A 110,655-nucleotide genomic window follows, 5' to 3' on the forward strand; every position below is an offset into this window, starting at 1 on the left:
TCTTCTTCCTTCTAGTAATAGTTGTCTGTTTTGTACCCCACCATGCATTCCGGGTACACTTTATTCAAAATTATTCAGAGAGAAAAGCTTCTGACTTAGTTCTTTATAATGAAATTTGTGTTGCTTTAGCAACTGTCTGTTGCCTGGGTATGCTGTGTTTCATGAATGGAGTTATCCATTAAGCATTCCCATGTCTCTTGCTTCACAGTGTTTTCCCATCATTGTGACAAAATGCTTTAATTGAATGAGTGTTACTGTGATTTGAAAATTTTTCATCTTAATCATCATCAGAATTTTTTTTCCCAAGAAGGTGATGAGGATTGATTGTTCCCCTCTCTTTAGAGAACCATTACTTGTTCTATATTTACCACAGAATATGTCCAGTCTCTTAGCCCTATACAAGCTGACTCCATCATTTTTTCCAGACCTAACTACCTTCATGCAATACTTAACTTCAGCTAAGCACAACAATTGGTTTCCCTGTACTCTCCAGGGAAATTTGCTCACAAATTTCACAGAACAAGATAAATGGCAGTGTACTAAAATTACATTGTGAGCAAAATTTGTGACATTTGCTTTCACTGAATTCTGACCCTAGAATGTTATTTCCCTCCATCTCCACCTATCATTTTTTAAGATCCAGAGAACCTGGAAATAGGAACGGTATAAACTGGGCTCTAGAAAATACTTAAGTTGACATAGCTGCCTCTTGAAAACTACTGATTGTCAGTAAAGCTACAGTTACTGGCTTTGGTATTTGGAGGAAAGCATTAGCTCAGATAGGAAGTCAACAGAGAGAAAGCTCTTTCAGGAATGACTAGGCATAATAACTTGCCATTATTATTGTTACTATAATTATTAACTATATTTCAAAATGCTATAGTAGACCCACTTTATAATTTCACTACCACAGAGCAAGATAAATGGCAGTGTACTCAAATTACACTTAATCAATTTTCTTAGGGTACATGGTATGTTTTAAGTCACAGACTTCTCAAGATAGACAGTATTCATTATTGTCAGTACTCAACTAATTCATTAGGTTTCACAAGTTTGTTTTTAACATGGTAGGCAGCCTCTAAGAGGAGCTCCAGTGATTCCTGCCTCCTAATATTTCCTGTATAATGACCATGTGGAATCTCCTCCCCTTTTACTGACTTCTTATAAATAGAACAGGGCAGAGTGATGGAATATCATTTCCAAGGTTAGGTTACAAAAAAGCTGTGGCTTCCATCTCGAGCACTCTTTCTCTCTTTCTTGGATTGCTTTACTCTGGAGGAAACCAGGTCATAAGGCAGCCCTGTGGAGAAGCCCATGTGGCAAATAATTGAGGCCTTCTACTAGCCATGTGAGTGAGCTTAGAAGTGAATCTTCTGAGACCTACCAGTAGCTGTGGAGTAAGCTCAGAAGCAGATCCTCTCCCACCTCTCCCATTTGAACTTTGAGATGTTTGCAGCCTGGCTGGGAATTGACTGCTGCTTCATGATAGACCTTAAGGCAGAACTACTCTGCTAAGCTGCTGCTAGATTCCTGACTTGAAACTTGTTGTGTTAAGTCTTCATGTCTTAGGGTAATGTATTATGCAGCAATAGATAAATAATATAGTAAGTAATTTACACCTACAGAATGCTGCCACATAAGACACTAGTATCTGACATTTACAACCTGCTTCTTAGTCTCTGCTTATTCCAGGTGCTGATGATAAAAATATATCCTTGCCTGTTGTTTGAGTCAATAAGAACTATGCCCGGTATTGTATTATATGTAATAGTAAAATAGTATACATGAGCATATCATAGTAAATGGAGATACACTGGGCTGGTTTAGAGTAAAGATTGCAATGGGGTCAGTTGAAGAGTGAGTAAGAATTGTTCTGTTAGTCATGTTGAAATCTGGACCTTTGGTTCTCCATGTGTGGTCCTGGACCATCACCACCACCACCAGCAGCACCTCTGACCTTGTTAGAAATGAAAATTCTGACAAAGAAATATCAGTGGAGCTCCACCTGAGACCCACTGATTCAGAAATTCTGGGTGTGGGTCACAATGACAGGAGGTTCGACAAGCCCTCCGGGTGATTTTGATGCAGGCTAAAATCTGAGAACCACTGCACTGGATTAAGTTAATAAACTGAAAATGGGCACATATCGAAACTGCTCCAATTGAGAGATGGAATTTATATCTCCTATAACTTGCTATGGGTGGAATTTGTTATTGCTTCAACCAATTGAACACAAGGAAAGTGGTGCTGTGCCAATTCTCAGGTGCAGGTTTTAAGAAACTAGCAACCTCCACTTTCTGTCTCTTGAAGCATGGGTTCTTGGAGCCTGAACTCCATGAAAGAAGTCTGACTTGCATGCTGGAGAACATCTAGAGATGCCTGAGACTACACGGAAATACATAGAGATGTGCCCAGATATAGCAAACTTCCAGCGAAGGCACCAGGCATATAAACAACAAAGCTGTCTTGGGCCCTTCAGAACAACCTATCTGCCACATGAATACCACTAACTGCCCTCAGTCCACACAACATGGTGCAGAAGAATTGCCCACTCAATACTGCCTAGATTCCCAATCCACACAATTATGAGAGAAATCATTGATTTAAACCACTAGATTCTGGGATTATTTGTTACATAAAAATAGATAATTGCAACATGTATAATTGAAAATTTTCTACTTGCCATATTAAAAATTTTAAAAGGAAGAGGCAAAATCCATAGTAGTAATATAATTTGTTTAATCCATTCTATCTAGCTAGCTTTCAGTCATCTATTTTTCTTTCTGTTTATCTATTCTAGCTTTCTTTCTTTTATGGATTCTGACTTTGGTGTTGTCTTTAAAAAGTAATCACCAAACCCAGGGTCATCTAGATCTTTTCCTGTGTTATCTTCTGGTAGTTTTAGACTTTTGCACTTTACAAAAATATGTGATCTATTTTGAATTAGCTTTTGTGAAGGGTGCAAAATCTGAATCTAGATTCATATTTTTTGCATGTGGAATGTCCAACTGCTCCAGCAACATTTGTTGAAAAGGCTATCATTTCCTCATTGCATTGCATTTTCTTCTTTGTCAAAAGATCAATTGACTCTATTTATATAGGTCTATTTCTGGCCTCTCTTTTCCATTGATCTGTTTGCCTATACTTTTGCCAGTACCACACCAACTTAGTTACCATAGCTTTGTAGTATGTCTTAAAGTCAGGCACTCTTCATCCTCCAATTTTGTGTTTCTCCTTCATTGTGCTGGCTATTCTGGGTCTTTTGCCTTTCCACAAAAATTTTACAATCACTTTATTGATATCCACAAAATAACTTGCTGGAATTTTAATTGTGATTGTGTTGATCCTATAGATCAAGTTAGGAAGAACTGATGTCCTGACAATAATGAGTCTGCCTCTCCATAAACATGGAATATCTCTTCTATTACTGGGCTCCTCTTTGATTTCTTTCATCAGCTTTCCTCATGTAGATCTTGCACATATTTTGTTAGATTTACACAAAAGTGTATCATTTTGGGGGGCACAAATGTAAATGTTATTGTGTTTTTAACTTAAAATTCCACTTTTCATTACTGGTATATGGAAAACAGATTGACTTTGTATAATATCCATGCATCCTGCAGCCTTGGTGTACTTATCAGTTTTAGGAGGTTTTATTTTCCGGTTTATTCTTTCTGACTTTCTACATAGATGACTATGTCGTTTGTGAACAAAGATGGTTTTCATTTCTCCTTCCCCGTCAGTATGCTTTAAAAAAAAATTTGGTTTAATTGGTTAGCTAGGACTTCCAGTATGATGCTGAAAAGAAGTGGTAAGAATACCATCCTTGCCTTGTTTGCAATCTTAGTGGGAAAGTTTCTCATTTCTTATCGTTAAGTGTAATGTTAGCTGTCGGTTTTTTGATAAATATTGTAGGGGAAGCAAAATTTTACATCTACCCTTGTAAAGTCCCAGCTAAGCCTGAGAATTAAATTGACATAAGAGAGTAATGGGAGAAAAGCATGCAAATTGAATTTACATTTTACATGATATGGAGTCCTCATAAGGAAATGATGACCCAAAAAAGTGACAAACTTGTATGCTTTTATATTAGGTTGAACAAAGAGAGGTAGTCATGGAAAAGCAACTAAATTATGTGGGGAGGCTGATGGAAGGTAGAATTATTTTAACAGGATCTGTTTGCCCAGAATTCTCTGGGTATGACTCTCTATTGAAGAATGTTTCTTTTCTCCTGCTATAGAGGGGGCGTCTTTCCTATGAGTTTTTCTCTTCTATTTTCAGGAAGAAAAGGGGAATATTAGGATGCCTTCCTGCAACTGATGTTTTTTAAGTGCCTTTAGTCCAAAGTAATACTATGCCAAAGTGGCATATTTTGAGGAGGGCATATTGTGTCACCCTTCAATATTCCTTATCTAGTGTCTCTATTCCTAGTTTACTGAAAGCTTGATTGTGAAAGCATCTTGAATTTTATAATATGATTTTTATGTATCCATTGATATGATCATGTGACTTTTCTTCTTTAGATTGTTGATGTGATGAATTACATTAATTTTTGAATGTTGAACCAGTTGCCCACCAGGCATAAATCTCACTATGGGTGTGATATATAATTCTTGTTATTCATTGCTGAATTTGATTTGTTAATATTTTGTTGAGGACTTTTGCATCTATGATCATGAGAGATATTGGACTGTAGTTTTGTTCACTTGCAGTGCCTTTGTCTGGTTTGAATATTATGGTGAAGTTGACCTCATACAATGAGTTAGGAAGTATTCCCTCTGTTTCTATATTCTGGAAGAGATTGTAGAGAATTGGTATAATTTCTTCCTTAAATGTATGGTAAAATTTAACAGTGAACCCATCTGGGCCTGGTGCTCTCTGTTTTGAAAGGTTATTAATTATTGATTCAATTTCTGCAATAGATATAGGTCTATTTAGATTGTCTCTTTCTTCTTGCTTTGGCAGATAGTGTCTTTCAAGGATTTGGTCCCTTTCATCTACCTTATCAAATTTGTGTTCATGCAGTTGATTATAATATTTCTTGATTATCCTTTTATTGTCCGTGGGATCTCTAGTCATGTCTCCGGTTTCACTTCTGATATGAAGAATTTTTTTTTTGATTGGCCTAGCTAGAAACTTACCTATTTTCTAGGTCTTTTCAGAGAATGAGCACTGGGTTTCATTGATTTTTTCCTATTGATTTCCTATCTTCAACTGCGTTGATTTATGTTCTGATTTTTATTATTTCTTTTCTTCTGATTACCTTGAATTTAATTTGCTCTTCCTTTTCTAGTTTCCTAAGGTAGAAGCTTAGGTGATTGATATTAGATCTCCCTTCCTTTCTAATATATACATATTCAATGCTATAAATTGCCCTTTAAGCACTGCTTCTCCTGCACCCCTCAAACATGTATAAGTTGTGTTTTCATTTTAATTTAGTTCAAATTTTTTAAAATTTCTTTTGAAATTTCTCTTTTGACTCATGTGTTATTTTTGTTTGATTTCCATGTAGTTGAGGATTTTCCAATTATCTTTCTGTTATTGATTTCTAGTTTAATTTCATTATGATATACAGCAGATATTATATGAATTTCTATTCTCTTAGATCTCTTAAAGTGTGCTTTATGGCCAAGAATGTGGTCTATTTTGGTTAATATTTCACATGAGCTTGAGAAGAAAGTGTATTCGGCTATTGTTGTAGAGAGTTACAGATGTCCAGATGATTGATGATGCTGTTGAGTAAAACTATGTCCTTACTGATTTTCTGCCTGCTGGATCTGTTCATTTCTGATAGGAGGCACTGAAATCTTCCTCTGTAATGGTGGATTAACCGATTTCTCCTTCCAGCATAATTAGTTTTTGCCTCATGTATTTTTACTCTGTTAGGCACACACATGTTAAGGATTGTTCTGTATTTTTGGGTAACTGATTTCTTTATTATTAAGTAATGTCCTTCTTTACCCTTGCTAACTTTCCTTGTTTTGAAGTCCACTGTGCTCGAAATTAATACAGTGATTCCTGCTTTCTTTTCATTACTGTTAGTATGGAATATTTCTCCTTTTCCCTTCCCTTCCCTTCCCCTCCCTTCCCTCCCTTCCCCTCCCCTCCCGTCCGTCCGTTCTTTCTTTCTTTCTTTCTTTCTTTCTTTCTTTCTTTCTTTCTTTCTTTCTTTCTTTCTTTCTTTCTTCCTTCCTTCCTTCCTTCCTTCCTTCCTTTCTTTTTTTTCTTTCTTTCCTGCAAGTTTTTGCTCTGTCACCCAGGCTGGAGTGATCATGGCGCACTGCAGCCTCGACCTCCTGGGTTCGAGCAATTCTCCTGCTTCAGCCTCTTAAGTAGCTGGGAGCTGGGACTACAGGCACATCCCACCACACACAGTTTTTTTTTTTTTTTTTTTTTTTTTTTAATGGAGACAAGGTCTCACTATGTTGCCCAAGCTGATTTCAAACTCCTGAACTCAAGCAGTCCTCCTGTCTTGGCCTCCAAAAGTAATGGGATTACAGATGTGAGCCACCACACCCAGCCCATCCATTTACTTTTAATCTATATGTGTCATTATATTTAAAGTAGATTTCTTGTAGACAACATGTAGTTGTGTCATTTTTTTTCATCCACTCTGCCAATCTCTGTCTTTCAACTGGTTATTTTATACCATTGACATTGAAAGTGATTATCGATATAGTTGAATTAATATTTACCATATTTGTTAGTGTTTTCTATTTGTTGTTCTTGTTCTTTGTTCTTACTTTCTTTCACTCTTTCTCTACCTTTTGTGGTTTTAATTGAACACTTTAATATGTTTCCATATTCTCTCCTCTCTTAACATATATCAGTTTTGCCTTTTTCACTTATTTTAGTGGTTGCCTTAGAGTTTGCAATATGCTTGTATAACTATTTCAAGGCAACTTCCAAAAACACTATACCATTTCACAGCTAGTGCAGGTATCTTATAATAACAAAATAATTCAAACTCCTCCCTTATATCCCTTGTATCACTGCTGTCATTCATTTTACTTATATGTAAGCATATATAAGCACAGATAGACATATATACCTAAGATATACACATAAGTGTACATAATTGAATGCATAGTTGCTATTATTATTCTAAACCAACTGTGCTGTGAAGTGAATGAAGACACTGATTGTTTTGCTTGTACCTCCAGCACACTGAAGCCATCATATCCAAAAGAGTCCAGTTTGCTTCCTGGTGAGCCCCTGATCTCTCTGCTCTTCATCTCCTGGCTTGGACATGCAGCACAGCCATCCCACTCCCACCTGAATGTTCTTGTTGGCAGCAAATCCATGTCTTTCTGGAATAGAGTTTCCTGAGGTGACTGACAGCCCCTCTATAACTGCCACTGCAGTGGATACACACCCTGGCTGCCACCAGACTGGGCCAGGAACAAAGAGCCCAAGTGCTTTGTTCACACCTCCATGCCACAGCTGCTCTGTGGAGAAAAGGCCAGTCTGATTTTACAGCATGACTCCAATCCTCCAGCTCTTCATCAGGAAGGGCCCCATGGCTTGAGGCCCACAGTGCAGTTGCCCCACCCCCAGCTGATCATTCTGATTGGTAGCAGCTCTGTGCTTCTCTCGAGTGAATCCCTCAAAGACAAGTGAAAGGACCTCTGCGATTGCCACTGTCAAGGTCCCCACCCCTGCCACCCTCAAGCTGAGGAGAGAACAAAAAGCCTGAGCTCCCAAAAGGACTATAGTGCACAGCCTGGGAGTGCCAAGCTGAGATATATGGCCAGCACTTGAGTGGGAGAGGGACCCACACTCTCAGAGCACTGAGAGACAGCATGGCTGTAATTGAGGAAATACAGAGGAACCATGTGGCTGGGTAAGAGCCTATCTACCAGCCATTATGGTTAAGTGCCATCTACTGGATGGAAGCCCAAGCTTTAACACCAAAAATACATTGCTAACATACCTCCCCATGAAATCAAGGACAATAATTCATCCACAAATAAAGACCCTGCACAAAGCATCAGCCCTCTGAAAAATCCAGAAACAAATTCAACTGACTATACTCAAATTACACCACAGTTAAAGGCACATCAGCCCACACTGATGAGAAAAAAACCCATGTAAAAACTCTGGCAACTCTAAAACAAGAGTGTTTTCTTACTCCCAAATGACCACACTAGCTCCTCAATGATATAGGAGTTAAAAATAAATTACTTAGACAGACAGTGAGGTAAGAAAGTCTTTAGTAAGTTTTTCCTTTTATTGAAAAGCAGCCCCCAAATCATTTTCTTTTCTAACAAAGAGCAGCCTGTAAAATCGAGCTGCAGACATAGAAAGGCAAGCAAGAAGCTTGCATGGGGAAGTGATGGCAGCTATGCCAGTAGGAAAGGGGCTACCTGGGGACTAGGCATGTTCAAAATGTCAGCTACATCTTTCCTTTTCTTTGCCAAATCATATGTACAGTAAATCGAAGACAACATGGTGCTGATGGGGCAAATATCCTATTTGCATAATAATATTAGGGTGGGACAGCCAGCTTCCTCACATGCTATGTAAATGTCAGCCTAGTCTAATCAATCTTTGGGTCCTATATAAATCAGACACTGCCTCCTCAAGCTTGTTTATAAAATCCTGAGCACTCCACTGTCTGCCAGAAGTCCCATTTGGGCACCCTTCTCTGAAACAGGAGAGAGAGCTGTTTTCCTTTTTCTTTCTTTTGCCTGTTAAACCTCCACTCCTAAACTTACTTCTTGCATGTGCATACTTGATTTCCTTGGCATGAGATGATGAACCTTGGGTATTTACCCCGGACAATGATGCCACTTCACCAATGATGGTTCTAAACCAGAATGAAATGGCTAAAATGACAGACATAGAATTAAGAATCTGGATAGCAATGAAGATCTTTGAGATTCAGGAGAAAATTGAAACTCAATCCAAGGAATCTAAGAAATCCAGTAAAGTGATTCAAGAGGCGAAAGGCAAAATGCATTTTAAGAAAGAACAAAACTGATCTGATAGAGCTGAAAAACTCACTAAAAAAATTTCGTGACACAATCAGAAGTATTAACAGTGGAATAGACCAAGCTGAGAAACGAATCTCAGAGTTCAAAGAACAGTTCTTCAAATTATTTTAGTCAGACAAAAATTAGAAAAACAAAGAATTTCTAAAATGAACAAAACCTTTGAGGAATGTGGAATTGTGTATAGAGACCAGGCCTACAACACACTGGCACCCTTGAAAGAGAGAGAGAGAGAGACCAAGCAACTTGGAAAACAAATTTGAGGATATTATCCACAAAAATGTCTCCAACCTCACTAGAGAAGTCAACAGTCAAATTCAGGAAATTCAGAGAACCCCTGTGAGATACTTTACAAGCCAAACATCCCCAAGAAACATAGTCATCAGATTCTTCAAGGTCAATGCAAAATAAATAATATTAAGGCAGCTAGAAAGAAGGGGCAGGCAAACTATAAAGGGAACCCCATGACATTAACAATAGACCTTTCTGCAGAAACCCTACAAGTCAGAAGAGATTGGGGGCCTATATTCAGCATTCTTAAAGAAAAGAAATTCCAACCAAGAATTTCATATCCAACCAAACTAAGCTTCATAAGTGAATGAGAAATAAAATCTTTTTCAGATAAGCAAATGTTAAGGGAATTTGTTACCACTAGACCCGCCTTACAAGAGTTGCTTAAGGGAGTGCTAAATATGGAAGTGAAACATCACTAACGGCCACCACAAAAACATACTTAAGTACATAGCCTATTTACGCTATAAAACAACTACACAATCAAGTATATCTAACAAACAAGAACTTGATGACATGATCAAATCAGCACACATCAATATTAACCTTGAATGTAAACAGGCTAAACACCTCACTTCAAAGGCAGACTGGTAAGTTGGATAAAGAAGCAGGACTCAACCATATGCTGACTTCAAGAAACCCATCTCACATGCAAGGACACACATAAGCTCAAAGTAAATAGATGGAGAAAGATGTATCAAACAAATGGAAAACCAAAAAGAGCAGGAGTTCCTATTTTTATCTCCAAGAAAACAGACTTTAAACCAGCAATGATCAAAAAGGCCAAAGGAGAGCATTACATAACGATAAAAGGTTTCATTGAAGAAGAAGACTTAACTATCCAAAATACATATGCACCCAACATTGTAGCACCCAGATTCGTGAAACAAGATCTTAAAGGACTTACAAAGAGACTTAGATAACCATATAATAATAGTGGGAAACTTAAACACTCCACGACAATATTCAACAGATGATCAAGGCAGAATATTAAAAAACATATTTGAGACCCAAACTTGACACTTGGCTAAATGGACCTAACAACCTCTTACAGAACACTTTACCCAACAATAGAATATACATTCTCCTGTGCATATGGCATATACTCCAAAACTGATCACATACTTGGCCATAAAGCAATTATCAACAAATTAAAAAACAACTCATACTAACCACACACTCAGAACACAACACAATAAAAACTAAAATCCACACCAAGAAGATCTCTCAAAACCATACAATTACATGGAAATTAAACAATTGGCTCTTGAGTAACTTTGGGGTGAACAATGAAATTATAGCAGAAATCAATAAATTCTTTGAAATGAATGAAAACAAAGATACAACACACCAGAATCTCTAGGTAACAGCAAAATTATTGTTAAGAGGAAAGTCTACAGCACTAAATGGTCACATCAAATTTAGAAAAACTTTAATAAACAACCTAATGTCACCCCTAGAGGAACTAGAAAAATAAGAGCAACCCAACCCCAAAGCTAGCAGAAGAAAAGAAATAACTAAAATCAAAGCTAAACTGAATGAAACAGACGTAAAAAAAAAAAAAAAAAAAAAAACAAAAAAAAAATACAAAAGATCAACAAAATAAAAAAAATTTTTTTTTTTTTTAAATAAGACTTGTAGACCACTAGCCAGACTACTAAAGAAAAGAAAGGAGAATATCCAAATAAATACAACAATAAATGACAAAGGGAGCATAACCACTGAGTCCACGAAAATACAAAAATTTGTCAGGGACTATTACAAATACCTGTATGCATACAAACTTGAAAACAGAGAACAAATGGATAGATTCCTTGAAAGAACCTCCCAAGATTGAACCAGGAAGAATTTGAAACTCTGAACAGACCAATAATGAGTTCAGAAATTAAATCAGTAATAAAAAGCCTACCAAGCAGAAAAAGTCCTGGACCAGACAGTTTCACAGTCAAATTCTACTAGATATATAAAGAAGAGCCAGTACCACTCCTACTGAAACTATTCCAAAAAATTGAGGAGAAGGGACTCATTCCTTACTCATTCTATGAGGTCGGCCTCATTCTGATATCAAAACCTGGCAGAGACACAACAGAAAAAGAAAAATTCAGGGCAATATCTCTGATAAACATAGACACATAAATCCTCAACAAAATACTAACAAACAAAATCCAGCAGCATATCAAAACGCTAATCCACCATGATCAAGTAGGCTTTATTCCTAGGAGGCAAGAATGCTTCAACATATGCAAATCAATAAATGTGATTCATCACATAAGCAGAACCAAAAACAAAACCACAAGATAATCTCAATAGATGCAGAAAAGGCTTTTGGTAAAATTCAACATTCTTTCATGTTAAAACCCTTAATAAACTAGGCATCAAAAGAACACACCTCAAAATAGTAAGAGCTATCTGTGACAAACCTACAGCCGACATCATACTGAATGGGTAAAAGCTGGAATCATTTCCCTTGAGAAATGGCACAAGACAAGGATGCCCACTCTCACTACTCCTATTCAACTCAGTACTGGAACTTCTATGTAGAGCAGTCAAGCAAGAGAAAGACATAAAAGGCAGACAAATAGGAAGAAAGAAAGTCAAACTATCTCTGTTCACAGGTGATATGATTCTATACCTAGAAAATCCCTTATTCTCTGCCCAAACGCTCCTAGTTCTATAAACAACTTCAGCAAAATTTTAGGATACAAAATCAATGTACAAAAATCAGTCACATTTCTATACATTAATAATGTCCTAAGCTGAGAGTCAAATTAAGAACACAATCATATTCACAATAGCCACAAAAAGAATAACATACCTAGGAATACAGCTAACTAGGGAAGTCAAAGATTTCTACAACAAGAATGACACAACACTGCTGAAAGATATCAGAGAAAATATGAACAAATGGAAGAATATTCCATGCTCATGGATAGGAAGAATCTTATTGTTAAAATGCCCATAATACCCAAAGCAACTTGTAGATTCAATGCTATTCCTATTAAACTACCAACAACATTCTTCACAAAATTTTAAAAATACTATTCTAAAATTCAATTGAAACCAAAAAAGAGCCAGAATAAGCACAGCAATCCTAAGCAAAAATAATAAAGCTGGAGGCATCATATTATCTGACCCCAAAGTATACTACAAGGCTACAGTAACTAAGACAGCATGGTATTGGTACAAACACGGACACATATACCAATAGAAGAGGCTAAAGAACCCAGAAATTAAGCCACACACGTAGCCATCTGATCCTCAACAAAACTGACAATAACAAGCAATGTGAAAATGATTCCCCTTTCAATAAATGATACTGGGATTATTGGCTGGCTATATAGAGAAGACTGAAACTGGACCTTTTCCCTTTACCATATTAAAAAAATCAACTCAAAATGTATTAGACTTAAATGTAAAGACTAAAGCTATAGAAACCATAGAAGAAAACCTAGGAAATACCATTCTGGACATAGGCCCTGGCAAAGATTTCATCACATAGACTCCAAAACAGCTGCAACAAAAACAAAAACTGACAGTGGGACCTAATTAAAGAGCTTCTGCACAGCAAAAGAAACTATCAACAGAGTAAATAGACAACCTACAGAATGAGAGAAAATATTGCAAACTACACATCACATCCAACAAAGGACTAATACCAGAATCTTAATAAATCTTAAGCAAATCAACAAGCAAAAAACAAACGACCCCATTAAAAAATGGACAAAGGACATGAACAGATACTTGTGAAAAAGAAGACATACACATGGCCAACAAGCATATAAAAATGCTCACTATCACTAATTATTAGAGAAATGCAAATCAAAACCACAATGAGATACTGTATCACAAGTCAGAATGGCTATTATTAAAATATCAAAAATAACAGATGCTGATAAAGATGCAGAGAAAAAGGAATGCTTATACATTCCTGGTGGGAATGCAAATTAGTTCAGCCACTGTGGAAAGCAATTTGGAGATTTCTCAAAGAACTTAAAATGGAACTACCATTCAACCCAGCAATACCTTTACTGGGTTTATACCTAAAGATATATGAATTGCTTTACCATAAAGATACATGCATGCATATGTTCATCACAGCATTATTCACAATAACGAAGACATGGAATCACATAAATGTCCATCAAGAGTGGACTGGATAAAGAAAATGTGGTACATAGACACCATAGAATACTACTCAGCCATTAAAAAAGAAGAAAATCGTGTTCTTTGCAGCAACATGATGGAGCTGGAGGCCATTCTCCTAAGCGAACTAATGCAGGAACACAAAACCAAATGCCACACATTCTTACTTATAAGTGGGAACTAAACAGTGAGTACACATGGATACCACAAAGAAACAAACAATAGACCCCAGGGCCTATTTGAGGGTGGAGGGTGAGGTTTGAAATACTACCTGTTGAATACTATGTTGATTACCTGTGTGACAAAATTATCTGTATCCCAAACCCCTGCAACATGCAATTAACCCATGTAACAAACCTGCACATGTGCCCTCGAACCTAAAATAAAAGTTGGAAAGAAAAATAAATGAAAAAAATAAAGGGGATTTTTTTTTGAAAAGAATAGTAACAATAAAAGTTATTTCATCCTCTTATTCCTTCTGTTTATTTATTTATTTATGTTTATTTATTTATTTGTTTGTTTATTTATTTATTTTTGAGACAGTCTTGCTTTGTTGCCCAGGCTGGAGTGCAGTGGCGCGATCTTGGTTCACTGCAGCCTTTGCATCCTGGGTTCAAGCAATTCTCCTGCCTCAGCCTCCCAAGAATGGCTATTATTAAAATGTCAAAAAATAACAGATGCTGGTGAGGATGCAGAGAAAAGGGAACACCACCATGCCCCGCTCTTTTTTTTTTTCTACTTATTAGAGACAGGTTTCACCAGGTTGGTCAGGCTGGTCTCTAACTCCTGACCTCAAGTGATCCACCTGTCTCAGCCGTCCAAAGTGCTGGGGTTACAGGTGTGAGCTACTGTACCTGGCCAGATGTCTTTTCTTTCTTTATGTAGATCCAAGTTTCTGAGCTATGTCACTTTCCTTCTCTCTAAAGAACTCCTCTTAACATTTTTTGCAAGGCAGGTATATTAGCAACAAATTTGCTGAGTTTTTGTTTGCCTGAGAAAAATCTTTATTTCTTCTTCATTTTTGAAGGGTAACTTTGCAGATCACAGAATTTTAGGTTGGTGGGGATGTCAGACATCAATTTGTGAAAATTCTCAGTTATTATTGTTTCAAATATTTCTTCTATTTTTTTTTTTCTCTTCTGGTATTCTCCCTCCTCATACGTTACTACTTTTGTAGTTGTTCCACAATGCTGGGATATTCGGTTACATTTTTGTGAATATTTTTTTCTATTGGCCTTTCAATTTTGGAGATTTCTATGGAGACATTGTTAAGCTCAAAGATTGTTTCCTCAGCTATGTCCTGTCTACCAATAAGCCCATCAAAGGCATTCTCCATTTCTTTTAGTGTTTTTGGTTTGCATTCCTTTTGGAGACTTTCTTAGGGCTTCCATCTGTCTGCTTTCATTGCCCATCTGTTTTTGCATGCTGTCTACTTTCTCCATTAGAGCTCTTAGCATATGAATCACAGTTGTTTAAATGCTGAGTCTGATCATTTCAACATCCTTGCTATATCTGGGTCTGGTTGGGATGTATGTTCTGCCTCTTCAAACTGTGTATTTTGCCATTTAGTATGTCCTGTAATTTTTCTTTCTATCTAGATAGACATGATGTGCTGGGTAAAAGAAAATGCCATAAATAGGCCTTTAGTAATGCAATGGTTAAGGTGTTGGGGGAAGAAATGCATTCTTAGTCTTATGATTAGGTGTCAGTCTCGGAGAGAGCCTGTGCCTCTGGACTGTGAACTTTACACATGATTCTCAGGTTTTATTTTTTCCTCTCCTTCGGTGAGACAGGATGAAGATAACTTATGAGCTTACTCTAACTAGAGTGAGCTGGAGTTGGGTATTTCCATTCTCCCAGGTTAGTTAGGCTTGATACCATCCCAACAGGTTAAGCTCTTCAGTTTCTCCTGAGAACGGTTTTTGTTAAGAACAGAATGCTGTGGTGTATTTAAAAAAGTCCATTTTACCCTTCTCCTGCTAAAAATGTGAGGTCTTTCTCTGAATCAGTTTACTGTTGGGACCCCAAAGGAATTTTTCCCTCATATTTACTGTGGAAATCTCCTGTGGAGATTTCTATGAATTTCTGCTTGAGAAAAGTTGTAATGCCTCGTACCTCTTTGTCTCTCCAATTTGGGGAGCATCAGTTTGTGCTATGACTTCACTTATCTCAGAGATCTAGGAAGAGTTGTGAATTTTTTTCATTTTGTTCAGATTTTTAGTTGTTGTCAGGTTGGAGAGGCAACACCCAAGCTCCTTGCATGTGGAAACAGCTTATATATTTTATCTTGAGCTATTTTCTGTACCATGTTGTGTTGTATTTGCCTCTTTATTGATATTAAAACTTCTCTACAGCATTCTTACACAACAGCCTTGGTGTTTTGTATGGTTAAAATAAGGAGATGATCAAAGTATGATTTTATTCATCACAATCATACAGTTTATTGCCACATAAAAATATTGTTTTTTCCACCACACTCAAAGAGAGAGAGAATAAGGAGAATAAATCTCAGAGAACACACTTGATAGACAAGGTACATTAAGCACATGGTGAGTGAGTTCCAATTTTGTTTAGAGTTCAATTATTAAAGTCTAGCTGCTCAATTAGGATGGAAGCAGGCATGTGTGAATGTAAAGTCTAATGGAAGTTGAGGCTTATGGTAAAGCAAACTAAATATGGCCTGAGAAGGACTCTATAATTCTATATTTGAGTCCTTGTGGATGAACTGAAACCTAGCTTAATTGGCAGACAAAATTGAAAATCTAACTTAGGGGTATGTGCCTGTAACAATAGCTGAGTCTTGGACAACCCCAATGGCCATACTTCAACCACTCATAGGCTGCTAAGTGTGTTCAAACTGTGTCCAAATAAGGCAAACGCCAACCTGTAACCAATCCAGCTGCTTCTGAACCTCACTTCTGATTTCTGTACGTCGCTTCCCTTTTTTTGGTCTATAAAGTTGTTCTGACCATGAGGCATCCCTGGAGTCTCTCTGATTCTGCTGTGATTCTGAAGGCTGCCCAGTTCATGAATCATTCATTGCTCAATTAAACTCCTTTAAATTAAATTTGGCTGAAACTTTTCTTTTAACACTTAACCTTTCCACAAGAGGTTCTTGAAAGAGATGTTTGATAAACACAAAGGCATGTAAACTCCTTCAGTGCTTTCAAATAGTGCTGGTGTTGGTGGGCAAAGCAGCAGAGAATAGCTCAAAGGCTGGCAGAAAGTACCCTGCCTGCCACACTCTAAGCTCTTAAGGTCTGTCAAAGTCTTGGGTTTATAAACTCACATATGTGGTCTGATAAGGTGTGTTATAACATTCTTCTGGGGAGAGAGATTACACTCCATGTTCTTACTACAGCAAAACATGCCATTCACATAGAAAATTATATGTTTGGAATTACTTCACAGTAGCCTAACACTTAGGTTATTGGTGCTTTGGGTGAATGCATACAATAAAGTGGAATAGAGAGACAACAGGAGCCATAGGACACAAAATGAGAATTCTACTGACTCTTAGAGATTACAGCATAAAGTTTCCAGGAAATTCTAAATTTTGGAGAATTTTTGGAAATATTTGAAAAGTCACTGGATCACCACAGGCTGTACAGTTTTCTGCAATGGTTTGAATCATTTTATTTGGTTGTGAAATATGAGTGACCTCAGAATGCTAGAGTACTTGCACATCACCAGGTTCCACACTAAATACATGATGATGACAATGATGATAACAACGGTGATCACAACATTCAAGGAGGAAAAATACTGGCTTGGTATGATGTAAAAATTTCATCTGTAGCTTTACTTATTCATCTTAGCTGGAATGCATTGTATGGATTCAGTTTCCTGTATCTAGGCCTCACCGCACCTTCTTAGAGATTTTTCTTAACAGTTTGTTTTTGTTGAAGGCTCTCTTACTACTCTTTCTTTTATTCCCCCTACTCTCCCTATTCAGGCTACAGCTTATTAAGTGCTGGCACCCTATCAGCTATATTTCAAGCCCAGATTCAGGGCAGCCACCACTGAAAGGGTATCCTGAGATAAAGGATGTAGGTACACACAGAACAAGCTCCTCAAGTTTCTCAAGACCAAAGAATAGTTGGCACTTCATACTGTTAACTTATCAGTACAGTTCAGAGTGGGTTAAAAACAGGAAATATTTTAGACCCTGGATAATTACTTATTGTTAGCTCTTGTGCATATGCAGGCTTCCTTAGCTCAGTTAACCCTTCCTTCTTTTCCCAGGGCCTCCATCACCACTCTCATACACTATCTGGGGCTCCATCCTATTTTGCATACATTTCTTTTAATTATTTTCATTCCAAACCTTTAGCAAACAATAAAACTAAAAAACAAAATGAGCATCAAGATACAGTAGGAATATTACCAACAGATACTTGGCAAACATATCTGCCCTTGTTATATAATAATTTGTCTCTATGGAATTCTCTCTCAAATATGCCACTGCCCATTTCACCAGATATTTGAGAGCAAAAAAATCAGTCTATAAATCAAACCATTCTTTAAGCAAAGAATGAGAGCTTGAATCTGTGAAATCTAATATTCTGACCTCAGGTATCATTTATCTGTTTATGAGACTCTGCCTAGGATGGAAGCTGCTCACATAACAGAGAATAGCCAATGATCTCACAATCTGGGCAGATGGGGGCTTGTGTAAATACCTCTCAATCTAGATGATGATAAACCTTGATACTTCAGAGTGAATGTCATCAAATTGGAGAGCAGAATAGATCTTAGACATTATCTGGATCAAAAGCAGATCTTTTGCTGCACTGATTGACTATTCTCTGATATTTTCCCCCTCCACCAGGTATTTTTCACTTTATAGCAAATAAATCTTTAATAAAATTCTGTGCATAAAACGTCACTATCAGATGCTCCATGTACAAGGAACTACAAGGAGGATAAACTCTTTACCTACTTTATTAATACTAAATCTATAATCTTCAGGCTTGGAAATGGGATGCCAGCTGGATCAAAAACTCCCAGCTTTTATTTAGTCAAGGACCCATCAGGAAACAGATGATCCTCACAAATCAAAATAATTCAAGGATAAGAGGCTAGTTTCAAAAGTGTGGGGACAATGTAGAGAAACCAAAAACAATAGTGAAGTATTGCAGGGCTACTAACAGCAGTGCTATCAATATTCCTAGGCCCGAAGGGCAAAGGGAGTGAGTGTTTATCAAAGGTGGAAAGGGAATGATGTGGAGAGAACTGCTTTGAAAGATGCTCTGATTTAGGTTCAGAAACACAACCATCCCAAGACAACACCACAGAGCATCAGCCGGTGGAATACATGCCACAGTCTTATTCTTCCCCACTCCTCCAGTCTTTTGTTGTTGGGACTGAATTCACCAGACGCCAGAATGCAAGAGAGCCTATTGATGTAATTCACATAGATCAGCTTCTCTGGGTGGAGCAGGGTAGACAACTATGGAGAAAAGTGTTGACAAAGCCCCATGTTAAAAAAAAAAGTTTCTTATTAAAACAACTGCCTCAAAACCAAAGCAAAAAGCAGAGGTAAAATTTGTCAGGCATAGTAAGAAAACAAAAGGCAATAAGATATAAGCTGGCACATCTCGAAGAATAAACAAAACAGAGATTTAGAAACTAAGGCCATGCTGAAAACTTCGTAATACAGAATTGAAATTGCTGAAAACATAGCAAAGGACTCAGAAATTGGGATTAATACAAGCAAAAATAATTATATGAACATTTTTTAAAATAAAAAGAATTAACAAGAAAATGATAATTTTTGAACACAGAAAAGGAGATTCAACATACGTATTGGTATCCTCTAAGAAGTTATTATTTCAGATACAACATAAGGATTACAGTTAGTAAAACTGTATTGTATTAGAGATTTTTGTTAAATAAGTAAATTTTAGCTGTTCTTGTCACTATCAAAAAGTAACTATGTGAGATGAAATAAATACATGTTACTCTTCTTCAGTATAGCAACAATTTAGTAGCCATATGTATTCTATAACATCATGTTGTAAACCTCAAACTTTAAAATTTATTTTATAAATAATGACAAAATCCAAAAATGAAAGGAATCTAGGTTGACAGTTCTTTCATTTCAGTACATTAAACATGTTCCACTGTCTTCTCACTTAAATCATTTCTGATGAGCAATCTTTTGGCATCTTTAACTTTGATCTTCTGTATATAATATCTGTTGCTTTCTCCTGCAACTTTTAAGATTTTACCTTTATATCTGGTTTTGAGGAATTTGATTATGATGTAAATTGGTGTAGTTTTCCTCATATTTCTTGTGTTTGGGGTTCATTGAGCTTTTTGATCTGTGGTTTTATACTTTTCATCACATTTGGAAAAATTAAGCCATTATTTCTTCAAATAATTTTTCTGACTTTTACCCTCTTTTTTGAGTCCAATTACATATATACTATGCTTATGGAAATGCTTCCCCAGTTTACTGATATGCTTTTCTTTTCTTTTAAGTTCTGGAGATATATATATATATATATATATATATATATATATATTATATATATATATATTATATATATATAATATAGATATAGTGTATATATATAGTGTGTGTGTGTGTATATATATAGTCTGTATATAGTGTATATATATATAGTAACTCAGTCTTGGAACCAGATTGAGTTTTACGCCAAACAGGTGTTTCTCAAGGAGGAAGCAAGACGGCCCACAGAAATCCTTGTAGCCAGCCAGAGCTCTGACAAGCTCTTGAGACACCTTGAGACTCCCAGATCTTCAGGTTCTATGTGCAACAGATGGAAGCCAAATGGTAAGGTACTAGGGAGATTCCCCCCCTCACCATTCTGCAGGAGGACAATTCCTCTGGCACCCTGACACCATGACAGGTAAAGCAAGAGAAGGGTAGGCGGTCTTCACTAAGTGAAAACGTTAGTAAACTAAAGGAAGGAGCCATCTTGGAACCGGGCAACTTCTGAAAAGTGGAAGACAGCATGGGCGCAAGGCCAGGACAAAGACAAGGAAAATCAGCACTTAGCCTTGGTGAAAGGCTAGGCCCTGCATGACCCCAGCAATGCAGTCACCCAGGGCCTGGTGGATCTGTGTTCTCTCAACTCTTCTTTCCCAGGGATACTGAGGAAGGGCTTGTTTTCTTAGACTTTGGTAGCTCAGCTACCAAACTGGGACTAAGAACTTTATTAGGGAAAAAAATAGAATTTTAAAAACATTTTTAAAGAATTTTTTTTTAAATTCTTTGTTTAGCTTTTTGAGGGACTGCCGAACTGAGTTTCACAGAGGCTGCACCATTTTACATTCTCACTAGCAATGTATGAGAGTTCCAATTTCTCCACATCCTTGTCAACACTTGTGATTTTCTATGTTAGGTTTTTTATTTGTATGGTTTTTTGCCATTCTTGTAAGTATGAAATGGTATCTCATTCTGGTTTTGATTTACATTTCCCCAATGACTAGTGATGTTAAACATCTTTTTATGAACTTATTGGTCATTTGTATATCTTTTGAGAAATGTCTATTTATGTCTTTTGTCCATTTTTAAATTGAGTTTTCTTTTTGTTTAGTTTTAGTTTTTTTAGTCTTTTTGTTTAGTTTTAGTTGTCCATTATTTATTTTGAATATCAAACTCTTATTAGATACATGATTTGTAAATTTTTTTCCCATTCTGTAGTTGCCTTTTACTATCCTAATAATGTCTTTTGGTGCACAAAAGTTTTTAATTTTTATAAAGTCCAATTTATCTTTTTTGTTTTGCTGCTCATGCTTTTGTTGTCATATTTAAGAATCTATTGCAAACCCAAGGTTATGAAGATTGACCCCTATGTTTTTATCTAGAGTTGTATGGTTTTAGCTCTTGTCTTTAGGTCATTAATCCCTTTTGAGTCATTTTTATACCTGATGTGAAGCAGGTCCAATTTCATTCTTTTGGGTGTGAAAATGCAATTATACCAGCATAGTTTTTTGAAAAAACTGTTATTTCCCTCATTGAATGAACTTGGCACCCGTGTTACAAGTCAATTGCTTACAGATATGTGGGATTATTTATAGACTTCTAATTTTATTTTATTGAGCTATATATCTTTCCTCATGGCAGTACTGCATTGTTTTGATTACTTTAGTTGTGTAGTAAGTATTAAAATTAGAAGGTCTGAGTTCTCCAATTTTGTTCTTCATTTTTAAGAGCAATTTATCTATTTGGAGTTTCTTGCAATTCATATAAATGTGAAGATAGAGTTTTTAATTTTGACAGAAAGGCTGTTGGAATTTCCATAGGGATTGTGCTGAATCTGTAGATTGCTTTGGGCAATAGTGACACCTTGACAATATTAGTCTTCCTATCTATGAATATGTTATGTCTTTTGCTTGCTTAGGTTTTCTTTAATTTCTAGCCACAATAGTTTGTAGTTTTCAGTGTACAAGTTTTTCATGTTCTTAGTTAAATTTATTCTTAAATTTATTGGTTTATTAAGAGTGTCTTTTAATACTGCTGTGAATGAAATTGTACCTTTTAGATTTCATCTTCAGATTGTTCATCTCATGTGTACAGAAACAACCAATTTTTGTACATTGGTCTTATAACCTGCATCTTTGCTGAATTCATTTATTAGTTCTAGTAACATTCTTTTCAATTCTTTATAATTTTCTATTTATGGGATCAATCATATCATCTGTAAATGGCAATAGTTTTAACTTCTTCCTTTTTAATTTGGATGCCTTTGCTTCTCTTCCTTGTTTAATTGCTCTGGCTAGAACTTTCAGTACAATGTTCAATAGCAGTGATGAAAGGGGACATACTTGTCCTGTTCCTGATTTTAGAGAATCTTGAGAATATTTTTTCCTTCACTGTGGATCATTTTAAGAAATTTATGTGTTTTGGAGAATTTGAGCATTTAATCTAATTTATGCAATTTATTGGCAAATCATTGTTTATAGTATTCTGTCATAATCTTTTGTATTTCTGTCAAGTCAGTAAGATTGCCGCATTTTCATCTGATCTTAGTTATTTATTTTTTCTTTTTTATTTTCTTTGTCAGTCTAGCTAAAGGTTTGCCAATTAAAAAAATTTTTTTCTAAGAACAAGCTTTTTGTTTTATTGCTTCTTTTTATTATTTTTCAATTCTCTACTTCATTTATGTTCACTGTAATCTTTATTATTTCCTTTCTTCTACTAGCATTGGTTTTAGTTTGCTCTTCTTTTTCTACTTCCTCAAGATATAAACTCAGGTTGCTGATTTTAGATCCTTTTTCTTTTCAATTGTGTTTACAGCTATAAACTTTGCCCTGAACACTCTCTTCCCTGCAGTGACGCACTATGAATTTTTAAAAGTTAATTTGTCACTCTGTGTTTGATTTTTGGAGAGTGTCTTTTGTTTTGTCTTCAACTATGCTAATTTTTATTTCTGCAGTGTCTAAGCTGCCAATAATCTCATCCTGTGTCTTTCATATCAGCCAGAATATTTATCTGTATTATTTTGATTTGAGTCTTATGTGTTTGATATCTCTTCTCTACTTTTTGAACTATAGAACATGATTATAATTACTATTTTAATATCCTTTTCTGTTAATTCTGGAATCTGGCAGCTTTATTGATTTACTGATTTTTCTCCTCATTGTGGGTCATATTTACCTGCTTCTTCACGTGTCTGACAATTAATTGGGAATGTCCTTCATTTGTACATTTTATCTGATTGGATGTTGAGTATTTTTATGTTTTTATAAATATGAACGTGCTTTCTTCTGGAATGCAGTTTGATCATTTCAGGTGTTGCTTTTAAGATGAGTTAGGTAAATTCAGCTCAGTGCTCAATCTCAGGCTATGTATTTCCCACTATGCAGGCAAGATCTTCTTGAGTACTATATTCAGCATTCCATAAATTATATTCTTCAATGTGTCTGGTGGTAACATCTACCATTCTCAGATCTATGTAAACACTGGAAACTGCCCCTACTAATTCTTTCATATTCTTCTTTCTCCAGACTGATCAGTATTCAGCAGAATACCTGAGCTCAGGGAGGAGGATAGGGACTCTGTAAATGCCTGTGGTTCTCTCTCTGTTTTGCGGTCTCCTTTCTTCTTTCTGTTAACCTGCTCTGCAAATTCTAGCTGCCTGAATTTTCCATTTAGCCTCCTCATATCCCAAGGATGCTTTCTCATTCTGCCAGAGTTCCCCCATTAGGTTGCAAACTAGAAACTTTCACAAGGCAGTAAGTTGATCATAGGGCTCATCTCATTTATCTTTCATCTGTCATTGATCACTGTCATTCTTTGCTTGATGCCCATTCAATGTATTGAAAACTATTGTTACAGGGATTTGTCAGTTTTTGATTTTTTCAGAGAGCAGGGCAAATCTGGTCTGTCTTACTACATCTCGGCCAGAACCACAGGAAATTTCATATACAACAACAAGCCACAGGTATTCATGACCTTCTTTCTTATTCTGTGGGCTGAGCAATTTGTTTCTGATGACATAATGTTAAGATGACCTAAATGCAGATGCTGTGATCAAATTTTGTTTTTCTCATTTAGCAATCAATCAATGAGTCATTTGTATGAACAGATATCAGTATATAACATCTTAAAACATTTTAGTCATGTAATTCTTCCCCATTCCCCATCCCCATATCTATCCCTTGGCATTCCTTCTTCTCCATCCCCATTCGATTCTAACTTAATAGTGATCGAAATTAGTTTGTGAAAATGCACTTTCTCAAAGTTCAGGTAGAATAAAAATTTTATACAGATACAGTAATGAAAATATATTAAAGTTATATCTCTGCATGACAATAAATAATAATTATTGAATGTTCACCATAAGTTAGAGATTTTTCTAAGCCTTTTACATATTTAAAATCATTGAATCCTCACAGAAACCATTCAATAAGTTTGCTTATAATCTCCAGTAAAGATACTGGGGTTCAGGGAGGTTAAGAAACTTACCCAAGGTCACAAAGACCACCACTACCCAATATTGCTGCATGGAGATTTTACCCCAAAAAAGTGTATATGTTTATGTGTGGGGAGCTAATTAGCTAGGAAAAGCCCTAATGTAATATGCTTTATTTATTTTCAAATTACTGATTGCATAGAACAATGTTGGCCCAAACCTAACACTATTGTGAAAATGGACTTTTGTCTTATTCATCATTTCCTTGGTAATCATCATATCTGTGGATCATAATAATCCTGGTTTAACTGTCGATAGTGGTAGTGAGTCTTTTTCCATCTTGTCATTCTAAAAGTCCTGAATTCATGATCTACCCTTCAGATCTTATCTTCCTTTTACATTTCTCATTAATTTTGTTAGAGAAAAATTATTCATTGGCACTTATTAAAGATGGTAAAGAAGGCTATACTAAGAAAGGGGATTATTGTGATGAGTATAGGAACCACTTCAACAGGGGAAGAGAGATTGGGTCTGACTTCAACTCCAAGGAAAAGTGGGGATTTATAGCCAAGGAATGGAGTGGGAGTCAATGGATGGAAAATTATTAGGAAGAAATATCAAGGGTAAGGGGGATTCTTGCTAGGCAGACTCAACAGAATTCTTGTTGAAGACAACTCGAGGTGATAAGAATGGGGAGTGATTGGATACTAAGGGTGGGAAATTTTCACTAAACTGACTTAGCAGGATTCTTGCTCAGATTAGATTCTATAAGAAGAGAGAGGGAAGCTGAAGTTTGGGCCCAGTTGAGCAGAGGGCTCAGAGGAGCCTGACTAAAATTTGGTCAAAGGAGAAAGAGTCTTTGTCAATATGAAAGGCATCATTTACTCACCCAAACCTGAAACTTAGGATTTTCTGTGGTTCTCCCCGTCCCTCACACCTCCACAGAGTAAGTCCTCAAGTCCCCTTGATGCTAAACCAAATATCTCACGAGTCAGTTTCTTTTGCTCCTTACCCACAGTCTCTGCCTTAGTTTAGGCCCTTGGCCCAGCTCCTCCGGGTTGCACCAACAAGCCCATATCTCCTTACCTCTTGTTTCATTTCCCACCCACATTTACAATTGCCACAGTGATGTCACAGTGGTTCATGCATCTATCATAAGTCTTCCCACTTTAAACTTTGAGAAGTTTCATACTGTCTTTTATAAAGCCCAAATTTATTAACATGCTTATTGGACTCCCTATGCTGCAGCCAAGCTTGCCTTTCCAGGCTTGTCATGCCCTCACATGAATTCTTCACCTCAGGTAGAGCAAATCCACAGGCCCCTCCATACATCTGGCTCTCCCATCCCTATGGCTACACATACTTCCGGCTGCACCTTGAAGTCCCTTCCCCCAAACTCCCTTTATCTCCATTTGCCTCCCTGTATGCTCCATGCTCAGCTCCATCTTATTGTGTTCTAGTCTTACCTCTAGTCCTTTATGGAGAGCGGCAGGAGTAATTAATTATTCCTATGCATCTGTTGCAAGAACTCATATGCCAGGATTTCAGGATGCTCCTTTCCTATCTCCAGACTGATTATGAACCTCCTCCTAACCAACTCCCTTGTCATCTTAGCTGTGCCTCTATTGCAGTGACTAATTTGACAAGCTATGACGAAGTACCAGACAGAGAAATCATAAAAAGAGAAAAACTAAATGATACTTCTCTCTGTGTCCTCATGTTCTAGAACAATGCCTTGCTGTTCAATAAGTATTTACCAGGGAATAAATCAATGAAAAAATAAGATGATCAATTTCCTAACATTTTTCCCTTTAGAAAACAGAAAAAAAGGTTGAAATCGGAACTCATACCTGAACCAATCCCAGTTGACCATTTTCTGCTAGTGACATTAGTGTTGCCGTTGAAATAGTATAAATATAAAATGAAAGTTTGATAAAGCCACCTCTGCTAAAAATACATAATATATAACATGCATAACATTACAGAATATATATTATATACATGTGTATTATAAGAGCTGTCTTTATCTTATATATGTATGTATACATATATATACACATATACGTATATATACGTGTGTGTATATATCTATCTATAGATACACACACGCACACATATATAAGATAAGAAAGGAGCTTAACAGGGCAGTGACTTGTAGATTTCTCTCCACTGAAGCCTGAAATTATTTTGCATGAACAACTGCAAATGAAATGTGTTACTTTTACTGGGGTCTGTTTACATGAGCATAAACTGGATGCTTTCATCTTTTGTTATTTTTTCTTGCATTTCTTAGAAATGTTTAAATAGCTGTGATTATAGATTGACTGGATAAAGACATGGTCAATGGATGTGGATTTTTTAAGTGATAACATTTTTGGACCACGGGGATCCTCAAAGATGCTTGTAATAGAAATAATTTGCATAAAGATGCTAGAAAAGTCATTGAAAATATAAGCTATTTAAATACATAAAATGGAGAAAAACAAGATATGGAAAGGCTGTGTTTTTTCTTTTGCTCATGCTTGAGGAAGCGCCCCTCCTGTCATCTGAGGTATTCTCTTCACCTGCACCTGCCATCTTCTATTTCTTCAACTTCTCCTCTCCTGACTGTTAAAAATCAGCATTTAAATATAGTATGATAGTCAAACTTCTTCCACCTTGTTTAAAAAAGAAAACTGAGCCCTCCAGCACTCACATTTTTTGGGTAACTGTCTCTTCTCTGTTTCTATTTCTTCACCCTTACACTTCTGGAAAGAGTTGCTGGTTCTGTCTCTACCTCCTGTCTTTACAGTCTCTCAAGGGACTTTCCCAGACCACTCTACTGAAGACACTCTCATGATCACCACTGGCATCTTTGTTGCTCAATCCATGTGAATGACATTTTATTTGGCCAGATCTTGTTTTATTTGGCCACGCTGTAGCACTTGGCAATATTGAGTATTGCTGCCTCAACAGTGTCTCACTCTTTGATTTCTATGACATCATTTCTTGGTTCTTCTCCCACCTTTTTTGCTATTCCTCCTCATTTTCCTTCATCAGCTTTACTTTCGTGACCTGTTCCTGAAAATTGATGTTCCTAGCATATCCTCCCGGACCTTCACTTTCTCAAACTACACAATTTTCTTGGCCATCTCCTATGCTCCTATTCCCCTAATGTGCTGATTATCAGCAAATTTATATCTCCAGCCCAGGTATTTCCTGAGTATCTTTCATATCCAATAGTCTCCAATGTGTTGTGTACACCTTCCCTGGGGTATGCAAAATAAATCTATGAGGCTACACAAAGAAAAAGACATTTATATTTTTGTATATTTTCTTATCTGAAATATGAGAAAAGATTGTGCTAATTTATTAGTGTCTATCATATGTATCATCAGTAATGTCCTCAATGGCTTTTTCATCCTCCTGTTTCTGGTTTGCATGGACATGCTTTGTCTCTGGTTTGTCAACCACCACACACATGCAAAGGTATCAGGAAGTTCAAGGTTTGTTGAGTGTCTCCTACAAGGAGCTGTTCACACAGGAACATCCCAGCTATTGGTCAGCCTTGACCATTAAGCCCCCTCTCCCTCCTCATCCCCGGGATCCAGCAAAACCAGGTGGTATAGGTCTAAATCCAGTTATTATTCCTGACCAATATTGATAAACTGGTATGTCCACTGCAAAACAACTTGCAAACCAATGGCTACAGAATATTATTTACTGGTTATCTCATGGCAAAGTTCATTTTTATTTTGTAAGAATAGAATGTTTTAAATTTGAGGACATGTGGTTCTCTAAATTTTGCTATCTAAGAGGTATATTTGATAAAGTTATCATCATTATCTATTTCCCCTAAGATTAGAGTGATGTTTTGAAACAGTGAGAAAATTACTGCTTTTTGAAATAACTCATGGTGAGGAGGTAGAAATATATGAAAACCAATATTTGAAATTTTTCCATAATTAACATGCTTTAATAGTGAAAATGCGCATTACTTATAAACCCTCTCACAATTACACACTTAAAATACCTTAGCATCACAAATTTTCTACTGTTGTAAAAAATTTCCCCAAAAGTTACATTTTTAAGTCATTTGTCAAATGCAAATGCTTCCAATTCATTTGGTAGAAAAAGCAATTGAGATTTTCTAGGATGTTGAAAAGTTACAGAGTAATTGTAACAAAAGTCTGGAAGATACTGAAAGATAAGCATCTTTTGTTTTAAATGGCATTTTCTTGTGAGAAAGTATTTTCAGCATTGAAATAAATTTAAAACTTAGAAGCAGGCATTTGAATCACTCTATCACACAACATTAAATCAAGATTTCAAAAACAATGAAATCATATTCAATTACATTTCTCACTAAATATTAATAACAATAATTATTTAAGCATTTTAATAATAATAATATTAATATTTGGAGAAAGCCATGAAATTCTGAACTAGTACATAATAAATAAGATGAAACAAGTTAAAAATAGCATATATTTAATCAGATCATAATCTGAGCTAACTTTTATTTTATTTTATTTTATTTTTATTTTTATTTTTTAGAAACTGGGTTTCACTATTTTTCCCACACTGGTCTCGGGCTCCTGGGCTCAAGCGATCCCCCCACCTTGGCCTACCCAAAGTGCTGGGATTACAAGCATGTGCTGCCACACTCGACGCATTTTCGGTTTTGTTTAAGCATATAACATGCAGAAGTGATGAGTAATAGAAAAAATATTTAATCTATTAAGCCATAAAGATATCTAATTTGATGTGCAGGTTTAAATAATTGTAGTGGTGTGAATGTGTTGTCAAGTACCTCCTAATCCTCTTGTGCAGCCATATACTTTCTTCTGATTTTCCTTCAGTCTTGCAGCAGACCACCCATCTCACTCTGATTCCCCCAGCTTTTCTGTTTCTCTATCCTCTCCTCTCTCCTTCAACCCATTCTCCACTCCCAGCCAGAGTAGTGTTTCTAAAATGTAAAAATGAGCAGTCACTTTGCTCAGTAGAAAGCTGCGGTCGTTTCGCTTGCCCTCAGGCTGTATGCCCAGTTCTTCATACCCCTCCCAGGCTCCTCCAGATCTGCCCCCTGCTGACCTTGTACCCAGCTGTGGCGACACCGAGCTCCTCACAGCTTTCTAAAGTGGGCTGGCTCCTCTCATGACAGGGTCATCGCACAGGCTCACTCTGTGGGGGAACACAACCGGAGTCACTGAAACACCACTTTCTTCAGGAAGCCTCTTCTGATCCTTGGTACTCCAAGCAGCTGTTGTCAGTGACTACCCCAGGACTTAACCATGCCATACTGATTTTATTTTCCTGGATACTTAATCACAGGTAAAGTCACTGAGGCCACACAACCCTGGGGAGAAAATGCTGTTGAGCAGGCAGGATTTTGATGATATTTTGTGGATGATACCCAATTCTCAAAGTGTCTACATTCACACTTCTTTTCACCCTGAGAAAATTAAGCCACTATGCTTTTAAACCATTCTTACTTGGGTTTTGTGTAACATGCAGAAAAATGGAATTATTACAGATACAATTGGTTCTGACTTGTATGGGTACACTTACAGAAAAATGTGTGTGAGGATACATTGACCAGCAAAATACTGATTTTTTTCTTATTTTGATTTGTCTCTGATCAAATCAATGCATCTCTCTATATAAATGCATTAGAGGGAATGAATGAGAATATGTTGAGTAACAAATAAATTGCCAAATCCCAGTGGCGTAGCACACTGAAGTCTGATTTGTCCCTCACACAAAGGCCCATGCAGGTTAACCAGGGCTAGCCTCCAGCCAATGACTCAAAGATCCAGGCTCTTTCTGTCTTGTGATTGTTATTATTTTTTTTTTAGAAAGCCATAAAATTCTGTTACTCAGAGACATGCATTCTTAATATCCTGACATAGATACTTCCATGCAAGCAGCTCTTTGAAATGCCCATCTCTTAGGTGTATTGAACTGTGGTTTTTAAAAATTTTCTCTAGGAAATATACAAACTAATGTTCATAGAAAGATACAATCCGTGAATAATAAACTACTTATTTATTTATTTGTTTGTTTATTTTTAAAGTTTTACTTCTTCTTTTTTAAATTATACTTTAAGTTCTAGGGTACATGTGCACAACGTGCAGGCTTGTTGCATATGTATACGTGTACCATGTTGGTGTGCTGCACCGGTTAACTTGTCATTTACATTAGGTATTTCTCCTAACGCTATCCCTCCTCCCTCGCCCCATCCCATGACAGGCCCTGGTGTGTGATGTTCCCCACCTTGTGTCCAAGTGTTCTCATTGTTCAATTCCCACCTGTGAGCGAGAACATGCGGTGTTTGGTTTTCTGTCCTTGTGATCATTTGCTGAGAATGATGGTTTCTAGCTTCATCCATGTCCCTGCATGAACTCATCCTTTTTTATGGCTGCATAGTATTCCATGGTGTATATGTGCCACATTTTCTTAATCCAGTCTATCATCGATGGACATTTGAGTTGGTTCCAAGTCTTTGCTATTGTGAATAGTGCTGCAATAAACATATGTGTGCGTGTGTCTTTATAGTAGCATGATTTATAATCCTTTGGGTATATACCCAGTAATGGGATGGCTGGGTCAAATGGTATTTCTAGTTCTAGATCCTGGAGGAATCGCCACACTGTCTTCTACAACGGTTGAACTAGTTTACAATCCCACCAACAGTGTAAAAGTGTTCCTATTTCTCCACATCCTCTCCAGTATCTGTTGTTTCCTGACTTTTTAATGATCCCCATTCTAACTGGTGTGAGATGGTATCTCATTGTGGTTTTGATTTGCATTTCTCTGATGGCCAGTGGTGATGAGCATTTTTTCATGTGTCTGCTGACTGCATAAATGTCTTCTTTTGAGAAGTGTCTGTTCATATTCTTTGCCCACTTTTTGATGGGGTTGTTTGATTTTTCCTCGTATATTTGTTTAAGTTCTTTGTAGATTCTGGATATTAGCCCTTTCTCAGATGGGTAGATTGTAAAAATGTTCTCCCATTCTGTAGGTTGCCTATTCACTCTGATGGTGATGGTAGTTTCTTTTGCTGTGCAGAAGCTCTTTAGTTTAATTAGATCCCATTTGTCAATTTTGGCTTTTGTTGCCATTGCTTTTGGTGTTTTAGTCATGAAGTCCTTGCTCATGCCTATGTTCTGAATGATATTGCCTAGGTTTTCTTCTAGGGTTTTTAAGGTTTTAGGTCTAACATTTAAGTCTTTAATATATCTTGAATTAATTTTTGTATAAGGTGTAAGGAAGGGATCCAGTTTCAACTTTCTACATATGGCTAGCTAGTTTTCCCAGCACCATTTATTAAATAGGCAATACTTTCCCCATTTCTTGTTTTTGTCATGTTTGTCAAAGATCAGATGGTTGTAGATGTGTGGTATTATCTCTGAGGGAGATACTCCTTGAGAAGAGCAATCCCAACACACATAATTGTCAGATTTACCAAGGTTGAAATAAAGGAAAAAATGTTAAGCGCAGCCAGAGAGAAAGGTCGGGTTACCCACAAAGGGAAGCCCATCAGACTAATAGCGGATCTTTCTGCAGAAACCCTACAAGTCAGAATAGAGTAGGGGCCAATATTCAGCATTCTTAAAGAAAAGAATTTTCAACCCAGAATTTCATATCCAGCCAAACTAAGCTTCATAAGTGAAGGAGAAATAAAATCCTTAACAGACAAGCAAATGCTGAGAGATTTTGTCACCACCAGGCCAGCCTTACAAGAGCTCCTGAAGGAAGCACTAAACATGGAAAGGAACAACTGGTACCAGCCACTGCAAAAACATGCCAAATTGTAAAGACCATCAATGCCAGGAAGAAACTGCATCAACTAACGAGCAAAATAACCAGCAAACGTCATAATGACAGGATCAAATTCACGCATAACAATATTAACCTTAAATGTAAAGGGGCTAAATGCTCCAATTAAAAGACACAGACTGGCAAATTGGATAAAGAGTCAAGATCCATCAGTGTGCTGTATTGCGGAGACCCATCTCACGTGCAGAGACACACGTAGGCTCAAAACAAAGGGATGGAGGAAGAGCTACCAAGTAAATAGAAAACAAACAAACAAACGAAAAGCAGGAGTTGCAATTTTAGTCTCTGATAAAACAGACTTTAAGCCAACAAAGATCAAAAGAGACAAAGAAGGCCATTACATAATAATAAAGGAATCAATTCAACAAGAAAAGCTAACTATCCTAAATATATATATACACCCAATACAGGAGCACCCAGATTCATAAAGCAAGTCCTTAAAGACTTACAAAGAGACTTAGACTCCCACACAATAATCACAATAATAATGGGAGACTTTAACACCCCACTGTCAACATTAGAAAGATCAATGAAACAGAAGGTTAACAAGGATGTCCAGGACTTGAACTCAGCTCTGCACCAAGCAGACCTAATAGACATCTACAGAACTCTCCACTCCAAATCAACAGAATATACATTCTTCTCAGCACCACATCACACTTATTCCAAAATTGACCACATTGTTGGAAGTAAAGCACTCCTCAGCAAATGTAAAAGAACAGAAATTATAACAAACTGTCTCTCAGACCACAGTGCAATCAAACTAGAACTCAGGACTAAGAAACTTAATCAAAACCTCTCAACTACATGGAAACTGAACAACCTGCTCCTGAATGACTACTGGGTACATAAAGAAATGAAGGCAGAGATAAAGATGTTCTTTGAGAACAAAGACACAACATATCACAATCTCTGGGACACATTTAAAGCAGTGTGTAGAGGGAAATTTATAGCACTGAATGCCCACAAGAGAAAGCAGGAAAGATCTAAAATTGACACCCTAACATCACAATTAAAAGAACTAGAGCAAACACATTCAAAAGCTTGCAGAAGGCAAGAAATAACTAAGATCAGAGCAGAACTGAAGGAGATAGAGACACAAAAAACCCTTCAAAAAAAAATCAGTGAATCCAGGAGCTGGTTTTTAAAAAAGATCAACAAAATTGATAGACCGCTAGCAAGAATAATAAAGAAGAAAAGAGAGAAGAATCAAATAGACGCAATAAAAAATGATAAAGGGGATATCACCACCAACCCCACAGAAATACAAACTACCATCAGACAATACTATAAATACCTCTATGCAAATAAACTAGAAAACCTAGAAGAAATGGATAAATTCCTGGACACATACACCCTCCCAAGACTAAACCACTTGTTTCATTTTTCCTTTTTAATTCTAAATCTGAGAAAAAGTAATGTTCCGCTTTGATTTTCAAATGTCTTCAACATTGAAGTCTGTTAATCAGGCTAAATTCTTATCAGCTCTGGGTCTCAATTGCTGCATCTGTAAGAAGAGAAGTCCTTTCCAGTTCTAAAAGTAGTGACTGTGTGTGGCTTCAGGAATGATAATTACACATTCTAAAATGCATCCTGGATTAATTTCTTAATTCATATCTACCAGAGATGTGCGTACCCAAGGCTTAAAGAACTATGGTTCCGTGACTAACAAGAAGGGATTTACTGAGCCCAACGAGCAATTGAATCTAATTGCCTCTAAGTGTTGTTCAGTAGGGGTAACTTTGGCTATTTTAATGAAATGTGAATTTTTAGAAATTACGGACAACAAAACAAATGTGTGTTCAGAATTCCTGCCTACAGGAGTTCACACTCACTTAAGGAAGGCAAGGCCTGTGCAGTTGAAACAACTAGAGAACAAACAATTCTAAATAAACTAGTGTTGTATACAAATATGATTAAGTGCTAAAGTATGCAGTTCAATTAGATAATACAAGAATTAGAAAAGAAAGGTGATAAGTCTGCCCCCAGACAAAATGGACTCCCTGTGGCTAACTGAGGAGCTCAAAGTTAAAACAGGACTAGGTGTCCATAGCTGGGTGACAGAATGGTCACAAGTTCTGTGCTCTCGGAAAGATGTTATAAACATATCAAAGGACCTCCCTTTCTACAACCAAGCTCAACCAGCTCCTGTTCTGTTGTTGGACTACAAGATAAACTGCTGCAAAAAGCACAGCACCTCCCCACACCTCCCAATGCCGCAAGCCCCAGGACCCATTGGCCATTTGAAAGAAACATCCAACAGGGATTTCTGGTTTGGGGCTTGGAAAGCAACCAGAGATCACCTGCCCTAGCCAACTAAGGCTCAGCTGTATAGGCCAATCAGAACTCAGCTGTGTCAGCCAGTCAAAACCAAACAAGACTCAATCCTTTGTTTGCATAAATGGACCTGATTGGGTACCTGGGTGGGGACTTTTCCTATAAAACCCCAGGCATGCCATCCCTTCATTCTCTGGAATGGACCTTCATTTTACACAGCAGCCTGCGTGTCTGCCTGATTTGCAAATGGTTCACTGGAATAAAGTCTCTTTCCTCCAGGTTCTTTTTTCAGAGAACTTTTGTTCACAAAGGGGACGAAAAGATTAAGTTAAGATGAAAATCAGAAGAAAAAAAAATAGAATCACTGTAATAATAAGGCTATTTCCAAGATTTTTATCTATTCTGGTCTAAGTATGTCTGTTCTTAAAGCACACGAACTGAAAATAATAGGAGCTGGGTTTTGATCCATATATGGATTTTGATCCAATAATGGGTTTTGATCCATTTAAAATACCAGTATTTCAAAGTTTTCTAGTGAAGTTAAATGAATGTCTGCATGTATTTAATTTTTTACAGAACCCCAGTTGAGAATGGCTGCAAGAATTAAGTGTATTTTGAAAATATACCAGAGTAAGCAAAAATTGCAACATATGATGGTTAAAAAAAAAAAAAGCTCAGTAGTATATCATATTAAAGATTTATATATTAAAGATTACAGAATTTAGAAATTATTTATGTGTATGGGACACTGCCTACCGCTTTTTATCATTTTTCCACTGTAGAGTCATCACCATTATTCATTGTGAAGAACAGTATATTTAATATTCATAGGAACATAGTGTAAACATTCTTCTATGTAATATTAAATTCACAACAAATGGAGTATTTCCTGGGTCACATGGGAAAAAAAATAGTAGGATCTTGCTGAGCCTCCCCAGACAGATTCTATCACCAGGCCAGCTCTTTAAGTTCCCAGATGCGGGTGCCTCCCTTCCTTGGCAGAATGCCTGGTGGACTCAGCAGCTGCCTTCTCAGCCCTTATCAGCTGAGGCTCCCTGGGGAGTCAGGCTCCTCCTCTTCCACCCACTATGGGCATGGGGTGCTAACCCGCGGCTTCTCCTGGTAGCTCTGATGCTGCCACTGCAGTGACCCTGGCACCATCTGGTCCCTGGATGTACTTGCTGACACTGGCATCATCAACACCTGCACCTCTGCCCCAAGACAAGGTTGAGAATATTTTTCCCAGACCAGTTTCCTCAGTTGGGGACGTTTATCCTAGGCCTAGATGCCATTCTAGAATCAGGAACATAATCAAATCAAAGATCTTCACTTGAAGAAAGCATAATGTCGATGGCCATGAACTGGCAATTTTTCTTCCTTTCTCTCATCTCCCTACTCCTTTTGCGGGTTGCTCTGCCCAGTCTCATTTCCCCATTCTGGATGGCAGATCCATCTCCTGGAAATAACTTTCAAGATGGAACTGTAATCCAGGTCTTTGGTTGTAATCCAGGTCTTCTGGGAGTTCCATTTGGGATCAAGACTTATATCAAATCCTACATTTGCTTCTGAGGAAAGTTAAACTGTTGATATACTAGAGAATTAAAAAAAAAATACTATGCCATCAGAGATTAAAATCCTAATGGAAAGTAATTCAGGAAAGAAGAAAAATTGATTATGCTAATAAAAAAATATCAAATTTGGCTGAAAATGCAAAATACAACTTAGGTCCTCAGGGGCCGTGGAAGAGAGGGGTAGGATTAATGAGAGAAGGAGTGGGGGGATCCCTGGTTTGTGCGGGGTCTGGTCTTGAGGGGTTGTTCTTGCTGTTCATGGTTGATGTGTGACAACACCTCCATACTCGTGTTGGAATCCTAGGAGTTTCTGGGAATCGGCCCCCACCTCTAAAGACAGGAACTCTCCTATGTTGGAGCTTTTGGGGTTCTGCTGAGAAAGGGGGCGGCTGAGTAGCAAGAACTATGATGATGGATTAGTAACGTCTGCTACAAAAGTGGGAGGGTCGGGGACGGCTCATATGGCACATATTTATCACCTTGCTCCATAATATGCTTTCTGGCTGTATGGTCAGGCTGCTAGGAAATCCTTTCCACTCGGAACTGAGACCGAAAACTGGAAACTAGGCTGTAGGACCACCTGGGTATGTGTGAATTCCAGAGGTTCATGCATTTCCAAACAGGGGTGCCATTTTAGAACTGGGGGATAAGATGATGAGCAACAGAAAAGAAAACGCCGAGCCCCGGGATAGGAGCTCAGAACTCTTTGTATGTTTAGTGCTCCAGATGGTCTAGGGCAGGGGGGCTTCAGAGCCTTGGCAGAGAGACGTGGTCCCGCAGACTTTTATCTGATTTTCTGGAGCGCTGCTGCTCAGCTGCCACCGCAGAAGTGCACACTGCCACCTTATGGACATCTTGAGAAGTTACACTTAAACGTTATTAATTATATTAAATAAAATTCAAATGTAATAGACAAATAATGTCATGGGTAGTTTTCATAAACATTTGCAATGAAAATTCATATGAGGACTTCAGACAGAACATATTCAAATAAAGAGTTGATTTTGATTTCACTGAAGAAATTAAATAGCAGGATCAAGATAAAATTCTCAGCTATTTTAGCATGTTAGGGTTTTTTGGCTACTGAGTTGTAGGAGTTCCTTATATGTTTTGGCTTATCATAAATATGGTTGACAAATATTTTATCTGATTTTAGAAGTTTTTTCACTCTGTTGATTATTTCCTTGGTTGTACAGAAACTTTTAAATTTTATGTAGTCCCACTTGTCTATTTTTAGTTTTGTTGCCTGTGCTTTTGGTGTTGTATTCAAGAAATCACTGCCACGATCATTATCATGAAGCTTTCTCCCTATGATTTCTTCTAGAAGTTTTATAGTTGGGGTATTACATTTATTTATTTATTTATTTAAAGGCAAGGTATTGTTCTGTCACTCAGCTGTAGTACAGTGGCACAATCAAAGCTCACTGCAGCCCCAACCTCCTGGGCTCAAGTGATCCTCCCATCTCAGCCTCCCAAGTAACTGCAGGTAGCTACAAGTGTGCACCACACCAGGCTATTTTTTTTGTGGAGACAGGGTTTCTCTATATTTCCCGCGCTGATCTTGAACTCTTGAACTCAGGTGATCCTTCCACCTCGCCCTCCTAAAGAGCTGGGATTACAGGTGTGAGCCACGAAGCCTGGCCAGGTCTTACATTTAAGTCATTGATCTATTTTGAGTTGATTGTTAAGTGTGGTATAATATACACATGTAAATATCCAGTTTTCCTAACATTTGTTGAAGAAACTACTGTGTATTCTTAGCATCTTTGTCAAAGATCAATTAATCATATGTGTGTGTGTTTATTTCTGCACTCTCTATTCTATTCCATTGATTTATATGTTTGCCTTTAAGCCAATACAATACAGTTTTAATTGCAGTAGCTTCGTAATATATTTTGAAATCAGGAACTATGATGCCTCCAGCTTTCTTTTTTTTCCTAGAGATTGTTTTGGTTCTTCTGGATCTTTTATAGTTTAATATGAATCTTAGGATTGTTTTTATTATGTCTGTAAAAAATGCCATCGGGATTTTGATAGAAATTGTATTTAAACTGTAGATCACTTTGAATAGTATGATTATTTCAGGAATATTAAGTCTTCTAATCCATGAACATGGGATTTTGTGAATATTCTTGCATGGTTTTAGCTTAATTAGAATGTTTGTAATGTTTTGATTTTACATACAATGTTAGCTCTGAGTTTCAGACGGAATTATTTCTCAACTCTTAGTTTGTTCAGAACTTTCTAAAATTATTGTTAATGAAAGTTAATCATTTTTGGCATAGACTTGGTTTTTAACTTTGATTAAGTACAATTATTACTTTTAAAATTTTATGATGACTCTTTGTGTTCTAAGAAATATTTGATTACCATTCCAAGATTATAAAAATATTATTCTGTACTTTTGGAAAACCTTTATAGTTGTAAACTTTTATGTATAAGTCTGCAATCCATCTTGAACTACACTGCATATTTTATGAAGAGAAGGTGAAGGTTCATTATTTTCCATATGGAGTTTAAATTTCTCCAGCATCATTTATTTGAAAGATTTTCCTTTCCCTGTTGAACTATCTTGATGTCTTTGGAAAAAAAATAAATTGATGGTATGTATGGGACTCTTTCTGAACTTTGTATTTTTTTTTCATTGATCTATACATGGCATTACCACACCATTTTAATTGCCGTAGTTTAATAGTAAAGTGCATGTTTTCTACCTTTTTTCTTTCTGACTATTCTGGGTACTTGACATTTCCAAATCAATTTTAGAATCAGATTGTCAAGTGCAACAAAAAATGGTTGGTATTTTTATTATGATTGCATTGAATCTATAGAATAATTTTGGTTAAAAGTGACATCTTGGGCCGGGTGCGGTGGCTCACACCTGTAATCCCAGCACTTTGGAAGGCCAAGGTGGGCAGATCATGAGGTCAGGAGTTCAAGACCAGCCTGGCCAACATAGTGAAACCCCATCTCTGCTAAAAAATACAAAAAAAAAAAAAAAAATAGCCGGGCATGGTGACAGGTGCTTGTAGTCCCAGCTACATGGAAGGCTGAGGCAGGAGAATCGTTTGAACCTGGGAGGTGGAGGTTGCAGTGAGGCAAGATTGCATCGCGCCACTGCATTCCAGCCTGGGCAACACAGCGAGACTCTGTCTCAAAAAAAAAGAAACCAAAAAAGTGACATCTTAGCAATTAGTCTTCTAATTAATGAATATGATACACTTTTTTATTTATTTGTTTCTTTAATTTTTTCAGCAATACTTCGTTGTTTTCAGCAATAAGATAGATTTTTCTTTTTAAATTTATAAAATATTTTGTCTTCTTTGATGGTATTGCAAATTTTAAAGTTAATTTTATTTTCCAAACCTTCGATGCTAGTTTATGGTATACAATTAATTTTATATATTTACCTTGTATTGTGCAACTTTGATTAATCATCTATTAGTTCTAGTAGGTTGATTTTTTCCTCAAGATTCCTTAGGATACAAAATCATGCCTTTGCCTATATATACATATGTTTTTCAATCTTTACACCTATTATTTATATTCCTCTTGTATTGCACTAGCTAGCACTTCAATATAACATTTAATAGAAGTGTGGAAAGTAGACATTCTTGACTTGTTCATGGTCTCACGGGAAAGTGTTTAATAATTGACCATTACATATAATGTTAGCTGAAGGTGTTTTATAGATACCCTATATGAGATTGGAGAAGTCTGCTAAGGGATTGTGTGTGTGCTTATCAAGAATGAATATAAGGCTTATCACATTATTTTCTTCATTTATTTAGATGATGATATAGTTTTTCTCTTGTTTTATGCTAATATGGTGAATAACTGCTTAATTTTCAAGCTTGCATTGATAGATAAACCTCATTTGGTCATGATAGATGATCTTTTTCATGTATTATTAGAATCGATCTGTAAATATGTTACATATACTTACATCTATGTTCATGAGGTATATTGGTCGATAAGGGTTATGCTGGTCTGGAAGCAGACACATGTCAGGGTATATTCCTCTTTCTCTATTTTATAAAATAGTTTATATAGTATTAAATTTTTTTTCTTATTTGGGCATAAAATTTCCTTTATAAAAATATTTTAATTATGAACTCAATGTAAGTAACAGATACATGGTAATTCAGTTCCTTGTGACCCTTTGCTAAATTGTATTTTTCAAGTAATTTTTATTTCATCTAAGTTTTAAAATCTTATGGCATAAAGTTGTTATAATATTCCATCCTTGTAACTTCATTGTTACGAGGTCTTTAGTGATATGCCCTTTTTCATTTACAATACTGAAAATTTGTATATAGCTTATTTTCCTTATGTAGTCTAGCTTTGGGTTTGTCTTTTTTTTTTTTAATCTTTACAAAAAAAACCTTGTATTTTTGTCAACTTCCATTTTTTTATTTTCTATTTAATTAATTTTCTAACTTTTGTTAGTTTCTTCTCTCAATTCACTTTGAAAAATAAGTCATTTATTTCAGCTCATAAGTTGTAATTTCATCCTTATTTTAAACATGTTGTATTCTCTAATATAAGCATTTATAGTTTCCCACTAAGAACTGCATTAGCAACATCCAACAAACTTTGATATGGTATGTTTTAATTATCGTTCCATTTAAAATATTTTCTAGGCCGGGCTTGGTGGCTCATCCCTGTAATTCTAGCACTTTGGGAGGCTGAGGGGGTGGATCGCTTTGAGCTCAGGAGTTTGAGACCAGCCTGGGCACCATGGCAAAATCCTGTCTCTACAAAAAAATACAAAATTAGCTGGGTGTTAATGGCTCATGCCTGTAATTTCAGCTACATGGGAAGCTGAGGCACAAGAATCGCTTGAACCTGGGAGACAGAGGTTGCAGTGAGCAAATATAACACCACTGCACTCCAGCCTAGGCAACAGAATGGGACCCTGTCTCAAAAATAACTAACTAACTAACTAAATAAATAAATAAATAAATAAAATACGTTCTAATTTCCCTTTTTATTTCTTGTTTAACTCATGGATTATTTGGTAGTATATTGTTAACTTTCAGGTATTTCAGACTTTACTATTATGGAATTGTTTTTAATTTGTAACTTATTTCTATTGTGACCAGAGACAATATAGTGAAAGATGTAAATATTTGAAGCTTATTGTGATTTTATTGTCTGGCTTATGATTTATTAAAGTAAATATTCAATGTGCATTTCAAAAGAAAGTATATTCTGCAGTTACTCAGTAAGTGTCAATTAGGTCCAGATGATTGACAGGTTGTTCAGATCTTCAATAATGTTACTGATTTTATATACTTATATCAATTATTGAGATGTAATGAGTTATCTATTTTTCATTTAATTTAGGAAATTCTTGTTTCATATAGTTTTGAATCTCTGTTCTTAAATATACACACATTTAAAATACTTATGTCTCCCTAATGAACCTTTTCATCATTAGGAAATATTTATTATCTGTGAAAATATTCCTTGTACTGAAATCTACTTTGTCTGATATTAACATGGTCATGTCAGCATTCTTACTTTTTACATTATATTTTTTCCATTTTTGACTTTCAACTCATATATATCTTTAGTTGAAAAAGCATGTCCTTTTGCCAGATGCTATATATCATGGGTATTCTAATTTTGCATTTTGAGTATAGAAATGTATGTCAATTGCCTACTAGAATAATAAAATAGAAATGTTTAAAACAACACAACAGAACTCAGAATTGTTACAAAGCTGACTTCATTACCTACAATGTCCAGTTTTATTACTAAAATTTACTAGATATATAAAGAGATGGAAAAGTATGACCTACGCTCAAAAAAGGGCAGTCATTAGAAATTGACCGAATGGGCCCAAATGTTATAATTAGTAGACACAGATTTCAAAGCGGTTGTTAAAAATATGTTGAATAAATTCAAAAAAATTCAAGAATTAAATAAAAAAATACGTTAATTAACAGACTAGACAGAAAATCTCAATAGAGAAATGCAAACTATGAGAAATGTAAATTCTAAAGGTGGAAAGTACAGTAACTGAAATAAAAAAGATTCACTAGATGAGCTCAACAAATAATAAATGACAAAAAATATATAAACTTGAAAATAAATCAAAATATGTTATCTGCACCCAAAGAATGAATTAAAAGAACAAAACTAAGCAGAGTTACAGAGAACTGTGGGGCAACATCACACTGTCACATACATGCAATTGGAATATGAGATTGAGAATAAAGAAGGCAAGAAAATATTACAAGGAATATGATCTAAAACTTTTGAAGTTTGATGGAAAATATTAACATAGGAGTCTGCAAAACTCACAAAACACATGCAGAATAAATGCAACGAAAACCACCACTAGGCATATCATAGTCATTCTGTTGAAAGCCAAATTAAGGAGAAAATCTTGATAGGCAGAGAATAATGACATATTGCATACAGGAGAACAATGATAATGTTAAAGACTGATGTCTCATCAGAAACCACGGAAGTCATCAACTTCAGAAAGATATATTCAAAGTGCTGAAGAGAGGGAATAAAAAACATGTCAAGCAAGAATTCTGTATCCATAAAACTTTTTTAAAAACGAAGGAAAAATTAATACATTTTCAGATAAACAGAACTGAGAGCATTTGTCACTAGAAGACTTGCATTACAAGTAATCCTATAGTGTTCTCCAGGCTGAAGAGAGATGAAACCAGATGGCAATTCTGATACATAGAAGAAATGAAGAGAACCAAAAATGATGGTAAGTATGTGAGTTAGCAAGTTAACAGAAGAACTCCTGTCTCTCTCTCTCCATCTCTCTCTCTCTCTCTCTCTCTGTCTCCCCTCACCACATATGTTGTATATCTGTTATTTTCAAAAAATCATGACATTTTAAAACAAAAATTATAGCACTTTCTTGATGAGTTTACAAGATATATAAATATAATGCCTAAGATGATAATAACATTAAGGATGGGGGAGAGATGACTAGAAATATACTGTTGCAAGTTTTCTATATTTTACCTAAAAAAAATACTAATTCCAAGTAGGTACAGATAAGTTATAGGTGTATATTTTACATTCTAAAGCAATGAGTTAAAAATAATTTCAAAACATGTAGTTAGAAAACTAAAAAAGGCATTAAAGTGGAATGCTTAAAAATATTCAGTTAAAACAAGGCATCTAAGGAACAAAAGACAAAAACAGATAAGACAAATAGAAAAATGGGAGACCTCAGTACAACCATATCAATAATTACATTAAATGTATATGGACTAGATACTCCAATAAAAAGGCAACAATCAAGATTTTTCAAATTGTGTAAAAAAGTAAGAACCATCAGTATGCCATCCACAAAATAATGCACTTTAAATATAAAAACACAAATAAATTGAAAGTAAAAGGATGGAAAATGGTAAACATAATAAAGTGGAGTAGCTATACTAATATCAGCCAACATGAAATTTAAGACAAAGATACTAACTAGAGACAGAGGGACATTTTGTAATGATAAAGAGACAGTTCAAAAGAAAACAACTGCAAACATATGAGCCTAATAAATGAACTTCAAAATATATACAGGAAATTGACAGAACTAAAAGAAGTCATGCACAATTCCCACAATCATAGCTGGAGACTCTATCAGACTTTTTTTTGCCATTTAGATTTTCCAAATTTTAATATTCTTAATATTAGGTTTTATAAAGGAATAAAACATTACAAATACAGCTGAAGTCCCACCTTTCTATCACATTCTCCTCCCTGTTTTCTTGGGCAGAGGTAAGCTAATAATAATTCAGGATGTAAATCTCTGGAGTGTGTGTTCTTGGAGTGCAGCATGGTATCTTATTAATCTTGAATTTTTAGCTAATAGCAGTGCCTGACACTAGAAGAGATAAATAAGTATTCAAACAATTAAATAATAAATGAATGAAAGGGATTGTTTTCATAATAATAATAATTTTTATCCTTTGCCATATCTAATAGGGTCTCTGTAAATGTTTGATTGTTTGATGAGATTGGGAATTAATAAAACAGTTTTGATCTCTTACTGAGAATAATTTGCTCCTAGTTTTTTTTTTTTTTTAATACTTTAAGTTACATGTGCACAATGTGCAGGTTTGTTACATCGTTATACATGTGCCAAGTTGGTGTGCTGCGCCCATTAACTTGTCATTTAGGTATTTCTCCTAATGCTATCCCTCCTCCCTCCCCCGACCCCACGACAGGCCCTGGTGTGTAATGTTTCCCACCTTGTGTCCAAGTGTTCTCATTGTTCAATTCCCACCTGTGAGTGAGAACATGCGGTGTGTGGTTTTCTGTTCTTGTGATAGTTTGCTCAGAATAATGGTTTTCAGCTTCATCCATGTCCTTGCAAAGGACATGAACTCATCCTTTTTTATGGCTGCATAGTATTCCATGGTGTATATGTGCCACATTTTCTTAATCCAGTCTATCATTGATTTACATTTGGGCTGGTTCCAAGTCTTTGCTATTGTGAATAGTGCTGCAATAAACACATGTGTACATGTATCTTTATAGCAGCATGATTTACAATCCTTTGGGTATATACCCAGTAATGGGATGCCTGGGTCAAATGGTATTTCTAGTTGTAGACCCTTGAGGATTCGCCACACTGTCTTCCACAATGGTTGAACTAATTTACACTCCCACCAGCAGTGTAAAAGCGTTGCTATTTCTCCACATCCTCTCCAGCATCTGTTGTTTCCTGACTTTTTAATGATTGCCATTCTAACTGGCGTGAGATGGTATCTTATTGTGGTCTGTCAGATTTTTTAAGTAATTGTTAGAACAACTACACCAAAAAAAGTCTGTAAGAATCTGAACGACAATGTCAGTGGCTTTAACTCAAATGAGATTTGTAGAACACTGCCTCCAACGACTCCATGATACACATTATTTTCTTTTTTTTTTTTTCTTTTTTTGAGATGGCGTTTTGCTCTGTCGCCAGGCTGGAGTGCAGTGGCACGATCTCAGCTCACTGCACCCTCAACCTCCCCAGTTCAAGCAATTCTCCTGCCTCAACCTCCCAAGTAGCTGGGATTACAGGCACGCACCACCATGCCCAGCTAATTTTTGTATTTTTAATAGAGACAGGGTTTCACCATGTTCACCAGGATGGTCTGTGTCTCTTGACCTCGTGATCTGCCCGCCTTGGCCTCCCAAAGTGCTGGGATTACAGGCGTGCGCCACAGCACCCAGCCTATTTTCAAGTGCATATGTAAGGCTTAACAGGGTAGACTATAAACTGGGCCATTAAACAAATCGTAGTAGATTTCGAAAGACTGAAATCTTACAGAATATGTTCTCTGACCACAACAGAATTAAATTGGAAATCAGCAATGATAAAATACCTAGAAAAGTCCTATCTGGAAATCAACCAACTCATATGTAAATAACCAACCCACAGGTAAAAGAAAAAAAAAAAAACACAAAGTAAATTAGAAAATATTTATAAATGAATGGTGATTTTTAAAACACAATGTGTCGAAATTTATAGGATGCGATTAATACGGCAGTTCTTCAAACTTTATACCTTAAACATTTTATACAGGTAAAGAACCCTTTAATTTTGAAAATTATGTTAACTAATTTTTATTACTTTGTTCATAAGCCTCATGTTGTTTTTGTTTTTGTTGCTATTATTAACTATTTCATTGAAATATATATCTTCACTCATATAAATATCTGTCATATGCCTAATAGCAAGGTGCCAGGTTTTCTTGGTTTTACTCACCTACACATAGTTGTTGATTGAATGCACTTTGAAAACTAGGTCTAATGAAATGGCAGACATCTGGTGCTGCTCTTCTTGTCAGAAGTCAGATAGTCTCCTCTTCCCATTGTTTGCTTCTCTAATATTCTGAATTCATATACTGTACTCATCCTACATTTCCACTCCTTCTTTTCCTATCTCTGTCCCAATGTAAGACGTCATTTAAAATTATTATCCAGCAGAGTCTTGGAGCCACCTTATACTAGTTAATGAGAACAAATTGTTAGGTTTCAGGAATTCTGTGAGATGATCGTTAATCACAGCCATTACAAAAAATATATAAAGTAACAAATTATTTATATTTAAAACATAAGTATTAAATTTCTCAAATTTCTCATCACTTCCTTATCACTTTATCACATTTTACTATTTTCTGTGCTCTTAAAATTACTTGTATATATTGTATCTTTAGGTAAAAACACCAACCATGTAATGAAGTGTTAGTGCATATCTTTTGTGTCCCATGGCATCATGCTAGTAACTTGAAACTGAACATGGTGGGAATATTTACACCATGGAAATCTGCAAATGCCACAAATTAGCACTTTATTGATTTGTTGATTGTTAATGCAGATTAAATGTTAAAGTATGTTGCATCTGTAGTTGTTATATTCTAAAAAGCACCCAATATTTGAGAAATAATCTTCCAGTATTTGCAAACCATTACCATATTCAGCAAGAAGTCATTTATTTCATTGATGAATGGGTGAAATTCTAACATATCTTCATTGTTTCACTTCGTCGAACTCATTAATGTATGTTGAAATGTTGACCAACATTCTTACTGGAACTACACACATTCATTGATGACATGACTAATTTCTTTGCTGAATCATATAGTAAACAAGTATTTATTCATCTTCTGAACAAATTGCAACCATGAATTGGCTATGGAAACACAAGTTTGGTGAAAATTAAAGAAAAACACTTTTGTAAAAATCAATTGACTATATGGGATTTGCAATAAATAGTACTGTATATTTTATAATATATATTAAAAATGTGAAACATCATTTTAACAATTAAATTTGTAATACTTCGTTGTATACATTTTTTTCCAAGAGAACTGGTTATTAACATTTACCAGCATATTACTGATTATGACTCTCAGGATATCACAAGTTAATTCTTCCATTTTCTCACCCTTGCTTTTCTTATTTAGAAAGAATTGTGATCTTCCATAAATACAGCAAATAAGGTAGTAAAAGGTAGAAAATAGTACATAAATTGCATTACGAATCAGTGCCTGGACTGCAGAGGGATGACTACTGTTTTGGTTTATTGCAACTCTCTGAGTCTCTGGGACAGAAAGCAGACAGGGAGGTCCAAAACCTCTTTCTGATTAGTTTCAGGCTGGCAGATTTGCTTGGATATAGAAACTGCACAAAATTTTTATTTCATTCCAAACCCATCAATCTTGCAGTTCCCGATAGGTTGCAGTTGTAATAGGTTCACTCATTCTGTTTTATTATTATGAGTTTTTATTATTCTCAGTGCCTTAATTTCATATACAATGGGAAAAGAGAATATCTAATTTAGTATTATTTTGCAGGTGACTTTTAAAATTGGAATTCAGAATCTGCCATTTTGATCTAGTGGAGATAGGAGAAATTTTTAGCAAAGACTTGGAATCAACCCAAATGTCCATCAGTGACAGACTGGATTAAGAAAATGTGGCACATATACACCATGGAATACTATGCAGCCATAAAAAAGGATGAGTTTGTGTCCTTTGTAGGGACATGGATGCAACTGGAAACCATCATTCTTAGCAAACTATCACAAGAACAGAAAACCAAACACCGCATGTTCTCACTCATAGGTGGGAACTGAACAATGAGATCACCTGGACTCGGGAAGGGGGACATCACAGACCGGGGCCTATCATGGGGAGGAGGGAGGGGGGAGGGATTGCATTGGGAGTTATACCTGATGTAAATGACGAGTTGATGGGTGCTGATGAGTTGATGGGTGCAGCACACCAACATGGCACAAGTATACATATGTAACAAACCTGCACGTTACGCACATGTACCCTAGAACTTAAAGTATAATAATAATAAAATAAAAATAAAATAAAATAAAGTTATATAAAGTTCTCCTGGATAGATGACTAGCTTACTTCTATCTCTAGCTGAAGTGATAAAATTAAAGGAAGTCCCTATACCATTTATTTTCTTTGTAGTCTACTTAATTACCTGGATCACATTTCTTCTTTTTTTAAGCATTGTGTCTTTATTTTATTAAACTTAAAAAAAATTTCAACTTTTATTTTAGAAATAAGGAGTACATGTGCAGATTTATTGCATGGGAATATTGCATGATGCCGAGGTTTGGGGTACAAATCCCATCACTCAGGTAATGAGCATAGTACCTGATAAGTAGTTTTTCAACCCACATCTCCCTCCTTGTTTCCCTTTTATAGTAATCTGCAGTATCTATTGTTTCAATATTTATGTCCATGTGTGCTCAGTGTTTAGCTTCCACTTACAAGTGACAACATGCAGTATTTGGTTTTCTGTTCCCACATTCATTCATTTAGGATTATAACCTCCAATTGCATCCATGTTGCTGCAAAGGACATGATTTCATTCTTTTTAATGGCTGTGTCATATTCCATGGTGTATATGTTTATATACACATTTTCTTTATCCAGTGTACCATTGATGAGCACCTGGGTTAATTCCATGTCTTTATATTGTGAATAGCTCAGTGATGAACATATGAATGCATAGTCTTTTTGGTAGAATAATTTATTTTCCTTTGGGTGTATATCCAATAAGATTGCTGGGTCAAATTGTAGCTCTCTGTTTTAAGTTCTTTGAGAAATCACCAGGCAGATTTCTTGAATTCAAAAATTAAGAATTTTATTTATCCTCATTAAAGAGTACATAAATGGCCGGGCGCGGTGGCTCAAGCCTGTAATCTCAGCACTTTGGGAGGCCAAGACGGGCAGATCATGAGGTCAGGAGATCGAGACCATCCTGGCTAACACGGTGAAACCCCGTCTCTACTAAAAAAATACAAAAAACTAGCCGGGCGAGGTGGCAGGCGCCTGTAGTCCCAGCTACTCGGGAGGCTGAGGCAGGAGAATGGCGTAAACCCGGGAGGCGGAGCTTGCAGTGAGCTGAGATCCGGCCACTGTACTCCAGCCTGGGCGACAGAGCGAGACTCCGTCTCAAAAAAAAAAAAAAAAAAAAAAGAGTACATAAATGTGTCAAGAATATCTGCTACTTCCAAATGCACTAGCTTGCTACCTAATTTTAAAGTATTTATGTATAAATGGTGATGCTAGGTGCCAGAGAGGATTTCGAGAGGAAGAGAGAAAAGTGAAAACAATTCTACAATCCAGTTCTTCTTTTCTGGGTCTTCATATATATTTAGAAGTCATGAGAACACACAAATGAAATAATTAGGCACTAATAAACTTGTGCCCCAAGGAAGCAAATTAAGCATTATACATAGTGCTGTGTGAGGGTAAGAAAAGGCAAGTCAATGTAGGAGAGTACCTTTAATGAATATTGAAAGATAAAGTCAAATATATGCAAGGAGCAAAACAAACTATTAGGTCCCTTCAGAAGTAACATGTCTCATAGGCTTTTTGGCATTTATAGCTTATACTCTCCTATAATAAAATATACATTGTCTTGTAACCAACATTTTCAGAGAATTTGCCCTTAAAGTCAATTCTGGGCAGACCCAAGTCAAAAGCTCTTCAGATTTCTGTTTTAAAACTTCAACATTCAAATTTTTTGCAATTAGTAGTAATGATGTAGGAAAAAAAAACTTAATTACACCTTCCTTCCATGTATTGGCCACTGGTAAATGTTTGTTCTAATTTGAGAATACATTGAAACTTCTTCTTGCATCAAAGTGTTATATGAAGAACTAGCCTGAAATATTTGCATAACATTTCTCCATGTGAACTATTATGTTGAATCAAAGAAGAATCAAAAGTCAATTTGCTAGCAGTCTGACTCTGGTGAAATAGCAATTATAGGAAATACATAAAACTTATTTGAAAATAGCAGATGGTTTTAGATCCTTGAGGAATCACCACACTGTCTTCCACAATGGTTGAAATAATTACACTCCCATCAACACTGTAAAAGTGTTCCTATTTCTCCACATCCTCTGCAGCACCTGTTTCCTGATTTTTTAATGATTGCCATTCTAACTGGTGTGAGATGGTATCTCATTGTGGTTTCGATTTGCATTTCTCTAATGATCAATGTTGAAAAGCTTTTGTTTATATGTTTGTTGGCCTCACAAATGTCTTCTTTTGAGAAGTGTCTGCTCCTATCCTTTGCCCACTTTTTTATGGGGTTATTTGTTTTTTTCTTGTAAATTTGTTTAAGTTCCTTGTAGATTCTGGATATTAGCCCTTTGTGAGATAGATAGATTGCAAAATTTTTCCCCCATTCTGTAGGTTGCTTGTTCACTTTGATGGTAGTTTATTTTGCTGTGTAGAAGCTCTTTAGTTTAATTAGATCACATTTGTCAATTTTGGCTTTTGTTACCATTTGGCCCAGCAATCCTAGTACTGGGTGTATACCCAAAGGATTATAAATCATTCTATTATAAAGACACATGCACATGTATGTTTATTGCGGCACTATTCACAATAGCAAAGACTTGGAACCAACTCAAATGCCCATCAATGATAGACTGGATGAAGAAAACATGGCACATATACACCATGGAATACTATGCAGCCATAAAAAATGATGAACTCATGTCCTTTGCAGGGACATGGATGAAGCTGGAAACCATCATTCTCAGCAAACTAACACAAGAACAGAAAACCAAACACCGCATGTTCTCACTCATAAGTGGGAGTTGAACAATGAGAATACATGGACCAGGCAGGGGAACGTCACACACTGGGGCCTGTCAGGGGGTGGGGGCTTAGGGGAGAGATAGCATTAGGGGAAATGCCTAATGTAGATGACAGGTTGATGGCTGCAGCAAGCCACCATGGCATGTGTATATCTATGTAACAAACCTGCACTTTCTGCACATGTATCACAGAACTTAAAGTATAATAAAAAAAAAAAAAAGAAAGAAAGAAAATTGCAGATGGTGAAGTGAAGGAGTACTACATGTCCTGTCTTGATAGGATATGATCCTGGTCAAAGATCCTTCTACAGGTAGCCCTCTCATCTATTTTTTGTAGATCCACTCCAGGGATGAGGATCCCTACAAAGGTTCATTGTGTCCCTCTACTCTGTGGTTGCTTTCTGTATCTCAGCCTGTGGATTAATCAGAAACTGTTGTTAAAAATTATTTCCAGATGCTGCACGTGGGAGGAAGGAAAGTGAAGAGAAAAAAAAAGAGACAAAGAAAGAAAGAGAAAGAAAAAAGAAGAAAGAGAGAGAGAAAGAAAGAAAGAGAAAGAAAGAAAGAAAAGAAAGAAAAAGAAAGAAAGAAAGAGAAAGAAAGAAAGAAAGAAAGAAAGAAAGAAAGAAAGAAAGAAAGAGAAAGAACGAACGAACGAACGAACGAACCAGGGTAAATGAAGACAAAGTTAAAAAGAAAGAAAAGGCTGTTGCTGGCAGACAGCCTTCTGCTCCAATTTGAGGAGTATGCATTTTATGCTGTAAAGTGTGGCCAGTCATGGGAGGATTCAAAGCCAAGGAGAGATATGATCAAATCTGCACTTGGGAAAGCGCACCTTGGTGCACATCTGGGAGATAGGGGAATGGGAGGATGGGAGGATGGGGGATGCGAGTTTGGGGATGAGGCAGCTGAAGAACAGAGAGAGTCTTGTGATAGTGGAATCAGGACTTCTTTGTTCCTTCATTGTGTGGGCAGAAGAGGTGGAGGATTTTAGGCGCCCCCTGGTCTTGTCCCTGCTGCCCAAGTATAGCTGCTGGCTGGAGTAGGGTCCTCGAGACGCCGCTCAAGCCTCATGGGCAGATGGGTTGGACAAAACGTTGCCCCCGTTCTTCTTCCCAGACAGGGAGGGAATCCCCCTTCTTCCTTTTGGTGAATCAGCTGGAGAAGAAAACCGAGCAAGAGGTCGGCCAGCCTCAGCCTCGGGCCCTAGCAGGGCCTTAGGTACTGGAATGGAACTTCACCGAGGTCACCGCTCAAACGGCCACAACGAGCGAGCTGATTTAGATCCTCTGGGCCTGTTCCTTCCTTTTCTTTAAACGTCCCAGTCTAACTTAGAGGAGGGCCTGTTTTGTGTAAGGCTTGCCGGAGCAACCAGAACCTTTCCTGGGACACGGGCTTGCATGTGGCCTTTCCTTTCTTGTATGCTAGTGTCCAGTATCGCCCACACGCTGACGGACTCCTGTTCTACACCGCCCCGATACCACTGAATAGGGAGTTTGGGAAGTTTATGTTGTTCCCCAGAAAACACTAGTGGCCTTGTTCTCAGGGTTAAATATCCTTAGAGCAGCCAGATCTGAAGAGGGACCCCAGAAGGATCCACGGGCATGTTCACAGACAATATGTTTGCAATTGATAATATAGGAAACACTTTCTAATATTTCAGGAAAACAAAACTTAAAAAAAAAAAAAAAAAAAAAACAGACAACGTGTAACTCCTAACATTCTTACCTTGCTACAGGACTGTTGGGAGGATAAGATAGCGTGGCCGCTATAAGCATTTAGCATAGAGCCTAGCATACAAGAGTCCTTCCATGACATTTGCTTCTCTCTCCCCAGCAAAGATGAGACTGCATAATCCAATATACAGTGGGGAAAAATTTCACTACTATATTAAGATGTTATTTGCAGTTAGGAATAATTAATACTGTAATCCCAGCAGTCTGGGAGGCCGAGGTGGGAAGATCACAAGGTCAGGAGATTGAGACTCTCCTGGTTAACACGGTGAAACTCTGTCTCTACTAAAAATACAAAAAGTTAGCCGGGCATGATGGCGGGCACCTGTAGTCACAGGTAATCTGGAGGCTGAGGCAGGAGAATCGCTTGAACCCAGGAGACGGAGATTGCAGTGAGCTGAGATTGTGCCACTGCACTCCAGTCTGGGCAACAGAGTGAGACTGTGTCTCAAAAAGAAAAAAAAAAAAAGAATAAGACCTAGTATTTGCTAGCACAAACAGGTGATTGCAGTCAAAAAAATCTAGATTGTACATTTTAAAATAATTAAAAGAGTGTGATTGGATTGTTTGTAACACAAAGGATAAATGCTTGAGGAGATGGTTACCCCATTTACCCTGATGTGATTATTATGCATTGCATACCTGTACCAAAATATCTCAGATTTAAATACACAAATATTTAAGTACGTAAATACAGAGATACATAAATATATACACTTACTATGTACCCACAAAAGTTAAAAATAAAAATTGTTTTAAAAGATGTTATTCGCATGCATTAAGAAGATATTATTTAAATTTCTGACTTAAAATTTTTTCTTTCTTTTTCCTATGATAGTAGATAAATGGCAAGCAAAAAACGAGAAGTCCAGTTACAGGTGGGTCTGACATATCAACAATTCTTTATCTGGTGCACTGGTGCTTGAATACCCTTTACAGTGCCTTCCTCTTTGCAGGCAGTCATCAATAATCAAAGCCTGTGGGATGAGATGTTGCAGAACAAAGGCTTAACAGGTATAAGGGCTCCCCGGTTGTCTGGCCACCTGGGGTTTGACCTAGGGCACCTCCTGGCACCCTGCCCCTCTAGAGTGCCACTCCCCACTTTGATCAAGAAATCCTGCAGTGCCTTTGCCCTGGCCGTGGCTCCAAATTGGGATAACTGCTATCCTAGATTGGTAGACTAGTTATTTCATAAATATCATCATCTTCTAGTGATTGATGTTTACCAAGCCTGGTGTGGACCTTGCAAAGCAATGCAACCTTTATTCAGAAAATTGAAAAACGAGCTGAACGAAGATGAAATTCTACATTTTGCTGTCGTAAGAATTTTGTTTTAATTAAACCACTATTTTCACGTTATATTAAGTGTTTAAGTATCCTCTAATACTTTTAAGTATTGTCTTAATTTAAACAACTTGTCATTTCTTCAAAATAGTCTTTACTTGGCAGTTTTACTATATATTTAATTCTACTAGATCTGAGAATGAACATGATTTTTATCCCATTCTTATAACATTGAGGCTATTTACCATGACTGTGAAAGTTAGAAAAGGGTAATAATGGATATGTCTATTGTTCTGTTTCCTTTCACCTGACCACATGTTCAGTGTGTGTCCTTTAGAATAAGGGCTGCAAAAGCTGTTTACTGGGTATCACTGAGTAATGCTCTGGCATTAACTCAGTTACCATATTTTCCAGCGGCAATGATATTCTTCCTCATTTATTTGCTACCTACTTGCAATAAGGGATTGAAATATTATAGCCAAACACATTTTACTTAATCGTACCGTTTATTCAATGTATTCACATAAAATGATCAACTAATTAGGATTTTGTGGTCCAACGTGGTAGCTACTAGGCATAAGTGACTATGGAGCTCTTGAAATGTAGCTGGTCCAACTGAGAAACTGAATTTTTAATTTTAATGATTTAAATCTGAATTTTAAAACTGACACTCAATTGAGTTATTGTAAAACCTTTAAAATCTGTGATAACTTGAGTATGTGGATCTACTATTTAACTGTAAATTTTATTAAAGCTAATTAAGGATTAATTATTTCTGATTAACATTTAGCATATGAATTAAGATGTGTTCTTAAGTGTAAGAGACTCATTAAATTTTAAAGATTTAAGATGGAAAAAGAAAGTGAAATATGCCATTAATAATTTTATACATTGATTACATGTTGAAATGATAATCTTTTGGATGTATCGGGTTAAGTAAAATTTATTATCACATTATTTCCACCTTTTTTTGTTTTTAAATGTGGCTACTAGAGAATTTATATGTGTGGCTTACATAATATATTTATATTATATAGAAAAGCACCCAAACCAACTAGGCTTAAGATACAGGAGCAGGTAACAGATGATAACAGATCTTTACTCCTTATCTCTGAAATACGTAGTCCCTAATGCAGACATGCAACCACAACCCACTCATGTTCTCCCAGTTACAGGTCTTTCATGGCCCCGCTTTCAACCCAAACATTGGAATGGGTTTGCCTACTGACCTTGTATTTCACTATCCATCCCCTTCTTTAAATGCATTTTCCATAGGACTTATTTTCCTTAGTTCAAGATAATGAATAAACAGTTTAAAACCTAGACACTCACCTCTTACTATTTTTCTATTCAAGAAAGTAAGTGGCTGTCTACAGTAGTTAAATCCTGTTGTTCTGGTGAAGGAATTGACTTTTTTTTTTTTTTTTTGTCTTCTGAAATAAGGACTTTGTAAGGTTTTTGTTCCTTTAATTAAAAAAAGAAAAAGTCTTTACATAGATGTTATTTTTAGAGCAGTTTTAGGCTCATAGCAAAATTTACCAGAAAGTAAAGAGTTCTCATATATCCCCTATCCCCACACTCTCATAGCCTTTTTCACCATCAATCCCGTATCAGAGTGGTACATTGTTACAACGGATGAGCCTACACTGGCACATCATTATTTACCAAAATCCATAGTCTACATTAAAGTTCATTTTTGGTGTTGTATAGTTTAGGGACTTTAACAAATGTATAATGACATGTACTTATTATATTATGGCATCATATAGCATAGTTTCATTCCCTGCAAAATCCTCTGTAATCTGTTCATCTCTCCCTATCCCATAACCTCTGGCAATCACCAATCTTTTGACTACCTCCATAGTTTTGCCTTTTCCAGAATGTCATATAGTTAGAATCACATAGTGTAGAGGCTTTTCAGATTGGCTTCTTTTACTTAGTGATATGCTCCATGTATTTTAATGATTTGACAGCTCATTTCTTTTTAGCGTCAAATAGTACTTCATTATCTGGATGTGCCAGGGTTTACTTATCCATTCACCTGCTGAAGAATATCTTGGTTGCTTCCAACTTTCAGCAGTTAGGAAAAGGCTGCTATAAACAGCCATGCTTAGGTTTTTGCATGAACATACATTTTCAACTCATTTGGGTAAATACCCAGGAGCAAGATTGCTGGATCATGTGGTAATGATATGTTTTATTTTGTAAGAAACCACCAAATCTTCTTCCTAAGCAGCTGTACCATTTTGCATTCTTACCAACAATGAATGAGAGTTCCTGTTGCTCCACATCCTCACCAGCAGCCATTCTCTGGATTTTGGTCATCCTAATAGGTGTGTAGTGGAATCACATTGTAGTTTTAGTTTGCATTTCCCAAGATTATGTGATGTGGAGCATCTTTATATACACTTATTTGCCATCTGTATGTCTTCTTTGAGGAGGTGTCTGCTAAGGATTTTGGCTTATTTTTTAATTGGGTTGTTTGTTCTCTTATTGTTGAGTTTCAAGCATTCTGTGTATTTTGAATAACAGTCCTTTATCAGGTATTACTTTTGCAAATAGTTTGTCCCAGTCTGTGGCTTGCTTTTTCATTCTCTTGTCATTGTAGTTTTTTTAAAGACAAGATTCTGTAACAACCTGTTTCACTCTGAAGAATCAGAACCACCAGAAAGGAGCTAGGAAGTTATTCCAGACTCGATTCTTCACAAGGAAGAAAAATCAAGTTAGAAGAGCAGAGAATAGGGCCTAAAGGAGATTGCCACATGCAGTTGGAAAGGGGTTGATAGAAGTTAAAAGACAGTGTCACAGGTGTCTAACAGCTGACAGATAGATCACAGGAAATTGAGGATCAGGAAATTCTTGTGAATCCTGGCAGCTGGCATTAGGAAACTTTGTTCAAAAGTGGTAGGAGTAGACATTCACCTAGACTAGGAGTTCTGGATTCTGGTGACCTGCCCATAAAGGTGCAAGAAAATTGTATCTCCAAACCTCCATTGTGAGCAGTAATGGAGGGATGCCCTCTGCTGGACACGTTGTTTTCTGCTGTTAATCAAGGAAAAGAGACACTCTGAACTTGAACATGTAGGTCCAAAATTAAAATGTATGAGGTTGATTACCTATTAAAATTGCCCTGAGCTGAATGGTCAGTATACAATTTTTTTCTACTGTGTGCCTTTTTAAAAGAGGAACATTAAATATTTTGTGTGTATATATATATATAGGCATATAAAAATTTAGTAAATGGTGTTTATTATAGTTACTATTATATTACTATTAAATTACTTAATCCTTAATAATTTATGTATTATAATATAAACATTGTAATTGTAATACCTGAATTACTTCTAAATACAGTTGACCCTCAGCAATGCTGGAGTTAGGGGTGCTAACCCCCCTGTGAAGTAAAAAATTCATGTATGACTTTTGACTCCACCGAAACTTAACTACTAATAACCTACTGTTGACTGGAAACCTTATGGGTAACATAAACAGTCGATTAACATATATTCTGTATGTTATGTGTACTATATACTATATTCTTACAATAAAGTAAGCTAGAGAAAAGAAAATAGTATTAAGAAAATTATAAGGAAAACCAAATATATTTACTATGCCTTAAGTGGAAGTGGATTGCCATAAAAGTCTTCATCCTCATCATCTTAACATTGAGTAGGCTGAGGAGCAGAAGAAGGAAGAGGAGTTGGTCTTGATGTCTCAGGGGTGGCAGAAGCAGAAAAGGTGGAGGAAGTGGAAGGGGAGGCAGGAGAAGCAGGCATAGTGGATGTAATTTTATGAAAATACATGGTAATTTCTGTCTGACATTTTTGCTTTTTCATTTCTCTAAAAACGTTTCTATATGGTACCAATCCTTCTTCCACCATTTGCTTTGGTTTCAGTGCCCACATCATTGAAGGGTCCATGTCATAAATGAAGTCAAAAGCAGTCTTGAATAACTGGAATTCTTCTGCCAGATGTTCTAGTGTCAGTTTGTTTTCTGGCACTGGCTCTTCTACATCTTCTCCCTCATCATCTGGCACTGGTTTAGAGGCACTCATCTCTATCAATTTGTCTTCTGTTAATTCGTCTGGTGTGGTGTCTCTCAGCTCTTGGATTTCTCCAACATCCATATCTTGAAACCTTTCACCCCCCACCTTTTTGCCATATACACAATCTCTTTTATGACTTCCTTAATTGGCTCTGTCATAAATCCCATGAAGTCATGCACAACATCTGGACACAATTTTCTCCAGTAGGAATTTATTAATTTGTGCTTGGTAGCTTTTGCAAGTTTTTCTGTAACAATGATGGCATCTTCAATGGTGCAATTCTTCCAGACTTTCATGATGTTCTATCAGGGTTCTCTTCCATAGCACTGACATTTTTTTCCATAGAGGACCACATGTAATGAGACTTCCAGGTCCTTATGAGCCCCTGATCTAGAGGCTGAATTATAGATGTTGTGTTTGGGGGCGAGCAGACCATTTTGACACCATTGGTGTTGACCTCATGGGATTCTTGGTGACCAGGGGCATTGTCCAAAATCAAAGAACTTTAAAAACAGTCTCTCACTGGCACGGTACTTCCTGACACCATGGACAAATCATTGATGGAACCAATCCAGAAAAAAAGATTCTCATTGTCCAGGATTTCTGTTGTACAACTGAAAGACTGGCAGCTGGTGTTATCTTTTCTCTTCAAGGATTGGGGGTTAGCAGTTTTATTGAGAAAGACAGCCCTGATCATAAACCCGACTGCGACTGCATAAAACAGTTGAGTTAGCCTATCTCTTCTTCCTTAAGTCTTGGTGCTCACTTCTCTTCCTTACTAAATAACGACCTTTGTGGCATTCCCCTCCCCCCACCAAAACTCAAGTTTAGGGCACTTTCACCTGCATTAAAAACCTGTTCGGGTAGACATCTTTTCCTCTTAATTATTTTCTTAAAGGCATCTGGAAACTTTTCTGCTGTCTCTTGGTCAGCAGCAACTGCTTCTCCTGATATGTTAATATTTTTTAGCCTTTTCAAAAATTATCAAACCATCCTTTGCAGGCATTAAATTCTCCATCTTTAGGTCCTTCACTTCCTTTTGCTTTAAGTTGCCATATGATGACTTTTCTTTTTTTGGAATCATATTAGAGTCTATATGCATGCCTGTCTTATAGTAATCCTGCCCCTGCATAAAAGCTGCATTTTCAATGTAAGATAAAAAGATATTTCAAAAAAAAGTGCAAGATTTATATGCCTACTGACATAGCTGCAGTGATGGCTTCATGAACTTCTTTTAAAAGAAAAAAACAATTACTCTTAGACTGGATTCTTTTATCTTGAAATGGTGTGCAACCGCAGCCACAGACCTCAATCTAGGGTACCTATCAGGCAAGTCAGCTCTTTCTTGTAATGTCATGATTTTTCTCAGCTTTTCAGGAGCACTTCCAACATCCCTAGTAGCACTTTGTCTGGATCCCAAGGTGTTAGTCAAGGTTTATGGCATTGCACTAAACACAATGAAAATCCGACTTTGAAAAGCATTGCCTTAGATTACAAAAACCAACTGCTACAAACTGAATGTTTGCTATCAAATTTCATATATTAAAATCATAATCCCCAATGTGATGATATTTGGAGATGGGGACTTTAGAAGGTAATTAGAATAAGATCAAAGCCTTTATTTAAATAAGGGAAGAGACATGTGATTTCTTCCAGGTGAGGACATTAATGGAGAAGAAGGCCTTCACTTCTGGCACCCAGACTGTGTTGGCACCCTAATCTGGGACTTCCAGCCTCCAGAACTATGAGAAATAAATGTTTGTTTTTCAGTCACCCAGTCAACAGCAATTTGCTATTGCAGTCCAAACTGATTAAGACACCAACTCTTACAGAAGACCCTACCAAGCAATCTCATTCTGGCAGCTGGACCAATGGATACTACGTTAATATGGAAGAAGACACTATTATTGAATGTATAGTTGTTCATAATTAATTTGGAACAACTTGAAATTTATGAGAAAATATTTAGAAGATTACAGACATAAAATTCAAAATCTTTAAAAGTTGACTACTAATTTATTCAAGGAATGTTTAGTAAGCCTCTTTTAACGTATGACCCTATGACTGACAGAGGGAGATGAGATACAAACATGGATAGGAAACATACTCTATCTGTGCACACAACTCTCCTTCTAACAGAGCATGTGCAGCAGGCCCACAGGTGCCTGTAGCAGAATATGGAAAGGGACATAGCTGCCTTGGGAGAGGGACAGTAACATGTTGTGCAGAACAAGAGATGATTTACAGCAAAAGGATGTGAGACAGAATTAGAGGAAGGATAGCTGAACAGGGACAGTAAAAGAAGGGCAGGACCAGGGAGGAAAAGATGAGTAAATAAGTTTGGCTAAAGGTTGGTTAATGTAAAGGGAAATGGTGAGGAAAGCTTAAGGCCAAATGATGTAGGGCTTGAATCGCCAGTATGTGCAGTTTGATCCCTAAAACCACTAGGGCATACACAATGTTGCAGTAAACATAAAAATTATATGTATCTCTGCATTGTTTCAACATAGTGTATCAAATTACTTGAATATAGTTTTATTTATTGTTATATGAAATATTTACTTTTTCAGGCAGAAGCTGACAACATTGTGACTTTGCAGCCATTTAGAGATAAATGTGAACCTGTTTTTCTCTTTAGTGTTGTAAGTATATTGACTTTCTCAATTGCATTATCAGATTCCAGTTTGCAGTTAAGAACAAGTAACATTGTAAAATTACCATGAAATTGTTTGCCAGTGACAGTAATTATACAATGTTTGCCTTATCTTTTCTTGACTATTTATAAATTTTGTAATTTGGCCGCTAGGAGCTTATAATGGATTGAAGGGATTAGATGATGACACACTGGGTTGATCAGGGAAAGGAAAAGTAATATGGTGTTTACCTTTACTAAGGAAATGATTGGAGATTTGCACAATGAATTATTTACAGGAGTAACAACTTGGAAATTTCTTAGATACCTAGCAGCAGAGAATTGGTTATAAACATTCATGCATATCCATACAAGGGAGCATCTGTGTATCAGTCTTTTGTAATACATATTACTCTTATCTCTATATTTACAAAGAAGAAAGCAAGTGGATTCACCAAAATGTTATCATAGTCTTCCCTGTGTGAGGAACAGGTGACTAATTTGAGTTTTATTATTCATACTATTCTATATTGTCCACATATTCTGTGAGGAATACACAACTTTAATAATCAAACAGGGGCCAGGCATAGTGGCTAACGCGTGTAATCTCAGCACTTTGGGATGCTGAGGTGGGAGGATTGCTTGAGGCCAGGAATTCAAGATCAACCTGGCCAACATAGGAAGACCACAACCCTATTTTTAAATATAAGTAATAATAAAATAAGTATAAAATATAAATGAATAATTAGAAAGATATAAAAAGTGCTATTTTCTAAAAGCAGAGTGTACAGTTAGTGCTAAATTGTGTGACACGGAGTATAGCTGCTCCAGAGTTCGAGAACTGGGACAGAAGAAAGCCTTCACGGAGGAGATGGATAGGACTTGGACTGTTTCTCCACTGTGGCATATTTATTTGTGATATTAGAAATACTCATTAAAAAACACATCTTGGATATAGCTTTTTTCTGCTATTAAACAATACTCTTGCAACCCTTTCAAAGAGTTGAATTGCTGGGTTAACGATAAAAAAATGCATTGAATGGTAAAAAATGCATTGTAGGTCACCTCTAAATTGGATGTTTAGAATTCAATGACTTAGGTGAGGGGTCAGCCAACGTTGTTTTGGTTGTTGTTTGTTTTGTTTTTTGTAAAGGGCCAGAGAGTGAATATTTTCAGCATGATTAAGATTCAGTCTCTGGACTGGGCCAAGGTTTGCTGACTCCTAAACTAGATGTCATTACACTCATGAGGGGACCAGAATGAATAACAACACAGAGGCAGAATGGGTTTCGGGGGCTCATGGAACAATGAGGAGGCTTTAGCTGCATGTAGTGGGTAGGAGCATGGGACTGAGGAGAAAAGATTGGGCAGGTGGGTCACATTGTAGAGTCTGGAGCTCTGGGATAGTTGATAACATAGTTTGGGTATTTGTTTCCTCCAAATCTCATGCAGAAATGTGACCTCCAACGTTGGAGGTGGGGCCTAGTGGGAGGTGTTTGGCTCATTGGGGCGGATGCCTCATAAATGACTTGGTGCCCTCCCTGCAGTAATGAGTGAGTTCTCCCTCTATTAGTTCATGCAGGAGCTGGTTATTTAAAGAGATTGGCACTGTCTCACCTTTCTCTTGCTCCCTCTGTCTCCATGTGACATGCTATCTCCTTTTCCCTTCCTCCATGAGAACAAGCTTCCTGAGGCCTTACCAGAAGCAGATGCTGGTGCCATGTTTGTACAGTCTGCAAAAGTTTGAGCCAAATAAACTTTTTTTAATAAAGTTCCCAGGTTCATGTACTCCTTGATAACAACGCAAAACAGACTAATCGGGCCATCACCCCGACAGCTAGTCCAGTCTGGCCAGTAGACCCAGCCCCACTCTCCTTAAGTGGATCATCCAATCCATGTTCTCTAATCCCTGCAATCAGTGCCCAGAGTTTAAGTCCACCCTTCTTTGTAGCCATGTTTCATCCATCCTTCTAATGCTTCTTTGTCACACCCAGTTCTCCAACTCTTCCCCTGCTTCCCAAACCTTTCCACTCTATGACATCTGGAATTAAAATGACTTCCTAAGATTTTTGACCATGGCTCTGAGCTTTTGTCTTACTTCCTTGGCTTGCCTTAATTCTACCTTCTTCCTTTGGACACTCTCTCCACAGCCCAGAAGTGATAACTGTTTATTTCAAAATGTGGAATACAGTTGGTATTTCCCTTACTTCTTAGTTCTTCAATAACCTTCTTTTCTTTGTTATTACTAGAGGTCTGTTTCACATGACTAAATCTCCTGTTCCCCTATCTCACTCTTGTCATTTGCTGACCTTCAAATCAGGTCTATTGATGACTGAAGTCTTTGGCATGTGGTTCAAAGTCTACTCTCAAGCCTGAGTCCTGCCATCACCTTGAGGACTTTAGTATCCACATTGACAACCCACCCAATAACCTGGCCTTTCAATTCTTGACCTCCTGGCTGCTAATAAACTTTTCTTCCAATAAACTTCATCCAATCACTTCTACAATCATGTCTCAGACTGCCCATTGCTCCACATTCATAATCATTAATTTAAGAATAGAATTCTGTAATCACAAAAACACCATCAAGCCCAATGCTCATTTTATTCAGATATTCCCTTAATGTCCCTTTGTATGGGTCAGCATTTTTAGCTGACAACAGATTCATTCCAGCTAGTCTCAGCAGAAGCCTTCCTCAAGAGATATTAGATAGTTCACAGAATTGTTGAAAGATACTTTTTAGTTGGAAAGAGTAACTAGAGTTTCAGATTTCATTTAAACCTTATTCAACTGGATCCTTCTCATTGGCTTTTGAATATGATTAAGTCTTTTCAATTTAAAAAATATATAATACTTCTTTCTGATAGCATATCCCTCTCTAGCCTTCATCATTTTCTTGTCTTCATCTCATAGCTAAATTGGTCAGGAGACTTTTCATATTTAATTTTACTTATTTTCTTTCCATCCCATTAACTCCTTAATCCATTTGACCTGAGTTCTGATTATTCCATCAAAATTGCTGTTGCTAATGTATTCAAGTACCAGCCTGTGCTAAGTACAATGGATATTGTTAGGTAGTCATCATTTGTACCTCTTAAATGGATTGAATATGGTGACCATGCTCTCCTTTTTAAAATATTTGCTTCTTTTGGCTTATGTGACTTGGTTTTTCTTTCACCTTCCTGGATGCCACTTCCCTCTGTCCCTTTGAGAAATTCACCCTTCTTTATTCCATGATTAAATATTGACTTTATCAGGCAATACACTCTCCTTTGAAAATTTTGTCTACGCACAGTTTCAATCATCACCATATGTATATCAATAAATCACATTTACATCTTCAACTGAATCCTATGCTTTCCACTCCTCTTTCCAGTTGGTGTCTTGGCGTCTCCTATTGGCGTTCTCAAAAAGCATCTCACAGCAAACTCATTCAATACCAGGTCTTCCTCCCCACAAAACACAGTTCTCTTCTATTGTCTCAGAATTTGGCATATAACATGATAATTTAAAATTTATCCAGTTTTCAAGTGAGAAACAGAAGAGTCACCTTGGTGACATCTCTTTACATCACATTCTATCCAAGTCATACCTTGGACCTGTCAATTTTACTGCCCAAGTTTCTGTCACACTCATCTACCTATTTCCATCCTTTCCATCTCCACTACCATCATTTCTCCACCTCCACTTCTAGCGTGATTCCTAACTTGTCTGCAAATATTTTCTTTTGCACCCCCCAGCATTTTTTTTCCACACAGTAGGTGAAATAATTTTTACAAACAATTTTAATAGTGGCCATGGCCTCTGCTTAAACATTCTGACTGCACTTAGGATGAAGACTGAATCTCTGGCCCACCACACTGTGCACAGTGTGGCACAGCACCCTGGGTGCTGGGTTTCAACTCACACCAGGCTCCCCCTCACTTCGTCACCTGGCCTCATCACTTGCCATCTTTCCTTCCAGCTTTAGAACCCTTGTATCTGTTATTCCTTTTGCTCTTCCTTCTCCTTTTTGTCCAATTAGCTCTTACCCATCTTTCATATTTTAAACCAAGAATCATTTCCTGACATTGTGAAGTACCTTCCCTGATCTCTTTGACCAAAACCCATCCTTATAGGTGCTCCAAGGGCTTTGCACCACTCTTGGTGGCACCTACTAAAGTTGCTGTTTCATGTGTTTGTGTTTACTAGGGCTTTTTAAATTTTTTAAATCTAATTAGATCAGGTACCAGATCTATTATTTTATATCATTATGCCTGGTACAGCACCAGTAAACAGACGCTTAGTAAACAGGTGTTGAAAGGTGAGTGTAAGGGGCATGGTGTCAGAAATAACTAGGGAGGATGTCATTGGGAGGCCTATACAGAATTGTTCACCTTTAAAGCAAGGATGCCTCAGGAGAGATTGCATCAGGTGAGAGCTCCTGCAGGGGGATGATTTGCTGCAAGGTGCTGGAGGACATGCAAATTGGAGGTAGAACTCAAAGAGCTGAGTTTATCAACTCAAGAACATTCACATTATTAAGACCTTACTATAAAATGGTTAATTACCATAGCTCAAAGAGGATTCATGAGGATGAGACTAGGGTAGAAGGGAGGGATGACTTAGTCTAGTTTAAGTGTTACTTCTTGATGTGTTCTGCAATGAAAGTTCCCCTCCTGTTTTCATTTCCCTTATAGAATGGCAAAATTATCGCAAAGATTCAGGGTGCAAATGCACCACTTGTTAATAAAAAAGTTATTGATTTGATCAATGAGGAGAGAAAAATTGCAGCAGGTGAAATGGCTCGACCTCAGGTAATACTTTGGATTAACAACAGTTTGAAGACAAGCTTATCATTTAGAGTGAAATAGAACAAAATGCACTACTGGTGCTAGGTACCTCTAAAGGCTTTGAGTACTTTATGTCTTTTAATTTTTAAAAAGTACTTTACCTTTTATTTGATGTTTTCCTAAATTATTTAACCTAATTTTGTAACTCTCTAGGTGTGTAAATGGTGCAACCTTTCTGGGAGGCATTTTGGCAATGCATGTGTATATATATTTATATACATAAAAATGAAACCTTTCGGGTAGTTCACAGAATCACAGAAGCATATTCATGGCTTCCCTGTAAGTTAGGAACCTGTGTCCTTCTGGTATTTTGCTCTTTAATAGGATATTGATTATTGGTTTAGAAAGATTTTGTTTAAGTTAAGGAAATATCCTTTTGTTCCAAATTTGCTGATAGTAATGGTCAAGAATAGATCTTCACACTTATCAAATGCTCCTTTGATCATTAACATGATAATCATATGTTTACAGTTTTCTTATTTATTAATTTCTGATTTGTTCTTATTTTATCTCCCATGCTCTTATTAAATTTTAAGGTTTGGCTGGGTGCGGTAGCTCATGCCTAGAATCCCAGCACTTTGGGAGGCCGAGGTGGGTGGATCACTTGAGGTCAGGAGATCGAGACCAGCCTGGCCAACATGGTGAAACCCCGTCTCTACTAAAAATACAAAAATTAGCCTGGCATGGTGGCGGGTGCCTGTAATCGCAGCTATTCGGGAGACTGAGGCAGGAGAATTGCTTGAACCCAGGAGGCAGAGATTGCAGTGAGCCAAAATAGCACCACTGTGCTCCAGCTTGGGCGACAGAGCAAGCCTCCTACTCAAAAAATAAATAAATAAAATATAAAAAATTTAAGGTTTGCTACCCTTTTCATACTGCACATATGCATTATTCCTGCCCCTTCCATTTGAAAACATCCCTTATTTTATTTCAGTGGAAAGCTGGAGACAGTAATGTCAGATAAGTTCAGGAACTCTTCCACTTTACTTTCTATTTAGTAAATTACAAATATTTACTAGACACAAAATTTCTGAAAACCCACTCACTATCATTTTAAAACATAACTGTGTTCTCTTTGCATTGTATTTCTTTTTCATAGCATCCTGAAATTCCATTAGTAGACTCAGATTCAGAATTTAGTGAGGAAACACCATATGACAGTGTTCGTAAGTAAATTTACTTCAAACTAATCCAAGGGTTTTCTGTACATGGGTGGTCATCAGAGCATCACTTGTTCCAGCTAAACACTGGTAACAAAATCCATGTTTATTAATGAGGAATTATTCAGATAAATGATGATTTTGTGCCTTGCAAGACTCAGCTATTAAAAAGCACTCTCTTTTCCTCACTCGCCTTACCTTTGGTTCTGGGCCTGGAGCCTTTCAGAGGTTACCCAGGACAATGGATTCCTGTCTCCTGTTACTAATCTGGACAGCAGCTTCCTACTTCATCCTTTACCATCTTCCAAAAATGTGTGATGATAATTTCTTCCTTGATGACCCATACTCTTGGTTTACTTTGCAGTTAACAATTTCACGCCTTCACTAGATGATCTGCGTTGGGGTAGCGAGGTGTATGTCTTCATATTCTGGAGGGAGCAGAGGCAAACAGCCACAACCAAATGAGTTATCTTACACTAAAAGTTCATTATAAGAATGTCGGTACATTCATAGATGAATCAGTTGGTGATGTTTACTTGCATGATTCACAGTTAAAACTTCACTCACTGGTGGTACTGTGCTGGATGGATCCTGTGTGTGCTTCTTACACATGGGAATTGCATTCAAACCGCCAGGGCCTACCTACTCAATTTTTGTTTCCTCTTGATTAAAAACTCTTATGAATGTTTCTCCTGCATGCAAATATAGGAACTGCCTTTTGATTCTAAGTAGGAACACTCTGGTAGTTGAAATGCCATAATAAGATACGCAGCTATCAATGGGCAACAATTCACTGATCATTAGAAACTTACATTGCTAATTGCCAGATCCTTCATTATCCAGACTTTGTGCCAAGAAAATGAAATTCTGTCTTCTTCTAAATTTTTTTCTAGAGGACTTATTCAGTATTGCTATTATCAAACCGGATGCTGTGATTAGTGGAAAAGGTCTAGAAATTAAAAGAAAAGTAAGTAATATTTTCCAACTATGATTAAATTAATTGCAAAATAACAACCTCTTAATCGTCAGTTTGAAGACAAACATCATTTAGAGTGAAATATAACAAAAATGCACTACTGGTGCTAGTTACCTCTGAAGGCTTTGAGTTCTTTATGTCTTTACAAGGCTCGATCTATTCATGCATCCTTCTGTAAATGATCCTACTCTACCAGCGTCCTATGTAAAATTTAAAAAAGTATAGTTCTTATACTAGATTGTATATTAGTCTGTTTTCATGCTGCTGATAAAGACATATCTGAGACTGGGCAATTTACAAAAGAAAGAGGTTTATTGGACTTACAGCTCCACATGGCTGGGGAGGCTTCACGATCATGGCAGAAGGCAAGGAGGAGCAAGTCACATCTTACATGGATGGCAGCAGGCAAAGAGAACTTGTGCAAGAAATCTTCCATTTTTAAAGCCATCAGATCTCATGAGACTCATTCACTAACACGAGAATAGTGCAGGAAAGACCCGCCCCCATAGTTCAGTCACCTCCCACTGGATTCTTCCTACAACACATGGGAATTGTAGGAGTTTAAAATTCAAGATGAGATTTCGGTGGGGACAGAGCCAAACCATATCATTCTGCTCCTGGCCCCTCCCAAATGTCATGTCCTCACATTTCAAAAACCAATCATGGTTTCTCAATAGTCCCCCGAAGTCTTAACTCATTTCAGCATTAACGCAAAAGTTCACAGTTCAACATCTCATCTGAGACAAGGCAAGTCCCTTCTGCCTATGAGCCAGTTAAATCAAAAGCAAGTTAGTTACTTCCTAGATACAATAGGGGTAGGGGTGCAGGTATTGGGTCAATAGAGCCATTCCAAGTGGGAGAAATTGGCCAAAATGAAGGGGCTATGGGCCCCGTGCAAGTCTGAAGTCCAGCAGGGCAGTCAAATCTTAAAGTTTGTATATTTTTGAGCCACTTCAAACCAAGTGTCCCATAGATTTTGCTGAGGTTCTTATAGAAAATGCATTGAAAGCTGGTGGTTTGTTAAGCCCAGAAAACAAACTTAACTTGTTTTACATGTGATCCCACGACACTTGGATTTGACCTTACTCTCTAATTGAAGATTACCACAGCAGGATTTATCATAGAAGCAGAGCATAAGACAGTGTTCACTGAAGAACAAGTTGTCAACTTCTATAGTCGAATAGCAGACCAGGTATGAAAGTTAAAAAGAAAAAAATCCTCTATGTGTTTAAATACAGTGACCTCTATAAGCTTTAAATCTTTATTACAGAAAAGCAAATTGGTAAGTCTGAACAACTAAAATAACTTCTAGTGTCCCTGTTGGTGTCCATATCATGGAGATGCCAATGATAGCAGCTCTGAAAAAATCTTCAGTAGAAATAGTGGCTGCCAAGCAAAACTGGATGGTCTGATTGTGTTTTGTTGACATGAAGACCTCTTTATGTCTTGTCTTTCAAAGGCCCCTGCATCAGTCCTCTGGAAGTGAATATCCAGTCCTTTCCTATTGATTTTTATTCTGGGTTGAAGGCTCTGACATCAGCTTCACAAGACTGCTTTAATCTTTTCTTTACCTAAAGGCATTTCTCTCAGGCTGTCCCTACCCTAATTGCCCCACTCATGCCACCTCCCTGCCCCACCAACACTTTTTTGTCTGGGGATGTAATATAATAAAGGCAGTGCTGTGTATTAGAAAGTGTACTGGCTTGGGAGTCAGGAGACCTCACTTCTAGAAATGTACTGTCCAATATGGTAGCTACTAGATACATGTGATCATTTGAATTTAAATTCATTAAGGTTAAATTACATTAAAAATATGAAGTCTCAGTTGCACTAGCCACATTTTAAGTGTTCAAATCCACATGTGGCTACTGTGTTGGAAAGGGCAGAGAGCCTGTACCTCATCACAGACCGTTCTACTGGACAATACTTTGTGGAACTGACTGCACCACTCACGCCATCTCTGTTGGCCCCAGCTTCCACCTGTGTAGAAAGAAAGGGTTACGCCAACTGCATAGACATTAACTGTGAACTTCTGAGAAAATCCAATTCCTGGGCCCCACCTCAGACATGCTAAAACTCTAGGATTGGGCTCCAGAAAAATGTGTCTTAACAAGCCCCCTAGATGACTTGGAAACATCCTAAAATTTGGGAATGTTGTTAGGTTATCTTTAAGATCAATTCCAACTAGCTTTGAACTTCTACCACTTAAAAATGTAGGAGACTAGTAGCTGGGAAGGAATAGGGAAATATTTGTTAAAGGTGTGAACTAAAACTATCTGAGACAGGTTGCAATCAATTTAGAAAGTTTATTTTGCCAAGGTTAAGGACACACCCATGACACAGCCTCAGGAGGCCCTGATGACATGTTCCCAAGGTGGTCAGGGCACAGCTTGATTTTATACATTTTAGGGAGACATGAGACATCAGTCAGTGTGTGTAATATGTACACTGGTTCTTCCGGAGAGGTGGGGCAACATGAAGCAGAGTTGTGGGGTGCGATGCTTCCAGGTTTTAGGTAGGTAAGAGGCAAACGATTGCATTCTTCTGAGTCTCTGATGAGCCTTTCGCTGAACACACGATTTACATGCGAGATGCCATAGAGGAATAGTCACTTATGCCTCAGTCTCGCTTAGTGAATCTGCATTTTTACATAAACAACTGAGCAGAGGAAGCCATCAGATGTGCATTTGTCTCAGGTGAGCAGAGGGATGACTTTCGGCTCTGTCTGTCCTCTGTCCCCCACCTGTGAAGATAAGCTATCAATTATCAATTTACATTGCCAGGGTGAAATCCAACAGAACTGTTTTAGGGTAAAGATCTTGAGGCCCATAAGGAATTTCCTTGTGGACAAATTATGAGGGAGGTATGTAGCTTTTTTTTTTTTTTTTTTTTTTTTTTTAAATCTCTGTAGCGATCTTATTTAGGAATAAAATGAGAGGCAGATTTGCCCAGTGGAGTTCCCAGCTTGACTTTTCCCTTTGGCTTAGTGATTTTGGGGTCCAAGAGATTTATTTTTCGAAGGATACAAAATTACTCTGCTCTGGTTATTATACATTTTCTTTATTGAAACATCACTATGTCCCCCAAGAATATATACAATTATTTTTCAATAAAAAACCAAAAAAAACCCCAAACATAAAAATGTATTGTTAACAGAGATTTGTAAGAGTAACATTCCCTTGCCCAGGGACCATGGAGGGGGAAGATTTCATTTGACTTGGGTAGGGACCACCATTTTAGTCCATCCATTTCAGGAGCCTGAAGGAAACAGTTTATCATTTTATTTTGTAGCCTGACTTCGAAGAGTTTGTCTCTTTTATGACAAGTGGCTTAAGTTATATTCTAGTTGTATCTCAAGGAAGTAAACACAATACTCCCCCTAAAGAAACTGAACCACAGCCTGACACGGAACCTAACAAACCATCTGAGGATCAATGTGAGATTGAAGCCAAGGTTACACCTGGAATGATGAAGAAGAAACGAGACAGGTATAGCTCAAGACCAGGAATTGTGTCACTTGCAATGTGTTATTGGGTAATGAAGCGTCATGTAGGCACCTCAATACCTAAGGGCAAATGTTTTTATGTTAAAGGCATAAGTATTTCTTCCAGTCAACCTAACATACTGTATATTCAGAAGAGCTGTGTGCCGGGTGAAGTGCCAGATACCTGGCATCGGAAAAAGTAGTTGGCTTGTGGGTTGTAGGGTAGTAAGAATTTAGAGGTGACGGTGTAGGTTTGAAAGGAAATTTTTGTTAGGTAGAAAGAGGACTGCAGAAGAGTCCAGCAGGGCTCCTCAGTAAGAGAGGACTGAGCTCGCCTTGGTGGATTTTTCTTTAGGGATATTTATGGACTTTAAAGCTGGAGCTTAAGGGTAATTTGGACCTTATTAGCCACACAGGTCATGACAAATAATTGCACTTACAGACATGTTTATGCCTTGATGTCAGCAAGGGTTGCACAATGAGTTTGAACATACATGCATTCCAGAGATGTGTAGAAATTCTAGTTCCTTATAATTTTTTTTAAGCCTGGTACCAGATGCTGGCTTTAAATAATAGGGAAGTCTAGTTACTTCTAAATTCCTCACATAAGGAGTTTGGCCTCTGGATAGTCAGCTTGGTAGCCCTCAGGTGATCTTTGCTCCCCTCACTGTGACTACCCTGAAAGTTTATGTCAAGACCACTAGAAAGGGAGGCCTTTTCCCCGTTTGTTTTCCTAAAGCTGGGTACACCAGTCTGGCCACAAGGGCTGGGGCTTGAAGGGCGTATTGGAACCATGTATAATCCTTCCCAACTCAGTCTCCTCTCCCATCTCCCCACCTTCCCCTTCCAGCTTCCCGGTGCCCTAAAAACATGAAACATGAACTTTTACTTTAGATGGTTTGTGGTTACAAATTACTGAGAACAAAATGGTTGTATACTTTTTGTTGATGGATTTTAAAATATTAGAAAATAGACGTAAATAATTGGTAGAGCGTTGGTTTTATGTGCTGCTGTTTATGCCTGTTATTCCTCTGAAGACTCAGAGAATGGAGAGTGTAACACAGCAGTTGTCAGGCTGCACCGGAAAGAAAGTCAGGTGAGCAAGAACATACTTAGAGTATCTGAGCCTTGAGGCTTCCTGGGATGTGTCTCCCTGTGCTTGGCAGCCCATCTCCATTGCATTTTCTGATGGAGAATCTCCAGAATATTCCTTGTTATTCCTTCTTGTCTTATTAATGAATTGTAGTGGCTTTTCTTGGGTGCCTACCTCTGTTGGCTCCCAATGATGCCATATTTTCAGGAAGTGGGAGATCCTAATATCATTAGTTCCAAATTGTATGCACGATAAAGGAACTCATAAAGTAAATCCTGTTGTCAAGGAGCTTTGTAAACAGTAGCAGTTACTTTCAGGGTTTTAAGGGAAAATAATAATGAGTGGGCCGAGGGAAGGTTTGTTGGGTAGGATGTGTCAAGTTTAAAAAGATACCACATTTTATCCTAGAATTTTTAAGCCATTCAAAAAACAAAAAGCATTCTATGAAGCACTCATTAATGTAATGAATAAAGTCATCATTCCATGGGGCTATTGTTTAGATAGTAAACCTCCTTTACATCCAACTTTGAGAAGCTCCCATTGTTCAATACTCACATGACACCATGAACAATTTCAGCATGTTAATGGGCATGTCAGAAGGAAGTGCCAGCAGCTCTCCCTCCAGAACAAGAGCAAGCACTGTAGGGGCCAAGGTCAGAGTGTACATGAAATGTGTACATCTTGCTCTGGCACAGTCTGCAGTATTTCCTTTCTAAACTTAGAGTCCCCATGTGCCTTTGGCCCATGTTTATCCCAAGCTGGCCACAGCAGACAGCATGGGACAGCATGGAGCATGCTTGTTTGGTGTGCTGGGGCTCAGAAACTGATACCCAAAATATGGCGCTTTGACCTGCTGAACTGAAGAAGCTTCACAATCTCTCTGACTTGCCCCAGCACTCCCGGCCAGCTGTCTCTCTCAAAGCACAGGATGAAGCTGAAGTTCTTTTATCTGCCTAAAATCCACAGATCCGACAAGGAGAACAACTGTTTCTCTTCCCCTCCCTATAAGACCAAGAATGTAACCACATCTGCACGGAGATAGTGTACAAGTTAATTTCTGTGCGTTGGTCCATTCATTCTCCCTAGTCATCCTTTATTGCCCCTCAGCAGAATTCTCCCCACTCCCATTGCCTGTTTTGCCAGATGGTTTATAATGGGTGTTCAATCTTTTGGCTTCTCTGGGCCACACTGGAAGAAGAAGAATTGTCTTGGGCCACACATAAAACACACTAACACTAACGATAGCTGATGAGCTTAAAAAAAAAATACTTGCAAAAAAAAATCACAATGTTTTAAAAAGTTTACCAATTTGAGCTGGGTGCAGTGGCTTATGCCTGTAATCCTAGCACTTTGAGAGGCTGAGGCGAGTGGATCACGAGGTCAGGAGATCGAGACCAGCCTGACCAACATGGTGAAACCCCGTCTCTACCAAAAATACAAAAATTAGGCAGGCGTGGTGGTGCATGCCTGTAGTCCCAGCTACTCAGGAGGCTGAGGCAGGAGAATCGCTTGAACCCGGGAGGTGGAGGTTGCAGTGAGCCAAGATCGCACCATTGCACTCCAGCCTGGGCAACAGAGTGAGACTCTATCTCAAAAAAAAAAGAAAAAAATGTTTACCAATTTGTGTTGAGCCACATTCAAAGCCTTCCTGGGCCTCATGCAGCCAGCGGGCTGCAGGTTGGACAAGCTTGGTTTATAAGCTTCTGAACCTCATTGGGGGTGGGTACTCACTCTGTGGTTCTCCCTGTGTACATGTTAATCAAATTTGTCTGCTTTTTCTCCAACTAATCTACTTTTTGTTGTTGATGCCTGTTGGTTTTTCAGCGAAACTTGAGAGGACAGAGGGGAAGCTTTCCCCTGGCCCTTATAGTGCTTGTTCTTGTTTTCACAGCTCTTGTTTTGGAGGGAGGGCCTGAAAGGCACTGTCACTTCCATGTGACATCTTTCAAGTATGTCCAGAATCTAAAGGAATAAGGACAAAAAACTCTCATGAGTAATTTATTCAGTTGTTCACTTTCACTCTTTATTGCCCCCTCTCCCCTGTCTCCCAGCCTGCTCACTCTCCTCTCTGGGTGGTGGGGATGGAGAGGGTGAGACAGGAGAGAAGTTAAAAGCAGAGCAATTGAACTGGGAGTGATTGGTGACCCCTCCCATGCACATGACCCCTCTGTGCACAGAGCAGCAGAGCCCCAGGGCTTTGTTGGCTGGTTATTCCCATGGAGACAAACACTTCACAGCTTATGAATTCACATGGTGTGGGGAAACTCTCTCCATGCCACTGATGGTCTCCCTGCTCCAGTGGCTGCAGAAGGACGGAGAAGAGCCAGGGAAACAGGGCAGAGGTACCCTCGTTTGTCGTTCACATTCCAGCTTCCTTCATGATGGCTTTTTATTACATTATTTACATGTCTGTCTCTTTAATCAGCCTGTTTTAAGAAATCAAATAGTGTCATTTATCTTTGCTTTCCAGTCTTTCTACAGATCAGGAAGGTGTGGTTCCATTAGCTGCATTGCTGAGTCACACACGTAGTAACTGGCCGAGTCTTCTCATTCATTCACTTATTCTGTTATGTGTTGATTCATTCATCTAGTATTTATTAAAGTCCTACTATATGCCAAATCCTAGAGATACGAAGATGGGGAAGAATTAGATGATGACCTCTGAGGTCACTTTCAGTTTTAAGTCTTTATGACAGAGTGAAGGTGACATTTCCAACCACCTCCACTATATTGTATTCCTCTGTCCTTAGAAAATATCTATTCTCTTCTCAGTAGCCTCTCTATTTGTCCCTATAACTGTAATAGCTATAGGGAACTTAATTTTTTCTTTTATGGTATTCTCATTTAAATTAAACATAGTAGATACAATTCCTAAAATAATCCCTAAAGGTGTTTCTGGGATCAGGGCAGTCTGAATTCTATACCCTGACTCTACTCCCATCTGCAAAGCTTTCTTTCCTTTCCGAGTCAAAGGGAAGCTGAACTGATGAGCAGCTGGCTATCAGTGAATTCTGGAGCTCTGTTCAGGTCCCCAGGGCAGGAGAAGGTGAGGGTGGTGTGGTGTTTTCTCCACTGTGAGTTTGAGGAGCTCCTGAGCTCCCCAGAAAACAAGGACCTGCAGACAGCCACAGACCTGAGAATAACAGACTTGTGGACTTCACTGAGACTTCCTGACTCTTTTTTTTTTTTTTTTTGAGACGGAGTCTCCCTCTGTGGCCCAGGCTGGAGTGTAGTGGCCGGATCTCAGCTCACTGCAAGCTCCGCCTCCCGGGTTTATGCCATTCTCCTGCCTCAGCCTCCCGGGTAGCTGGGACTACAGGTACCTGCAACCACGCCTGGCTAGTTTTTTGTATTTTTTTAGTAGAGATGGGTTTCACTGTGTTAGCCAGGATGGTCTCGATCTCCTGACCTCGTGATCCGCCCGTCTCGGCCTCCCAAAGTGCTGGGATTACAGGCTTGAGCCACCGCGCCCGGCCTAGGCTTTTTTTTTTTTTTTTGAGACGGAGTCTCGCTGTGTCACCCAGGCTGGAGTGTAGTGGTGCGATCTCGGCTTACTGCAACCTCCGCTTCCCGGGTTCAAGCAATTCTCCTGCCTCAGCCTCCCGATTAGCTGGGATTACAGGCATGCGCCACGAAGCCCGGCTAACTTTTTTGTATTTTCAGTAGACACGGGGGTTTCACCTTATTGGCCAGGCTGGTCTCGAACTCCTGACCTTGTGCTCCACCCACCTCGACCTCCCAAAGTGCTGGGATTACAGGCATGAGCCACCGCGCCTGGCCCGACTTCCTGACTCTTAAAGGGCCAGGATGGAACTGAGTAGAATTATCGAATTCCTTGTCCTAGCTAGCTCTCTGGGTACCTTTCCAGATTGGCCCTGCAGAAGAGTAACAACCCACTGTCTTCTACAGCGCAAGCTTGTAGCCTAGAGGTCATCTTGCCTTCCAACTACAGGGTTTCCAACACTTATATCAAAAATCAGACCTGAGCCCCCGTGAGCCAACAAGGAAAAATGACTACCTGTCTAAGGGAGATTGGCAGCCAGAGAAAGGAAGGCCTATACAAAAATCACAACACAAGTCTAGTGAAAAAGATCTGCTTAGAGACAGAAAAATCCTTAAATAAAATAGCAATAAAAATAGGGCTTGAGATTCAGTTGCTAGGTATACATTTAAACAGCCTTTCAAATTTGAATTATACAAATTGTGATTTGAATTGTAAGTCCAGTGGATAATTAGTGGGTATGATCATTGTTTGAGACTCAAATTAATGACATGGAAAGTCAGATGCAAGAAATAGCTGAAAGTACACACAAAAAATTAGACAGATATTATGAGAGCAGAAGTCTGCAATCTGGATAATATACTGAGGGGACCAATGTGCTAATGAGAAACTCCACACAGAGAACAGACGGACAAACTGTAATTCAACAAATAATGGGGGAAATGTTTTCCCAGAATAAATGCATTTGTCTGCCAATTGCAACGGCTTACAATAGTCCACCCTCAGCTGATGCCACCCCACCCCCACCCCACACACAAATATAGGAACATCCTGGGAAGAAACACTGCACGCTGTTTCCAGACAGACAGAATAAGCAATTGTATACTTCATATGTTTGAAACCCAGAGCAGATCATCTTCCTAACATCCTCTTCCTCTGTATGATGAAATTATTTTTAAGTACTAGTTACTGAATGAGGCAAACAATTATGCTAGAATAAAAATACAGACAGTGAAAATAGTCTTTTATGGGCCAGATGCTGTGGCTCATGCCTGTAATCCCAGCATTTGAGTTCAGGAGCTCGAGACCAGCCTGGCCAACATGGTGAAACCCCATCTCTACTAAAAATACAAAAATTGGCCAGGCCTGGTGACCCATGCCTATAGTCCCAGCTACTTTGGAGGCTGAGGCAGGAGAATTGCTTGAGCCCAGGAGGCGGAGATTGTAGTGAGCCAAAATCGTGCCACTGCACTCCAGCCTGGGTGACTGAGTGAGACTTTGTCTCAAAAAAAAAAAAAAAAAAAAAAAAGGAAAGAAAAGAAAAGAAAAGAGTCTTTCATGGACTTTTGAATATATAAATATGTGAGTATATATGTCCCAAAGGAAAAAAGTGATAGATTATTTAATTAATGTTTTTATCAATAAAATACATGTATGCCTGTATATATTAATCTGTCACAGAAATGAAGTACAGATTTTGCTTTTTGAAAGTCTTAATTTTTGAAGATTTGTCCATGATGTTCTGAAAATTGATCTCCACTCTATGTTTAATAGAAACAGACAGGTGAAATTCCCATTTTACAGTACACTGCGTAAATTGCAGTACTGCCAATAGCTTTGTTGTTTTGGGATTGCTTCTATGTAGAGCACCGTGTATAGTACACTACTTACGAAAGGATAAGTAATGAATATGTACGAACTCCAAGAGTACATAGGAGCGTTATCATTAATGTTTAGGAGTGCTGGTACATGGTGCTGATAAAAAGCAACCAGACTTTTAATTGGTTTTATTACTGGTTTAAAATTGCACTTGCGCTTTAGGTGGATCTCTTCCACCAACTGCATACTTGGCAGCAATTGAGAATAAGTTACAAGGGAAGAATACCTGACTGCCATAAGGCTCATTTTAGGACTACTGGAAGAAAAAGACTGCAACCCCTGCATTCTTACAAAGCTAAGATATTTACCTGGTAGAGCAAATGAAGATCTTCAAGGACATACTTAGCAGTATATCACCTATATACTCCTGTGGAAAATATGTGAGGATATACTTAACCAAATCAAAAATATGGGAGGAAAAAAAAAGAAAAACAATTCTTATCAGCGAAACTTGGAATCTCTGAACACACACACAGACACATACAGTCCATAATTCTGGGTTTTATAATATAACAGCTGATGAAAGACTCTAGAAATAGAGGAAAATTCTTCTAGATTCTAAATTATCTCAACAAAACCTAGAAGTTTCTGGGTGTATGTGGCAAAGTGGTTTAAAGATCAAGAAGGTAGTATTTTGACAGTTGTATTTTGTGGTTCTTATTTGCAGAAAGGGCATAACTGGAGTATTAAAATTGGGAGGTAGTGTGTCAGAACGCAAGAAATATTTGGGACATACGCATCTGACAACAGGGGCCGGAAAAAGACAGTAAACATTAGTGCAGTGGATAAGTATAGTAGAACTTCCACATTCACAAGGGAAAAACATGAAATGAATAGCAGCTTGCTCAGACCAGCAAAATAGGGGAAAAAAGAAGAAATCTCAATTTAAAATAAATAATCTAGATAAAGTAAGATGAAAAAAATAAAGTCAAGAATATGGCTATTAGGCTAACTATGAAAAGGTTAGTTTTCCCATCACATATAGAGATTACTAGGTAAAGGTTAAAAAAATAAACTAAATTTAAAACCACCATATTAATGATGGGCACAAGAATCATCATTGAGTTTAAAAATATTGTGTGAAAAATATATACACAATTTCATATAATGTCCTCAGAGATGACTTATTAATTATAAGGGGATAATTGTAGCTTTTCAGTAGAGGCAATGGGGGATATCAACTAATTAATATCACCAATAATGGGAAAAACTGATATCATACACCTCCTATGTGATGGAGCAAGTAATGGACCAAGAAGGACACAGGCTCACAAAGGTAGTTTTCCTACCAAAGATTCATAACCGGAATGTAAAAGGAAACTACTGGGCCATCCAATAATTAGACACCATCCAAAATGAAGGGAAGTATACAAACAACTGGCCTGGACTCTTCAACATATCAATATCATGAAAGACAAAAGAGGTGGAGTCACTGTTGGAGATAAAAGCAAACTAAGGAGACGGGACAACTGCTTGCAATATATAATCATGGATTAATATAAAAAATTACTATAGATAAGATGATATTAGAAAATTAGTGAAAATTGAATATAGACTGTTTATGAGGTAATAGTTTTGTAGCAATGTAATATTTCCTGAAGTATTTAGAGGTGAATTGTTAAAATATCTGCAGCTTACTCTCAAATGGATCTGCACAGCCCCCCAAATCCTCAACACACATTGGGAGATGAAAGCAGGAGATGGAGAGAACAAATACCGGACAGTGTTAACAGTTGGTGAACCTAGATGAAGGGTATAAATGGGAGTTCTTTGTCCTAGTCTTGCAACTTTTCTATTAATTTAATGTTTTTCAAAATAAAAAATTTAAACAACTTTACTCATCTATATTCTGTTTAGAAAAAAAAGGTGAAAATAAAGGGATGGCCAAAAAATAGCCAGGAAAAATAAAGTATTAACATCGATCATTAAAATTGCTAAATTTGATAAAGAAAGACATGATGTAGAAGGCAACATTTATGACAATATAGCAACCAAAAAAAAGAAAAAATTGTGCCCCCACCAACATAACAGCTAAGTACATAAGGAGGGAATTACTGGAAAAATAAGGAGAACTGGAAAAAATACCTGCTAGCAGACAAGAATAAGTAAGGATGTAGAGGAATTAAAAATATATAATCCATAAATAATATATAATAAATTGGCCGGGCACGGTGGCTCACTCCTGTAATCCCAGCACTTTGGGAGGCCGATACGGGCTGATCACAAGGTCAGGAGATCGAGACCATCCTGGGCAACATGGTGAAACTCCATCTCTACGAAAATACAAAAAAAAATATTAGCTGGGCTGGTGGCGCGTGCCTGTAGTTCCAGCTACTCAGGAGGCTGAGGCAGGGGAATCGCTTGAACTTGGGAGGCAGAGGTAGCAGTGAGCCGAGATTGCACCACTGCACTACAGTCTGGTGACAGAGTGAGATTCCGTCTCAAAACAAAACAAAACAAAAAAAAACCCCAAAAAAACCCCATATATGTGTGTGTGTGTGTGTGTGTGTGTGTGTGTATATATGTATATATAGATAGATAAATTATAATATATGAAACATAAACATATATACAACCTTACACGTCATAATTTTTTCTTTTATACAAAGAATACCTCAACACATTTTTAATCAAAATTTTACCACACATATTTTTCTGATTATAATCCAATAAAATTGGAAATAAACAATTAAAAAGTAACTGATAATTTTCATTTGAAAATATTAAATGCACTTTTAGATAACCTTTAGTTCAAAGACAAGATTAAAAAGAAAATTAAAAACTATCTGGAAAGTTCTACATAGGGAAAAGAAAAATTTTTCCTTAAAGACACAAAATTTTATTTTGATCTTTGTTTATTCTCTCATAAAGTCAAACATAGATGATATCATGTAAGTAATTTTTATAGTGGGCTCAATAAAAAGTTGAATTAAGTATCATATTTTTGGATATAATAGGGAGATGCAATTTATCTTTATATGGAATTTAATTTTGTTTTATTTAACTTCTAGTAGTTTATGAACATATTATCAGTTTTAATTTGTTGGCATGGTTATAAACTTCAGTTTACAATAATCTTAAATTGTATTTTGGATTTTGACAGTTTACAAGAATATCTGGAAAGACAGCATGTAGCTCAGTTTTGTGACATTGAAGAGAATGCAACTAATGTTTCTAAGTTCATGGAAACTTTCTTCCCTGATTTTATAAAAACGAAAAGCATGAAATTAGAAAAGACATTGGCATTACTTCGACCAAATCTCTTTCATGAAAGGAAAGGTAGGGAATCAAGCATAAATTGTTTAAGTATTTTATAGATGAGATTTGAATAAACCCTAGTATAATTACATTTAAAGATATTGTTTTAAAATTTAACACTGAAGAAAAAGCACCTTAAGAAATTAATGTATTGGCCGGGCGTGGTGGCTCAAGCCTGTAATCCCAGCACTTTGGGAGGCTGAGACGGGCGGATCATGAGGTCAGCAGATCGAGACCATCCTGGCTAACACGGTGAAACCCCGTCTCTACTAAAAAATACAAAAAAAAAAAAAAAACTAGCCAAGCGAGGTGGCGGGCGCCTGTAGTCCCAGCTACTCGGGAGGCTGAGGCAGGAGAATGGCGTAAACCCGGGAGGAGGAGCTTGCAGTGAGCTGAGATCCCGCCACTGCATTCCAGCCTGGGTGATAGAGCAAGACTCCATCTCAAAAAAAAAAAAAAAAAAAAAAAAAAAAAAAAAAAAAAAAAAAGAAATCAATGTATTAACTTACTAATATCTTAATAATAGTGAATAAAACATATTTGTAGCTGAAGAGTTTACAAGGTATTTTCTAACCTGTGAATTTGTTAGAGTAGATTTTAACATTGCAGGAATTATTACATAGTAAAGATTGAAAGCTTTTATGTCTGAAATGCCTCAATTCAAAGCTTGGATCTACCATAACTGATAGTGTGACTTGAACAAGATATTTTACCAAGTTTATTTTTTCACGTGTAAAATTCAGAACATTGAAATGATAAAACACAAATAAAGCACCTGGCACATAAAGAGTTAGTTCTTTTCATTTCACCCCACATTCTTATAGCAGAGTGAATATGGCAGAACAAGAACACGAGTCATAAATTAACACTATTCATTCTTTTTTTATACCTAATATATGGAAACATAATTACCATTAATATTTATATTGGCCTTTTATTCTCTGACTTGTCCAATTACCCAGGAGCTTCCTAGGAGCTTTGACATTGTTTCCTTGGCGTTTCTGTGTAGACCAGGATTTCTCAACCTCAGACCTGCTTCCATTTTGGGCCAGATCATTCTTTGTCCAGGGGGGAGAATTGACTGTGTTATGTGCATTGTAAAATGTGAGGCAGCATCCTTGGCCTCTACTCACTAAAAGTCAGTATCATATCCCCCTTCGCCACTGCCCTACCTCTCAAATTGTGACAACCAAAAACGTCTCTGGAGGATGCCCCTTGTAGAGCAAAATCTCTCTCGCTGAAAATCGCTGATATACACAGTAATAGGGTTTGCAAAGTGAGATACTTGTTCCTCTTCATTTCCATCTGTATGCCTTTTAGTTCTTTTTCTTTCCTCGTTGAGCTAGCTAACATGTCCTGCATGATGCTGAATTGGAGTGATGAGAGGAGACATCCTTGCCTTGTACCTGATCTTACAGCAAAAGCATTTGGTCTTTTACCATTAAGTGTGTTAGCTGTGTATGTCCTTCATCAGATTAAGAAAATTACCACCTCTTCCTAGTTAGGTGAGAATTTTTATGAGGAATGGATGTTGTGTTTTTCTCTATTTTTTTTTTTTTTTTGGTATCTATTGATGTGATTGTGTTTTTTCCATCATTTTGATAATATGCTGGATTATTTTGATTTTTGATGTTGAAACAGCCTTGCATTCTCCAGAAAAATCTGACTTGGCTGTCACGTATTGTCCTTTTTACACACTGCTGGGTTTGATTTGCTAATATTCTTTTGAGAATTTTTGTGTCTATATTCAGAAGGGATACGTGTTGATTTATTTTCTTGTAATGTTTTTATCTGGTTTTGGTGTCAGAGTAATGCAGGTTCATAAAGTGAGATGAGAAGCAATCACTCCTATTTTATGGATGAGACAGTATAAAATTGGAGTTATATCTTAAATGTTTACTGGAATTTGTGAGTAAAACGATTTAGACATGGGATTCTCTTTTTTGGAAGATTTTGTTTTATTTTTGTCTTTTTGCCATTTTGAATGTCTTTTAATATTTAAAAAAGATAATATTTTCAAATATATGTTATTTTTAAATAAACAGACTTTATAGAAGAGTTTTAGATTTACAGAAAAATCAAGCCAAAAAATTAAATTGTTGTAGACTTTGAGAAAAATTAAGAAAAATACTACAGAATTCCTATATACCTGCTCCCTCCCAGCTTCTCCTATCAACATCTTGTATTACTGTGATACACTTTTACAGTTAATGAACCAATATTGTTACAATGTTGTTAACTAAAGTCCATAGTTTACATTAAGTTTCACTCTTTATTTTGTGCATCCTATGGATTGTGACAAATGCATAATGTTAGGTATTCCCATTACAGTATTATACAGAATAGAATCATCACCCTAAAAAATCCCCTGTGTTTTACATACCAATCCCTTTCTCTCTCCTAACCCCTGGCAACCACTGATCCTTTTACTATTTGATATGTTACGGAATGTCTTAGAGTTGAAATCATACCACATATAGGCTTTTCATTATATATATATATATATATATATATATATATATATATGTTTTTATTTATTTTTTATTTTTTGAGATGGAGTCTCGTTCTGTCACCCAGGCTAGAGTGCAGTGGTGCAACCTTGGATCACTGCAACCTCCGCCTCCCAGGTTCAAGAGATTCTCCTGCCTCAGTCTCCCAAGTAGCTGGGATTACAGGTGTGCCACCACGCTGGCTAATTTTTGTATTTTTAGTAGAGAGGGGTTTCTCCCTGTTGGCCAGGGTAGTCTAGAACTCCTGACCTCAAGTGATCCACCTGCCTCGCCTCCCAAAGGGCTGGGATTATAGGTGTGAGCCACTGCACCTGGCCAGTGGATAGCCTTTTCAGATTGACTTCTTTCACTTAGCAATGTGCATTTTGTGTTCCTCCATGTCTTTTGGTGGCTTGATTGTTCATTTCTTTTTATCACTGAATAATATTCCATTGTGTGTATGCAACTAAGTTTATTGATGTAGTTAGCTATCGAAGGGCATCTTGGTTGCTTCCAGTTTTCAGCCATTATGAAGAAAATTGCTGTAGGTGTTCATATGTAGGTTTTTGTGTGGATGTATGTTTTCAATTTAATTGGGTAAATATCTAGGAGCATGAGTATAGATCATGCTGTAAAATTATGCGTAGTTTGTAAGAAACTGCCAAAATGTCTTCCAAAGCAGCTGTATCACTTTCCATTTTTATTAGAAATGAATCAGAGTCCCTGTTGCTCTAACCGTGCCAGGGATTTGCATTGCTCGCTTCTTTGGTTAGCTACATTAATAGGTAAATAATATTACCCTACCGATGTCCTTGTTTACAATTCCCTAATGACGTATTATGCACAGCTTCTTTCTTTTATTGTCACAAATAAAATATTTTTATTTTTTCAAACTGTAGATAGGTGGCCCAATTTTACTTCAAACAATAATTAAAAAGGTTCATGGCTTAGTCTACAAAATAATTTGGTTATTCTATAAGGTTTATTGAAAAAGAATTTTCTGTAGCTCTAATGCAAAATGTTCCTACCTGTTCAACTTTTAAACTGTAATTTATGATTGTAGAATTTAATAGCTATGAAGAACTAAGATGTGATCTAGTCCAATAACCTCATTTTACAAGTGGTAAAAGTAAAAACTGTGAAAAGCAAAACTGAATAACCACTCTGAAACTGAGCTGAAACCAAACTCCAGCTCACATGGCATGTTGTTTAGCCTCTTTTGCACAGACTAAGAATGTTTCCAAAAGAAAAAATACCTCAACTTATTTGTATTCCCATTTATGACCCAATCCAAATGGGATATTGCAAAAATTTTCCATTGATTCAACAATAATTTAGACCTTTTTATCCAAAAAATAAACTGACATCAATTGTTAAGTCATATTTTTGTAACTCCACCCATAAGTCACAGGTGACATCTTTATTAATAAGGACAAAGAAATATTAAATAATTTAGTGAAATGCCTCCACACATTGCAAAGCTTAACCCCAGCCTAAAGATTATTATCTATTTTATCTGCCTTGGTGCCATATTCTTTTTTTTTAAATTTTATTTATTATTATACTGTGTTAGGCATATGTGCATAACGGCAGGTTTGTTACATATGTATACTTGTGCCCTGTTGGTGTGCTGCACCCATCAACTCCTGGCCATTTGCTACCGTATAACTCCCAATGCAACCTCCCCCATCCCCCTCCTCCCATGATAGGCCCCGTGTGTGATGTTCCCCTTCCTCGAGTCCAAGTGATCTCATTGAATTCAGTTCCTAATCTATGAGTGAGAACATGCGTGCTTGGTTTTCTGTTCTTGTGATAGTTTGCTAAGAATGATGTGGATTCCAGCTGCATCCATGTCCCTGGCCAGAAGACACAAACTCATCCTTTTTATGGCCGCATAGTATCTCCATGGTGTATATGTGCCACATTTTCTTAATCCAATCTGTCACTGATGGATATTTTAAGATTCCAAGTCTTTGCGACAGGAATAAGTGCTGCACAAACATACGCGGTGCATGTGTCTTTAGAGCAGCATAATTTATAATCCTTTGGGTATATACCCAGTAATGGATGGCTGGGTCATATGGTACATCTAGTTCTAGATCCTTGAGGAATCGCCATAATTGTTTTCCATAATGGTTGAACTAGTTTACAATCCCACCGTAACAGTGTAAAAGTGTTCCTATTTCTCCACATCCCTCTCCAGCACCTGTTGTTTCCTGACCTTTTTTAATGATCGCCATTCTAACTGGTGTGAGATGGTATCTCATTGTGGTTTTGATTTGCATTTCTCTTGATGGCCAGTGATGATGAGCATTTTTTTCATGTGTCTGTTGGTTGTATGAATGTCTTCTTTTGAGAAATGTCTGTTCATCCTGCCCGCTGTAATTTATAGATTCAATGCCATCCTTTATCAGCTACCAATGAGTTTCTTTCACAGAATTGAAAAAACTGCTTTAAAGTTCATATGGAACCAAAAAAAGAGCCCGCGATCTCCAAGACAATCCCAAGTCAAAAGAACAAAGCTGGAGGCATCACCCGACTTCAAACTATACTACAAGGCTACAGTAACCAAAACAGCATGGTACTGGTACCAAAACAGAGATATAGACCAATGGAACAGAACAGAGTCCTCAGAACACACACACCACACATCTACAGCCATCTGATTTTTGACAAACCTGAGAAAAAAACAAGAAATGGGGGCATTCTATTTAATAAAATGGTGCTGGGAAAATTGGCTAGCCATCAGCAGAAAGCTGAAACTGATCCTTTCCTTACCCTTATACTCTAAAATTAATTCAAGATGGATTTCAGAGACTTAAATGCTGCATTCCAATACCATAAAAATCCTAGAGGAAAAACCTAGGTAGCTACCATTCAGGACATAGGCATGGGCAAAGACTTCATGTCTAAAACAACACCAAAAAGCAACGGGCAGCAAAGCCAAAATTCACAAATGGGATCTCATTAAACTGAAGAGCTTCTGCACAGCAAAAAAGAAACTACCATCAGAGGAACAGGCAACCTACAGAATGGGAGAAAATTTTTGCAATCTACTCATCTGACAAAGGGCTAATATCCAGAACCTACAAAGAACTCAAACAAATTTACAAGAAAAAAACAAACAACCCCATCAAAAAGTGGGCACAGCTTCTTTTCATGTGCTTACTAATCATCTCAGTATCTTCTTTGATGATGTGTTGTCTCTTTAAAATTTTTGCCCATTTCTTCATTGAGTTGTTTGTTTTTCTCATTGTTGAGTAGAAAGTGTTTTTGTTTATTTTGAATACAAGTCTTTTATCATGTATGTGGTTTGCAAATATTTTCTCCAAGTTTTTTGTTCTGTGGTTTCTTAAAAGTGTCTTTCACAGAAAAGTTTTTATTTTTAATATAATCCAGCTTATTAGTTATTTCTTTCTGGATTGTGGTTTTAGTGTTGTATCTAAAAACTCATTGCTAACCACAAGGTCACCTAGATTTTCTTCTGTGTTATTCTCTAGAAAGTTTATAGTTTTGTGTTTTACATTTAGGTCTATCATCCATTTTGAGTTATTTTTATGAATAGTATAAGGTCTGTGTCTAGATTTATTGTTTTGAGAGGGTATTTCTAACTACTTCAGCACCATTTGTTGACAAGACTGTCCTTCCTCCATTGTATTGCCTTTGCAACTTTGTCACGAATCAATTGACTATATTTGTGTGGGTCTTTTTCTGGGCTCTCTACTCTGTTCCATTAATGGATGTGGCTAGGTCAGGTAGTATCAGTTCTCTAACTTTGTTCTTCTCCTTCAATACTGTGTCACATCTTTGGCCTTTTCATATAAACTGGAGAATCAGTTTGTCAGTTTCCACATCCACAAAATAACTTGCTCGGTTTTTGGTTGGGATTGTGTTTAATCTACAGATCAAGTTGGGAAAAACTGACATCTTAATATTAAGTCTTATTATCTATGAATATGGAATATCTTTCCATTTATTTAGATCTTTGATTTTTTTCACCAGAGTTTTGTAGTTTTCTTCATTTAGATTCTTTGCGTATTTTGATAGATTTTTACCCACGTATTTTCTTTTTTAGTACTAGTATAGATTGTTTCGTTTTAAATTTCAAATTCCAATTGTTCATTTCTGGTATATAGAAATAAATTGACTTTTGTGCATTAATTATAACCTGAACTCTTGCTATAATATTCTCTTATCAGTGCCTGAAGTTTTGTGTTGTTGTTGTTGTTGGCAATGATGATGATGATTCTTTGGGATTTTCTGCAGAGACTGTCATGTCCTCTGTGAAGAACAACAATAGTTTTGTTTCCTCATTCTGAATCAGTATACCTTTTATTTCCTTTTCTTGTGTTATTTCTTTAGCTAAGATTTCCAGTATGAATTTGAAGAGGAGTAGTGAGAGGGAGCAGCTTTGCTTATTTTTCCCGATCTTAGAGGCAAAGCTTCTAGTTTCTCTCCATTAAGGACAGTGTTAACTGTAGGATTTTTGAAGATGTTCTCTAGTAAGTTGAGAAAGTTTCCCTTTATTCCTCCTCTGGTAAGAATTTTTATCATGAATTGGTATTAAATTTGTCATACGATTTTTCTGTATCTACTAATATAATCATATGACTTTTCTTCTTTAACCTGTTAGTGGAGATTATGTTAATTGATTTTCAAATGTTGAACCACCCTGGCGTACTTGGAATAAATCCAGCTTGGTCATAGTTTGTAACTTTTTTATACATTGTTAAATTTGAATGGTTAATATTTTGTTAAGGATTTTTGCGCCTATGTTCATGAGAGCTATTGATCTGTAGGTTTTCTTTCTTGTAATATCTTTTTGAATATTATGGTAAGGCTGGCCTCATGGAATGAGTTAGAAAGTGTTCCCTCTGCTTCTATTTTCTGGAAAAAAAAATAAATTGTTTCCAGATAATTGGTGTCATTTATTCCTTAAACGTTTTGTAGAATTCACTAGTGATATAATCTGGTCCCGGTGCTGTATTTTTCAGAATGTTATTAAGGATTATTTCAATTTATCTAATAGATATAGGGATAATCATATTACCTAGCTCTCATTGTGTGAGTTTTGGTATTTAATATTTAGCGTATTTCAAGGAATGGGTCAATTTATCTGAATTATCAAATTTGTGAGCACAAAGTTGTATTGCAGAGAAAGAGTCTGCTGTCAGCTTGGTTTTTGTTCCTTTGTGGATAATTCATTTTTTGTTCTTGGTAGTTGTGGCTTGATTTATTTAGATACTTGCAAAATATTTTCCCTTTATTTTTGCTCAATTGTTTTTCAAAATTATATAGATATCTAAGAATGAACTGATGTTTACACATTTATTTAACTATTAAGCACCTTACTTAGAAATTTACCTGTGATTGATGAGAAGTAAGGTATCAAGGTGTGGGCCAGGTGCTGTGGTTCACACCTGTAGTACCACCACCTTGGGAGGCCAGGCAGCCGGATTGCTTGAGCCCAGGAGATCAAGACCAGCCTGGGCAAGATGGTGAAATCTCATCTCTACTAAAAATAGAAAACATAGCCGGGCGTGGTGGCCCATGCCTGTGGTCCCAGCTGCTGGGGAGGCTGAGGCAGGAGAATCACTTGAACCTGGGAGGTGGAGGTTGCAGTGAGCTGAGATAGTGCTACTGCACTCTAGCCTGGGCGACAGAGTGAGATCCTGTCAAGAAAAAGAAAAGAAATAAAGGAAGGAAGGAAGGAAGGAAGGAAGGAAGGAAGGAAGGAAGGAAGGACGGAAAGGAGGGAGGGAGGGAGGAGAGAAGGAGGGAGGGAAAGGAAGGAGGGAGGAAAAAGAAAGAAAAAGAAAGGAAAGAAGGAAGAAAGAAAAAGAAAGAAAGAAGACAGAAAAAGAGAGAAAGAAAGAAAGAGGAAGAAAGAAAGAAAGAAAGAAAGAAAGAAAGAAAGAAAGAAAGAAAGAAAGAAAGAAAGAGAAAGAAAGAAAGAAAGAAAAATCAACAAGGTGTTTAAGGCTTTGAAGTATGATTTTTTATGCATCAGGTTATTCCATGAAACTTCTGTGCAATTGCTAGAAGCCTTTATCTAGAACCAGGAATTCTGTATGTGTTCATACCTGTCACCAAATACTGCATTAGGAAGTGTTACTGGAATGCTTGAAAGGATGTTTGAAAATTCTTGTGGGCATAGTGCAAGCAAAATAAAATATTTATTATTATATTCATCATGGAATTTAGAGTGAAACAATCCTCTAGTGGTGAGTTCAAAGAAACTCAATGCTGTCTTGCAAATAAAGCATACTCACTAATATTTTTCAATTTATCCGTTGGATGGTGAGGACCCTCTTTACACCTGGTTTATAACTTGTCTGTGATCACTTAACTGAGAGAGTGCAAATTAGGGAAGGCAATCACCAGGATTCTCAAGGGTCGACAATCGACCTACTCTTCCATTAAATCTACTTACTTTAGCTTTATGCAGATTTACCTTCCCTGAATATTTTTCCTCAGCTTTTATCATGAGTCATTTCAAGAAGCTATTAATATTATATGGCAATTGCTTGGGGATTGGTTGTCACTTTTTAAACTGTGGTCATCAGGTATCTTCCTTTCAGAAATCTTTTTACAAAATTAGTAATTAAAAAAAACTTCAGTATCTTCTAAGAATTAATATGATTTCACCTTTTCAAATTTCAAGAGCTATATATCCTGTGTTTTCTTTTTTTTCTGTGAGGCAGTTCTGAAGCAAATTGTTGCTTAAACTGTATTAACATGCATGGCACTTTGTTTTATTCTTTCTTTACAATTGTTTGCTTAGTTCTAGTTTATTCACTTTGTTTCCTGTTTTTTGGCCTCAATAAGGAGCTTAAGGCTGTTTGAGATCTGAGTCAATATTTGTGCTTTTGACTTATCCTTTGTCACAAGATGACCCACACAGCTCCAAACATCATGCCCCTCAAACATTCAAAAACAGGAAGCAGAAGGTGGTGTGGGACAGACGTTCTCCCTGAGTGCCTCTCTCAGAAGACTCCCCAGTGTATTTCCTATAAATATCATTGACCATAGCTGGATCACACTACCACACTATCTGTAAGGAAGGATGGAGGTATGAGTATTGGATTTTCTAGGTTTCTGTAGTGGGAAGCAGGCAAGAGAGAAGAAGGTTGAGATATACTTTCAGGTATTCAATCAACTTGTTTCTCCCCAAATGGGACAAATCAAATCATGGTAATTGAACACAAAAATTATTTATAATGATTTCCATAATTGTGTTGGTTGATTATTTAAGTTACTATCTACACACACACACACTCATATTCACATGCATACACCCAAGAAAAAGATTTAATGAGATACCTATGTGTGTGTGTGTGTTGTATATGTGTATGTGTATGTATGCATGATTCCTATGCAATGAAAAATTGGAAATGCATCATAATGAGATGTTAAGAGACACTGTTCACCTTAAATTAAAACCTAAGAAGCTATTTCTGCAAATTTTCAAAATTTTGTATGAGAAAAAAGTGCATTGTATGCCCTCATGATAGTATATTATGTATTGTGTACATAACCAGCAATCTACCAGTTTAAAACTTATTATGTGACTGTTTTTATTTAGATGATGTTTTGCATACTATTAGAGATGAAGACTTCAAAATACTGGAGCAAAGGCAACTAGTATTATCGGAAAAAGAAGCACAAGCACTGTGCAAGGAATATGAAAATGAAAACTATTTTAATAAACTTATAGAAAACATGACCAGGTAGAATTCAAGATTTAGAAAACTCAGTCTGATTTATTTTTGAATCATGTAAACTTTCTCCTAAGTCTGGTTTCTATTTAAGCTGCCAAACTCCTCAAGTCTGTAAACACGTTCTGAGTTTACTTCTCTACCAGTCCTGCTCCCATCCCAATCCTCTGCTCACCTTCTCTAGTCTTCCAGGAATGTTACTGGAATAGTAGGAAGGTCTCAGAGGAAGTTAATGGAGTCCCGTTGAGTTGAACACTAGAAGTCCAGGGTGTACAACACTATGAAGTTTAAGCAGAGAACTGACTGACTCTCAAGAGCTTTTGTAATCTTGTAGTTAACTAGTTCTGGAAAGAATAAGTTGCTAGAAATGTGCTAGAAGAATAACTGAAATCGCAATTGAAGCAGAAATCCTGCAAGGGCATGTAAACCAGCAGGACCATGGGAATAATTAAAGAAACATCTACAAGAATCATGGCCCTCCCCTTCCTTTCCTTTCTCTGCTTCTATTTTAAAGATATGCTCTTGAAAATTTATCAGTGGAAACTAATTTCAAACCTCTGTTAAAAGATTATTTTACATGTTACATGTTTTTGATCTATTTAACAACATGCATTTGTATTGCCTATACATAATTAATTACTGAACTGCAATTCTTATTACCTCTTCTTTGTTTTCTTTTCTAATAGTGGTCCATCTCTAGCCCTTGTTTTATTGAGAGACAATGGCTTGCAATACTGGAAACAATTACTGGGACCAAGAACTGTTGAAGAAGCTGTTGAATATTTTCCAGACAGGTAGGATTCATACCATGGGTCCCTATCTGTTTTCATGGGATCCATTTTAAACACCTTTTTAGATGTAGAGTAATGGAACCACAGCTCTAGTCCAAGGGAGCTTCTCAGGAAAGCTACCTTTCCTGGTGAAGGAGTGGACTGCTTATGACTGGAGGTCCAGCCCTGTGCCAGGCTGAGGATGGCCAAGGATTTGCAAGAGACCATTGTGAGATGCTAGGCTTGGGGCCGGGAGCTAAGAGGTGTATATTTCAGTCAACAGGTCATCTCTTGGGAGAAATATCCACCCTACCCGCTATTTAGGAGAAATTCCTTTGGAAGGTTGTGGTGGCAGCTGTAGCTTCTTTAACTGATCATGAGTTTTAAGACAATGATGACTAATTGAATATGTACTCTACAATTTAGTGGGAACATTTATTGACTTAGCTTATTGATTAATGTTAGAAATCAGCTAAACTTTGTAATCAACTTGACCCCTGGCATATTACCTGGCATATAGGGGAAACTCTTTCTGCATTTTCTGAGCTTACCTGCTAGGCTTAATATCATCTGCAGGATAGAAATAGTGTCTCATGCATCTCCATATTTGGCATGAAGCTGATGGAAGCAAATTGAATTTCAATTCCCTTGAATTCTTTGTGCTGATTTTAGGCTAAGATTCAGTTCAAAGAAAGAAAGGACTCCCCTCATACCCCCTTCAAGTGTGTAAGAATATAGATGTTCTTTAAGGCACTGCAAACCTGACATACATGTTGACACAATAAATAGCAATAGTTATGAAGCCTCACTTACATGAAAGCTGAAGTGCTTTCTTTTGGGTAGGATATACTTAAATTTGGCTTGTGTTGCATGAACATGTATTGCCCCTTATTTAGCCCTACTCAGTTATGTCTTTGCTTATGTGCCAATGATTGTGAAGGATAATAAGCATAGAACCTCTGCAAGTGGTGTGAGCAGAGTGCCATGGAATCATTTAATAAAATGTGGCATAGAGTGCAATGCATGCTACCAGAGAGAAGGATTGCTATCAACACAAGGCCTGTGTCTGTAGGCACACTGGTCTAGACACTATGGCATCAAGTGTGGAGGCTCTCAGTTACTGCCCCATCTCCACCCCACTATCATACTGAAAATTGCCACAAGTTCACAATTAATCTTCATCTTTCTTTCCAATTGATCCCCACTTTTCCACTTCCCTTGGCTCCACCCAGCACTTACGGTTGCTTTAGGAATAACTCTTTCAATGGAACGTCACCCTTTTCCTGTGCCTGAATATTAGATGCTATGCTGGCGTTCTTTTACCCAAAATACGATAATTTGCATAGAAGAGAAGCACAGCAACCCCTCATTGTTACCCATTACTCCCTCTATCCCACTATTCCTCCTCTGACATTTTCCAATAATCATGTTTGACAGCGGAACAGGGGATAGGAGAATGCTCTGCATTGAGTAGAGTAAGTGCTCGGGATGGCTCTGGCTGTTTCATTCAATCATTGTGCAAATCCCTCATCCCTGGCAATCACAGAGTCCAAGGGATTAGGGCTGAAAGTATCTCCAAATCGGAGGTGTGGGAACAGCCAAGGGCAGAATGGAAACGTCAAGGTGATAAGGCAAAAAAAAAAAAAAAAAAAGCAAAAACAAACAAACAAAATCCTGAATAAGTCACTGAGACCAGAGAGGAAAGAAGAGGATCTGGAAGCTGGGGACAGAAAACCAAGTTTCCTGTGATATGAAGAATCCACATTGGTGTTAGCAGGAAGGAACATTATTCACCATAGCTAGAATTTGTTGAGTTGACTGCCCTGGACTGTTTAAAGGGAAAAAGGTGAAATGGGCAGTGAGCATCATTTGCTACTAAAATATGCATAGATAGATAGAAAGACAGATAAAAAGGACCACTGAAAAAAAAAACCAAAGAGCAACAACTGATTCAGAAGATACATACTTATTTATAGGAAAGAAAGCATAACAATAAACTGTCTAATCTAATGTGGTTGGTCTGGTATTATCAACTTCACTCTCGCCTCTTCCCACAAAGCTGTCCTGTCTACTTCTCTTTTATTGCTGTTGTTGCTCACCTGGGGGGTTCCCTTACAGTATCTTCTGGATTTATTGTTTATAATTTTGTATCTTTGGTCTAGAGTCAAATGCCATGTAATGCTTGATAATATGAAGCATTATCACATGGTGAAAGAAAATTTATTTAGAGTTCAATACACGCACCATGTATTTCAAAGGCATCATCTGATTGCATCTGCAAAATCACCTTCTGAAACAAGTTTTATTGTCATATTTATATTTGGGACAACTAAAGAACAGGGAAGTTAAGCAGCTCCCTAATATCACATAGCTAGCAAATAGTGCAACAAGGATTCTACCCTCTGAGCTTTTTCACTGCGTAGGGCATCTGTATCAGTCTGTTTTCATGCTACTATGAAGAAATACCCGAGATTTGGTAGTATAAAGAAAAGAGGTTTAATTGACTCACATTTCTGCATGGCTGGGGAAGCCTTAGGAAACTTATAATCATGGCGGAAGGCACCTCTTCACGGGGTGACAGGAGAGAGAATGAGTACCAGCAGGGGAAATACCAGGTGTTTGTAAAACCATCAGATCTTCTGAGAACTCAGTCACTAGCACGAGAACAGCGTGGGGAAAACTGCCCCATGATTCAATTAGCTCCCACTAGGTCCCGCCCATGACATGTGGGGATTTTGGGGATTACAATTCAACATGAGAATTGGATGGGAACACAGCCAAACCATATCAGCATTCATTGCTCTTTCATAGTTATCTGTCAATATTCATTGTCATGATGATTTAAATGATCACATCCTTTCTTCTTAATGACCATTACCTCCTTGAAAAGAAGTAGCATGCCCTAAGTCACCATGTACTCACTTCCTTTTGCACAGTGTCAAGATCTGGAATGATTTGCTGTTATTTGATAACTTTTGAACAACTTAGATAAATTGTGTTATATTATTCTGTTCTGTTCCAATAGCTTTTAAATCTGACTTCTTTTTCAAAGTTTATGTGCACAATTTGCGATGGACAGTTTGCCGGTCAACCAGTTGTATGGCAGTGATTCATTAGAAACCGCTGAAAGGGAAATACAGCATTTCTTTCCTCTTCAAAGCACTTTAGGCTTGATTAAACCTCATGCAACAAGTGAACAAATAGGTAAATATTTAAGAATAAAAGTCAATGTATACATTTTCTCCAAATTTTGTGAACACTTAAAAAATTTACAAGCAGAAAACCAAAACAGGAAACAGAAAATTCAAAAAAGTTGTGATGAATACGTATATCCTTCATTTAGATTCAACAATTACCTTTGTCATATTTTCTTTTGCTACCTCTCTCACCTCTCCCTCCCTCATCCTTCTCCTTGTCTTTCTCTTAATCAGAAATAGTATTGAATTTTGCTGAAGTCCTTTTCAGAATTTATGAAAATGATGAGTTAGTTTTTCCATGGATATATTGATATGGAATATCATGGTAATGATATTTCAAATATTGAACTATATCCTTCCATTCCTATATAGGTGTTGCTTAGTTATGATGCATTTTTAGATATACTTTTGGATACTATTTGCTTATATTTCACTTGTTTATTTTTTTGTATTGAGACTTGAAAGTGAGCTTGATCTCTGCTTTCCATTTTTTTGGTTTGATATCTATCAGGTTTAGAAATCGATGGAATACTTCATAAGGAATGTGAACATGTTTTTCAGTGCTCCAAAAGAGTGTAAGCAGCACTGAGATTGGTATTTGGAGGTGTGGCAAAATTTTCCTGCAAAAAATCTGGGCCTGTTTTGTTTTGTGGGATAATTATTTGATCACTTTCTCTGTTTCTTTTATGGAAATTGCTGTATTTAAGCTTTCTATCACCCTTTGAGTAAATATAGTTAAATTACATTTTCCTAGGAAGGTATCTATTCCAGCTATGTAATTTGTAAAGTAATTTCTTATCATTATTTTATATTTCCTCCATTTCAGTGATTATTTCTACTTTACCATTTTGTATTTTGCTCTCTTTCAAACAATAAAAATTTAATTTATTCATGAGTTCTATGTTTTTCTCTTTTCTAACTACTATTTTTGGCTTTATCTTCATGATTTTCTTCCTTCTATTTCCTAGTTGTTTTTTCTTATGTTCTTCTTCTTATGTTCTTTTTGAGTTGAATATTAAACTTATTTATTTTCAACTTTTAATTTTTATTGATAATAATTTTTAAAGTTATACATTTTCATTTGATTACTGCTTTAATTATAGCCCACAGGTTCTAATGCATAGTGTTTTCATTATCTTTATTGATTATTGATAATTAATTACTGAAATTTTGTAATTTTGGTTTATATTTTCCCTCGGGCCTTAGAGTTATTCAACAAATAAATTTATTTTAAAGAGATTTTTTTTAATTCTGGTAGAAGAAAAAGCTTGCATTTTTTGGAAATTATCATGATATTGTTGAACTACCATATGGCAAACTTTTGTGAAGATTCTACGTGTATGAGGAGAAAAAATATTATCACCGGTATCATGGTGAAAAGTTTAAATATAAGATAAAACCAGCCTTACCGTTTGATTCATCTTGATTTATTTTTTTTCCCAACTTGATCTGTCTTGAATTTGCAGGATCTGTCAGAAACTAGAGGTGTGAGTCACCTGTTTTCAGTATATTGTTGGCTGTATTTCCTGTATTTTCTGATTAATAATGGTGGTGGCCATGTTATTTGATACCTAGATATTTAAAACTATTCATGGTAAATTTAGTTTTTAGCATTAAACAAAGCTCTTATTTGTCTCATTTAATGCGTTGGGGCCTGAATTCTGTATTGTTTGCTATCAAGACCACACGCCCTGCTTTCTTATCATTTGCATTTGCCTTATACATTTTTGCCTATTTATTTATTTTTAACCTTTTTGAATCACTTTTTTTTAGGCTTGTCTCACACATGAAATCCATAAAGACGGATTTGTATTCATGACTTTCTCTCAAAATATATGTTAAACAGCCAAATTTACTGTAATAAAACAGTACACAACTTGTGTATTTTTAATTTTTTAAATTGAAACATAATTGTCCATATTCATGGGGTACCTTATGATGTTTTGATACATGTACATATTGTGTAATAATCAAATCAGGGTATGTAGCATACCCATTGCCTCATAACTTTATCATTTCTTTGTGGTGAGAACATTCAAAATCTCCTCTTCTACCAATTTGAAATATGCAATGCAATATTATTAACTATAGTTACCCTACTATGCAGTAGAACACCAGAACTTGTACCCATAGACTGATCTCTCCCAACTTCTCCCTCCCCCATACCCTCCCCACTTCTAGAAAGCACCATTCTGCTCTCTACTTCTAGGAGATGAACTTCTTTAGGTTCCACATATGAGTGAAATCATGCAGTATATGTCTTTTCTGTGCCTTGCTTATTTCACTTAAGATAATGTCCTCTAGGTTCTTCGATGTTACCACAAATGACAGGATTTCATTACTTTTTATAGCTGAATAATATTCCATTATGTATATATATCACACTTTCGTCATCCATTCATCCATCAGTGAACACTTAGGTTAGTTCCAAATCTTGGCTATTGTGGATAATGCTGCAGTAAACATGTGAGTACAGATATTTCTTCAATGTACTGATTTTATTTCCTTTGGATATATACCCATAGTGGCATTGCTGGATCATATATGGTAGTTCTATTTTTAATTTTTTAAGAGATGTTGAGCCTTTTTTCATATATGTGTTAGTCATTGTATGTCCAACAGATTTCTTCTGAGAAATGTCCATTCAGGTTTTCACCCATTTTTAAATCAGAATCCTTTTTTCTGGCTTTTGTTTGTTTGCTATTGAGTTGAGTTCCTTATATATGCTGTATATTAACCCTTTGTCAGATGCATAGCTTGAAAATATTTTCTTGAATTCTGTAGGTTGTATCTTCACTCTGTTGATTTTTTTCTTCACTAGGGAGAATTTAGTTTGATATAATACCATTTGTCTGGTTTTGCTTTTGTTGCCTGTGCTTTTGAGGTCTTATAAAAAAAATCACTGCCAAGACCAATGCTATGAAGCATTTCACCTATATTTTCTTCTAGTAGTTTTATTGTTTTAGATCTTACAGGGAAAAAAAATTTAGTAGGTGAGATAAATTCACATAATATATTTATTTTATGTTAATAATATGTTTAGTTTCAAACATCTTATTATTTTAAGTTATATTTACATGTTATTTTTTCATTTACTGATGTTCTTCTCTGTGTGGTCTTTTACATTTTCTTTTGTGTTTGAGAAATTTATTTGTTCTGGAAGCTATTTTTATTGTAATATCTACCAGGATTGTCCAAGGGAAAGAATATAGTCATGGGTTCTCAGTTTCTGTTTCCGATCGGGCCAGTAAAGCCCATTCCTCATCTTTCTTTTCTGGTTATCACTAGAGACGGAAATAAAAAACCATGGCTTCAGGCCGCTAAAAGCCTAAAACAAAAACACAGCAACAATAAAAAATGTGGGATGGATATTTGTTTTCTCTGCTTTAAATGATACCCTTTTACCTTTGTGACAATTAGGTACTTAATCTTTCTCTTTTCTTGAGCTATTCTCCTATTTTTTGAACTTGTGTTAAATGTTAAATGTACTTTGTTAGAAAACATATTATTTACATATATGCTGGATAAAAATAATCCTAGGCTCACATTTTTTTCTTGGAGTTTCTTGACAGGGTATCTCTATTCTTGTTTCCTGCATTTCTTTCAAGAAGCGTGGTGCCATATTGACTTTTGTTTCATTGTAAGTAATATGGTGTTTTCCCAGAAGAAGGGATGAATTTTTGTTTGTTTCTCAAGGCTAGTAGTTTTACTAACATATGTCTGAGATTTGACCACTCTTGGTTTATTTTTCCAGATACATGTTAGTCTTTTTTGCTGTCTAGATTCTTATCCTCTCTTATTTCAAGATGGTTTTCCTGCCTTATAGTTTTAAATATTAGTTCTGTTCCACGGTTCTTTTCTTTTTTTCTTTAGGGATTTCACCAACTGGAACTAACAGGGGATTCTTTTGAAGTTTCTGATTGTTTAGATTGACTTACCCAGTTTTTAGTTAAAAGTATTCTCTTTTGGTAAGATGAAGTCAAATTTCTTAACTAAATGTAGTAATGTATAGTATTTAATTATATATATACACAGATATGTACACACACACCCCTACATACACACACGTGTAGACATACTTATCTTTGCCTAACTTCTGTATCTATCGCTTTTCCTATTGACTTCTCTTTCTTTATTTTGCTATCCCTTACTTGGCTGTTTTTACTTCTGTTATCTATGTCCTTCTCTGTGTTTTAAGTTAGACACCTAGTTTATTTCTGTTATTTTATCTTTGTCTTTCGTGAGTGCAGCTTTTATTTCACATCTACTTATTGCTTGGCCATTTCTAGTTTTGAGTTTGAAGTTCTGATTTATGATTTTTTTAATGTTCAAACTGCTTAATTCACATTAGGGTGTCGTGTTACAGTTTGGGGGGTATTTGTCATCCTTCTGCTGGCTTTCTTCCTCCCTCTCTTCCTTCTTCATTCTCTTTCTTTTATTTCTTTCTTTAGCAGGGGAAGATATTTTTTAAATAGTAATTTTAAAAGTAATTTTAATTTTATCTTTTTTAATTGTTCAGTAAAGATTAATAAGGTTTGGGTTAGCTCATTTCATTTCTCAGGTCAGATTTTCTCTTGGTTTTTTATTAATATAATTAGGTAGTTTCTTAATAGGTAGGGCCTTTGCAGGGGGTGAATCTGTCTCACTACCTACAGTACTCTCTGTTTATCTTGAATGTTACCCTGAGCCACTTGCTGTCTTTATCTAAGAACATTACTGGGTATATACCCAAAGGATTATAAATCATGCTACTATAAAGACACATGCACATGTATGTTTATTGTGGCACTATTCACAATAGCAAAGACTTGGAACCAACCCAAATGTCCATCAATGATAGACTGGATTAAGAAAATGTGGCACATATACACCATGGAATACTACACAGCCATAAAAAAGGATGAGTTCATGTCCTTTGTAGGGACATGGATGAAGCTGGAAACCATCATTCTCAGCAAACTGTCACAAGGACAGAAAACCAAACAACACCGCATGTTCTCACTCATAGGTGGGAATTGAACAATGAGAACACTTGGACAGAGGAAGGGGAACATCACACACCAGGGCCTGTTGTGGGGTGGGGGGAGTGGGGAGGGATAGCATTAAGAAATATTCCTAATGTAAATGATGAGTTAATGGGTGCAGCACACCGACATGGCACATGTATACATATGTAACAAACCTGCATGTTGTGCACATGTACCCTAGAACTTAAAGTATTGAAAAAGAAAAAAAAAAAAAAAAGAACTGTAAGAGACTTTTGTTTTCCAATGTGACTCCTTTTACCAGGAAGTATTGATTTCCAAAAACTGCATTAGTCTTCAAATACCTTGCTTGCAATGCCACAATCACCCACTCCTACACTAATTCATTCTTCATGTGCAAAGGAAATTATCATTTTAGAGCACAGATCTGAATATGTTATTGCTTAGAATGCTTTAAATGTTCCTTGTTGTTTTTAGAGGAAAGTCTAGATTTCTTCACAGGGCATAATTATTGATAATCTTTCTTCTACTTACTTGGCCAACTTCATCTCCAGTATATTTTCACCCAGTCACTTCTTCCTGCCCTCTGCCCTTGGCATACATTACTCACTCTGCCTGCAATATACTTTCCTTACTTGTCCACTTGGTGATCACACCTTATTTTTTCCATGCTTAACACAAAGGTCAGTGTCTCTGTGAAGTCATGCCTGACCTCTCCAGAGAAAGTTAAATGTTTTCTCACCTGCGGTCCTGGGGACCTTATATATTACTCTATAATAATGATCACTTTCTCATGATATCTTTATAGGCCTTGCTCTCTGTTGAGACAATTAGTCTCTGAGGAAAGGTTTATGTTTTCTTCCCTTTCATTTCTGCAGTGCCTGTCTTAGGGCAGATCCTGGCCACCTCCCTTCCAGCAGGAGAAGTCCAGCCTTCTCCAGGCTGTCTGTTGGTTTTAATCATATTGCCTTTAGCTCCCAGACCACTCTGTGTGTTTTTGATCCAGAGCAAAGAAGAGGCCGTTTTACCAGAAAGCTCCCAGTTTCTCAGCTGGTTCACCTGTGTCTCTAGTATGTAGCCCTCAAAACTTAGGCTGCTGGTGAGATTTTGACATTTGCTTTGTTTAATTCCCTTAAGGTTTCTGATTCTTCAGGCAGAAGAGTTCAGATTGGCTTTATCCTTCAATCCATATCTAGCAAGAAATTCCTTGGCATTTGTAGCATGAAAGTGAAAATACATCTTTATTCTTAGCATGAGAGCATGTCCCTTCCCCTTCCCCCTTCTACTCTTGTGGTCTACTAGGTGTTTCAGGTGGTTTCTGGAAAGGTGAACCTCAGAGACTAGAAAATCTATGCTAACATACTAAGGTTCTGAATGTCAATTTGGTGCTTTGGAATTTTAATTTAGTTTAGCAGAGTTTTGCCGTGTTAAACCACAACATGCAAGTTAAACTATCATTTTCCGTAGTTATTTCAGTCTACTTGAATATGAAGGAAAAGTGAAGCAATCTGCAATATTATCAAATATCTGTTTTTCCTAGAGAAGATTCTGAATATGATTAAGGAGGCTGGATTTGATCTGACACAGGTGAAGAAAATGTCCCTAACTCCTGAGCAAATAGAGAACATTTATCCAAAAATAACAGGAAAAGACTTTTATAAAGATTTACTGGAAATGTTATCTGAGTAAGTTTCTGATACGTAATTATTTGCATCATAAAAGTGGTAAATGTTCATTATAGAAACTTTGAAAAATGCAAAAATTAATTGAAACATTTCATCTAATCTCATTCATGAGAAGACATTCTGCTAACATTCACGGTTCATCCTTTGTCTATTTCCTTACCTCTCTCCCTATCTTCCTTTCTCTCCCTCCTTTTGTCTCTCCTCGCCCCCTTGCTTCCTTCCTTCCTTCCTTCTTTCCTTCCCTCCCTCCCTCCCTCCCTTCCTTCCTTCCTTCTTTCTAGTTTCTCTAGGTCTTCGCATTAGATATACAGAGGCTGGCTCAGTTCAAACCCCTGCTTTGCCAACATACTTAATTGTTGCCTGAGTTTCCTTATCTGGGGATAATAATAGTATCTATCTAATAGGCTTGTTGGGAGGGCTACATAATTTATGTGTTGAAAGTACCTAGAACAGTGCATGACAGATATTAAACACTTGATAAATACTAGTTATGATTATTCACATCTTTTTTTACATGTGTTGATACCTTGTCATGTGTTGATACCTTTTACATGTGTTGATATCTTGTCTCTATGTATCGTAATAACATAAAGATTACGATAAGAAATACACTCCTTTAAAACTTCTTTCTACATGATACATCTGTTCCTGACAACACATACTTTTATAACCACCGCATAGAAATTAAAGGCTAACAATTATTGTTTCCTTAATTCCAGGCCTTGTGATGAGCTGTACACACTTTATTTCGTTTGACTCTTATAGTAACAACTCTATGAAGTAGTTTTACTAGAATTTCCACTTTGATTTTGAGAGGACAGAGGCCCAGGGCTAGAAGTTGTCCACAGTCACAAAACTCATGTTTCGCTGGGTCCTGAACCCAGGGAGTCTCTGCTTTTAACTGCTGCTTTCCAAAACTATTGTTTACACAGAGTTCATAATTATGTGAACATCATTATCGATTTACTGTGAGTTAAATGTCTTTTCTATTTTATATATATTAAACATCAAAAATTTTCTATACAGTCATGCTTTGCAGTTCAATATTTCAGTCAATCATGAATTACATGTACAGCAGTGGTCCCATAAGATTATAATGGAGCTGAAAAATTCCTATTGCCTTAGTGATATCATGATCATTGTAATGCAATGCATTACCATTTCTGTTCATATATGTTTAGATACACAAATAACACTGTGTTACAGTTGCCTACAGTATTCAGTATAGTAACATGCTATACAGGTTTATAGCCCAGGACCCATATAGATAGCCTAGGTGCGTAAGAGGCTATTCTATCTAGGTTTCTGTAAGTATATTCTATGATGTTTGCACTACAATGAAATAACTTAATGTCACATTTCTCAGAATGTATCTCCATTATTAAGAGGTACGTGACTGTACATATACACACACATGCACACACACACATATGTATAAAATACGTATAAGAAATTTAATTGCACATTTTCCCTTTTTTCCATTCTTGACCATTTGTCAATGAGCTTAGGAAGGCAGAATTTATAAAGTTAACAAAACTTAATGGAATATATGTGCTATTTAGATATAAATAGTAAGCAGAAGCCTAAGGCTGCACCATGAAAGCTTAGAAAACTAACTTTTGTACTCATTGCAGGTTGCATTTTCTGGGAAACTGGAAGAGTTTCTTATTCAGGCTATTGAATAAGGATGCAACGAAGAAGAGAGGGCAAAGAAGCAGGATGGGGATGAGGGCAAGTCAAGATGTAGTGCAGGCCAGACAACAGCCTCTGCTAACCACAGCTAGATTGGTCTATCAGAGTTGTCCAGTATTGGTTGAGATGACCAGGCTGTTGTACGCACATATCACTCAGTTACTTGAAGGTAGGCCATCCTGGCATTGAGGGTGGCCTGAGCAAGGTGGCTGTCTGAACTGGAGGTAATCCCTGAAGGGGTCAGAGGCTGCAGGACAACCATAAAGTAACAAGTCCTGAATCCATGACAATGTCTCTATTTACAAACCTCATAGTAGCAAAATAATAAGACTTCATTGACAAATATTGTGTAGAATGAAATTACAGCACTCACCTAGCATATAAACCTATTAGAAGAGGGAGAAATGAAAAAAAGGAAGTATATGATTGCACTGATAAGGACAAAGAATAAAGGGGAGCTCCCTGGCCCAGGGTGCAGTGGTCTGTCTTTAGCCTTGTTTGCAAACTTGTTGCAGTGTCAACAGTTTTCAGTAGGCTGGGTCTTCTGAAAGCACCGTTCTTTGCAGAGGTCCATCTATGGTCATGATTCTGACCAAGTGGAATGCTGTTGCCGAATGGAGACGATTGATGGGTCCCACAGACCCAGAAGAAGCAAAAGTACTTTCCCCTGACTCCATCCGAGCCCGGTTTGGAATAAGTAAGTTGAAAAACGTTGTCCATGGAGCATCTAATGCCTATGAAGCAAAAGAAGTTATTAATAGACTCTTTGAGAATCCTGAGGAAAACTAAAGTATATACTGTGAAGTACGTACCTGTTTAATTATTATTTTATTTTATTTGCTTGTTGCAGTGACTGAGGCTAGGACAAACCTGTCCTAAAAAGAGAAGAACTTTTCCCAAATTCCTGAATCAAACTTTACTTCCTGTGAGACACACTGTTCTATTGCATAGTAGCTGCACAGCCTCAAACCTGAGCCTTGTAGATGCTGATGACCTTGGGGATTCTGGTTGCTTGTAACCAGGCGGAGGATGCTGCATCCAGGCTGCAGGGATGGAGACAACAGGGCAAGCAATGCACCCATTGGTTCGCACACCTTGGTCTTGAGCTGTGGTGTCATCTACTATGACATAAAAAGCCTCATGCAGTCCCTCTACTCAACTCTTTTCCACTTCTCCGCTTTGAATGGCCAAAGTTTCTTCTTTTTATGTTTATTTGTTCTAAAAAAAAATTACAGGTTTGTTACATAGGTATATGTGTGCCACGGTGGTTTCCTGCACCTATTGACCCATCCTCTAAGATCCTTCCCCTCGCTCTCCACCCCCCAACAGGCCCTGCTATATGTTGTTCCCCTCTCTGTGTCCATGCGTTCTCAATGTTCAACTCACACTTATGAGTGAGAACATGTAGTGCTTGGTTTTCTGTTCTGGTGTTAGTTTGCTGAGGATGGTGACTTCCAGTTTCATCCATGTCCCTGAAAAGGACATGATCCTTTGGATGGCTGCATAGTATTTCATGTACCAAATTTTCTTTATCTAGTCTATCGCTGATGGGTATTTGGGTTGGTTCCATGTCTTTGCTAGTGTAACTATTGCTGCAATAAACATACATGTGCATGTGTCTTTATAGTAGAATGATTTATATTCCTTTGGGTATATACGCAGTAATGAAATTGTTGGGTCAAATGGTGTCTCTGGTTCTAGATCCTTGAGGAATCACCACATTGTCTTCCATAATGATTGAACTAATTTACATTCCCACCAACAGTGTAAAAGTGTTACTATTTCTCCACAGCCCCACCAGCATCTATTATTCCTGACTTTTTAGTAATTACCTGAATGGCCAAAGTTTCAGTGTACAGTGTACAATGATTGTACAGTGTACAGTGATGGAAAAACCCACAGTCACCTTGGGCTGGTAGGAATATAAAATGGTGCGTCTTCTGGATAATTGTTTGGCAGTTTCTTAAAAGGTTAAACATGGAATCATTATTTAACCTATCAATTATATTCTTAGGTGCATTCCCAAGAGAACTGAAAACAGGGACTCAAACATATACTTGTACAGTAATGTTTATAGAAAAATGATTCACAAGAGCCAAAAGGAAGAAATCACCCAAGTGTCCATTAACAGAACAATGAACAAAGTTTGGTATAAAGATACAATGGAATATTATTTAGCTATTAAAAGGAGTAAAGTATTGATGCATACTGCAACATGGATGAATCTCAAAAAAATTTTGCTAAATGAAGTGTTAGACACAGAATAACACATATTGCATGTTACCACTTATATGAGGTACCTAAAATAGGCAATTATAGAGATAAAAAGTAAATTATAGCTTGGGGCTGAAGGAAGGGTGAAATTGTAAGTTATTGCTTAATGGGTACAGAGTCTTTTTTAAAGAAGTTGACAAAATATTTTGGAAATTGTTTGTGGTGATGTTTGCAAACCATGTAAATGTCATTAATACCATTGATTTGTACACTTAAATGGTTGCAATGGCAAATTTAATACACACACCCCCGACATATTGCCACGATAAAAAAAAAATAGTAACAAAAATAGTGAAATAAGGAAGAATTATTTCAGACAAGCACAAAAAGCTCTTGCAAGAGAACTCTTCAACGCCCGCCCCAAAATGATATAAAATTTAGTGTTACATTTTTAAAAGAAAATGCATGTAATGCTAACATCGAAATCTTTAATTAAAAGTAAGCCTTTATGGTGGGAGTGTAAATTAGTTCAACCATTGTGGAAGACAGTGTGCTGATTTCTCGAAGACCTGGAACCAGAAATACCATTTGACCCAGCAATCCCATTACTGGATATATACCCAAAGGAATATAAATCCTTCTATTATAGAGATACATGCACACATATATTCATGGCAGAACTATTTACAATAACAAATATATGGAATCAGTCTAAATGCCCATCAATGATAGACTGGATAAAGAAAATGTGGTACATATATGGCATGGAATACTATGCAGCCATAAAAGGGAATGAGATCATGTCCTTTGCAGGGACATGGTTGGAGTTGGAAGCCATTATCCTCAGCAAACTAATGCAGGAACAGAAAACCAAACACTGCATGTTCTCACTTATAAATGGGAGCTGAATGATGAGAACACATGGACACGTGGGGGGAACAACACACACTAGAGCCTGTCGGTGGGGGCTGGAGGGAGAGCATCAGAAAGAATAGCTAATGGATGCTGGGCTTAACACCTAGGTGATGGGATGATCTGTGCAGCAAACTACCCTGGCACACATTTACCTATGTAACAAACCTGCACATCCTGTAGACGTACCCCTGAACTTAAAATAAAGTTGAAGAAAAATAAGTAAGCCTTTAATAAAGTTCTTAAACAGATAGTAAATAAAGGAAATTTTGTTTCAAACAAAGTATAACAATAACAAAACTCCCTAAACCCTTTCTTGGGCATCTCTGACCTGAGAGTCCTGCTGAACGCCCAGCTGCTCTCCCAGGCCACCCCACAACCCCCGCCTTTACACTGCAGCCTGTCCATCATGTTCAGAAGACGCTGCACAATCAGTCCTGGCATTTTTCTCAGCCCCTTCCTATTCTCTTCTTAACCTTTGGTTCAACCAGCAATTCTTAATCCTTGAACGGGTTGGGTAGAAAGCTTACGCACAAGTTAATATTTTTAACCCTGTCACAAATGTTTGTTCATTAACTCATTGCTCTGTAAATGTTTGATGACTGCTTACTTGCTCAGTCAGACTGTCTATAGGTAAAGGTTAAGGCCCATCTCCCAGTTCTGTGATTTGTGTGCAACACTTCAATATGGAAATTGGTAACTGCTGAAAGATTAGTGTATAGCACTGTCATTTATTTTGTTAAGTGCATTATTTCTTTTCCTAGAAGTTTGAGAAGATAATACACAAGTTCACATCAATATGTAACCATTTGGCACAGCTTCCTGGGAGGAATAATAAGAAAAACATGCTTTGGAGGAAAACTCATCTCAAGATACAAAAATGAATGGCTATGCATAATAAGAATAAAAATGTATTCCCCAAACAAATCTTAATGTTTATTTTTACCCGATCTTCCAGAAAAGATTTAAGGTATATAAATGCACACAATATACAACTAGATAATTGAGGGAGGAACATGGAATGTGGGGAAGAAGAGAGTAGGAGAGATCAAATAAAGCCAGGAGTGGAGTTAAATACAAATGCACACTGCCTAATGTATATTTAAAATTGGTCAAAGTTTTGACTCTGAATTTTCTTGCAGAAAATGAGGAAAGGATGACATGTAGATTTATATAGTTTGCAAACTGTAGTACAGTCCAACAGTCCAGGCAGTGTACCTAACTCCCTGAGGGTAAGAAAATGCAAGAAGGTAATAAGCCAATTTTGTTTTTCTTTTTGTTTCTTTTCCTCTCTCACGATGTACTCTGAATGATATTTTCTGCAGTGGCATGCTCTTAATCCCATAGCCAGAGTAATATGTGGTTCCCAGCATGTTAGCCGTGACACCCTCCTTTTCATTCCACTCAGGGGAAATATTAGATTGCAAATGAGTAAGAATCATGTTGCTGAATGATTAAGTTTTCAATCTAATTTCTTAACTCTAATATTAATAAAAATAAGACGCTCACAAACTTTGATCCCTCTACATTAGAAACAGATTACTCACTGCATTACTTTCATATTCCAACATAACGTTTGAGAAGCATGCCTGTGAACTGTGTTAAATTATACAAAATCTAATTACGTACATGGGAGTTATCAGTAAGGATATTTCTCAATCTTTCTCAGAATGCATTAAAAAATAAGGCAAATCAATTAATGGCTTCCTTTACATTGTGCAGAGAAATAAGTACAGTCAGTATCTTTACTTTCCTCACTTCCTTCACCTTCCCTGCTCCCGCAGGTTGAGTATTATTATCTGATGCTCTCCATGGCCTAATAGTATTTGGATATTCATAATATGATTGTGCTGAGTGGCACACTGCTATTACCTCAAGGATGATCCAGACCTTCGAATGCATTGGGAAAAAAACGGAACAAGACAAAACTCTCTTAAAAGTGATATCGTATTTCACCAGCAGATGGCAAGCTACACTCAGTTGTGTGTATATGTGACTAAAGCTGTACAAAGATTTCATACACAAGATATAGAGAAAGGCCATTTCTTTCTAACTGAAGTAGCCAGAAATCTAACAATCAATGTCTAAAGAGATCTATCCAACTACGGTTTAAGTTGAGTTCGTCTTAGTCTAGAGGGGATTGTGTTTAGTAGGTGGAACACAATAGCAAGAGGTAGGCGTGTAAGGACTGGGGTTAGCAGTACTTGGCACCTTGCACCTAAGGGAGAAAGATTTTAAAAGGCTAGAAAGTCACCAGGGCTTCTGCCAAATGGGCTGGTCTTGAATTTTGGCTGGACTTTAGGTAGTAAAAGCATGACCTGGACCACTGTGGCTAAGGCAAGTATGACCTGAAAAATCAGTGGGAAAAGTTGGAGCTTGGGGCTGAGAACTGTCAGCTGCTGAGATACCCAGGAGTGTGGGGATGTGGGTCCGAATTCAGGGACAGGCTTAGTAAGTAGGCAATGGGACATCTGTGCTGAAAGCGCCTCTATCCCATCAACCAAATACACGAGGATGACTTCACTGGCATGAGGTCAGTGTCTACATGACTTCCCCCAGACAGAACAGTCTCCATTCTCTAGTACTGGCTCAGTTACGCACCTTAACCCTAAAGCCAGAGTCTCTCTGATGTCTACACCCAGTCCATCCAGCCCAGTTCCATGACAGGACACCCAAAGCATTCTTGATTTGAGCCTAATGCTCTCCAGTACCTTCCCTGGATGCCCTGTGGAAGATGGACAGATTTTGTAAAATATGTTGTCCTCTATTTGCGGCCCTCTAGCTGGACTGTCTTGGTGCCCTTTCTGGACACTGAAAGGGATTCCTGACACTGACGCCTATCTGAACTGTGTCTGAACCTGCTCAAACATTGGAAGCTACTTTGGATGACCTCCAAAGCCAGACATTTTATGCTTTTCAAAAAACGAGAAAGATGATTCAGCAATTGCCTGCCTAATTTTTCAGCTGCTGAAATATTTCAATGACATAATAAATATTATAAATGATTAGAATTATTATTAAAATGCTAGTGAATTTTAAAAGTCCATCAGTTTGAATCAACAACATTATTTTAGATTTATTTTGGTACCATGGTGACATTTTATTCATAATACTATCTTTTTTTGCTTAACTTCAGTTCTTTGCACCTGGTTATATTATTCAAGTTCTTATAATTTTATGAGATTTAGGAATAGTCCTCTGATTATAAGCCTGCTCTGTTAGCTGAATTTAATTGTTAATAAACAATTTAACTGTTTTCCCTTTTCATAATATGTCATTAAAGTAAGCCATATTAGCCATTGTAAATTGTTCTCACTGAGATACTGCAGCTGCATGTTTTAGTTATAAAATTGTTCTCATACAAATATCACAACTAAATATATAAGACTTATGCTCTAAAGGCAAGATTACACACCATGGCTTTGTTCTTGCCATTAATTACCTCTTTAAAAATATTTTCTTACATCCCAGTAGATAGAAATTTCTCTCAGGTAGCAAAGCAAACAAATACTGTAAGATCTGTAGTGATGATCAACATAGTCTTTCTTCAATAAATTTGAAAAGAAAAAGACATGAAAAAGCACGAAGACAAAAGCCCACAGCTTAGGGACTGAATAGTGTACGGCTGCTAGTTACAGAAGTTGACAGAGACATTCTGTTGCTTGACGCTACTTTATAGATTCTGGTGGAAAAGTGTAGTGATCAAATGCTAATATTTTTATGGTTGTCATAGTGTGCTGAGCATGAGAATGTGAATCACAACCTCCAATTGCAGAGGCTATAATGATAAGGGTTCTAGCTCTGCACCCTGAAATTGACTGTCACCTTTGCAGCAAGACCACACTACCAATGGGTTGCTCTCAGTCAGTGACTGAGCACAACAGGGTACTTAGAGCTATCCCTGGGAGAAGAGGGACTCTTTTGACAGATGACTGGCTTCAGACTCCCAGATAACCTTGCCAAACCTTCTTTAGACTTTGCAGCAGTCTGGAATGCTTCTACTCAACCTTTCTTCTCTCTTCCCTCTCTCCTTCACTCAGAGTGGACATCCATTGTGTTCTGACAACTCTTCCAGCCCTACTTAGATCCCTCCTCATTCTCTCTCACAGGCATTTTGCACATTTAATTCTGTTTTGGCATTTGCTTCTCTGAAAACCCAGATGAAAACACGTATGATCAAGGGAATAGTTCTCAAACTAGCATGTCTAAATGTCTTTAAACCAAACTACATTCTATATATCCCTCTCTAATAATATTTTTGTAGTATCTGATAATTATAAAAGTAATACATGTTCATTAGACAAAATACAGAAAACATTTATGACTTGCACTCCTTTTTTTTTTTTTTTTTTTTTTTGAGACGGAGTCTCGCTCTGTTTCCCAGGCTAGAGTACAATGGCGTGATCTTGGCTCACTGCAACCTCTGCCTCCCCAGCTCAAGAGATTCTCTTGCCTCAACCTCCAGAGTAGCTGGGACTACAGGCGCCTGCCACCACACCTAAGTTTCTGTATTTTT

The 110,655-nt window shown here is 37.1% G+C and overlaps 1 protein-coding gene across 7 annotated transcripts; it reads left to right on the forward strand.

Annotated features, from left to right (window-relative positions):
* Positions 1–51,239: 51,239 nt before the first annotated feature.
* NME8 (NME/NM23 family member 8) lies at positions 51,240–107,062 on the forward strand. 7 transcript variants are annotated; one of them, XM_017956770.3, is made up of 17 exons: positions 51,240–51,271; positions 53,171–53,210; positions 53,289–53,346; positions 53,545–53,651; positions 60,233–60,304; positions 64,974–65,090; positions 66,226–66,292; positions 67,180–67,253; positions 68,362–68,454; positions 70,554–70,750; positions 80,323–80,498; positions 90,552–90,696; positions 91,371–91,478; positions 94,507–94,658; positions 101,177–101,321; positions 103,580–103,817; positions 106,904–107,062. In XM_017956770.3, exons 2-16 carry the CDS (start codon positions 53,178–53,180, stop codon positions 103,800–103,802), a joined length of 1,767 nt encoding a protein of 588 aa, XP_017812259.2. In that variant the 5' UTR covers positions 51,240–51,271; positions 53,171–53,177; the 3' UTR covers positions 103,803–103,817; positions 106,904–107,062. The 7 variants fall into 7 exon arrangements, with proteins under 7 accessions (XP_017812259.2, XP_009201346.2, XP_009201349.2 ...); XM_009203082.3 differs by lacking the exon at positions 51,240–51,271 and adding an exon at positions 51,314–51,343; XM_009203085.3 differs by lacking the exons at positions 51,240–51,271; positions 106,904–107,062 and adding exons at positions 51,393–51,951; positions 103,864–104,204 and having other exon boundaries at positions 103,580–103,710.
* The last annotated feature ends 3,593 nt before the right edge of the window (positions 107,063–110,655 follow it).

This window comes from Papio anubis, chromosome 4, assembly GCF_008728515.1.
Source record: "Papio anubis isolate 15944 chromosome 4, Panubis1.0, whole genome shotgun sequence".
Classification (NCBI taxonomy): Eukaryota; Metazoa; Chordata; class Mammalia; order Primates; family Cercopithecidae; genus Papio; species Papio anubis.

What these genes read in the sequence shown, in the direction of transcription:
- NME8 (XM_017956770.3), top strand. Translation starts at nt 53,178, where the DNA reads ATGGCAAGCAAAAAACGAGAAGTCCAGTTACAG. An exon ending in AACGAGAAGTCCAGTTACAG is followed by an intron (nt 53,211 to 53,288) that starts GTGGGTCTGACA and finishes TCCTCTTTGCAG; the next exon opens with GCAGTCATCAATAATCAAAG. An exon ending in CTTATAGAAAACATGACCAG is followed by an intron (nt 90,697 to 91,370) that starts GTAGAATTCAAG and finishes CTTTTCTAATAG; the next exon opens with TGGTCCATCTCTAGCCCTTG.